Source organism: Pteronotus mesoamericanus, unplaced genomic scaffold (genome assembly GCF_021234165.1).
Source record: "Pteronotus mesoamericanus isolate MK-2021 breed Mesoamerican mustached bat unplaced genomic scaffold, CSHL_Meso_final contig_639, whole genome shotgun sequence".
NCBI classification, from domain to species: Eukaryota; Metazoa; Chordata; class Mammalia; order Chiroptera; family Mormoopidae; genus Pteronotus; species Pteronotus mesoamericanus.
The window spans coordinates 1,036,989-1,158,884 of record NW_026555223.1 but is presented as its reverse complement, the minus strand read 5'-3'; the positions used below and the strand labels follow the sequence as shown (position 1 = coordinate 1,158,884).

The window sequence follows — 121,896 nt, the reverse complement described above, 5'->3', positions numbered from 1 at the left end:
ATGGCATGGCACGCCGCGTTAGTGGCCTGGACTAAATTCAAGCACCTATGTCGGCCGGAATAGACTGGGTCCTAGAAAGAAAAACCTTCCCTATCATTTGACTCTTCCAAGATGTCGGTTCCAGGTTTCACGTTAAGACAGACGTGCCACTCTCAAGATGGCTTCCTAGAAGTGCGTCATAGGGGGGAAGGAGACCCGGAAATCTCGCGTTAGCAAGGCCAACGGCAGGTTCTCGCGAGAGCGCACGTCGGTCCCGGCCAGGCGTCGTGTGAATTGCAGCTGGTTCCGAGGGTGGAGGTGGGGCTGGAGCGGTGAAGAGCGGTGAGGAGTGGGTTGGACGCCGAGGAAGCAGGCCTGGGGGTCGCCGGGAGCCAGGGAGGTGTAGAGACCGGATTTAGGGATTCGGGAGGTGTAGCAGGTGACGTTAGGGGGTCCCCTTTCGAGTTAATGGTTGCCAGAATGAGACTGCCGGAAGTGCGCTAAGACGCTTTTCTTCTTTCCGTGTACCGGCGAGGAAACTGAGGCTCGGGGTGGGGTTCGGAATTGGGGGTCGGCTGAGGCCGCCGTTTTTTCCTGCAAGAGCAGAAGATGTCCGACAGCGAGGACAGCAACTTCTCTGAGGAGGAGGACAGCGAACGCAGCAGTGACGGCGAGGAGGCCGAGGTCTGTGGCTGCGACGCTGGGGGAGGCATTGCGTCCGGGGGCAGGACCTGGGCAGAAAGACCCCCGTGGGAGCTCAGAGGGGATCGGAGTGAGCTTTGGCCTATGGGAGCTTCCAGGTTGTCAGAAGAGAGAGAAGTAGGCAAACCCAAGTCAAGCAGAGGGACAGGTGCTGCTGAAGGCCAGGGATGCTCCAGGTACAGTGAGATAAGAGGTAATGTATTATAGTTTAACACCTGGCATATAGTAAGCACTCATATTAGTTTTTATTTTTAGGTATGTCTAGTCATTCCAGAAAAATATTAGGTTGGCCAAAAAGTTATTTTTTCCGTACAATGGCTCTAGTAGTGCTTAGTTGTCTTTAACTTCATTTGAACAATTTTGTTAGGTTGTATTGTGACAGCTGTCATGTCAGCATGCATTTAAAAAACTTATCAAAATTGGTGAATTTTTGCACAGCCATTTTAATATTGAAGATGGAAGAAAATACACAATGGCCCTGGCTGGTGTGGCTCAGTGGATTGAGCACTGGCCTGGGAACTGACCAAAGCGTCGCTGGTTCGATTCCCAGTCGGAGCACATGCCTGGGTTGTGGTCCAGGTCCCCAGGAGGGAGTGAGGGAGAGGCAACCACACACTGATGTTTCTCTCCCTCTCTTTCTCCCTCCTTTCCCCTGTCTAAAAGTAAATAAATAAAATCTTTAAAAAAAAAAAAGAAAATACATAGCATTTTCAGCATATTATGCCTTATTATTAAAACAAACAAACAAAAAACCCCCACAACTGAATGCCAGAAAAGATTCATGCAGTGTATGGAGAAGGTGCTGTGACTGAACTTGTCAGAAGGGGTTTGTGAAGTATCTTGGTATTGTCAACATTTTTGCCAAAGAATTCTTTGCTGTTGGGCTGTCTTATACATTGGAAGATGTTTAGCAGCACCCTTGGCTTCTACCCACTGGAAGCCATTGGCGAGAGACAGTCGACATACTCAGAATATCCAAATCAATAAAATTATTGGTGAAAATGAAAATTGTATCTTTTATGGAAAAAACTAAACAGATTTTTGGCCAACCCAATAAAATGGCCAGGGAGAGAGTGCATGGAGGGAGAAGGAAAGCAGGCCCTTTGCTGAGTCCTGGTGATCAAATGCAATGTTTGAGGGGCAAGCTGAGTAAGAGAAACCTGTGGGGGAGCAATTGAAGGGGTTTGAGAAAAGGGAGGAGAGCATGATGTGATGGACGCCAAGGAAAGAACCTTTTCATAGGGAGGGAATGGTGTGAGATGTCTTGTAGGTAAGGACCAACCAAAGAATGTCCACAGAATTAGCAGCAAGAGGTGGTTAATGATCTTGAGCACTGCGGTCTAGAAGCAAAGATATGGGAGTTAGTGCTACTGAGATGTCTTTCACAGCCAAGGGAGTGGGTGAGATGGCCCAGGGAGTTGTAGAGTGTAGAGACAAGGGCCAAGGACCATACTTCATGGAGCTATCAAAGTTGAAGGCCAGGGGGAGGCTAGCAAGAAGGTCTAGTGGAGGGAGGAGTCCGTATCTACTCCCAGGTAATGGCTGGGTTGATAGTGGTGCTGTCACTGTTACAGGATGGCTACCAGAGAGATTTGGCCAGAGTGGGAAGAGGGCGCACACAGAGCAGAGTGGGCAGAAGTTAGATTTGCGGTTAGAAAGATTGGTGTCTGGATTTTGGGGTACAGAACTCTGGTGTCCCTTCCCTACCTGACCCTGTAGGTAGAGGAGGAGCGGCGGAGTGCAGCAGGCAGTGAGAAGGAGGAAGAGCCGGAGGAAGAAGAGGAGGAGGAAGAAGAGGAGGAATATGACGAGGAAGAAGAGGAGGAAGATGATGACCGGCCTCCCAAGAAACCCCGCCATGGTGGCTTCATTCTGGATGAGGCTGGTATGTCACAGGGCTGCCGAATACTGATCAGAGGCTGCATTTCCATCTTCAGTTCCATTTCTTGAATGTACTTCTAAAAAATTATGGTAAATGTCAAACACATAATAGTAGGATAGTATGTTCAGCCCCCATGTTCCTTCACCTTGTGTCAAGTTAACAGCTTAGTACCAACTCATTTTGCTTATTCCTCCTCACTCCCACCCACCACTGGATGATATTGAAGCAAATCCCAGATATATAATTTTACCCCAAAATATTTCTGTACATATAGTCCTAAAAGATAGGTCCTTTTAAAACACATAATCACAGTACCATTATCATCTTTTAAAAAATGCGCAATATTCTGTGCTTGTCATTGAAAGCTCAGGTGACCTAGAAGTAGACAACAGGACAAAGAAGTGGAGGCTGACAAATTTGGTCCCTTGTGGTCTGGCTCTGCTCTTTTTACAAAGGGGACAAACAGTTCTTCCTACTTGAACGGGGATAATTTGAGGATTTGGGGGACCAAGCATGTAAAACACATCAGGCTGAAGGCAACCCAAAGTGTAATGCCCAGCATAGAGTAGGCGCTTACACAACAGGATGGTTATTAATTTACATTATATAGGCCCACGTTGTATCTGCTATTCTATAAACTGCTTTTTTCACTCAATGCTTGTTCAGGTGAATATAACATAGATAGTTTAGGTTAAATGAGTTAATTTGTGTCAAAATTATCTGAACAACTTGTGGCACCTAAGTGCTCGATATATATGTTAGCTGCTATCAACATCATCAAAACAGCTATTTTTTCCAGAGGCTACATAGTGTTCCATAATGTGTTTTATTTAATCAGCCTCTTGTTGGACGTTGAAGTTGTTTTTATTTTTCACTATTTTGAACAGTACTGCCATGAACATCTTTACATATGTTTAGATACACATATGCAAGTTACTATGTAGACTGTTTCTTAACCATTTTTGTGGCCCCTTTTGCAGTCTGATAAAACCTGTGGACCCCTTCTCAGAGTCATGTTCTGAAATGTGTGAGACAAAGTACGAAAGATTCCAAAGAGAACAGTTATATTAAAACACAGTATCAAAATATTAAAAGAAGGTTGTGATACGTGTGCTTCTTTATTAACACATTTGAATAGTAAGGTTTAGTGGAGGGAGGGCTGGTAAGAAACTAACTTTGAAGTAGCAGTGAGTGAATAATTTTGAGATATCTGCAGCTGTAATGTGCTAAGAAAAAATCATTTTGCTGCTAACACTACTGTGGTTTGTTATCATTATTCATAATTGATGAAAATGCTAAATTTCAATGAGAAATTAGTGAAAATGAAGATTTTTTTCATTAACACGTACCTCACAGATTTTCTACCTGGTAAATCCCTTCGCGTCAAATTGTTGTGCAAAACGGAGGCATAGCTTTTAAACCTTTTGATATCTGTGGCCAAATACTGGCTCCTAAAAAGGTTACACTGGTTGATGCTCCCACCAGTCATAGGTGAGAGTGCTTGTTTTCCCCACACCCCTGTAAAGGGGAGTGACTGGGAAAACCATCCTCTGTTTTCTAGGGACCCTCTTACCCAGAGAAGAACAGGGCAGAGGGGGCAGGAGATGCTTTGGGTGTTCCCGGTTCTCAAAGAGCTTCGGCCCTTTCTCAAAGACTGAGGGGCAAGGAGTCCTTGCTTAGAGAAAAGGGCTTAGCAGATGGGCCTAGATCAAGAGAAGAGATGGATCATACTCATATGCCATTTGACCAAGATATGGGCCACTAGAGACACCCAGGTACTGGTGATGGGAGTGTTGTTGGGCGCTGCCTGTTGGAAGGCTATGTATGTGGCAGTACCCGTTAACATTGAACATGCAGGGACCCTTGGATCCAGCGATTCCTTCTATAGGAATTTTACACACAATTTCTAATTTTACCTACAGTTAGACTCACACAGGTACATAAAGACATGAGGACAAAGACACTTATGCAGTCCTCTTGGCAGTTGCAGATGTTTGGTGATCTAAATGTTCATTGATGATAAGGGCCTGGTAAACTGAATTATGGGATAGAAATCAGATAGCTTATGAGGCATGTGCTGCTACAGAGAGCTCCAAGCTAGTGGTACTCATAGAAAAAGAGGATAGTAAAGAACAGTGTGTTAAAAACTTGTTTCCCTGACTGGGTAGCTCAGTTGGTTAGAGCATCATCCCGATATGCCAAGGTTGTGGCTTTGATCCCGGGTCAGAGCACATACAATGATGAATGCATAAAGTGGAATGACAAATCAGTGTTCCTCCCTCTCTCTGTCTGCTCCTCCCTCTCTCTCTATAAAATCAATATAATTAAAAAAAATTTTTTTTAACTGCAGGTGCTTAGAGTGAACAGTGGTGGAGGGTTTATATCCATTTTTTATATATGCACAGATTATCTCTGGATAAGAAAAGTGACAGGTGACTGAAAAGAAAACTGAGATAGTGGGCATTAGAAATGGGGAGAAGACTTGCTTGTACACTTACGTCATCTGTACACTGGGGTTTTTCATCATGTGCTAGTACCACTATTTAAGTTTTTAGCGTGTATATATGTGTGTGTGTATATATCTTTTTAAAGATTTTATTGATTTTAGAGAGGGGGAAGAGAGGGAGAGAAACATTAATGCAAGAGAGAAACATCAATCTGTTGCCTTTTGTACACCCCCATCTGAGGACCCCAGGCATGTGCCCTGACTGGGAATTGAACCGGATGTATTTTGCTCTGTGGGATGACACCCAACCAACTGGGCAACACTGGTCAAGGCAGAGTTTTTAGTGTATATTTGATGCATACAAAAGGATACTCATAGTGAAGAGATTAAGTGCATGGACCTGGGGGCCAGGCTGCCTCTCGAGTACCAGCTGTGAGTCTTTGGACAAGTTAGATAACCTCTCTGGGCTTCAGAGCCCTTGCTATGAAATTGTAGCAATGATGATGCTTTTCTTAGGATTGCCAGGAAGATTCAATGAGCAATCTGGGGCAAGTACTCAGGACAAGGCAGGGCACATAGTACGATTTTGGATGAGATCAGGTGTGTTCAGAATGGTATGGTCATAGATACATAGTACAGTTTCAGTAAGTGTTAACTGTTGTAGATGTAAGAGAATGATAATACAACCAGCCTTGAACCCTGTTTTAAAAAAAAATCAAAATCTGCATACCTGTCTTCCCTTGGTGTAGTTGAGAGGGAACGTTTCTGCTTGCTTACTGAGATCCTGTTTTCTAAGATGGATCTGTGGGGGGCATTGGCGGGGGGTTGGGGAGAGATGGTGATTTACAGCCAGGAGGATCTGCACAGGAGACCTGACCCTGCTGCTTGGAGCAGCTCCGTGGCCTCAGGTGAGAACCTCACCTGTCTGAGCCTCAGTATCCTGATCTATAAAATGGAGGTTTGTTTTGCCCATCTCCCCGAGGAGGTTTCCTGGAAGCTGTTGTCATGAGAACCCTTTGCCCCTGCTGCCCCCTGACCACTTGGCCTCCTTGTTTCAGATGTGGACGATGAGTATGAGGATGAGGACCAGTGGGAGGACGGAGCAGAGGACATCCTAGAGAAAGGTGTGTGTGGGTCTGCCTCTGGAAGACCCCTGGGGGACGTGACCCAGAGGGTCTTGAGAGTCCATCCCGCACCCCCATGCCCTGCACCACCCCAACCCCCACCCTCCTCACCTTGCTTCTTTCTGTCCTTGCCAGAGAGACCAACTCTGTACCCTTTTCCTTTGAGGCCCATGAGTTGGGGGGGCAGGGGATGTGGGGTGATAGGTATTGTGGGGAGAGGACTCTGGGATCCCATGGCCCCAGTAAATCCCTTCTGAGGGTTGTAGGGTGGGTGGGCTCTGTCCCAAAATACCCCCCACTTCCTGGGCCAGTGCCCCCTTCCCTGTTATTTTCCGTTTTGTGCACCTCATACATTTCGGCTTCTCCCCTAAACACCTGGTGCCTGGCCTTTACTTTTGATTTTCAACCTTACTGTGTCCTTCCCTTCCCCTTCCCCCAACCCATTGGTTGATTTTGCTGCTATAATTTGGCTCATACTTTGTCTGCCCTCGCCCACCACCACCACCACTACCACCACCACCACCACCACCACCACCACCTCCTCTTCCTACAAGTAGAAGAGATTGAAGGTAAGAATCTGAAAAGTGTGATTCCCCAACCCTCCTCCCGTATCCTGACATCTCCTCCTTCCCGCCCTGACACCCTCCCTCATCCCAATCCCAGTCCGGCTCTGGGGTCTCTGATTCATGTTAGGGTCCAGAATCAGAGGGCCCTGGGGCCAGGCCTCCAGCAGTGGTTGGCCTGGGAAAGTGTGAGAGGGGGTGTGTGTGTGTGTGCGCGCGCGCGCACGCATGCATGAGAGCACTGTGGGGGGCAGGGATGCAGGAATGTGTGGGATAGGATGGAGTTCAGTGTGTGCTTAGACAGTGGCTCTGAGATGGGGAACAGCTGGATGTTCCCAGTGCCTGGGCCCCATCCCCAAGTCTTTTCATGAGAAGCAGAAACCCGAGCAGGACAGAGAGGGTGAGGGATACAGGCTTCCTCAGTGAGGTGTGTCCTCCCAAGGCCCACCTCTGGTGCTCTTAGCCCCACCACTTTCTCCAGCCCCTGCTCTTTACCTCCCTTTATCTCACCTGCCCATTTTTTCTGCAGCCTCCAATATCGATAATGTTGTCCTGGACGAAGACCGTTCTGGGGCTCGCCGCCTACAGAACCTCTGGAGGTAAGCAGGGAGGGGAAAAGTGGCGAGACTGGTTCCCATGGGGAGGTTGGGGGCAGGTCATCCCACCTCCTCTCCTCAGCCTTCAATTCATGTTTACTTTTCTCCCCCTCACACCGCAGGGACCAGCGAGAAGAAGAACTAGGCGAGTATTACATGAAGAAATATGCCAAGTCATCTGTGGGAGAGACGTAAGGGCATGGGATGGGTGGGTGGGGAACCCTTTGCAGGAAGGGTGAAGGGTCCAGACGGAGCTTCACCTCTCCTTCCCAACTGCCCTTCTCTCTCCAGGGTGTATGGAGGATCTGATGAGCTCTCTGATGACATCACCCAGCAGCAGCTGCTCCCAGGAGTCAAGTAAGGGCTTGGGACAGGAGGGCTTAGATGGAACTCTTGTACTGTACTAGGGTGATGTATCCATGTGGGTCATTCCCTGAAATAAATCAGGATACAGAGTCACACAAGCAGAGTGGTGTATGAGAAGGCGGTGGGGGGGGCAAGACGGTACTTTTTTCTCTCCTCCTTTTTGTTTATGTATGGAAGGATGGAAAAGGGAGAAGATGTGCAGCAAGAGGAAGAAGGGTGGGTGTGATTATTTGAAAGTTTCATGGTGAGGAGACAGTTTCACTAAAGGGCTTTTTTGTCCTCTCCTGTCTAGGGATCCCAATCTGTGGACTGTCAAATGTAAGGTGTGTGCTCTGGCCTCATGGCCTGGGGGAGGCAGGGGAGAGGAAGACGGCCTTGTCTGGGAGAACTGTCCATGTGTCTGTTCTGCGTCTTCTTGCCTGTCAGCCTCTTGGTCACCCTTTTTCTGCCTCTCCAACCTTCTCTCTTTCCTCCCCCTCACTGCCTTCCACCTTCATTTTTCTTGCTAGTCATTGCTGTCACTCTGTATCTCTCCATCTCGTGTTCCTTTCCTACCTTTTCTTGCCTGATGAGCCTGCCTTTCTTACTGTCTCCCACCCACTTTCACACGTCCTGCCCTCCATTTCATCATCTCTTAAGTTTGCCTGTTTTCCAGATTGGGGAGGAACGGGCCACAGCCATTTCCTTGATGCGCAAGTTCATTGCCTACCAGTTCACAGACACGGTAAGTCTAGGCAGGCGGCTTGGCGATGAGAGACAGGCCAGAGCCCAGAGGGAGGGAGAGGGTAGGTTCAAGGGTGCCACTGCCTGTTAAGAGAGCTGCTTCAGCTGGAAAACAACCACTCCCTGGACTGAGGCTTGCTTCTGTGTCCGTCGGAGGAATTGTCTTCGCTCTTTCTGGATGACTGGCTGGGTTCCCAAGTCCCTGTAGCCCTCTGGAAGTCAGCCATCTAACTTCCTGAGCCTTTTCTACCTGAGAGTGAGCTATGCCTATTTACCAACCCTGTTCGGTAGCTGTTTCCCTCTTCCTGTTTGGAAGTCCTACAATAGGACAGTTCGGCTAAGGGGATCAGGGAACAGCCCTGTCTGTAAGGGAATTCATTCCTTCTCTTTCATGCAGTCATCGGACGTTCACTGAGCCCCTTCTCCGGGCTGGTCCCTGTGTTGGGAGATGCTGAGAATACAGGGGTGACCATGCCAGAGCTGGTCCCTGCCCCTTCAGGGCTCACTCAGCACACCTGGGTGCAAGGCAGCAAATACTGCACTAAAGGCACATCTTTCTTCAGAACGCCAGGGTTTGAAGCCTGTCCCTGCCACTTCCTAACTGTGTGACCTTGATCAAGCCACTTTCCCTCTCTATCGATAATGTTGTCTCGGGCCCTTGCTTGCTCGCTCCTCAGCATCACTAGGTTTAAATAGCTTGGGACATGTCCAGCAGCTTGTGTTCAATAAATGTTATTCCCAGTTTTGGAACCAGAGCAAACCCTATGAAGGGTGTCCTCAAAATCTGTGAAACATGGGGCTACTAGTAACTGCATACTGGGTGGTAACTTTCGCAGTATAATTTGTGTTCAGCTGAGTGCATTGCTTTTACCTGCCAAAGCAGTGGGTGTGTGTCAGTGGGGCCAAGTGGACAGTTGCGGGATTTGCAGATTATGATTTTAAGTGTGCACAAACCTCTACATCGTGCCCCAGGCAAAATTCTGGGGACCCTATTGGAATTATGACTATTATTTTTGTTTTTAATGACCAAAGTAGTACACATACTGTAAAAGCCCAGATCTCTCCATAGTAGTGTCCCATTTTTCACATATAATTACTGTTGGTTTATGTGTCTTTCCAGACCATCTTCTCTGCATGTTGGAAAAATGTGTCTTTTTTTTTTTAAATACACAAAATGGTGTTTTATTGTACATACCATTCTGCAGCAAGTGTCTTGTCAGTGCTATAATCATCTTTCCATGCTCAATAAATACAAAGTTGTTTCCATTTTTCATTATCACAGCCAATGCTGAAACAAATTAATTTAAAAAAGAAATTGAGATATAACTCACATTTCATAAATGGATGGTCATGGTGTATGATCATTTTTAAATGTTATAGGATTTGACATTTTGCTATCTTATTAAAGATTTTTGCATTTATATTCACAAGGGATATTGGTCTGCAGTTTTGCTATGATGTCTTTGTCTGGTTTTGACATCAGGGTAATACTAGATTCATAGGGTGAACTGGGAAATGTTTCCTTATCTTCCAAAAAGAGTTTTGTGAAGGATTGCTGTTAATTATTTAAATGTTTGGTAGAATCCCCTGCGAAGCCGTCTAGTTCTGGGCTTTTTGTGTTTGTGTGGAAAGTTTTTTATTACTAATTCAATATCCTTACTTCTTGCAGATCTATTCAGATTTTCTGTTTCTTTCTGAGTTCGTTGTGGTACTTTGTCTTTCTACAAAAACATTCATTTCATTTAGGTTACCTGATTTGTTGGCAGATAGTTGTACCTAGTAGTATTGCCTTGTCATTCTGTAAGAACAGTAGTAATGTCCTTTCTTTCCTGATTTTAGTAATTTGAGCCATCTCTTTTTTTTTTTTCTTGGTCATTCTGGTAAGGGTTTGTCAAATCTGTTAATTTTTTCCAAAGAACCAACGTTTGGTTGTAATGGACTTCTCTTATTGTTTTTATATTCTCTATTTCATTTGTTTTCATTCTGATCTTTATTATTTCTTTCCTTCTGCTTGCTTTGGGTTTAGTTTCCTTTTTTCTAGTTTCTTAAAGGTGGAAGTTTAGGGTATCGATTTGAGATTTTTTTTTTCTTTTTTAAGTTGGCATTTACAGCTGTAAACCTCTGAGCATTACTGTCTCACATCCTAATAAGTTTTAGTATGTACGTTTTTGTTTTCATTCACCTGAAAACTGTTTTCTAATTCCTCTCCTACCTTTTGTAATTTCTTCTGTGACCCATTGGTTACTTCATTGGTGACACAGGTACAACTGGAGAGGGCCCAGTTGGAGGGCACACTCCAAGGTCCTGATCATGGCCTTTGCCCAGCAACATGAATCCTTCATACCCTGATTAACACTGAGTAAAAGATGACTGCTAAACAAACAAACAAACAAAACCGAATGTTTCACACATTAGTGAATTTCCTAAATTTCCTCTGTTACTGATTTCTAATTAAAGTTCATGGGGTTGGAGAATATACTTTATATGATTTCAGCCCTTTTACATTTATTGAGGCTTGTTTTATGGCTGACGTGTGGTTTTTCCTGGGGAGTGTTCAGCGTGCCCGTGAGAGCACTGTCATCCTGCTGTTGCTTGAAAGAGTGTTCTATGTATGGATGTCTCTTAGAGCTACATGGTGTTTATAGGGTTGCTAAAGTGTTCTGTTTCCTCACTGACCTTCTGTGTAGCTGTTCAGTCCATTATCAAACGTGGGGTATTGTAGTCTCTGATTATTATTAGTGAATTGTCAATTTCTTCATCTGTTAATTTTTGCTTCATGTGTTTTGAGGCTCTGTTGTTATGTTCATATATATTCATAATTCTTATGTCTTTTTGATGGATTGACTCTTTTATCATTATAAAATGTCTTTATTTATCTTTGGTAGCAATTTCTGTCTTAAATGTGCTCTGCCTGTTGTTACTATAGCCACTCCAGCTCTTTCTGGTTCTAGTTGCTTTTTACATATAACATATGTTGGATCTCTTTCTGTGTCACTACTTAGGTTCATCTCATTGTTCTTTTAACTGCTGTTGTTTTATTTCATGATACAGTTAAGCTATATTTTAACAAATCCCTTTTTGGGAGGCATTTGCAATTTTCCAGTGCTGTTTGTTTGCTGTAATACATAACTGCAGTGAAAATCCTGTGTCTGTGTCATTGAGCCAGCATGTTTCTGTGGGATGAATTCCTAGAAGAGAGAGACTGCTGAGGTGGCATTGTTACTGTTGTTAGCAGTTGTGTCTCACTGTCCCCTTCCACGGGCTTGGCCCTATAGCCCCTGCAGATTAAGTCGGTAGTGGCACCAGAGCATGTGAAGGGCTACATCTACGTGGAGGCCTACAAGCAGACCCACGTGAAACAGGCCATCGAGGGTGTGGGCAACCTGCGTCTTGGCTACTGGAACCAGCAGATGGTGCCCATCAAGGAGATGACAGATGTGCTCAAAGTGGTGAAGGAGGTGGCCAACCTGAAACCAAAATCCTGGGTCCGCCTCAAGCGGGGCATCTATAAGGATGACATCGCACAGGTGCCTGGGTGGGGGATGGGGTGGCTGAGGGGGTCAGGACTCATGTTCACACTTTTGCTCCTGTGTTCTTTCTTCCTCTCCTTTCCTTTTGACCTTCCCAGCCCCCTTCATAGTGCAGGGAGCAGCACCCCGCTCAGATTAGGAAAAGCAGAGCCTGGTTTTGTTGTGAGCACACAGGAAATGGATGATTATCCTCTGTGTGTGATGAAAGCATGTTGAGTAAAGGTGTGAAGGCGGAGAGGGAGTGAGCCATGTGGAGTTATTGGGGAAGCATATTGGGACAGAAGGAACAGCACGTGAGATAGGACTGGCTCTAGCTGACGCAGGGTGGCGGGGCGTGAACTCACCGAGGCCCATCGTTGGGCTTCAGCTTTTAGTGGAGTAAGATAGGTTTCTAAGGGACACAGTGTGACTTCGATTTAACAGGATTACTGTGGTGACTAGTTCTGAGGCCAGGGGATATTGCCCTTAGGGAATGTTTAGCAATGCTTGGAGACATTTTTGGTTATTTCAGCTGGAGAGTTGATTCTAGCATCTAGTGGAGAGATGCCAGGAATGCTGCTAACATTCTACAATGCATGGGACAGCCCCCCCCAACAAAGAATCGCCTGGCTGAGAAACCCTTGAATAGACAGTATGGGACCACAGGAGCAGGGAGACCAGCAAGGAGACAAACTAGTGATGCCTTGGGAAAGGTGGCCAGTGATGGGACAGGACTAAGGTTGGAGCATTAGAGGAGGGGAAAGGCGTCAGAGTTTTTGGAAGCACAGATGACAGGGTTTGCTGACAGGTTATATACAGAGGTAAAGGAAAGAAAAGAGTTAAGAATGACTCCCAGATTGCCCTGGCTGGGTAGCTCAGTTGGTTAGAGAGTTGCCCCAATCGGCTAAGGTTGTGGGTTCGATCTTCAGTCAGAACACATACAAGAAGCAACCAATGAATGTATAAATAAATGGAACCACAAATTGATGTTTCTCTCCCTTCCCCTCTCTCCTCCAAAAAAGCAATAAAAAGAAAAGACTCCCAGGTGCACTTGAACAGAAGGAAGAATGGAGTGGGAGGAGACTGGGAGAGAGCAGGTTTGGTGGAAATCAGGAGGTTAGTTGTGGTTGTGCTTGTTTGAGGGACCTTTTTGCCATCCAAGTGAAGGTGTCCAGTGGCAGTGAATAGTCAGTTTCAGAGTTACGGGGAGACAGGCTGGAGAGAGAATTTGGGGGTGGTTAGCAGTCTGATTTCTTCCCATCACCCTCTCTCTCCCTTACCTTTTCTGGCATCTCTTTGTCTTTCCTATGTCTGGGGTCAGGGATGGAGGGACAGGCCCTTTCCTGACCACCTACCTGTGCTTCTCAGGTAGATTATGTGGAGCCCAGCCAAAACACCATCTCTCTGAAGATGATTCCACGCATTGACTATGACCGCATCAAGGCCCGCATGAGCTTGGTACCATGGGGATGTGTGTGTGGGAGAGGGAATGCGTTACCCGAGCTGGTGGCCAAGCCCTCCTCCTTCACCCTTCCCACGTGTGCCCCTTTTCCTCCACAGAAAGACTGGTTTGCCAAAAGGAAGAAGTTTAAACGGCCTCCGCAGAGGCTGTTTGATGCCGAGAAGATCAGGTGAGTGTCCTTGGGGACTGTCTGAGTTGGGTCCCCCCAATAGCTATGGTGCAGAATGTGTCTTTGCAGTTTTCCTCGCAGAAATGAAACCCTGACAGGTTTAGTTTGTGAGTGGTTAGGTGTCATTATAGCCTCAACTAAGTTACTTAACATCCCCATGCCTCAGTTTCTTATGCTTAGAAAGATTGATAATAACAACCCTTCCTTCCTCGGATTGTAGCAAGAATTGAATGAATTAATATTCATGTGTGCCCAGAGTATCACTTTGCATGTAATAAGTGTGATTAATGGTATCATATATTGAAAAGGGATTTATCGACATGTCAGGCTTTATGAAGTCTTTCCCTGATTTCCTGATTCCTGGGCAACCAAGATGAGGGTACAGAGCCCCTTCCCTTCAAGATGTCTCCCTCACTCGCCCTAGCTGGATAGAATTCAGAGCAGCTCAGAGATTCTAGCATTACCGATCTACCAGGATTTCCAACAGGAAGGGCAGGAGAGGAGGAGATGGAGAAACAAGATTTGCCAGTAATACTTTTCCTCTGATCTTTACTGGTACCTGTTGTGAGTCAGCCAGACAGTTATTCACTGTCTGGATCTCAGAATGTGTCTTTTGATCTGGACCCAAGGACCTGGCTAACATCTCCTATGCCAGAATTGGACCCATTTATACCACTGGTCTCACCCGACTGGACCTCCCGTTACTGTGAGGCAGAGAGCAAACCAGAGTGACCCCTCCCCACCCCCAAAGCGAGCTGAGACAGCAGTGCCCTGACATGCCCAGCAGAGTATGCTGGTCCCTCTCCCAAATTCACCATGTGAATGAGAAATCATCTGAGTGAGCAGATCTTCCTTGCATTTCCTTTTTGGGGAACGGGGGAGGCTTCCCCCCACACTCTGGAAGCATGGGGCAGGAACTGAGTCGTCCCTCCCTCCACCCCTCTCACATGCAGGGCCACTAGAGCTAAGGCACGGGCTTGGGAGTCCTCCGCCTGTGTTTGAATCTTGACTCTCAGACTTGTGGCGGGGCTGTGTGGTATGCCCTCCCCAAGCCTCATTTCCCCATATGACTGATGTCACAGGCTTTGGGGAGGGGTCAGTGAGGTGGTGTACGTCCAGGCCAGGCACAGGCTGAGTGCTGTGTGAAAGTAATCTCTAGCACTTGGTCCAGCTATTATTGGCTGTGTCTATCATATGCAGACACTTACAGGGGAAAGAGAGCGAAAGAAGATAAATCCTGCCCCTCTGGACGGCCATTCTGGGTAGGGGGATGAATCAAGCAGTAGTTCATCAGAGGGTGACATGTACTGTGTGGAAAAATAAAGCAGTGAAGGGACGTGGGAGTGCAAGGAGGTGGGTCAGTGTGCCCCTCCTTTGGGCTCTGTGAGAGGTCACTCTGCCAAGAGGGTGTGTGTTAGGATGGGATGGATCAGTCACCCTGAGGCCTTCTGCCCCACTTGCCAGCAGAGGAGACAGGTATAGCAGATTTCTCTTCTTAACCTCCCCTTCCAATCTTCTCTCCCTCACAAAATCCCAGGTCCCTGGGGGGCGATGTTGCCTCTGATGGTGACTTCCTCATCTTCGAGGGGAACCGCTACAGCCGGAAGGGCTTTCTGTTTAAGAGCTTTGCCATGTCTGCTGTGGTGAGGGTCCCAGAGGGGGTCATGCTAATGGCACTGGGGAGTGGGGAGGCCAAGCTTTCCCTCCTGCAGCCCAGGCCCCAGAGCAGTGGGTTATCTGGGTCTGTCCTGGGTAACCCTCAAGTCACGAGTGTCCCTAGGGCAATAATGCTCACTGTTTCTTTAGCCCACTCAGCTGGGCTGTGACACTGACCTTCGTCTACTTCCTCTTCCCCTTGTCTCGGGGTACAGATCACAGAGGGCGTGAAGCCCACACTCTCTGAGCTGGAGAAGTTTGAGGACCAGCCAGAGGGCATTGACCTGGAGGTGGTGACTGAGAGCACAGGTATTTGCTCTTGGCTGTAACTTCGGCCAAGGAGGAGCAGGTGACCATGGCAGGCAGCCCCCATCAGTCCCATGTCTACCCCTGCAGGGAAGGAACGGGAGCACAACTTCCAACCTGGGGACAATGTGGAAGTGTGTGAGGGTGAGCTCATCAACCTGCAGGGCAAGATTCTCAGTGTGGATGGCAACAAGATCACCATCATGCCCAAGCACGAGGACCTAAAGGTGGGTACACTACTGCCCCTCACATATGTACTAGGTTGAGGAGGTGACATAACCATGATTAACCTGAGGTGGCTGCTGGGTTTAGTTTGTTTGGGGAGGGGGGGTGTTTGGGTGGGGGGGGGGCGTGGGGAGAGAGTCTGGGGGCTTGTCTAGGCTAGCATGGTGTACCTGGGGTGAGGCTCTTTCCGGGTGGTTCTGAGATGGTGTCTGTCTAGTCTGGTGTTATGTCTGGGGGGACAGACTAACTCTTTGTAGGGTAAAGGGTTGTCTAGGCTGATAATCCTGTCTGAGGTCAGCTGTCTTTAAGGCAGTCTGAGAACTGTCCTGGTGGCCTAAGGTAGTCTGGTTGGGTGGTGTGAGTGTGGAGTGGGACTCCGCCAGGGTCTTTTCTGAGAACTGGAGTGGATTCTGAAGATGGGTGGGGCAGATGATTTGTGGCAGCTTCCCCCTCATCTGCTCGTTGTCCGTACACCCAATCTCCAGGACATGCTGGAGTTCCCGGCCCAGGAACTTAGGAAGTACTTCAAGATGGGGGATCATGTGAAGGTGATTGCTGGCCGATTTGAGGGCGACACAGGCCTCATTGTGCGAGTGGAGGAAAACTTTGTTATCCTATTCTCCGACCTCACTATGCACGAGGTAGGTCAGAAGGGTGAAAGGTGAGCAGAGAAGAGAATACTCAGGCAAGGCAGGCCGGCCACTTGGGTCCTGCTTAACCCCTCCCCCTCTCCCGGCAGCTGAAAGTGCTCCCCCGGGACCTGCAGCTCTGCTCGGAGACGGCATCAGGTGTGGATGTTGGGGGCCAGCATGAGTGGGGAGAGCTGGTGCAGCTGGACCCCCAGACCGTGGGTGTCATTGTACGACTAGAGCGGGAGACCTTCCAGGTGTGTAGGCTGTACTCAGGGGCAGGGCTTGCTTTCAGGGGCTTCCTCTCTTTCTTGAGCTCCTCATCCTGGGAAGTGGCAGAGCATGGTGGCCAAGAGCCCACATCGCTCTGGGTTGCAGACCTGCCTCTCTCACCCATGACTGGCTATGTGAGGTTAGGCAAGCAGCAAGTCAGTTATCCTCTCTGCCTCAGCTTCCCCCCTGGAAAGTGGAGGTAATGGCAGTGTCTACTTAATTAGTTGTAAATGAATCTCTGTGGTCAGATAGGTACCCTGACATTCAGGATGGGGTGCTTCAGGTGCCCTTTTCCCATTCATCCCTCCCCATGGATGTGGGAGCCACACAGCATAGTGCTTAGAACCCTGGACTTTGGATTTACATGTCAGCTCTGTTACTTTGGTGCTGGGTTACCCTGGGCTGCTGACTTATCCTTTCTGGGCGTGAGACACCTCCTGTGTAAGGCGGGAATCATGACAGCATCCATTTCAGAGGGAAGTTTTGAAGCTTCAGTAAAATCTTATGTGAAGAATTTAGCATGGGGCCTGCCTGGTACAGAGCGATGGGAAAACGTTAGCTGTTATGTTAATATCTACTCTCCCGCTCCTCTCTCCAGTCCCTGATGTTTAGTCAATGGGGTGGAGTCTCATCCCAAATGATTGGGAACATTTTTGTTTGACCCAGTGCCTAGAGGGTGATGCGCTGACTTTGCCTGCCCAAGAGCTCCCTGCAGGCTCTCACAAGGAAGGACCATCCTGCTCTAGGAAAGCCCTACTCCATGGCACCCTTTCCACTCTTACCCCTTCAGTTTCCCCCCTTCCCTCCGTAGGTTCTAAATATGTACGGGAAAGTGGTGACTGTCAGGCATCAGGCTGTGACCCGGAAGAAGGACAATCGCTTTGCTGTGGCCCTGGACTCGGAACAGAACAACATCCATGTGAAAGACATTGTCAAGGTCATTGATGGTCCCCACTCAGTAAGTATGAGCTCCTGCCTATCAGCTGTGTCTGAAAGAGTAGGGGTGGCACATGGTCACCAGAATGACCGTCCTTGTTCCTCCAGGGTCGGGAGGGCGAGATTCGCCATCTCTTCCGTAGCTTCGCCTTTCTGCATTGCAAGAAACTGGTGGAGAATGGGGGTATGTTTGTCTGCAAGACCCGTCACCTGGTGCTGGCTGGGGGCTCAAAGGTGAGGTGGGCACGGTGGCACCCTATGATAATGGGTACCTGGCTCAGCTTTCTGGCCTTCCCCGACCACACAAGTGACAAAGAATGGGCAGATGTCAGTGTCAAGTCCTTGGCAAAGTGTTTAGTGGGTTTCTGAGCTGTTTACCAAATCATTCATTCATTCATTCACTTATGTGGTTCTATTAAGCCAGACGCTGGAGATACAGTAGTGAACAAGAGGCAAACCTGCCCTCCTAGAGTTGCTACTTTGGAGGTCAACAGATAGACAGGTGGATACATGGCACAACATGCTAGTGCGGGGTGATGACAAACACTAGAAGAAAAATAAAACAGGAAAAGGAGATAGAGAATGATGGGGGTGGGGTGCTGCTTTATTTATTTATTTTTAGATACATTGAGAATATATTTCACTTTCATCCTATATTACTTTGTGAGAAAACCCAAAAGAATCTTGGTGGCATTGAAGAAAAACATGTCTAATTGGCATTTATAATGAAAGTTTTCTTAGCTTCAATCCCCCTCCCTTTTTTTTTTTAAACTGTTGTGACCTCTAAAGGATAAGGATAAGAGATGGAGAATGATGGGGGCTGCCGCATTAGGTAGAGGAAATTAAATAAAGGCCTCTTTGAGGTGGTGACATTTGAGCAGAGCCTGAATGAAGGTGGAGAGCTATGAATATCTCAGAGGAATTGCAAGTACAAAGGCCCTGAGGTAGGACTTGTAGGAAGATTGTGTAGAACCAGGTATCAGAAAGGAAATCAGGCCTGGGATCTGGGTAGTGGGGCCAGGAGGCGGTTTCCTTAGGACCCTGCAGATGGGATGGTGAAATTAAGGCTTGCAGGTTTCCTGTCACTAGAGGTTTACATTCCTGACTATCATATTTTAGTCTCGTTCCTTGGCCAGGGCCTCTTGATTAACAGCTTGGCCCACAATGGCATAGAGGTGGTGGCAGTTTCACCAAAAGGAACTTGAGGCGTTGTCTCCAGAAGAAAGGAACGATGGCTGCCAGAAGGTTTAAGCAGGATCTGTTCTCAAATGTAGGCAGGCAGTTTGGCACAGAGTCTGGGAGTCAGTCACCCATGCCCTGCCTGCCAGTTCACTTCTTGTCCCTCCTCTAGCCCCGAGATGTGACCAACTTCACTGTGGGTGGCTTTGCCCCTATGAGCCCCCGGATCAGCAGCCCCATGCACCCCAGTGCTGGAGGTGAGGGGGAGTTGGGGTGGCACTGTGTGTGGTGGGGGGAGGAAGGTTGTTCAGCCCACAGTCACTGATCACCTCCTTTGGGCTGGCTCAGCCCTGATGGGGCTCCACAGCCCACTGGAGGCCAGACCTCACGCTACAGTGACAGCCCAGGGCGGTCAGGGTCGTGATGGGAAAGCCCGAAGGAGGCCCCTGACCCAAAAGGAGATGGGGGGAGTCAAGCAGGCGAAGAAGGTACTCTAAGGGCACAGAATGTGAGGGGAGCCCTGGCCGGTGTGGCTTAGTTGGTTGGGTGTCATCCCACAAAGTGAAAGGTCACTGGTTTGATTCCTGGTCAGGGCACATGCCTGGGTCACTGGCCAGGTCCCCGGTTGGGGATGTGGCGGTATGTGAGAGGCATTCAACTGATGATTCTTTTGAGTATCAATGTTTCTCTCCTCTCTTTCTTAAAATAAATAAAATCTTAAAAAAAAAAAAAGTGAGGGGAAGGCACAGCCCTGGGACTGGTGATATTTTCTTCCCTCCTCAGGTCAGCGTGGTGGCTTTGGTAGCCCGGGTGGCAGCAGCGGTGGCATGAGCAGGGGCCGGGGGCGGAGAGACAATGAGCTCATCGGCCAGACTGTGCGCATCTCCCAGGGGCCCTACAAAGGTGATCTTCCAGAGCCTGTGGAGGCTTGGGGAGGGGAGTGGTGAAGGAGAGCCCCACCCAGCCTGACCACCTGCTCCCTACCAGGCTACATTGGTGTGGTGAAGGATGCCACGGAGTCCACGGCGCGAGTGGAGCTGCACTCCACCTGCCAGACCATCTCTGTAGACCGCCAGCGTCTCACCACGGTGTAAGGCTGGGGCAGGGCAGGGCAGGGCTGGGAGGGGGTTATCCGGTGGTGAGAAGGCCCTACTCACCCCGCTAGTTCTCTGTTTACAGGGGCTCACGGCGCCCAGGTGGCATGACCTCGACCTATGGGCGGACACCCATGTATGGCTCACAGACGCCCATGTATGGCTCTGGCTCCCGCACACCCATGTATGGCTCTCAGACACCTCTCCAAGATGGTGAGCACTCCCTGGGAAACAGGGAGGAGGGATGATGGGGGTGGACTGGAGACAGGACAGAACTGATGGATACATGCGTCTATCCTGTTACAGGCAGCCGCACCCCACATTATGGCTCACAGACGCCCCTGCATGATGGCAGCCGCACTCCTGCCCAGAGTGGGGCTTGGGACCCCAACAACCCTAACACACCATCACGGTGAGAACCAGGAGCTGGGGTGACACGTTTTCCTGAGGAGCTCCTGGGGGTGTTGAGTGGTCATGCTGGGTGTCTGGGGGGTAGAGGGATCTGTATGGCCCACCCTGAACTTTTTGCTCCCAGCCCCAGGCAGGTCTGTGAGGAACAGGCATGGCTGGGGGCAAAATAATCTCTCTGACCCAACTACAGTAGCACTCTGGTTAAAACCTGGGTTTGGAGACAGTGTTTGACCTTGGTCATGTGACAAGTTTGTGACTGGCCTGGCAGCCTAATCTCTGACTCCCAGTCTCCTCAGCTGTGAAATGGAGGCCTCCGGGTGAGGCTGCTCTGAGGGTGAAGTTGCCTCAATTTGACTGACTGGCTACAGTGCTGTTCTGGAAACATTTGCTGCACTGCTGTGATCACCATTCTCAGCAGACTTCTTTCCCCAACAGGGCTGAAGAAGAATATGAGTATGCTTTTGACGACGAGCCCACCCCGTCCCCACAGGCCTACGGGGGTACTCCCAATCCCCAAACACCTGGCTACCCAGACCCCTCATCCCCTCAGGTTAACCCACAGTACAACCCGCAGACACCAGGGACACCAGCCATGTGAGTCCACTCGGGCTAGCCTTAATTAACCCCTGCCCAAGTTCTCCCCTCTGCCTCCATCTCTTCTCCAGCCCCAATAAATGCTCCCTTCTCTCCTTGTTTCTGCAGGTACAACACAGACCAGTTTTCCCCATATGCTGCTCCCTCTCCACAAGGCTCCTACCAGCCCAGCCCCAGCCCCCAGAGCTACCACCAGGTGGCACCAAGCCCAGCCGGCTACCAAAACACCCACTCTCCTGCAAGCTACCACCCCACGCCCTCGCCCATGGCCTATCAGGTGCTGGTCAGCTGGCATGCCCTTGAGGTGGTGGGCTAGGGTGGGCCTCCAGCCATTAAGGCTAGCCAGGTCATGTGACCTATTCCCAACACTGCTCCCAACTCCCTTACAGGCTAGCCCAAGCCCAAGCCCCGTTGGTTACAGTCCAATGACACCTGGAGCCCCCTCCCCTGGTGGCTACAACCCGCACACACCGGGCTCAGGCATTGAGCAGAATTCTAGCGACTGGGTAACCACTGACATCCAGGTGAAGGTGCGGGACACCTACCTGGATACGCAAGTGGTGGGGCAGACAGGTGTCATCCGCAGTGTCACGGTAAGTGGGGCCCAGGGTGGTCGATGGGCAGGCATCCTCTCCTTTGGGGTTCCCAGTCTCTGTGGTTATTTATTTGTTTTTCTTTTTAATTGCCTAACTACGTCTTTCAGTACCCATTCATAGCTGGAAAAAAAGATGTGGAAAGGTGTGGCATACAGGCTCCACAAGGCTGGGATTTCTGCCTGTTGTGCTCATGACAGGGGTCCGAGCTGCCTGGAACAGTGATTGGCACCCATAAGTGTGTTAACCTCATGACATACTCCTCTGAGATCAGTTCAGTAACATGGACTGAATGCTCCATTGTGCTAGGCTTCAGCTTAGTGCTGGGTACCCACAGACCCTGGGCTCTCCCTGCTCCAGCACTGCTGGCAGTCCCTGAGTTCCCTCTAGCCTTAGAGCCTTTGCTCATGACTTTCCCCTATACAGAACTCTCTTCCTTCCATTCTTTGTCTAGTTAACTTCTATTCAACCTCAGGGAAGCACCTAGGCTATTTCAGATGTTTTTTATGGGCCTGTGTAATTCTTTTTCATGTTACCTACTTTTGCCTAAAAGCTTAAAGTTTGCTGTAGTGATTATTTGATTACTAATCCTTTGTTTTATTCCTAAGTAGTCCCAGTTGCTAGATGAGGAACTGGTGCCTTGTTGGCCCTCCAGTAAATATTAATTGAATTAATTAAAGAAGCGTCAGACAGCTCCTGGCCCTGCCCTCAGGTTCTCTTTCCAACGGGACATATCCTGACACAGGCCCCCGACACTGGCTGCTGGAGTGGCCAGACCTGGGATACAGGAAGCCCCAGGGGATAAGGGGAGCTATGCAAACCCAGTGAAGGCATCTTACCAGTTTTTGAAGGAATCAGGGAGGGCTTCCTGGAGGAGACATCTGCACTGCGTCCTGAAGAATGAATAGGAGTAAGCCCAGAGAAGTAGGTTAAGCGTGTTTCAGACAGAGAGGCCTAGAGGTGAGGGAAAGCCTGGTGTACCTGGGGGCATTGAAATATGTTAATTGCGGCTGGAACATAAAGAACCGAGGTGGGACATGATGAGGCCAGAGAAGTGGCTGGGGCCAGGTCATGTGTCAGCTGGGGAATGTGGACTCTGTCCTGAGGACACTGGGAGGTCATGGAAGAATCTAAGCAGGCATCAGATAGGTGGTTTGGAATTAATTTCACTGTGTTGCTTTATCAGGGAAGGGTTAGGGGTGGTGATACTGGGGGCTGGAAACCTGGGGGAGCTCAGGCTGCATTACAGGGCCTGAGGAATAGAGAGGGAAGGGGGGCGGGATATGGGAGAGATCCTCAGGAGGCTGTATGGACAAGCCTCAGCTGGAGATGGTCAGTGAAGGAGATGACCAAGACAAGGTGCAGAGTGCTGACTGGGGACGGGGGAAGGAACAAGTGTAGGGGAGAAGCTGAAGCCAGTTCGGGACTTGAAGAGTTAAGTGCCTGAGAAGCAGTCTTCCTGGTTGGCCAAGCTTCACTTTGGTGCTTGCTTTGCTGATCTGGTCACCCCACCTCCACACACCACAGACTTCAGCCTTGGAATCTGGCCCAGCCTTGGCCCTTCCTGCCCAGTGTCACCTTGGGAAAGTGACTTCTTAGAATGAACCCTGAGCCTCTGTCACAAGTGTGACTATCAGTCCTCTGTTGGAAGCAGGCCAGGCTGACCAGGCTCTCCCCACCCTCAGGGAGGCATGTGCTCTGTGTACCTGAAAGACAGTGAGAAGGTTGTCAGCATCTCCAGTGAGCACCTGGAGCCCATCACCCCCACCAAGAACAACAAGGTAAGGAGGGGCAAGGGGCTGTGGGGACACTGGACTGCTGACATGGATCCTGACTCCATGCCCTCCTCTCCAGGTGAAGGTGATCCTGGGCGAGGATCGGGAAGCCACAGGTGTCCTACTGAGCATCGATGGTGAGGACGGCATCGTCCGCATGGACCTTGATGAACAGCTCAAGATCCTCAACCTCCGCTTCCTGGGGAAGCTCCAGGAGGCCTGAGGCAGGCTGGGCAGGTGGACTTCGGCAGACACCTGGCAGATGGAGGGTGTCCCTCGGCTCTGACGGAGGATCGGGGAGGATCGGAGGATCGGAGGATCGGGGCATGGAAGCAGGCCCTGGCCTGGTTGGTTAGGATCTCCTTTGTTTTCCTTTCTGGGTTCCTATCTTCCTCCCTGATGTTCATGGGAATCGGAGTAGAGTCTGGGGGAGGGCCCCCATGTTCTTGTATTTCCCTCTTCCCCAGCTTGCTTTTATGTTACAGTCTTTCAATAAAAAGCTATAAAAAAAAGTCTTGTGTGTATGTGTGGTCTGGTTTGTAAGTGGGGTACTTTGTAGACTCCATTTTCTTGGGCAAAAGACTAGGTCCTACCTAAGCTTCAGTTTCCCCATGTAGAAAATGATACTGCCTGCACCAGAGGGCCCTTGAGAGGAATGTCTGAGAAGACATGGGAAGAAGTTACTAGAACGGGGCCTGCCATGCGATTGATGAAGTTACATCTTAATTCATTCTTGAATTGGGTGAAAATCAGTACCCCCCAGGAAACCCAAGTTCCTCTTGCGGTGTGGTAAACAGCATTTGACAGGTATTTTTCTTGAGCCCGCAGAGCAGTGACGCTGGCTTGGGGATTGGGGATAGGGTACAGAGCAGAGAATAGAGCTCAGTTCCTTGACCTTCCTTCACCGTCCTCATTTCGTATTCACGGGTTTTGTTTTTTGGTTTTTTTTTACAAATGTTAGAAAATAAAATATTTCAGATGTTCAAAAATATAACCAGGAACACCCACGTCCCCACCACCAAGTTTAGGAGATAATATGTACAAGATAGAACCCACTTTAGCGGCACCCCTAGTCCATTCCCTGCCAAAGGAATCCACAACCCTTAATTCCATTTGTCTTTTGACCAACTTTGTGCTTTAATACTTTGTATCAGTATTTATCCCTAAATGTTACATGGTCGTTTTACATGTTTTTAAAGTTTCCATAAACACTATCAGCCTTCCCCCCGCCCCGCTGAAAATGATCTGAAGGAGAGCCACCGTGGCCACCTGTGGCCTCTGATTGATTTCCAACACTCCCGACCCGGCCCGACACAGCCGCTGATCTTTGGCCGGCCTTTCAGACCTTTAAGAAGACGCTCATCGGAGGAAGGGGAAGAAAGGTCTCTAAGAGGAGACAGATGGCCCTCCCGGCTCCACGTTGAGGAAGCGAGTCTGTGATGGCTGGAAGCCCTAGGACTTCTTCATTATGGCTTCAGCTTTACCTATGAGCAACGGGTGTTAGCGCGGTCTAGTAGCCGGGGCGTTGGCGTGCGCTAGGGCCGAGCGGGGCGTGGCGCAGGCTGACACTCCATCTCCGTAGGCTCGCGAGGATCCGCGGGAAGGCCGCCTTAGGCGCGCACGCCTGCGGCTGTTTGTCCGAGGTCCTTTGTCTCTTTCGGGCTGCCGTCTGCCTGCCCCGCCCCTGCACTTCCATTGGTCGAAGCCTAGGGTCCGACGCGCGAAACGGGGGGTGAATGGGCGGGGCTGCGTGGCGTCAGCACAAGATGGCGGCCTCGGCGGCGCTGGGTCTGCGGTTGCGGAGCGGGCTCCGTCTCGGCGCGCGGGGGTTGTGCGCGAGGTTGGTGACGCCGCCCCCCCGGGCCTCGGACCAGGTAAGCCGGAGGGTGGTGGGCTCCGGGTGCGGAGGCCCCTTCCTGGAGTTCCCGGCAGATCTCTGCCGCCCCAGGGTTCTGGCACGTAGCGCTTCAGGGTGCTGAATGGAACGCCGTCCGCGTTTCGGGGCCCTTCCCAGCCTCTCGGGGTGACCAGCACTTGCACCCCCGGGCTAGATGCTGGGGGCTCAAGTACGCCCTCTGGACTCCACCTCCTTTGGACACCACGTGGGTGCCCGGGGAAGGGGTCACCTGTTCCTCATCTCAGTGACCACTCAGGTAATAACTTGTCGGGAAGGGACTCGGGACGCTGGGGTCCCAGCCTTGCCTTGGGGGTAGTTTCCCTGCGGTGGTGGTGGTGAAATAGACATTCAGATTTTTGATTTGACCTGTCTCCATGTTGCCTGAGAACTAGGCTTTCTGACCTCCAGGTCCATCATTTTCGTGTCCTGCTTCCCTAAGCCCCAGACAAACGATTGCTCCCCTGCCCCACCTCGAGTCCCGTCCCCTCTCTACCCTGAGCCCCAGACAACCGGATACGTTAACTCCCCGTTCTATCCCCTCGTGTGTCCTCCATTGCCTTGCTCCTGGCATCCCAATGTGTGGCCAGGCTTCCTGATCTCATCTCCGTGCCCCGCTTTTCTGGGCTCCAGGTTCTCCAGTCCTTTGCCTCCAGGATCCTGGGCGCCTGGCCTACCAACTTTTGAATCCTTGGGATCCTGGAGCCGGACAGTATTTCTTGACCCTTCTGAGAGACCCAATCAATCTTCTGGCTGGCTGCCCCTCCAGGGACACAACCCCAGAGCCTGTGTGGGTGTCTGCTTTCTGGCCCAACATTGATTCTAATCCTACCAGGGTGCCCAGGCCATCCTGACCTTCTCTCTCCTCACTTGGCTAACCTACCCCTTCTCAACTGTAGGCCAAGGAGATTGGGAGCCACCCGAGCACTAAGGCCCAAGCACAAGGGTCACAGCAGCAGCGGGGCACAGAAGGTCCCAGCTACGCCAAAAAAGTCGCACTCTGGCTTGCCGGGTTGCTTGGGGCCGGAGGGACCGTGAGTGTCGTCTATATCTTCGGTGAGGAACACATCCTTGTGCTGCAGTTTTGTTCTGTTACCTCTTTTATTTTACCTAAGAATGTTTCCCTCTTTACCCTAAGGGCTTCTCCCAGCATCATTCCCTGGCTCCTCCCACAGGAGAGCGGCCAACTAGAACATCTACTTTGGAAAGGGGGAAGTCTCCTCCTCCTCCCCCTCCTCCCTCTCCTCCCCCTCCCCGCTTCTATTCTCTCTGCTCAAGGTTTCACTGTTTCTAGTTGGTTCCTGCACTGGGCTATAGAGAATCACCTGGAAGAGGGAAAAGGGGAAGGATAGGCCTGGACCAGCCTCCTAAACTTCCTCTTTCCTCTGAACCCAAAACTCGAGTCTTCCCCGAGTCCCTTTTTCCCTCAGAGACCCAGGAGACCTGGCCCCATCCCCTATTTTCTCAGAGACCTAGGGATCCTGGCTACCAACTCCCTCCTCTCTCAATCTTAGGAGACCATGCTTTAAGCCCTCTTCCCTTAACACCCAGGAGTCCAGGCCCCCTGCTTTCTTCCTCCCTTCAGACTGGGTCGCAGTTCTTCTCATCAACCTCTGTCTTTCTTGCAGGAAACAACTCTGTGGATGAAACTGGTGCCAAGGTGAGGGGGAAAGAGACACAGAGGCCTTGCCAGGGGTCCCATCCTGTGGGTGCCCTCCCCTTTGGTCTGTTCAGGCTCATTTCTGGTCTGGGGTGAGTCTCACCCTCCCAGGCATCTTTGCCTCCTCCTTCCAGGGTCCTGGAGAATTATTTTCTGGGTGTGATGGGGTTTTGCCTCTGCCATGCCAAACTCTCCATTTTTCTCTCCACCTCATAGATTCCTGACGAATTCGACAATGGTGAGTAAACAAGCACAAATTCTAGGGTCCCTGACCCTCCTGGCTTTGCTTGGCTATTTGTAGGGATGTTGCCCTGCCCATCTGGTGGCCCTGGCCCCTCCTCCTGGGGGGTAGGGGAGTCAGTGGCTGGATGGCTTTGAGGGGGGGCCACTACAAAGCCCCAGTCCCCTTTCCTGGCCCCTCAGCCCTAGAGCAGATGGTCAGGGACAGATGGGGGTGGGGAGTCTGGTATGGAAGTGCTTGGGGAGAAGGCGCTGTCTGTGCCACACACATGGTTCTGTGCCTTAGACCTGAGCATATGCCGCCCCTAACCCCTTCCTCTTTGTGACTGCTGCGCCCCTGCCCTCAATCCCCCATCCCATCCAACTTCTCATTTCCAAAACAATGCCTCCTTCCTCGCTCCCCCTTTTAGTTACCCAGCTTTTGGTAGGGAATTTCTGACAATTGCATAGTAGAGAGTAGTTGTCATTTTTGTCACACCTGGCCTTTCCCAGGAGAAAAATAAAATTGGAAGGTCCAGAAAGCCACCTGTTTGTGCTAGGGGCACTTGTGTACTGGCATGTTGATTCATTGATTGTTGTAAACTGGGCAGGTGGGTAAATACCTGGTTTTAACTGGGCAGAAGCTGAATCATACTGGTTTGAACAAATCAGTATACCGATTTAAACCAGTTAGGTAAACAAGCCAGTTTAAAATGTGTTTACTTTTTTAACTGGTTTCAGTGTTTTGGTTTCTAAAACTAGAAAATACTGTATTGAAGTAGGTAATTATGTAAGTATTCTGCTTTAAACTGGATTCAGTAAATTCATTTAAACCAGGGTTTTTCAGTCTTGGCCCTGTTGATCCTGGGGCTAGTGAGTTCTTTGTTGTGAGGAAGTGTCCTGTGCATTGTGGGATGTTTAGCAGCATCCTGGGCCTCAGCCCCACTAGATGCCAGTATCCTGACAATCAAAAATGTTTCCAGACATTGCCAAATTTCCTGGAAAAATGGGGAGACAAAATTGTTCCTAATTGAGAACCACTCGTTTAAAGTACACAGGTGTCTGTATATTGTCAATATTTTTTAAAAAGATTTTATTTATTTGTTTTCACAGAAGAAGGGAGGGAGAAAGAGAAGGGAAACATCGATGTGTGAGGGAAACATCGATTGGTTGTCTCTTCTTTACCCCCAAATGGGGACCTGTCTCGCACCCCAGGCATATGCCCTGTCAGGGAATAGAACCCACAACCTTTCAGTTTCTTGGCCAGTGCTCAATCCACTGAGCCATACCAGCCAGGGCTATTCTTAATGTTTTTAACTAGACTCAGCATATTGGCTTAAAGCAGGCAGATCTGGAAACCTAATAGTTCCAAATGGACTAAATATAGTATCATCATGTCAGCAAAGTTACAGTGGGTTTTAAGTGGGCAGATGCATAAACATTCTATTTTATATCTGGAGTGGTGTGTGGGGAGAGGTATTTAAAACTGGGCAGGTGAATAAATACATTTGTTCCTGTCTGGGGGGTATGTCATTACCTTCTACTTTTGGACTTAGAAATGTGCTGGTTCAAACCAGGTGGATATATATACCTGTGTTTATCTGCTAGATAAGTAAAGTGCTGGTTTTTCCAGAGGTAGATCAGTGATTTATCGTAGAATCCCGTTGTGCCCTGGTGTTCTCCTAGATCCAATTCTGGTACAACAGTTGCGCCGGACATACAAATATTTCAAAGATTATAGACAGGTGAGTAGGTGCCCAGCGCCCAGTCCCTACCCCTCCAGCCCCAGCCCCCTGCCTCTTTGTCTGAGTGCCCCTGTTCTGCCCCTGTACACAGATGATCATCGAGCCCACCAGCCCCTGCCTTCTCCCAGACCCTCTACGAGAGCCGTACTACCAGCCGCCCTACACACTGGTCTTGGAGCTCACTGGTGTCCTCTTGCACCCTGAGTGGTCGGTGTGTCCTGGGGAAGGCAGCGGGTTGGGGACACTGGATCGACCCGGGTGGCCGGATCATGGTGATGTGGCTAGGAGTGTAGACTCTGCAGTCAGGCTGGCGTTTAGCCCAAGCTCTGCTCTGTGGTCTTGGGGAGGAGGTGTCACTCTCATTGCCTCGTTTTCCTCAACTGTGGTGCTCCCCACCCCTTAGGTAGTTGTAAGTGTGCCTCAGCACACAGTAGGTGCCACACAAGAGCCAGCGGTTATTCTGGGACCCAGACTCCAAGACACTCACTCACAGCTATGTACTTTTGAAACCCCAAGAGCCATAGAGACAGGAGGAGAACATTCTGGTTCTGGGAGACCCTCAGGCTGGATCTTTGTTCTCTTGGGGGCTCTGGGGGCCTCTGGGTCTCAGTGTTCACTGTTCTCACTGCCTCCCCAGCTGGCCACTGGCTGGAGGTTTAAGAAGCGTCCAGGCATCGAGACCTTATTCCAGCAGCTTGCCCCTTTGTATGAAATCGTCATCTTTACATCAGAGACTGGCATGGTGAGGCCCTGGTGCAGTGGAGGGATGGTTGACGTGGGGGAGGTAAGAGAAAGCTGAAAGGCCAGGGCGCCCAGCCTGACCTTGTCCTCCTATTGTACCCTAGACTGCCTTTCCACTCATCGACAGCGTGGACCCTCATGGCTTCATCTCCTACCGCCTCTTCCGAGACGCCACACGATACATGGATGGGCACCATGTTAAGGTGCCCCGTGGGGGCTGTGGGTGGATCTCTGGGATTGGTTGAGGGTTGACACTTCTGCGGGAGAGAGCCCAGCTCTGACCTGAGTGTCAGCCGTCCTTCTGGTTCTTCCCTGGGGTCTGATCTGTCAGAACACCAGCCTGCCCCCAACTTGGGCTGGGTTTCTACGCCCTTCCCCCTTCCCCAGAATCTGGCAGTGGGAGCAGGGAGGGGGGTGGAGAATTGGGTCTCCCCAAAGAGGTGGAGGGGTAAGAACATGAAGTTTAGAAGCTGTTTTTGATTCTCTGTGTCTGGGGCTGTGTAATTATAGTATCTTATCTGAGACTGTGTTGGGGTTTGTTTGACCTGGGGTCTGTTGCTGTTAGCAGCAATATATCCATGGGTCCAGGAATATATGGATCTGTGGATGGGTCTCTGTGGTTCTGGGTTTAAGCTCCCATGTGTGTGGGTGTCTGCTGGTTTTCTCACTGTGTGTTGGTGGGTCTACATAGTCATTCAAGGTTCAGAAGGACATGGGCTGTGATTGAGGATTTTGAATGGTCTGCCTCTGGGTACCTGTCTTTGAGTGACTGTGTGGCTCCAGATCTGTCTGCATCTCTTTATTTGGTTGAGAGGTTCACAGATTGATATGTCAGTCACTATGGGCAGTGGTTGAACACACAAGTGCCTGGCTCCCTTCCTTCATAGGGAAACTCCAAATCTACCTGTCTTTGTGCCAGACCTGTGTCTGGGAATCTGTGTGACTAGGTCCCTGGGGGATTTGATACCATCATTCCACCCTGGTCTTTGGGAGGCTCAATCATGGTGGTCACAGATGGCAGTGCTGTGTATGTGTGAGAGTGTGTGTGTGTGTGTGTCTGTGTGTGTGTCTTCCTCTGTGGGTTCCTGGTGGAAAGGGAAGGAACTTAGGCCTTGACCTGACGTATCACCCACTTCTAGGATATTTCCTGTCTAAATCGGGATCCAGCCCGTGTAGTCGTGGTGGACTGCAAGAAGGAAGCCTTTCGCCTCCAGCCCTACAATGGTGTTGCCCTGCGGCCCTGGGATGGCAACTCCGATGACCGGGTCTTGTTGGACCTGTCTGCCTTCCTCAAGAGTGAGGCTGACCCCTGACCTGGCCTCTGACCCCAGGGTCTTTGATGCTCAAGGGAAATGATAGCCATTTGATCCTGGCTTGTTTTTCATGTAAAACTGGATACTTGAGATGTGGGAGGTCCATGAGCATCTTGCAGTCTTTAGAAGCTTCTTAGAATGTTTGGGGTGCACCTCAGGAATGTTCAGGGGAGCCCTTTAAAGTGTTAAGCATTCCAGGTAGCACCGACCCTGTGGGATCTGACCTTTATTTACCCTTATGGGGCCCTGCCTGCCTCTGGCCCTCAGCCTGGCTGACCCCCACCTGCTGTCCCCACAGCCATTGCATTGAACGGTGTGGAGGATGTACGGACTGTGCTGGAGCACTACGCCCTAGAGGATGACCCACTGGAGGCTTTCAAACAGCGGCAAAGCCGGCTAGAGCAGGTGGGTACTCACATCCCCAGCCCTGGTAGTAGGGGATATCACAACACTTTCCCAGGCTCCTGAAGGCAGAGCCCGGGAGCAACCTGGCTCGGCTTTGGGCTATGTGACCTTGAGCAAATACCTTCTTTCCTGTGCCACCTGTCCCAAACCGGTCTTATAATGACAGGCAGATTGATTCTGCACCTGCTCTGAGAAAAGAAGGCAGGAAACACCAATCATTTGCGATAGGTCTGGAGGAGAGGTGGTTCTTTATGGTCTCGAGCTGGTCTGGGGGCCTCGGTTTATCGTGGACTGTGGGTTGGATCAAGCCTTAGAAGAGGGATCCATGGACACTTGTCCCAAAGGTCTGTGAAAGGAGATCTGGTGGCTTAATGTGATCTGGTGACTTGGAAGTAGGGCAGAGAGTCTGGGAAAGGTCTAGGCTGAGGGTGTCTAGAATCTGGGTTGGGTTCCTGGGAGTAGTGCCGGAGTTCTGGGTGCCCAGAGGAGCAGTCCCTGGAGATTTGGGCCTGGGATCCTCCTGCATCCACACAGAGGTCACAGGACCCAAGGCTAGGTCCTGGAGGCCCTGGGAGCAGGACAGTGCACTGTGGTAAAGGGCTTAGGGTCTCACCAGCATTCACGTTCAGGTAAATATGTTCCCAGGATTGAGGAGAGAGAGGGGCTCCGTAGAAGCTGGGGAAGGGGATCATGAGGGTCCTGGAATTGGAGTCTGGCCTCCTGTGACTCAGCTGGCTCCAGCCAATGTCTGGACTGGGCTCTGGGGTTCTGGGCTCCTTTTGTGTCTGGACTGGTGTTCTGAGGGTTTGGGGAAGGGGGTCTGGGCTAGGCAGAGGTTTAAGGAAGGTAGCTCCTGCACTGAGGGCTGGGGACCTGGGAATCTGGGGAGAGGTCCTGCCTACCCCGGCTGACCCTCCCCCTCCTTCATCTGTGCCCCAATCCCAGGAAGAGCAGCAGCGCTTGGCCGAGCTCTCCAAGTCCAGCAAGCAGAACCTCTTCTTCAGCTCTCTCACCAGCCGCTTGTGGCCTCGCTCCAAACAGCCCTGACCTCTGGGCCGCCTCAAACTCAGTTGCCTGGGTCCTAGACCCCAGGTTGCAGTGCTCCCAGACCACGGCTTGGGCAGCCACATGTCCAATAAAGTCCATCACAGATGCCATACTCCTGTGTCCGGAGAGTCTCCAGATGGGGGCATCAGGGTGAAGTTTGAGTGGCTGATGAGCTGCTAAGCACAGAGTGGGTGCTTTGGTGGATCAGAGCCAGTTTGTAACCCAGGACTGGGAATCGGAAAACCCGGGTCCCTGCTCTGGCCGTGTCTTCCTGTGTGCTGTGTGATCTGCAAAAAGTCCATCTCCCGTTCTGGCCTCAGATTCCCCACCTGTGGCCATCTGTGGAAAAGAGAAGAAAGGACTGCCCTGGGGGTTTAAAGGCAGGTAGCTGCCAGGTTGCTGGGTAAATACGTGAAGTGTGGGCTCAGTGGGCTGTGGTGGACCGAGATCGGCCTGTCTGAAGAGGGCAGCTGCTGCTCAGCTCTGCCAACTGGCCCCATGGAAAGGTGGGTATAGAGTTGCTTGATCTTCTGAATGTTTTTTTAAATTTTTTATTTTTTAAGATTTAACTTATTTTTAGAGGGGAAGGGAGGGAGAAAGGGGGGGAGAAACATCAATGTCTGGTTGCCTCTCACATGTGCCCTGCTGGGGACCTGGTCTGCAGCCCAGGCACGTGCCCTGACTGGGAATCGAATCAGCGACCCCATCGCTTCGCAGGCCGGCACACAATCCACTGAGCCACACCTGCCGGGGCAATCTTCTGGTTTTCTGTGCAAGTCAAAAATTGGGATTTTTATATTAAGTCTTCCAGTTTTTAAATGTGACCTAATTAGACAGATAGCAGCAGCACTCTCGATGGAACTTTCTGCAGTACTTGGACCAACTTGTACCGCTCTGCATCTGCGCTGTGCAGTGGCCGCAGGGGAATATTAAGTATTTGAAATGTGGCTAAGGTAAATGAAAAATGGAATTTAAAATTTTGTTTTAATTAATTTTAATTTAAATAGCCCCATGTAGTTCCTGGGTCTTGCATTGGACAGCACTTATTAAAGAGCATGAGTTGCAGACTGAGTTCAAATCCAAGCACTATCACTTCCTGACTGTAACGTTAGGCAAGTTACTGCACCTCAGTGCCGCCTCAGTTTCCACATTTACAAGATAACAGTACATGTCCCACACTAAACGTGAGGGCTGAGCGAGGCATCCATGAAGGCACTCAAATGGTAGCTGTATGAACTTCGGGCAAGGCACCTTTCTACCTCAGTTTCCTCGTCTCTGAAATGGAGGTGATGATAGTACCTATCTTGGTAGAGTGGTTGTGTGTTGTAAATGAGGCCGTTCCCATTCAGGCTATATGTATACTCACATGGGTCTTGTTACCAGGTCATACTGGTTATTCACAGATTAAAATAACATGCACAGTTTGGCCCCTCCAAGGTGTACTGCCTGTGACAGGGAAGTTTTCTTCATGTCCTTAGGACTCCCTAGCTTGAGGACCTCCAAGGGATTGAGGGAAGGGCCTGTGGTTCTTTTTTGTTTATTTTTTTCACATTCTCTTTGAGAATTGGAGACAATCTTAACCAGCAGGCTCATGTGTTTGGGCAATGCGATCCTGGAAAGTGTGGACAGGGAGAGCCACCACCACAAGTGTGTGCTTGCCTACCTCATGGGTGATGTGCTTAGTCCCCCAGAATCTGAGGGGCCTTTTGAAATGTGACTCAGACCTGTCTGCACAGGGCATGAAAGGAGGAAGTGTGTGTGCTCGTTGGCCCCTGGGGATTAAGGCTCCGGCACTGTGGGAGGCACAGTCTTCAGTGCCCAGTGGGTTCCCCGGGCCTCTCCAGCCTTGGTGCTGGCTCAGGGATGGTGCTGCCAGGCCACACCTGCTCGAGGCTGGAGGGCAAGAGGAAGAGAGGGTTTGACTTGTGCACAGCAGCTTCTGAGACACTGCTTAAGTTACATGGTCTAGGACGTTTTCCTAAAATGCTCTAGGGCTGCATCATGGTATCATCCATAAGGCAGGATTGGGCCAGTGTTAAGGCACACCCTAACAGGGTCTGAATTCCTATGTCACACACCATTTGCAAGCCCTGTGGCCCTGGACAAGGTCTTGAGCTTCTCAGTTTCCTCGTAAGAGGTTAATGCCTTCCTCATACATTCATTATTTCCTAAGTACCAACTGCCAGGCCTTGGGCTAAAGCACAAGGGTGCGTTGGTGAACAAGTTAGATTAAAAACTGCCCTGATGGAGCTGATAATCTCATATAGGAGCTAGACAGTGGTCAGGTATTTCTTGGTAATAAATGCATAAAGAGGAATGAAGTATGGAAAGATACAGAGTGGTGTGGAGACTTGTGCTGTTTTAGATGCGACGGAACAGACAGGAAAAGACTTGGGATGGTGTGTTTGAGCTGAGGCCAAAATGAAAGGAGGGAGGCTGTGGGGATACCTGAGTGCCAGGCACAGCCACCTCAAGGCCCTCGGGTTTGATATTTGCCATGAATGTTTTTTCCCCATCCACATGGCTTCTCCCCTCCTTTGTTCACCTTAGCATGGCCTGTAGGCACATAAGGAAGTCCTGAAGCCAAAAAGAAGCTTAGAAAATCCTTTAAAGTACTTCACACACACATGTGAGAGAATTCGTGTGAAATACTGTTATGCCTGCCACAGACCCTCAATAAAGGCTGGCTATTTTATGGTCCTCAAAATTCCAGGCCTGAAATGTTACCTTCCCAAGTTATCTGGAGCAGGAATTTGCCACCTTCACTGCTGGTTCTAATGGCTGCCCAAATCCCATTTGAATGGCTCACGATGGGAAGCTTGCTCCACCTACCCCAGTAGAGGGCCTAATTGCTGCCCAGTCACTGGTCTATGAGGTCTGGCACTACACTTTGGGGCCACAGACCTGGTTTGAGTAGGGATGATGGGGAAAGAGGGCCTCAGTGTCAACCTTAGACTCTTTGACGTGTATTTTAAAGGCGCTGGGGAGCCATGAGAGATTCTGTGCAGGAGAGTGACAAGGTGTGTGCTTAGACACCATAGGTCAGAGTGGTCAGGGTCAGGATAGAGGAAGCACAGGGGACTGGGAACTTGGAGGAGATGACCGACCTTGGAGTGTTTAGGGAAGGCCTTTCACAGGAGGTGAAGTCTGAATGGTGAGAACAAGTAGAGGGAAAATCTGTGCAGAGGAACCTGGGATGTTCTGCACAATTTGACTATGGCCCTTTGCCTAAAATCCATTAAGGATTAAGAGAAAATGCTTTGGGTTGAATTTCATTCATTAAAAATGCTAAGCACTTAACTGTATGTCTGGCTCTGCTGGGCTATGCTTTTATTCACTCTGTCACACTTCACTAAAAGAAAAATATGCATATAAATTGAACCTGTATTTTTTCCTATGATCATTAGCCTCTTAAGTATTAAAGTTTTTATTTGGGGGGAGGGGAGAGAAAAAAGTTGACTCCATCTGAAGGGCTTTGTTCAGCACCTGTCACAGAGTGGGCTGGAACATCTGCTCCTAACTGACTTTCCTTGCCCTGGTCTTGGGATACTAAGGGATTTCTGGAGGGCTCCGGGGGTTCCCTTCCACCCCCTCCATTCATCCTGGAGTGAGGGAGCGGCCCTTGATATGTGAAGATGGAATTTCCTGCCCATTTGCTCCTCACACCTTCCAGAGACCAAACGGGTAGCCCAGCTGCAGTTCTAAGGGGGAGGGGCGCCGCCCGGCAGATGGCAACATTTACATACAGCTGGGAGGCCCCTCGGATACCCGTGCTCCTTGCCTTGGCGTCTAGTGCATCCGTGACTGGAGTTTGGGAGGTTGGCTTTGTCCTGGGGAGAGGAAACACACAGATCCACAAAGAATACGAATCTTCATTACATTCACCCATGGAGCTTCCACACTGGGTCATTCACAACCTTGCAGAGACCTTCCTTCACCCCCTCCACATGGCCACTTAAGAGGCACCTATACAGCCAACGAAGTCACAGGTTCATAAGGACTACACCCAGCAGTCCAGGATCTCACAGAAGCCACACAGCCAACCGATCTCAGTCACATAATCATGAAATCGTATCTCATGTAGGTAAGCGTGCGCGTGTGTGTACACGCACACTGAATCTTAGAATTATTTACAGCCTCACAAACAGGCTTACCCATGTACAATTTGAGACACATGAGGAGCCACAATCTCACAGAGACACCATCACAAAGTCATGGACACCCTCCAGTCCATGCGCGCGTCCGAGCGCGCGCACACACACACACACAATCTTATATACAACCCCGTAACTCTACCCCATCCTTGGCCGCACACAGACGTGCGCACAACCAAATACAAGATTATACATTCTCACTACATTGCCTGTACCCACGACCCAAACTCATGGTTGCTTCTATGAGGGTTGCTTCTGCATGCTCCCCTTCCCCTCAACCTCTTCCCCTAAGAGTCCCCTCGAGCCGCGGCTGCTGGAAGGGGCGGAGCCGTCCCCTCATATATAAGGCTCCAGAGCCAGCAGATGCTGCTCCTCAGACCTCCGAAAGAAAGGCCATGGTCTGCCCGTGGATGCCCCAACTCCTGTCCTGGACGGTGATCCTGGCGCTCTTTTTCCTTCCCCAGGTCAGAGCAGAGTAGAAAGGAATGGATGGGAGGGGGTGTGAGCCGGAGGTCTTGGGAAGGGGGCCCAGGGCGGACGGAACTCCTGGGTACCCGAGATCACCTCACCCTTTGCCCCTTCCTCTCCAGGCACGGCCGGCCGGCATTTTTGAGCTTCAGATCCAATCTTTCCGACCGGCACCAGACCCAGGGGCCCCCAGGTCCCCCTGCAGCTCCAGGCCCTCATGTCGCCTCTTCTTCAGGGTCTGTATGAAACCAGGGGTCTCTGAGGAGGCCGCGGAGTCTCCGTGCGCCCTGGGCGCGGCGCTGAGTGTGCGCGGACCGGTGTACACCGAGCAGTCGCGGGCTCCAGCGGCTGACCTGCCTCTGCCCATAGGCCCCATGCGCGTACCCTTCCGGAACGCCTGGCCGGTGAGACCTGGTCCCGGGGCACCCCCATGCTGGAGTCATTACCTGAACGTTGACCCCTTTCTGCCCTCCAGCTTCCAAGTCCCCAACCCTGTCCCTCCATTCCAAATTCTCAGACCAGTAACTCTACCACTTGGAACCCCACTTTCTCAGACCCATAAGCCCTACCTACTGGGGACCCCAAAATTTCTTACTCCAAATATTTGGATAAATTGCCCTCTAGTTATCCAAAATATTATGGTCCCAACCCTGCATGATTGGGACCTCAAATTCTGAGAACCTCCCAACTCACCTTCTGAAAATCATAAATTCACAGAACCCTACCTCTATTCCTTGGGGATCCCTAAATTCCGGAATCCTTATCTTTATCTCCAAGTCTCCTGTACCTAGGGAGTCTCCCACACCATGTTTTGGGGACCTGCAATCTACTCTCACCATATCCCTTCTCAGATCTTCCAGTTGGAACCCATATTCATGGCTCTTTCACCTCCAAAATCTTATCTCCCATCCCACAATCCCAAAAGCACAGAAGTGAAGAGATCTGTATTTGAATTCTAGATTCTTGTCCTTTTGGTCAGGTGACTTTTCCTTTTCTAGCCTCAGTTTTCTCATCTGTAAAATGGGGTCATCATGGTACCCCACAAGGGTCTCTTTGGAGGGATTCAACCAAGTTTAAGATTTTATTTATTTTTAGAGAGGGAGAGGGAGGCAGAAAGAGGGAAACATCAATGTGTAGTTGACTCATGTGCCCTCTGCTGGGGACCTGGCCCAAAACCAAGGCATGTGCCCTGACTGGGAATCAACGGGTTACCCTTTGGTTCACAGGCCGGCACTCAATCCACTGAGCCAAAGCAGCCAGGGCTCAACCAGGTTATCTTGAGTATAGTCCTTACCACTTAGTAAGCACTCAGTAAAGAAAGCCAAAATTGTCATTCCTTCCCTGAACCAGCCCCTCTAGGAACTGTCCCTTGCCTGCCTGGTGCTTGGAATGATCACCCCTAAATTCTGGCCCTCATTGAGTACTTGCTCTGACCACTGTTTTTCATTCTTTCCTCTCGCCCTGCCAGGGCACCTTCTCTCTCATCATCGAAACGTGGAGAGAGGAGTTAGGAGAGCAGACTGGAGGTGAGTGTTTTTAGTCTCAGGATTACTGTGTAGAGTGTGGGAGCTGGGAGCTGAGGTCTGACGTGAAGTCCAGGAGAGTGACATAGAGCTGTTTGTAGGGTGGGCATTCACAGGATCTCTAGAACTATGATGTCCTCACAGCTCCTGGAGAGTGGTGCTGGGTGTTGACAGCTCCAGGGCATGCTGATGTAGAAATGTCCTGGTACTGGATGTAGGAGTCTATGGTCCCAGTACCAGGTAAAGCAGAGGAAGCTCTTACTATCTTAGAGGTGAAACCACCAGAACAGGATAGAGTGAGCGTCTCACAGCAACAGTCCTACTCTGTTTCATCATCTGATTCTGAGAACCGAGGGTATGAGTTACTTCTGGTTCCTATATGTGAAGCTCTCCCACTGTGTTCATATGGGATGTTGCAGTTTTATCAAAATATTGAGCAAAGTATTCAGGGAGGGATATGAGGTAATCTTATCCTTAATTTGAGGGGACTTTGGTGTCATGTAAGGCCCACAGTGGGGGTTCTGTAATCATTTTAATATAGAAAGCCGTGGCACAATATTGGCGTGTGATAGCCTTGCTAGGGGGAAACTGCCACCCTCCTGGGATCCAAAGGCCTCAAGCAATAAAGGTAATAATTTATTTAGTAATTGGGGTCTTTGTGATCATTTTGATTTAGAGAGATCCTGAGGCACAATTTGGGGATATTATGACATCGCTTCAAAAAGACATGTTATTGTCCCTTGGCTATATAAAGATAACAAATGTTACAGGATGTTAGAGATCTTATCACTAATATACAAAGATTGTGGGGCAAAACATTGGGGGTATTTCGGCTTCTAAAGAACTGTAATAATCATGATGGTCTCTAGGTCTAGATGGGATTGCAACATCGAAGGTCCCAGAGCGCAGTAGGGGAGTTCACCGCCCCGCTAAAGGGTAACTGCCATTCTCAGAGCTGAAAAGGCGTATTTTGGCCTCACTAACAGGGGCCAGGAAGAGTGCGAGCGGGCACTCTCCGGCTCTATCGCGAGACTGAGTGCGGCCGTGATCCGGCGGAGCCCATCCCAGAGTCGCTCCCTTCTTCCCGCAGGGTCCGCCTGGAGCCTGCTGGCGCGCGTGGCTGGCCGGCGCCGCCTGGCGGCTGGGGGCCCTTGGGCTCGGGACGTGCAGCGCGCAGGCTCTTGGGAGCTGCGTTTCATTTACCGAGCGCGCTGCGAGCCACCGGCCATCGGGGCCACGTGCGCGCGCCTGTGCCGCTCGCGCAGCGCCTCCTCGCGGTGTGGCCCAGGACTGCGCCCCTGTACTCTCGCTGAGGACGAGTGCGAGGCACCGCGTGAGTCCTGAGTAGCCCAGCCCGTTCCTGACCCTTTTTTAAGCTCCACTCACCGCCCCCGGGCCCATTTTGCAACCCGGTTACCCTCTTCAGGTAACTGAGGACTCAAGAACCTTCCCCAGGTACCCCAGATACCCCACTCCATGAAACTAGGGCATGCCACTGACTCCTGGCTATGTACCCCAGGCTCAGCTCTAGTTTCACTCATGAGCCTAGCTCCCTCCCACGATCCAGCTACCCACATACGGGGAAATGAGGCTAGACTTCTCTCCAGCCCTACCTGGGCACTCCAGCCCTCTTCCCTCTGTCCCACACTCTTGTTGTCCCAACTAGAAACCCCACACCCATTTCCCAGGCTGGTACCCTGCCTTCCTCCCCTTTCCAGATGCTAGGACTCCCAAAGCTCTTCTAATTCTGGAGCCCTCTCTACACCTACCCAGGTGCTATGGAAATCCCTGGGAATAACTCCCCTACTCCACCAAAAGAGCCTTCATCTTACCCCCCTACAAATGCATACCAGACCCCACTGCTTTCTAAAGCTTGGGATCTCCGGCCTCCATCCTGGATACTCTCAGGTTGCCTCCCAAGTTTCTGAGTCCGCCAAAGCTCCTAGGACTCCTAGGCTCATCCAGATCCTCCCAGACCTGCCCTAATCCAAGGTCCTCCCATCTCCCCTGAAAAGGACAGGAATCCCCCCCCCTTGCCCCAATCTCCAGATGCCCTTCCCTCATTCTCCCCTCTCCAATCTCAGACCTGTGAGTCCCCACTCCATTCTTTATCTGGAGCCCAGTGGCCTGGGTTCAGCTCCTCATTCCTTCACTTTCTAGCTGGGCAAGTTAGCCCACCTATCTGGACCTGTTTCCCTGTCTGTTAACTGGGAATTGCAAAACCATCTAGCCCAGAGGGTTGTCTCTCATAAGGAAGAAACAAGTTGGTGCACAGAAAGTGCTCGGAAACGTCTCTGATTTCTCTCCTTCCAACGCTGCCCTCATCAATATTCCTCTTCCTTCTACCTCTCTGTCCGCCATAGTGGCATGTCGAGCTGGTTGCAGCCCAGAGCATGGCTTCTGTGAGCAGCCTGATGAATGTCGATGTATGGAGGGCTGGACTGGGCCCTTCTGCACAGTCCCAGTCTCCACCAGCACCTGTCCGAGCTCCAGGGGTCCATCCGCTGCTGTCACTGGATGCCTTGTACCTGGCCCTGGGGCCTGTGATGGGAATCCGTGTGCCAACGGGGGCAGCTGTAGTGTTAGTATCACCCCTTCGCACCTCACCCTGATCAGTATTTTACCCTGGGAGTTCCCACCACCCCCTGACTGGGGCTCCATGAGACAGCAGCCTGGGGGCGGCCGGGGATAGCTGTCAGGAGTGGGCTTCCTAGAGGGGTCTAGCTTGAATCTAGGATGAGGTTCTAGAAATGGGACTGGGGAGAGTAGGCCCAGTGGGTGGCACATAAGAATGTGGTGTGGGACTGCTGTGGGGCCAGAAACTGTCCTTCCTGTGGGTCAGAGAACAACTCTGGACTCAAGGTAGGTGGCATGGGGTTTTGGGATTGGGGCCCGTCAGAGAGGGCTCGCTGACATGGGCCCAGTGCTAGGGCTTCTGAAGTCCGATTAGGCTGAGGGGAGGTGACTGGAGAGGACAGACCAGGTAAGTGGCCTGGGGTAAGCAAAGATGTGGCTGTTGGCGTGAGCCTGATGTGTACGGGGATAACATAGACTCCAGAGTGGGTGCCCTGGACACTGCCAGTGGGGGGCAGGGAGGCACACTCAGGGTTCAGGTTAGGGGCGGGGCCTGTGAAGGGCAGATCCAGGGAAGGCTCCACAGAGAGGTGGGCTCAGAGCCAGGAGCTCTAAGTAGGATTGGCTGTGCAGACAGAATTGGGGAGGGCAGACTAAGCAGGCAGCATTTGGTAGGTGAAGGGGTAGAGGTGGGAATGGGCTCTCTTTGGGCCTCCAGAGCTTCCTTCCTGTGACACTGGATGGGAAGACCCAGAAACATGGAGTGGAGGGAGGGTTTGTCTTGGGAGGACTTTTCAGGTGAGGCCCCTGCACGCTGGGAGGAGGGATATGACAAAGAGCGGCTCCCATAGTCAAGACTAAAGAGAGGGGTGGGATTTTGCTCCAAGGAGAACTCAGTCTGAAGTCCTCTTGTCTTTGCCCAGGAGACACTTGAGTCCTTCGAATGTGCCTGTCCCCGTGGGTTTTATGGGTTGCAGTGTGAGGTGAGCGGGGTGACGTGTGCGGATGGACCTTGTTTCAATGGCGGCTTGTGTGTGGGAGGTGCAGACCCCGACTCTGCTTACATCTGCCACTGCCCGCCCGGTTTCCAAGGCTCCAACTGTGAGAAGAGGGTGGACCGGTGCAGCCTGCAACCGTGCCAGAATGGTGAGGTGGGGCGACCAGAAGGGCCAGGGATGCGGGTGGGGATCCCTGCATGGTCAGTAGGCAAGAGCAGGGCTTGGTGCAAAAAGTCCCAGCTGGAAGTCCTGGCTTTGCCTCCTTTAAGCCCTGTGGGCTGGAGAAGTGCCCTTCTTCCCAGCCTCAGTTTATTCTTTTGTCAAATGGGTGAGGTGATATTCCTAACTCATAAATGTTTATTGAGTGTCTACCTCACACCAGACTTTGATCTAGGCCCTGGGGATACAGCAGGGAATGAAACCAAAACCCCTGCTCTAAGAGAAGTGACGGGGCAGATAGAGAATAAACAAGAGAAGTAAGTAAACTACGTGGGAGGTTAGATGGTAATAAAACCTAAGAAAAATAAAGCCAGAATGGGGGTGGAGGGGCAGGTTGATATTTTAGGTAGAATGGTTAGGGAAGACCTCGCTGAAGGTAGTGAGGGGGGGCAACATGGGGGGCTGAGGGAAGATTATGCTCCAGGCAGAGGGAACTGAAAGTTGTGAAGACCCTGAGGTAGAAATGTTGCTTGGTGTGTTGAGGATCCCAGGGAAGCCGTGTGGTTGAAGCAGTGAGTGAGGAGAGAGTGGTGAGAGATGAGTCAGGGAGGTGACCAGGACAGATCTTATGGGACTTCATGGGCCATAGAGAAGATTTTGGTTTTACCCCAAGAAAGATGGAGCCACAGGAGGTGTCTGAGTTGTGAAGAGACCTGATCTGAACTAGGTATTAGAAGTTTAAATATGAATGTAAAGGCTTGGTGTATTCTCATCGCGAATCCTCACCAAAACACTCACTGAGTGTTCATTTTGGGTTGAGTGGTACTAGGGACACAATAGTAACCAGGACAGCTCTGGGTCCTGCCTTCGTTGAGGGTACCAGCCCAGAGGGGGAGACAGTCATCCTGGGCTAGAGTCCAGAATGGTCAGGGTTGTGAGGGGCACTGATGGAGGAATTCCAGGGGGCTTTCTGGAGGAGGGGACATCTGAGCCAAGACCTGAGGAGGACTGACCTTGGAGAGGGAGAAAAGAAGGAAGGGGAAAGGGACAAGGCACTGGCAAAGGCCAGGTGGTTCAGACCCGTCATTCTGGAACTGTTAATTATTTAAGTATGGTGGAAGTTGAGAGAAAAAGAGCCAACGAGGTGAGGCTGAGTTGATCCAAGACTTCACCAGCGGTCAAGAAGTACCAGGCACACTCCTAGAGGCTGGCCCTGGAGTTAGACAAACAGGGGAGCCTGAGAAAAGGGGTTTACACAGCTGAGGAACTGGCCTGGGCAGGTTGCGGGGACCCAGCTGTGCCCTTGACGCCACTATCCCACAGGTGGGCTCTGCCTGGACCTAGGCCATGCCCTGCGCTGTAGTTGCCGCGCCGGCTTCGCCGGGCCACGCTGTGAGCACGACCTGGATGACTGCGCTGGGCGCGCCTGCGCCAACGGCGGCACGTGTGTGGAGGGCGGTGGCTCGCGCCGCTGCTCCTGTGCGCTGGGCTTTGGAGGCCGCGACTGCCGCGAGCGCGCGGACCCTTGTGCCGCACGGCCCTGCGCCCACGGCGGCCGCTGCTACGCCCACTTCTCTGGCCTCGTCTGCGCCTGTGCACCCGGCTACATGGGCTCGCGCTGCGAGTTTTCGGTTCACGCCTACGACGATGGCCCGGAAGACGAGGACAGCAGAGGCGCATTGCCCGCGGTCCCACCCGGCCTGCGGCAAAGTGACCCACGGCGCTTCCTTTTGCCACCGGCTTTGGGGCTGCTGGTGGCCGCAGGCTTGGCCGGCGCTGCGCTTTTGCTGGTTCACCTGCGACGCTGTGGCCCTGGCCGAGATACTGGGTCTCCCCTGCTGGTGGGGACTCCAGAGCCGTTCGTTCACGCTGTCCCGGACGCACTCAACAACCTGAGGACGCAGGAGGGTTCCGGGGATGGCCCGAGGTGAGGCGCTGGGCCGCAGAGGCCTGCCTTGTTCCTGTGGACTGCTTGTGTCGATCTCCGTTGTGCAACTGACCTAATTCCTTGAGGGCGGCCCTGATCGTCCCTTCTGTTATCCCTGATCCAGCCCTTTTCTGACTGGGTCGTTCCACACTTCCCCTAGTTGGCTTTGGGTTCCCCTCCGTGGTTGGTGAGGCAAACGAGATCTGAGAATTTAAAAGAGCCAGGGTCCTAGTCTTTTTCTTTCGCAGCTCGTCCGTAGATTGGAATCGCCCCGAAGATGGAGATGCTCCTGAGATTTACGTCATACCTGCTCCTTCGGTCTATGCTCGGGAGGTAGGTACCCTCTTCCATTCCCTCCGCAAACATTGTGCACGCTGGGCGGTGGCAGCCCCTGCTTTGCCTGTAGCCTTCCTTTACTATTCTGTAAAATGAGGAGGATAGTGTCTTTGGAAGGTTCCTAACCCGCTCTTCAGCTCTGACTCAATTTAATTCTATCAATAGTCCCCTTGCCGCCCTTTTGAGCTGCTGGCTACCGTCTCTTTGGAAGACCAGTGGGTTCCAGAGGTCAGAGTGGGGAGCCTCAAGCAGACCTCCCCTGGTTTCCCCTCACTGAGGAGAGGGAGAGGAGAGGGGGCACCCCTTTCTAATGCCTCCTGTGTTTTCCTTTCTAGGCCTGACCTGCTTCTTGACCATCAGCACCTGGAGACAGCCTGAATATTTTTTTATTTACTTGATGGTGCCCAACCAATCTCTGCCTCAGACACTTTGGAGTTCAAGCTGAAAGGGGTGGCTGGGAGAATTTTACTGTTGGAAGTACATAATGATTATTTATGACTTTTTTTTCCTTCCCATCTCCAGAGACACTTGTAAAGACTCTTATTTTGATCAGGTTTGACTTGTCAGGCTCTGTACTTTGTATGTGCTGTGGGGGCAGCTCCACGTCGTTTTCATTCTGGGGCTGAGGCTAAGAGCCTCTGTCGGGCACATTTCCAGGCACTATGGGAAAGGGCATAGTGAACCATGTGCTGAGGCTTTGAACACTTCTGCTCACATTTTATTGGCTGAAGCAAGTCACATGGCTAAGCCTTGTATCTATGGGACAGTAAGTAAATCCCCTGAGAGGGAGGGACAGTGAATATTTTGAATGGAATAGAGTCTGCCACAGATATATACCCAGTAGAGAAATTGCTTGGTTTTAGGGCATAGCTACCAATTTCACCAAGTATTGACAGACTGCTTTGTCAGGCCACACTCCCACTGTGATGTACAAGAATTCCCAGGGAGACTGCCTTTTCTCTGTTGCACACCTTTATTCTATTTAAAAAGTTTTCCCATGTATGTATATATTGTGGTGTTGGAAAACCTGTGACATCACCAGGTGACAACTTTTTCTTTCTCACTGGTAGCAGATAGAATAGCAGACTGATACCTTCTGTTGTCCCTAAGGGAGGTGCTCTAAGATCTGCTCAGATTAAAAATTTTGGATACTGGCAATTTGATATAGTTCAACTGAATATCAATTTATAGGAAATTCAGGGGGTGTGAGGGGTATGAGGGTATGTCAGACATTGAGGGTGAGCAAAACCCAGACTGGGTGTTCTATGGGACACATGGCTGGCTTCTGCAAGAACTGATTAGCACTTCACCTCCCATGTACTAGAATGACTAATCACTATGACAGACAAACACAAGTGTTGACAAGGATGTGGAAAAATGGGGACTGTCATACCCTACTGGTGGAATGTAAAATGGTGAAGCTCCTTTGGAAAACAGTTTGGTGGTTAAAAAAAAAAACACGTAGAATTACCATATGGCTCAGCTTCTCTACTTTTAGGTGTCTACCCAAGAGAAAAAATACATATCTATAAAAACTTGCATACAGAAGCATTATTCAGAATAGCCAAAATCTGGAAACAACCCAAGTGTCCATCGGCTGGTGAATGGATAAACAGAATGCAGTCTATCTCTACAGCGGAATATCAGTCAGCCATAAAAAGGAATAAAGTAGGGTACATGCTACCACATGGATGAACCATAAAAACATGCTAAAATGAAAGATGCTAGTCACATATGATTCTGTTTATAGTAAATGTGCAGAAGAAGCAAATCTATAGGGACAGAAAGCAGAGTAGTGGTGGCCTGGGTCTGGGAGGGGGACTGGAGATTAACTGCAAATGGGCAGGAGGCCTCTTACTGGGATGAAAGAAATATTCTAAAAATGACTCTGGTGATGGTGCACAACTTGGCTAATTTACTAAAAATCTTTGAGCTATACACTTAAAACAGGTGAATTTTATGGTCTGTAAATTATACCTCAATAAAGTTGTTTTATAAAAAAGCAAATAATTATCAAAGGAGGAAAAGGAATGAAGGGTAAACATAAATGAAAAGAGACTGAAAAGATAAAATCTATAAAAGAAACAATGATGTGATCATCATAAAAGTCAGCATAATGTCTTATTATTTATTTTAGAGAGAGGAAGGGAGAAAGAGAAAGAGAGAAACATTGATTTGTTGTTCCGCTGATTTACGCATTCATTGGTTGCTTCTTGTACGTTCCCTGACCAGCGATCAAACCTGCAACCTTGGCGTATTGGGACGATGTGTTAACCTACTGAGCCACCCGGCCAGGGTCCCATCGTAATGGTGATATGGTAGGGGACTGGGGATCGTTTGGGAGGGGTGTGCGGAGAGGTTATGAGATGGGTGGTGGTTGCAGGGATATTTGCCTTACAGTATCACCTTATGTTGTTATATAAGTTTATTTTTTAATTTATTTTATTGATTATGCTATTATAGTTGTCCCAGTTTTTCCCCCTTTGCCCCTCTCAACCCAGTACCCCCATTCCCTCCATCAATATCCCGCCCCTTAGTTCATGTCCATGGGTCATGCATGAAAGTTATTTGGCTAATCCATTTCCTGTAGTCTTCTTAGCATCCCCCTGTGTATTTTGTACCTACCAATTTATACTTAATCACTGCGCCTTTCCTCCCCGTTCTCCCCTTCCCCTTCCCAACTGATAAACTTCCATGATCTCCATATCTATGATTCTGTTTCTGTTCTGCTTATTCACTTAGTTTGTTTTTCATTTTACTTTATTATTTAAAAAAAAATTTATTGTTCAAATACATTTGTCTCCATTTTCCTGCCGCCCCTCTCTCCTGCCCCACCCACTCCCACCTTGCTCCCTCAGTCCTTCCCCACTTTGGCTTTGTCTGTGGGTCCTTTATACATGTTCCTTGACTTGACCCTTCCCCCTTCTTTCCCCCATTGCCCCCCCTCCCTCCTTCCCTCTCATTACCGTCAGTTTCTTTTTTCTTTCAATGTTGCTGGTTATATTTTCCTTGCTTGCTTGTTTTGTTGATTAGGTTCCACTTATAGGTGAGATCATATGGTATTTGTCTTTCACCCCCTGGCTTATTTCACTTAGCATAATGCTCTCCAGTTCCATCCATGCTGTTGAAAAGGGTAGGAGCTCTTTCTTTCTTTCTGGTGTGTAGTATTCCATTGTGTAAATGTACCATAGTTTTTTGATCCACTCATTTACTGATGGGCACTTAGGTTGCTTCCAGCACTTGGCTATTGTAGATTGTGCTGCTATGAACACTGGGGTGCACAGGTTCTTTTGAATTGGTGTTTTGGGATTCTTAGGGTATAATACCAGCAGTGGAATTGTTGGGTGAAAAGGCAGTTCCATTTTTCGCTTTTTGAAGAAAGTCCAAACTGTTTTCCACAGTTGGCTGCACCAGTCTGCATCCCCACCAACAGTACTTAGGGTTCCCTTTTCTCCACAACACCTGTTGTTTGCTGATCTGTTTGTGATGGCCATTCTGACTGGTGTGAAGTGGTATCTCACTGTGATTTTAATTTGCATTTCTCTGATGGCTAGTGATGCTGAGCATCCTTTCATATGTGTCTGGGCCCTGTTTATGTTTTTTTAGATTGAATTATTGATAGTTGTGAATTTATTGCCATTTTAATGTTCCTAGTTTTGATCTTCATTTTCTTATATAATTTCCTTTAACATTTCATATAATAATAGCTTTGTAATGATGAACTCATTTAGTTTTATCTTTTCTGGGAAACACCTGCCCTTCAATTCTGGATAATAGCTTTGCTGGATAGAGTAATTTAGGTGGTAGGTCTTTGCTTTTCACCACTTTGAACACTTCTTGCCTGCAAAGTTTCCTCTGAGAAATCAGCTGATAGTTTTATGGGAACTCTTTTGTAGGTAACTCTCTGCTTTTCCCTTGCTGTTTTTCAGATTCTCTCTTTATCTTTAACCTTTGGCATTTTAATTATTTTTGTTTGCTTTTCCCACCACCAACCACCACCTCTGTCTTGCCACATCTTGTGAGTCTACTGCTCAGAAAGGTTGGACTCATTTTGTCACTCCCTCCTTTTTATATACTTCTTTAACTATGCTTCAAGAACATCAGCCTACTGCTTTTCCTCATTCCCAAATTTTCTCCATCTTGATCTCTTTTTTGGCTTTGCCTCCTAATGTTCCACACTGGAAAGTCCCAGGATTTACCCCTCAGACTCTCCTCTACCCACACTCCCAAGGTGATCTCACCAAGCCCTGTGTCTTCAAATGTTACCTGCAAGCTGTGGTTCAGACTTTTCTTTTCTTTTTTTTTTTGGCATTTTAATTTTGATGTGTCTTGGTGTGGTCCTCCTTGGGTGCATCTTGTTTGGGACTCTCTGTGCTTCCCAGACTTGTATGTCTATTTCCTTTGTCAAATTAAGGAAGCTTTCTTTCATTTTTTTTTCAAATAAGTTTTCAATTTCTTGCTCTTGCTCTTCTCCTTCCGGCACCCCTGTGATTCTGATGTTAGTACATTTTAAGATGTCCCAGAGGCTCCTTACCCTATCCTCATTGTTTTAAAATTCTTTTTTTCTTCTTGCTGTCCTGATTGAATGTTTTTTTTCTTCCTTATGCTCCAAATCATTGATTTGAGTCCCAGCTTCATCCCCTCCACTGTTGGTTCCCTGCAGACTTTTATTTCACTTAATGTAACCTTGAGTTCTGCCTGGGTCTTTTTTATGCTGTTGCAGTATCCAGTGAGTTCCCTGAGCATCCTGATAAACAGTGCTTTGAACTCTGCATCTGATAAGTTGCTTATCTGCATTTCTTTAGTTCTTTTTCTGGAGTTCTGTTCTTTCATTTGGGCCATATTTCTTTGTCTCCTCAATAGCCTCTTTGTCTTTGTTTCTGTGTATTAAGTAGAGCTGCTCTGACTGCCTGGTCTATTGTAGAAAAGCGCACCTGTAAGTTGTATGGGGCAGCGCCTTAGGTAATCGCCAGGGTGGGGCAACTCATGTCACCGCTCTGTGGTTCTGTGTGAGTGGGAGGGCTCGGTGAGGTGACAGTGCCACTGCCTGGCCTCTGGAGTTTTTTCCAGGAGAAAGCTCTTTCCCAGCACTTGCCCTGTTGCCAGTCATTGCAATTTCTCCCTGTGTACCACTTGTGCCCTTCCAGCTGTAGCCCTGGTGCTGAATCTGAGAGGGAGTGACTCTGTGTAAGTCCCAGGTCCACTGCGGGGCCTTTAAGAGGAATTTCCTGAGTATCCTGCAGTTTCTTCTGCAGCCCCACCCCCTAGTGACTTTTAAAGCCAGAAGTTACACGTGCTGCAACTCTGGGCTGTGTGGTCTGGTCTGGGACTGGGATTCCTCGCTCCTGAGGTATCCCTCCTCATTTTTATCCACCACACATGAATAGAGGACCACCTGTTCCACATCTCCATGCCTCTCCACAGCTCTCCACGTGTCTCTGCCCCTCCTACCCATCTGGATGAATGTGGCATCTTTAAATGCTTGGTTGTTGGACTTTCATGTAGCTCAACTTCTAATGAATCTCTGTGATATTTGTTTTGTAGTCTAGTTGTAATTTTTGCTCTAGTTGTGCAAGAAGGTGAGGTGTGTTTACCTATGCCTCCATCTTGACTGGAAGTCCTATTATATACATTGATTTATGCAGTTGTCTGCGTTTGTGTTCCATGATAATGCTGCATAAGCTCAGTGGCATAAAACACTAAATATTTATTTTTGGTGCCCAAGGTACAGGTTGGCTGGGGTTCAGTTGTTCTGGGCTGTGCTGTGTGTGCTGATCTGGGAGAATCACAAATGTGTGTGTAGTAAGCTCAGGGGTGGGCTGGGGACTGGTTGTGCTGTGCTGCGCTGCACTGCTCTGTTCCACCTTCCCTATCATCCTCCAGCAGGCTGGCCCTGGCTTATTCTCATGGCCGACCCAGGATCCTAGGCAGAGTAGACCCCATTGAACTTGTCACTTTCTCCTCACCCTATTGGCTAAAGCAAGTCACAAGGCCAGCCCAGGTTCAGGGAGTGGGGAAACAGACTCCACCTCTTGATGAGGAAAGGTACAGAGTTACATTCTGAGGGCACGGGTCAGGGGAGGGTAGGGAACTGGGGTGACTTTTGCAATTAGTCTCCAACACTGGAGTGCCTGCCTTCTTTGGAAGATAAACCATCCAGGCTATTGGATACAGACACCCCCTTCACTTGACATCAAATTACTGGAAAAAAAAAGAGCAAGAAACAGAACAAAAACAAGATGGATCATGGATGTCATTCATATGAAGAATCCATCTATTTCTTGGTACCGCCATTGATTAAATGTTGATGGCATTGTTTTGGATGTGGAATAAAAGGAAAGTGCAAACATTTTGACTTGTTTCTGCCCCTCCGGGTCCTCAACTTTCCTTCCAAATGAGATGGAACAAGTCTAAGTAAGCTCCAGCCGAAAGGGAAATCTCCCTGAATTTTGGGATTATCCTAAGACAGTTACATGTTTAATACTACCACTATGCTGAAAAGTAACAAGCCTACATCAGCCAATTTCTGCCAATCCTCCTTCTCCATATTGTCTAGCAGGTTGTAGGCTTGGAGACTTTTAGAAATGAGCAAAGTCATAGGAACTGAAGAAGAAAGAACAGAGAAAAATAACACATGGGATATAGCAGCAAATGGAGGAGTCCTTTTATTAGAACATCAATCAGGAGATACACTTATTCCTTTAATTCAGTCAACAGATACTGTATATTGTATAAGTACCTATAATTTCTTATTTCAGGTTTCACTATACTGAATTTCTGTGTCCTGAGGAATGACTCATTATTAAAGAACAAATGGACATCAAAACAAAAACCTATTATAAAATAATATTTAAATTGAGATAAAAAACAGACATCAACACAAGCCCGTGATTCCTTCTAAGACAACTCTGAAAATTCAGAGGCAAAGAGTATTTGCTGCTTGTTATAAATGGTGCGGCCTTCTGAGAGCAAAACTCAATTTAAAAGCAAAGCTGGAAAGCTGTGCTTTCTTCTCATCTTGGATGGAAGAACTCATCATGTTTATTTTCTTTTTCTCAATCGCTGCTTGTAAATTGAAGGCAGGCAGTTGAGTCCTATGGATTCCCCCTTTGATATATACTTCCTGGTCTAACGGATGTCTCATCTCTGGCAGAGTCTTGGCACCGTCACCATACACATCCGTTAGTCACCACAGGAACAGAGCTGGCTGGATTATCAAAGAGGGATGACTGAAGTTCTCTGATTCACCATCATAAGGGAAGAACCCAAGTCAGTAGGCTCTGCTCTATGGCTTTGCCTCACAGGCTGCTGCGGACTTAGCCCAAAGTATCAGTTTCTGGAACAAGGAAGATCGTCTCCTATTGTTAGAGCTCACAGGGAGGGAAAAGTTATTCTGGTCCAAATTATTCACTTTACAGGGCAAAGGAAGCAGAGCTCCAACGGACTACAGTAGAAGGCATTCCATGCCAAGGGGCAACTTGTAACTTTTTTTTTCTCTTTTGGCCAAGATTTAAATCTTTCAGGCTAAAATGTATTGCATTTAGCACAATGGCAGTAGCATATAAAGTGATGTAAGTGATCACTCAAAAAAAAATGTAAAATAAGAAGCCTACAAATGCACAGGAATCAGACTGCCTGGGTTCAGATCTTGGTTACACCACTTATTCGAACAAGCCATTTCACTCCTCCGTGCCCTAATGCCCTTACTGGGAAAATGAGAATGATAGTAGAATCTGCATCAGAAAGTTGTGAGAATTAAATAATAAGTGCAAAGAATTTTATAAAAGGCTGGCATTTGCATCTTATAATAGGTGCTCAGTAAATGTTAGTTTTCAATAATATCTGTAAGAGGAAAGCCCACTTCACAGAAGGGAAAACTGGAGTCCAGAGAGGGGTAGAGACTTGCTTGGCATCCATAGAAAATTGGCTGTCTTTCTTGGTCCAGGGTTTAACACAGGAAGGGCTCAAGGACTGGGAAGCACAGTGGGTCAGGATTCCTTGGGTTGAAACCATGCCATGAACCTGAATAAGGTCTGCTGTACTTTATAATGTGGGACCAATCTCAGCATCCTGGTTTTACATCCTGTGGTACATAAGATGTTAATACTTATTTATATGTGAAAGTTACACAGGAATCCTCTGTTATTTTTCCCACTTGTTAAAAAAAAATGTTTTTTATCCTCACCTGAGGACATTTTTTCATTGTTTCTAGAGAGAGAAAGGGAGGGAAGGAGGGACACACACACACACACACACACACACACATTGATGTAATGTGAAAGAGAAACATCAGTGGTTGGGGGGATTCTACTTGCCCCGACAGGGGATTGAACCTGCCACCCGGGTCTGTACCCTGACCTGGAATTAAAACCTTTTGGTCTAAGGGAGGATGCTCTAACCAACTGAACCACACCGGCCAGGGCTTTTCCCACTTCTTATAAGTGTTAAGTTAAACTAGTTTAAAATAAAAAACCAAATATTTATTCGGCACCTACTCTGTGCTCACCCTCATTCTAGGAGCTGGGAATTTAGCAGAGAACAAGATAAAGATCCCACCCGGGGAGAAGCTCACAGTGCGATGAGCTCTTCCTCTGCCCTGGGGCTCTGGAGGCCAGCAGCTGCCCTTTGAATCCTGGCTCTGCCGCTTGCTAGCTGTGGACATGCGTGTAGCACTTAGCACTATATAAATGTAAAATCTCCTGTTGTTATTATTTTTCTACAGGTTTCTCAGTTGTCCCCTCTTCTAGGGGGCCCTCTCTGCCCCGGACTGGTTCTAGCACCTCTTCTGGGATCCCACGGGTCCTAGTGTTTCCCTCACCATACCTCTGAACCCTCTCTGCCTGTGCCTTCCCCACCTCAGTCCTGACCACAGTAGGCTGTCATTGTTCAGCCATGGGTACGTCTCCCCCGCTGGACAGGGAGCCAGGGCTTTCCTGATCACTACTCTGTCTCCAGAATCACCCAGCGCGGGACCGTGCACATGACAGGCACTCAATAAACATATACCAAACACATGAATGTCAACGACAATGAGGGAACCCTGGGTCAATCTGCGCGTTCCTTAACATCGTGGTGGGGGTTAAGGTGACGGGAATCATTAGGTGAAAAGGTCCTGCCGCATCCCTGGCCCAGAGCAACAGAACCCTGCGGCCAGTGGAACTCGGTATAACAGTGCCCCTTTGTGGTCGCGTCACATTTAGAACGCTGGTGCCGGCGAGGCTCTCCGCCCGAGGAAGGAGGGAGGCTGATATCCCAGCCCGGGTTTCCCCGGGGTTCCCCGGTCCCCCATGAACAACCAGGGGCGGGCCTCAGCTCCCTTTCCGGCCCGGACCTCCGCCTCGGTCCGGGCTCCGACACCGGCCAGGCCCTCAATCCCGGCCCGGTCCCTGACTCCGGCCAGGCCCCCCATCCCGATCCGGTCCCCGACTCCGGTCAGGCCCTCAATCCCGGTCCGGTCACCGACTCCAGTCCCGGCCTTGGCTCCGGTCCGGTTCCGGACGCCGGTCCCGGCCTCGACTGTGGCCCGAACTCCGACTCTGATCCGGACCCCGTCCCCGGCCCGGACCCCGATTCCACTCCAGACCGTGACCCGGGTCGGAGCCCCGACTGCGGTCCCGACCTCAACACCAACTTCATCCCCTGTCCCGGTCCCGATCCCGGTCCCGGTCCCAGTTCCGGTCCGGGTCCCTGCAGCGGTCTCTGACTTGGAGTCGTTCCCGAGCTCCGCCCTACCTTTGGGTCCACCCCAAGAACCTGCACCAGATCCCACTTTGTGGCCTGGTAAGGCCCCTGAGCCAACGCCGGATGTGAAGCTTGTCCCATCAGTCGCCAGTGGATTAAGGACCACGCAAGGGCCCGATCTTGAGCTCACTCCATCGGCCACTGATTTACTGGGGCCCACTCTCGGATCCACCCCAAGCGCGGATCCAGTGACCACCAAGCTGACAGATTCCACGGCTGGACCTATCCCCAAGCCCATACTGGGGACCGTCCCCTTGGCCACCTCCTTACCTATTTCTGCCAACACATTCGCCTCCACCAGCAAGAACTTTCAAGTGGACAACAAGATCGTAATTAAAGTGATCTACTGGTGAGGGGCTGTCTCCATTCACACGTGCCTTCCTCCCCATGGGGAAAGGGCAGGAAGGGTAGGTGCTGGGGCTTTGGGGATTTGAAGGTAGGGTGAAGGGAGGAAGTCCCAATTCTCAGGTGGGAAACTTGGCTCTCCCTATCATCCCTTTGGGGATGGAGAGCTCTGGGCTCAAATTTCTGCTCTGGTGTCAGAATTGAGTCCTGGCTCCAAGCTTCCTTCACTGACTCAAATTCCTCCCTCCCCTTATTACAGAGTATTCTGCCCTCCATGGGCCAGGCCTGAGCTGGGGAGGAAGTGCTCAGCAAAGCCAGCTGCTTTCCTCCTCGGGGGAGGCTGGACAAGGCAGACCCCAAGACAGAGTGCCCTGAGGGGGGACAAGGGGCAGGGAAGCTTAACAGTGGGTAGTTAGAGACAGTCTTTCCTGGGAGGTGGCACTTGAGATGGATCTTCTCGAGTCTGCCAGCTGAAGGCTGGCCCCAGATTTCGAGTGTCTCTCTGTGTCAAGGGCAACGGTAGCAGAAACGACTTTCCTTGACCTCTCTGAGACAAGGGACTGAGTGTCCCTGAGGGAGGGGCTGTATCTTCCCTCCGATCCCATGCATCTCTCCTGCTCTAGGTGGTTTTCTCCCCTTATGGCTCCCACTTTCTCTCTCTTATGTCTCTGCCTACAATTCATTGTCTCTTCTCCTTCCCCCATGTTGTATGTGTCTCTCTGTCTCCCTGTTTCCTCATTTCCACCCCTCCTGCACCCACCACCATCTCCTCCTTTCTATCTCTTTCTCTGACTCCATGGATTCTTTATTTCATTCATTCAACAACCACTTATTAAACACCTCCCATGTGCCAGACCTGCACAGGACACAGCAGGGAATAAGACAGAGATTATTATCCTTGTGGTACTGACATTTTGGTGTGGAATACGTATGACACAGTAAATTATCTAGTATCTTAGAAAGTGATCAGTGCTATGAACAAAAGACATCTTGGCGGGATCACGGTTTTAACTGGGGTGATCAGGGAGCCATCACTGAGAAAGTGACAGCTGAACGAAGACCTGAAGGAGGGGAGAGAAGGAGCCACGTAGATACCAGAGAAACGGCATTCTGCAGAGGAAGGAGCCAGTGCAAAGGCTCTGAGCAAGGCACACCAGGGCATTAGAAGGAAGGCAAGGAGGCCCCAGCGGCTGGAGTGGAGTGGGCCATGGGGGGAGTGGGAGGAGATGGGGCAGGGAGGCACAGGAGCAGCCCTCTGGGGGCTTGTGGATCATGGGGAGGGCTGTGGTTTTCTGCCCTGAGCACCATGGCACTATGGGAGGGCTCTAAGCAGGGCAAGGATGCGATCTGATTCAGGTGTTCACAGGGTCCCTCTGGGCTTGGGGAGGTACTAATGTGGTGTCTTCTGTCTCTCTCTGCCTCCCTCCTCTCGTCCTTGGCCTCCAGTGGCCTCTGAAGCTATAACCTCCGGGTGAGTAGTTTTGGCTTTGGTGGTGGGAAGAGCATGGGATATGAAATTTGGACAGAGTTTCTGTTTCCTCTGTCTCCATTCCCTGCAAGACCCATGACCTGTGACCCCATGACCCTGTGACCACATGATTTCATCTCCCCCTAGTACGTTCTACTGAAAAAGAGTCTGGAGCAGCAATTTCCAAATCGTCTACTCTTTGTGAGTGTGTTGGGGGCCGGGGGAGTGACGGGTACTCAGCGGTCCGAGAGCCACGGAGGGGCTTGAAAGAGAGCTCTTAGCTTTCCCTCACCCCCAACATTTCCTTCCCAGGAGGAGGACATATCCACACAGGGTACTGGGGAATTTGAAGTGTTTGTGGATGGAAAACTGGTTCATTCAAAGAAGGTGATTTTGAATAAGGGTTCCAGACAGGGCAGGAAGGTGGTGCCAGGGCCCTGGATCTTAGGACACTCACATGCCTGTGCTCTTTCCCTTCTGTGTCCAGAAAGGTGATGGCTTTGTGGATGAGGCCAAACTGCAGAAAATTGTGAACATTATCAATGAAGGGATCAGGAAAATGTAGCAGGCAACTGGCGAGCTGGAGGTGAGGAGGGAGGCTGGAGGCTCGTCTGTGGGTGAGCAGATGGGCAGGGGCAGGGGAAAGACACCCCAGGCCCAATCCTAGCTTGTCCAGTACTCACTGTTATAGTCAGGACAATCATCTACACACTTTTGAGCCTCAGCTTTCTCGTCTGTAAAATGGAGGTGTTGAAACGCTTCTGTGATGCGCCTTATATAAGATGCTAAATTGTGCAGAGCTCAGAGTAGGGCTGTGTATGTCAGCTATAAATTTATTTTCAAAACAGCTTTAGATTTATTTTTTAAGCTTTTAGTTGTAAAGCTGAGCTATCCAATAACAGAATGTGGCTTTTCAATTTAAAATTAAATTAATTAATATTAAATACATTAAAAACTCAGTTATGAATCACACCATCCACATTTCAAGTGCTCTGTAGCGACATGTGGCTACGGTGTCGGACAGTACAGGTACATGACGTGGAATCCAGCATCGCAGAAGTGCTAATGCTAACATCGTTTGAAGGTACTGAAGCACATGCACAGCAATTTATTTACCACCGGCATTGAATTTCAAAGCTACTTAGTACATGAGTATTTGCAAGCTGCTACTGATTTTTAAAAATATATTTTATTTTTAAGTGGCTACTGATCTAATACTTCATCTGTTGTAAATCTATTTTTTACATTTGTTTTCAACTTTACTGATGAGGCGTGATATTGAAGGAACAGTACTTGAGTTTTGACATATGAATGCATCTGGGAAGCCATCACCAAAATGAAGATAATGAAGAACATATCCATCACCTTCCAAAGTTTCCTCAGAAACTTCTGTAATTTCTTCCAGCCTCTATCCTATGCTAGAATACGACTGATCTGCTTTCTGTCACTAGAGATTAGTTTGCGTTTTCTAAAATTTTATATAATTGGAGGCTATAATTTTTAAAATCTCTTTTTGGTGGAAATGCTTCGATATGCACACTAGCTGAGCGATTAGTATAACACATTTCATGTGCCCATTGTCCAGGCCAACCACCATCATCTTTCTCTTGTCTCATTTCACCTATTCTCCTCCCCACTTTTCTTTTCTTTTCTTTTTTTAGCATTGTAGTATTTGAAAGTATATTCCAGACCTCATGTTATTTCCTCTCCTGCAGAAGGTTCCCATTGGCTTGGATTAGGTCACATGTTGATCCCTGAACCAATTACTGAGGCCCAAGGGAATGTGGTGCTGTCATTGGCCTTCTTGAGTCATATGCCCATTCTTGGAGCTGGGGGTGGAGTTGGCCCCGCTGAACCTTGTGGGAAGGGATAATGGGGGTGGAATGTTGGGTTCACAAGAACAACAGTCCTTTCTGTCACAGATACGGGGGGATGTAATCCTGGTGCTGTCATTCACTGACTGTGTGTCCTGGGGCAAATACCTTAATCCTTCTGTGCCGATTTCCTCCTCTGTAAAGTAGGAACTATTTATGATAGCTTTTACCTCATTGGATTTCATTTTATTTAACAAATGTTTACGGAGTACTGACGATGAGCAGGATACCTGCTCTAGGCTTCGGGATTGATACGGCAGTGAACACAACAGATACAAACCCCTGCCTCAGTGCAGTTGACATTCTAGCGATGGAAGCAGATAATGAACAAGACACAGGCAAATGAAAGCATTTTAGAAGGCGATGAGTGGTGAGAAGAAAACTGAAGCAGAGAAGGGGCATGGGCAGTGCTGGGAGGTTTTTCAGCTCTAACTGAGTGGTTAGGGAAGACCTCAGTGAGAAGGCGATATACTTAAACACTCTCAGGAAGGGATCAAACTATGTGGGTAGAAAGTAGTTCAGGCAGAGGGGACAGCACATGCAAAGGCCCTCTGGTAGGAGCGTGTCTGAAAAATGGCAAGGAAACACAAGTGGGCATTATTGTCCACGGAAAGTGTTAGAATGGTGCCTGACACGTAGTAAGCCTGATATAGAGACTAATATTATTATTATTTATCCTTACCCAAGGACATCTTTTTCATTTCTTTTAGAGAAAGAGAAAAGGAGAGAGGAAGGGAGAGAGAGAAACATCAATTTGAGAGAGAAGCACCGAACAGTTGCCTCCCATAGGAGCCTGGACTGGGGATGGAACCCACAACCTAGGTATATGCCCTGACTGGGAATTGAACCTGCAACCCCTTGGTTACGGGCCGACACTCCAAACAACTGAGCCACACCAACACTATTATTTTTATGGAGTTGTCATCATCATTGTTATTAAAATTTTTTCCCCTCTCTTCTCTCTCCACCTCAGGAGCCTCAGCAGGATGACAGGAAGGGCTGAAATGTTGCCGTCAGGGTCAGGTCCTTTTTTGATGGTGGCTGGGGCTCAGGTGACGTCAGGTGGGGTGACAGAGAAAATACATACAGAGTCTGGCTCCCTGCGTTCTGGTCTTACTGCGTCTGCGACACCGCACTCAGTCCTGAGGTCTGTGAAAGTTGCCTGTTGCAGTGCGCCCAGCATCTCCAGCACCTGCCCGGTCAAGGACACCAGAACGCCTTTCCCTCGCTGTCCTTCCACACACCCCTGCCCTGCCCTTTGTGGGTTCATGAACTCTTACCCACAGTTCACAGCCTAACCCTCTTGTATTTTTTTTTCTTTTAATCCTCACTGAGGACATTTTTTCTTTTCATTGCTTTTAGTGAGAGAAGAAAGGAGAGAGAGAAACATCAATGGGTTGCCTCCTGTATGCGCCTGGACCATGGATCACATGGGTGGGGACCGGGCATCAAATCCCGCAATCTTTTGGTTATGGAATGACTTTCCAGCCAACTGAGCCACCCTGGCCAGGGCAACCCTCTTGTATTCTTTACCAGGAAGCTCTGACCCCAGTTAGTGGCCCTTCCCTTCCCTGACATCCTATAAGAGCTCGGACCTCATTCTCTCTCTCTGGGCTGCGACAGGCCAGCTCTGCCGCTCGCCGACCACCGTGCTGTCTCAGGGCAGGGACTGCTCCCCACTCAGTCCTGTATCCCAGTGTTCAGCACGGGGGCTGGCTCAGTGTATTTGCTAGAATAACGTTGGATAGAATTTGCCACAGAAATCTGCTGTGCAGAGGGCATTCTGTGGGCGGGGCTTGGTGTCAGGAGAACTGTATATCGGGGGAGGGGACAGTGCAGGGTGAGGACAGGAACCTCCAAAGAGCCAGGCCTGCCTGGGGTGTCTGGCTGGCAGCTTCCCCTGTCTGGGCAAATCTTCAGCCCCACACTGAGCACACTCCTGGGAGGTGGCCACGGGGAAGCTCCAGGAACTGGTGTGGAAGGAAAATCACTGGGAAACTGGGGTGGGCCAGGTGCATAAAATGAAGTGAAACCTTCCCCTAAAACCACACAATGCATGGCACCCTCAGGGGCCCTGTGGAGGCCCACCTTCTGCGGATGGGCTGACGCGTGGACTCCCTTTTACTCACCTTGCCCACCTGCTATTTTTGTTCTTTAAGTCCTTGCCAAATGTGTTTTGTTTTGCAGGTTTATATTTTTAATTTGTACAAAGGGCATTATACTAATAAGATTCGTGTTTCATTTACTTGTCTGACTAAGAGTTCATTTAAAACTTTAAAAAAAATTACTTGTTAGTGATTTCAAACTAACTAAAAATTTGCAAGAATAAAAACAGTACAAAGAACACTCCTAGAACCTTTATCTAGGTTCACCTATTAATGTTTTACCTCATATACTCTCTCTCTCTCTCTCTCTCTCTCTCTCTCTCACACACACACACACACACACACACACAATTTTTTTCCTGAACCATTTGAGGGTAAGTTACATACATCCTGGCTCTTCACCCCTAAATACTTTGGAGTATATCTCCTAAGGATAAGCATGTTCTCCACTTTAACCATAGATGTTATCACCTCATCATTTCCACATTATATCATTCTTTCATCTCATATTCTGTTCATATTCCAATTATCTCAAGTGATACAATAATGTCCTTTGTAGCATCTCTCTCCATTATGGTAGCCAGCCTAGGATCAGGTATTTTCTTTACTTGTCACATCTCTTTATCTTTCTTGAATCTGGAACATTCCCACAGTCTTCTTTTGTTTTTTATGACATTGCCATTTGTGAACAACATAGCCCCTGCCCCTTAATAGAACGTTTTCATTTGGGGCTTGTTTGGTCTCACGATTAAGTTGAGATTATTTGTTCTCAGATGGACTATTGCAGAGGTGATGTGTCCTCCTTCTAAGGGGCATCTGGAGGTGACATGTCCATTGCCCCTCCCTTGGCTCACTCAGCCACTGTTGTGTCCACTTCCCCTCTGCACAGTTACCACGTCCTCTGTCTTTGTGCCGCCAACAAGCAATCTGTGGGGCAGATGTTAAGAACATGCAAATACTCTGTTCCTCATCACAGATTTCCCATAGATTCAGTGTCCATTGATGACCGTTGTCTGACCCAGTCTTTACCAACCTGATTTTCCAGCTTCAGCGTTCATTCCATCTGCCAGGCTTCACTCTGCATCCTATGGGCAAGAGAAGACATCTTCTCCCTCGTCATGAATGTCTGCATTTATTTATTTGTTACAGGGATGGACTCCCGAATTTCTATTTTTTCCAGTGACTAATAACTCACCACTGCAAGCACTGTGTGCAACGCCCCCCTGTGTTTCTCTGTGCGGTGTAGCCCGCCCCCGCTGGCAGCTGGACAGGGTTCCCTGGTGTGTGCCCCCGTGGTCACTCTCTTCAAGGGGTGGACACCCAGGCTGTCTCCAGCTCTGGCTGCCACTGTAAATACTGCTATAGTGGACATCCTCACGCACCTCCTCCTCTTTAAGATGACACCCAGCAGCAGAACTGCTGGGTCACAGGCCGCTTTGATTTGAGGAGGGAACATGCTGCCCTCCAGAACGACTGTCCCTGCATCCCCGTCCCCACTTGGCATTATCTAGCTTTCTGCTTTTTGACAGTCTACTAGGTGTAAAAGAGAGCTTCTTGATTTCCTTTGCATTTATTTGATTGCTTGTCATATATCCGATGGCCTTGTGGGTTTCTCTCTCTCTCTTTTTATTAACAAGCCCAATTCACTTTATTTTTCTTATTTAGAACCGTGTGGTGGCCACAACGGGAGCCTGGTTCCTGTGCACAGAAGCTCTGGTGTGGGTCTTTACCAGACGGTCAGTGAGTTCCTGACAGGGAGACCTGGCGAGCATTGTTTCTTTCCAGAGGTCAGCAGTGAGATAGCTGCAAGTCTTAGAGATGACATTGAACACGGCCTTGGCGTAGTTGCCCAGGGCGGCAGTGCAGCCTCTGGCTGACGTGTAGCAGTCATCGATACTGGCCATCAATAGCAGCTTCTCGGGCCCAGGGGCTGAGGGGATCTCAGTGCCCCTGGGGGCAGGGATGAGGTGCACCAGCACAGCCACAGCTCCTGGTCACACTGCAAGGGACAGTGTGGGGCTTGTGGATCTTTTTCCCCCAGGAGCCTCACCACACGGGGACAACAGAGAGCTTGGCCAGGATACTGGCCCCATGGACAGCAGTGGCTACTTCTTTTAAGCACTTAACACACAGGCCTACATTTTTATTACAGTCCCCAATGGCGACAAATGCCTTGAACCATGTCTTCTGGCCAGCTCATGGCTACTTTGCATGGGCATACTTTTCAAAACTTCATCCTTGAGGGATGCTGCCAAGAGAAAGTCAATGATCTCAGATTCCTTGATGGGCAGGGAGAAGAGATAGATCTATTACAGGGACTTGATCTTCATGTCCTTGACCAGGCAGCCCAGCTTGGTGATGGGGAGCCACTCCTTGTTCTCGGCCTTGCCTCTGTGCGCTCTGCTGGTGATCTCGACCCCGACCCCAACCCCGACCCGGCTGTGACCTCAGCCTCCCATTCCAGGGCCCCCAGGCCTCCAGGCCCTCCTGCAGCACTGGCATCATCTTCCATTTGGTGTTTCCTAGGAAAAGAATGTGTCCTTGCCTGATTCTTCTACAAGTTTCTCATATCTTGTGCTCTTTTTTCTGCAGGGATTCCTGTCTTGTTCTTGTTGATCTGCATGGATTCTTTGTATTGTCTAGAGATCAACCTTTCTTCTTGTTAGAGTTTGCAAATAATTTTTCCTGTCATATATTAACTTTGTCTTGTGCTAACCTTTGGTGAAGAGAAATCCTTTGTTCTGTTGTGATAAAATTAATCAGTTTGGACTCGTGTATCTAAGATGCCCTTCCATGCCCCTTAGTAGTCAAGATACTGTCCTCCATCAACAGAGGAACCTCACAAGGGTCCAGCAGACATTCCCCCCGCCCCCATGGAGTCCACTTGTGAAGTCCTAACTTCTATAAACCTGCACAATCCCTTTCTTATTCATTCATAGGATCAGGAAGTTCTGCCTGAGTCTAACTTCAGTCTGTCTTTCTGCCACCTCAGCTCATTCAGGATGGATGATTGGGACCCTTACAAGGCGGCTGAGATGACTTCTCTGAAGCTCCCCTAGCTTGGCTACCACCTCCATATGCTTTCCCTTTCATTACCCATTGGCTGGGATTCTACAAAAGGGGGGTTTTGAGCTTCCCTGGAGGGTCAATGTGTGACTGACAGTTGGGCTCATCTACAATCTTTCAGGAACAGGTGGGAAGAGGGCAGGTGCAAGGGGGCTCAAAGAGGGCCAGGTCTTCTTTCTCCTCCTCATTCAGGTGCCAGGACAGACAGGAGGACAGAGAACATGGATGCAGCTTCAAAGCCCCTCACCCCACCCAAATAAGGAGCTCAGACACGGAGACACAGACACACACATGAATGGGTGGACTCACAGAGACACATGTCCTTACCCTAGGCCCCATCCCAACACACATAGGGTGACACATGTAAACACACTCAGACACAGATGCCCATCCATCCACCCATTCATTCATCCCATGCGTGGGCACTGAGCACTGTCCATGAGCCATGTACTGTTAAGCATTGAGGGACAGAAATCCCCACCCTTGCAGAACTCGCATCTCATGGAGGAGTCAATGAACAACATAAATAAGTAACTGAAATAGAATATAGAAAATGGTAAGTTCTGTGGGGCAAATGAGGGAAGGGGATGAGAGAGGGGTCCACAAACATTAGTGTATATGCAGTTGTATAGGGTGAACCAAGTGTGACATTTGAGCAGGTAAGGGAATGAGTCAAGCCTCTTAATAGTTTTGTGAAAATAAGAAATCTGGCATGCGTGTGGGTTTGTATATTTTCCTGACATGCTGTGGCAAAGGAGAAAATATTATGAGCCTCACTAACTTTGATGGAGAAAAATCCTGAACATTTATGTTGACTGGGAATACAGAGCTCTCCATGCCACCATCATCACCAGGGCAACCGAGCCTCAACCTGGCAACTGAGTGGGACTACACATTCCTGCTCATAGGTGTTTTCCCGGGACTTGGCACTAGTGTTTGAGATTGTGGGAATCTGAAGAGAGTCTTTTATCAAATAATACTTGCTAGGGCGGATTTTATCTTCACAGGGAACGTGGCATGCTGAAATAGTTATGACTAGTCACGCATCTTGTTTTACTAAGAGAGCTAGGCTGGTGTTCTTGTGGATATTCTCATTTGAGCCAAGGCCTCATCAGAGCAGGTTCTCTGAAACAGCTTAATGATGAGACCTGCACCTCTCAGCACTGGGGCGGCTCCTTGCCTCCTTTGCCTCACTTGTCTTCTTGGTCAGGGTCGAAGACTTCCATTATTGAGACTATATGGCCTTTGGACTTTTTTATCCTTTCCTGAGGATATGATTATTTATTTTTAGAGAGATAGAGGGAAACATCAATGTGAGACATCTATTGGTTGCCTCCTGCATGCATGCACCCTGACCAATTCTTAGGTTGCAGTGATTGAACCTGCAGCCTAAGTATGTGCCCTGACCAAGGATCGAACCTGAAGCCATTTGTGTACAGGTCGATGCTCCAACTAACTGAGCTATCTGGCTGGGGCTGGGTAATTTTTTATAAGGCACTTCTATGAGGTACATACTGTTAACATCACCCCACTTAACATATATACTTGCATATTATGTATATGTACATATAGATTACGTGTACAGTATACATATATTCAAGGAGAGAGGAAAGTCTCTCCTGTTAGTTGTGTTTCTTGGGAGAACCTTGACTAAGGCAGCAAGCAAGCCTCAGTTTAGTGTTTCCCACCTATAAATGGATATACTAACATTCTTTAACTCATAGCATTGTGAGAATTTATTCAGATACCATATATAAATCACCAAGATCTGTGCCTGGCTCACTGTAAACTCTTAAGAAATGGAAATGGTGGTATTGTCATCTGTGGTGGTCAGTTTTCAAAGATGGCACCCAATGAGTCACAGCTCTTAGGACTCCCTCCCGTGGATCAAGCCCTTCCCTTGAAGTGGGCTGGGTCTATGGAACCAGTACAATGAGGCAGAATTGTGTTAGTTCTGGGCCTGAGCCTTAACACGAGCTGGAAGCTTTCACCATTGTGCTTTTGGGATCCTGAGGCCATCATAACAGAACTCTGGTTACACTGTTGGAGAGACCATGTGGAGAAACAGAGGCCTTGGAAATACATGAAAAAGAGGCTCAGACTTCCAGTCTATCTCCATCAAGGTGGCAGACATATGAGTGAGCCATCATGGATATTCTAGCCCAGCTGAGCTTCTAACTGCCATTGTGTGGAGCAGAAGAACTGCTCAGCTGAGCCCTGCCAACCTACAGGATAGTGCATGATAGTAAAATGGTTGTCATTTAAGGTAACCAGGTTTGGGAGTGGTTTGTTACACAGCAATAGCTGACTGAAACACGACTATTAGCAGGTGGAGACTCATTTTCAGCAAAATTCTTTTTTTAGATCCTCCCCTGAGGACATACTTACTGATTTTAGAGAGAGGGAAAGGGAGGGAGGGAGAGGGGGAGAGAAACATCAATGTGAGAGAGAAACATTGATCGGTTGCCTCTTGTATGTGCCTCGACTGGAGACTGGACCTGCAACCCAGGCATGTGCCCTGACCAGGAATCAGATCAACAACCTTTTGATGCCCAACCAACTAGTCAGGGTGAGGCCAGCATTAGTTTGGAAGAATCATCACATTATGTATAATAATTAATACATATAACTAATTTGGCTGACCTTTGTCTCTGGTTCCCAGAAGGTAACTTGTAAATCTTTGGAATTTCCAGTGATGGGGTGTCTTTGTTATTCATGGTGGGCCCCTTGGATTACACCTGATTGTTTAATACCTGTAAGTATTAATACAAATTATGCCCTATTACTAAATATCTATACAAATAACTAAATGAGCCCTCTGTGGTATGGCTCAGTAGATTGAGTGCCAGCCCGCAAACTGAAGGAGTACCCATTCAATTCCTGGTCAGGGCACATGCCTGAGTTGCCAGCCAAGTCCCCAGTTCGGGAGTGCAAGAGAGGCAACCATTTGAATCATCTCTCACGCATTAGTGTTTCTCTCTCTCACTTTCTCCCTTCCTTCCTCCCTCCTCTCTAAAAAATAAATAAATAAAAATTTAATAAAAGTAAAAACACTCTACTGAGTGCTTTTTCGCAATCACCGTGCTTGCAAGGAATTTGCATGTACAGCACGCCAGATAGTTTGAGGGTTGAGGCTTTGAGCCCTGTGGCATCAGTCTGACTTCAGGGCTCGGTGAACTTCCCTGGTTGACAACATGACATATTTTTATACATTGTTGAGCCAGGACGGTTGATGCATCCCCGACGATGACAGAAATGTCCTGTTTGGGACTCTCCCAGACCATGCTCTACACGTCTTTCCCCTTAATCGCTTATGATTTGTATTCTTTGCTATAATAAAACTGTATTCATAACGACAGTGCTTTCCTGAGTTCTGTGAGTCCTTTCAGTGAATTATCGAACCTGAGGGGGTGGTGGGAATCCTTGAACTCGCAGCCACCTGGTCAGAAGTGAGAGTGGACTGGGGGCCCCTGAACCTGCAGCTAGTGTCTGGAGTGAGGGCAGTCTTATGGAGGACTCTGTGCCTAACCTATGCGTTTGGGTTAACTCTGGGGAGTTGGTGTGAAGAATCACTATCCATGTTGGCATGCTCCTTAAGTTATTCAAGCTCCTGAAAATGCTTTGTGAGATAAGATTTTGCTCCTGAGATGAAAGGGCAAGAGGAGAGGGGGAGGAGAGTTTGAGGTACTGAGGAGATGAGAGCTGGTTGAGTGGGAACGCAGTGTTTTCCGCGGGGTGACCCCAGCCCTGTGACCCCTCAAGTCTCGGTCTTTACTCAAGTCTACCAAAGTGAAGGGGCTTGCAGTGTGGGTGGGCTTTATTGGAAAAATGTGAAGGAACCTTCTTTGAACCCTGGATGCTAGTTATTATTGTTACTCTCTTACGCAGCTTCTCAATCACACCAACTCTCACAAAGTAACACCAAGAAACACAGCCTCTCCTTACCCCACTGTCACTTTGTCACGCACACTGAGGCAATGCATGAGTCCACATGGTCACTCAAATACAGGAGGAGACTTACCTGGTCACCCTCACTTAACCCAGGTGCTCACACCATCTCACACAACTGCTAGTTTTTGTCCTCTGTCTTTTTGCTTCTGGGCACCAGGGAAGGGAAGACTCCAGAGAGGATTCTGTCCAGATGAGCCTGGGTCGTTTCCTGAGGCTCTGCCTTGGATGCATTGCGACAGTGTCTGCCATGAAGGAGTCCCAGGAGACCCGACCTCAAAGTGGGTTTGGGGGAGTCCCCCCCAACTTCCTTTGTCACCTTTACCTTAGTCCTGTCTTTAGGTCCCTTCCAGTCAAGGGTCTCTGCAGGGTTTGGAGAGAGGCTCTATCCAGTTGAGTTGTAAGTATTAATAAATCTAAAATTATATAAGAAAATAACAAAGCAATCTTTGCAAATATGAAACAAGCTGAAACCAATAAAGCTAACTATATGGCAAGTTGATGGCATGACCAAACAGAAAATATGATTTTAAAATACAGTATTTTAACTGTACATTGTAGCAAAATGGAACTAAGTCATTTTATTAATGTAACTACAGGATATTGACCTAGTTTCTTGAAATAAATGGCACAAAAAGGGATGGAAGGGGGAACTGCTATAGGTTTAAAGAGACTTAGGAAACAATCAAATGCCATGTGTGGATCTTGTTGGAATTCTGTTTAAAAAAACCATCTGTGAAAAGCCATTTTAAAGACAACTGGAGAAATCTGAACGTGAACTGGGTACCATAAGATAAAGAATTCCTGTTAATTTTGTTAGTTATTATAAATATATTTTATGTTCACAAAAATATTGTAATATTTATAAGGGAAAGTATTTCCCTTATAGTATTTATACCTAATGTCTGGGATAAAACAACTGTTTATTATAGGAAAATTCTAGTACATGTAAAAGTACAGCATACAGTAGGTTCCCATTCACCCAGCATCCACCTCCCATCATTTCCAAGAAAATACCAGATAATGTGTAGAATTGTGAGACTCATACTATTCTTTCCATTTTTGTGTATGCTTGAAATTTTTCTTAATAAAAGTTAAAAAAAAGCACCGCTGAGTGCCACTTTGGGTGCCCAAGTTGTCTGGGTCCTGTGTATCTTAAGTCTTCACAGGTTGACTCAGAGGGAAGCTGCTCCAAGAGGAAAAGCAACAGGCAGTGGGGAGGTGGGATGGGGGACTCTCACAGACTGGTTATAGGACCTTCCCGCCTTGCCCTGCGCCCCCTGAGGTGGGGAGGATGAGGCCAAACTTTGGCCCTGCTTCTGTGGACCTGAAGAGGGAATGGCGGCTTCTTCCTTGTCAATAGTCCTGGCTTCCCCTCCCCTGCAGACCACTCAGACCCCACGAGGATGGGCTGATGGGGGAAGAGATTGGGTTCAAGTCTCAGCTTTAACCCTTAACATTGGGAGGCAGAGGTCAGATGAGCTGATTTCTGTCTAAAGTGTTCAGGGCTATGCAAACATGAACCGTTAAAAAGTTTTTATCCCATGATCAGCGTGTGCCCTGCTCCTTAGTCTGTCCTTTGCTCTTCTTGAGGTAAATTGTGATTTTTCAGGATATAGAAACTCAAAATCATTGAGAACAATTTACATGAAGTGGCGTGATATAATGGAGAATATATATGGACTTTGTACTCAGTTCCTGGGACAGAACTTCAATTTTCTGACTGATGGAAGTATCTTTGTTATGCTAACAAAGTGACTATAGGAGGCATCTAGATAGTTTCAGGTCATCAGAATTACCAACCACATGATTAGAAGGTTGGAACTTGGGGCCAGCCTAGTCTAGTGGTGTGAGGAGGGGCTGGAGATTAAATTCAATTATTTGGCCAATGATTTACTCCATCATGCCTCTGTAATGAAACCCCATGTAGAAACTCTGGATGGTGACACTCAGGGGAGGTTCTTGGTTGGTGAGCACAGTGACATGCAGGGAAGGCTCTGCACCCTGACTCAATGGCAGAGGACAAGGAAGCCTGCCTCTGGGACCCTTCCTGGCCTTGTCCTGTATGTCTATTAATTTGGCTGTTCCTGAGTTGTACCCTTTGCAGTAAAACTGTAATAACACTGTTAGCATAGCACTTTCAGTTCTGTGAGCTGTATCTAGCAAAGCAGGGGGTTGTGGGAAGCCCTGAATTCATAGCCTGTCAGTCAGAAATGCTTTGAGACTTGTGGCTGGCGTACTAGACGAGCTCAGTCTTAGGGACTGAGTCCTTAAACCCATGGAGTCTGACGCTAACCAAGGTAGTGTCAGAACTGAATCAAAGTACATCACTTTAGGGTAGAAATGGAACAGGTAGCAGGCTAAGTCCTTAAGAAAGCTGGTAACAGTAACTCAGCACAACTGAGAATCTTCAGAGGCAAAGTGACAGCTCAATCTCATTGAGGAATAATGCAGTTAAACTTCATAGAGGAGGTATGTGAGGGGTCATTAATGGGAAAGGAAGGGACTTGCTCCTAAGGCATGAAGGTATATAACAAATATTCCAAGAAACTTTTCATTACTTACTTTAAAAGGACTAGAATAAATAAAGAGGTCTCCGATTTCCCCTTTGTCTTGTCTTTCCTCCATTTTTTTTCTTCAAGAAATTTTTAAAATATTCTCCCAAGGACATTTTTTTTTTCATTGATTTTAGAGAGTGAGAGAAACATTCATGTAAGAGAGGAGCATCAATGGTTGCCTCCTGTAGGGGCCCAGACTGGGAATTGAACCTGCAACCTAAGTATGTGACTGAAAATCAAGAGGTTGCAAAGTGATGCTCTAACCAACTGAGCTACATCAGCCAGTGCACTGTCTCTCCCTCCTTTCCTTTTACTCCCTTCCCTCCCTCCCTTCCTCTTTCTTTTTTTAAACTATATTTATTGATTATGCTTTTACAGTTGTCCCAGTTTTCCCCCTTTGCCACCCTCTGCTCAGTAATCCCATTCCCTCCATCAATCCCCTCCCTTAGTTCATGTCCATGGGTCATGTATGAAAGTACTTTGGCTACTCCATTTCCTATAGTGTTCTTAACATCTCCATCTATTTTGTACCTACTAATTTTTACTTCACCATTTCTCCCATTTCTCCCCTTCTTCCTAGCAGCTGATAACCCTTCAAGTGATCTCCATATCTATGATTCTGTTCCTGTTCTGGTAGTTTGCTTAGTTTGTTTTTTAGATTCAGTTGTTGATAGCTGTGAATTTGTTGCCATTTTAATGTTCATGGTTTTGATCTTTTTCTTATATAGTTTCCTTTAACATTTCATATAATAATGACTTGGTGATGATTCAGTCCTTTAGTTTTACCTTGTCTGGGAAGCACTTTATCTGCCCTTCAATTCTAAAGGATAGCTTTGCTGGACAGAGTAATTTAGGTTGTAGGTCCTTGTTTTTCATCACTTTGAATGCTTCTTGCCAGTCCCTTCTTGCTTGCAAAGTTTCTTTTGAGGAATCAGTTGACAGTTTTATGGGAACTCTTTTGTAGGTAACTCTCTGTTTTTCTCTTGCTGCTTTTCAGATTCTCTCTTTATCTTTAATCTTTGGCATTTTAAGTTTGATGTGTCTTGGTGTGGTCCTCCTTGGGTGCATCTTGTTTGGGACTCTCTGTGCTTCCCAGACTTGTATGTTTATTTCCTTTGTCAAATTAGGGAAGCTTTCTTTCATTTTTTTTTTCAAATAAGTTTTCAATTTCTTGCTCTTGCTCTTCTCCTTCCGGCACCCCTGTGATTCTGATGTTAGTACATTTTAAGATGTCCCAGAGGCTCCTTACCCTATCCTCATTGTTTTAAAATTCTTTTTTTCTTCTTGCTGTCCTGGTTGAATGTTTTTTTTTCTTCTTTACGCTCCAAATCATTGATTTGAGTCCCAGCTTCATCCCCTCCACTGTTGGTTCCCTGCAGACTTTTATTTCACTTAATGTAACCTTGAGTTCTGCCTGGGTCTTTTTTATGCTGTTGCAGTATCCAGTGAGTTCCCTGAGCATCCTGATAAACAGTGCTTTGAACTCTGCATCTGATAAGTTGCTTATCTGCATTTCTTTAGTTCTTTTTCTGGAGTTCTGTTCTTTCATTTGGGCCATATTTCTTTGTCTCCTCAATAACCTCCTTGTGTTTGTTTCTGTGTATGAGGTAGAGTTGCTTTGACTCCCCATCTCAGTAACATGGCCTATTGTAGAAAAGTACACCTGTATATTGTATGGGGCAGAGTCTTAGGTAATCGCCAGGGCAGAGCAAACTGTCTCACTACTTTGTGGCTCTGTGTGGGAAGGGCTTGGAGAGGGGACAATGATGCTGCTTGGCCTCTGGGGATTTGCCCGGGAGGAAGCTTGTCACCCAGCATGCACTCTGTTGCCAGTCACTTTGCTTTCTCCATGTATGCCACTTCTGCCCTTCCCACTGTTGCCATGGTGGTAAATCACAGAGAACATGGGTCTGTTCTTACCCATGGGTAAGTCCTAAGACCTTTGTGGGCCTTTTAAGAGGAATCTCCTGAGATTTCTGCAGTTTCTTCTGCTGCCCCAATACCTAATGGTTTTTATAGCCAGAAGTTATGGGGACTTATCTTCCTGGTGCTGGAAACCTGGGCTGGGTGCTCTGGTCTGGGGCTGGGATCCCTTGCTCCTGAGGTATCCTCCCAATTTTTAGCCATCCCACGTGAATGTGGGACTGCCGGTTCTGCCACCTCTCTGTTCCATTCTGCATCTCCCCACCTCTCCACCTGTCTCCATGTCTCTGCACCTCCTACCCATCGGGATAAACATGGCTTCTTTAAGTCTTTGGTGTTGGATTTCTATACAGCTTGATTTTCTGATGAATCTGGGTGATATTTGTTTTGTAGTCTAGTTGTAATTTTAGCTATAGTTGTACAAGGAGGCGAAGCATGTTTACCTACTTGATTGGAAGTCCTTTTTCTTTTAAAAAGATTTTATTTATTTTTTTTTAGAGAGAGGGGAAGGGAGGGGGAAAGAGTAGGAGCAAAACATCAATGTGCAAGAGACACATCAATCAGTTGCCTCTCATGTGCCCCTAACTGGGGAACCCAGTGCACAACCCAGGCATGTGCCCTGACCAGGAATCAAACTAGCACAGGCCATCACTCAATCCCCTGAGCCACAATGGTCAGTGCTCTCTCTTTCTTTCTTTTCTTTCTTTCCCTTCCTTCCTCCCTCCCTTTCTTTTTAATTCTTTATTTTATTTTATTTATTTATTTTTAGAGAGGGGAGGGGAGGGAGAGAGAAACATCAATGTGTAGTTGCCTCTCAAGTGCCCCCTACTGGGGACCTGGCTGCAACCCAAGCATGTGCCTTGGCTGGAATTGAACCTGTTGCTTCACAGGCTGGCGCTCAATCAACTGAGCCACCACAGCCAGGGCTCTTCCCTTCCTTTCTTTAAAGAGTGATTATTTCTGACAGCTTCAGGGTGTACGAGTCCTATTTGAGTTCATTTCTGAAGCTTTCACAGAATATCTGATTGCCTGTACAGCTTTATAGGGAAGGACAGCTTTGTGGGTTGAAGAAGTGGTTTCTTCTCTTGCTGATATATCACAACTTCATTACCTTGACTCGCAACTCAGATAAAAGGGGAGATACACAGTGAGAAATGTTCATACACTATGAAGGTACTTTGAGCTTTTAGAGATTTTCTTTTTTTTTAATTCACACAGAATGTTCATCACAAATCCCCTGAAAACCACCCATGGCTTCATCATTCCTGCCATAATCCTGGTTTCCCAAGAACCCAGGCTAGAGTAAGGCCTATAGGATACTGTAGTACAGCAGAGTAAGGACATCTTTAAATAAAGTTAATGAAGAAAAGATGGATGCGTTAGTAACTGGTGTTGGGGCAACCAGGAATCCATCTAAAAAATAAATTTTGGATTCTTACCTCATAGGGTACCTCAGGATAAATTTCAAATGGTTCAAATTTGAAACCATACACACCAAGAAAACCTTGGGATTCAAATTGTTGTCGGTTTAAATAAAACAGGAAGCAAAAACAAAAGTAAAAAAACTCCAAAAAGGCTTTTAAAAAATTATTATTATTTTTAATGTATTTTATTGATTATGCAATTACAGTTTTCCCATTTTTTCCTCCCCTTTATTTCCCTGTGCCCTGCACCCCTCCTCCCACCAGCATTCCTCAACCTCCTTAGTTCATGTCCATGGATTGTACATATAAATTCTTTGGCTTCTCCATTTCCTATACTATTCTTAACCTCCCCCTGTCTATTTTGTACCTACGATTTATGCTTATTCCCTGTACCTTTCCACCCCATTCTCTCCCCTTCCCCTCCCCTTTGATCTCCATTTCTGTCATTCTGTTCCTGTTCTAGTTGTTTACTCAGTTTCTGTTTCTGCTTTTTTTAGGTTCAGTTGTTGATAGTTGTGAGTTTGTTGTCATGCTACTGTTCATAATTTTTTATCTTCTTCTTCTTAGATAAGTCCCTTTAACATCTCATATAATAAGGGCTTGGTGATGATGAACTCCTTTAACTTGACCTTATCTGGGAAGCACTTTATCTGTCCTTCCATTCTAAATGACAGCTTTGCTGGATAGAGTAATCTTGGATGCAGGCCCTTGCTTTTCATGACTTTAAATACTTCTTTCCAGTCCCTTCTTGCCTGTAAGGTTTCTTTTCTCCTTTGTAGGTAACTATCTCCTTTTCTCTTGCTGCTTTTAAGATTCTCTCCTTATCCTCCCTAGCTGGTGTGGCTCAGTGGATTTAGGGCCAGCCGGTGAACCAAAGGGTCACCAGTTCGATTCCCAGTGCAGGGCACATGCCTGGGTTGCAGGCCAGGTTCCCAGCAGGTGTCGTGTGAGATGCAACCACACATTGATGTTTCTCTCCTATTCTTTTTCCATCCCTTCCCCTCTCTAAAAATACATACATATATACATACATACATACATAAATAAAAACTTCTAAAAAAAGATTCTCTCCTTATCTTTAATCTTGAGTAATTTAATTATGATGTGCCTTGGTGTGTGCTCCCTTGGTTCCAATTTCTTTGGGACTCTGAGCTTCCTGGACTTCCTGGAAATCTGTTTCCTTGGCCAGATTAGGGAAGTTCTCCTTCATTATTTGTTTAAATAAGTTTTCAATTTCTTGCTCTTCCTCTTCTCCTTCTTGCACCCCTGTGATTCAGATGTTGGAATATTTAAAGTTGTCCGAGAGGTTCCTAAGACCTCCTCATTTTTTTGAATTTTTGTTGTTTCATTCTGTCCTGGTTGAATGTTTCTCTCTTCCTTCTGCTCCAAAATTGTTGATTTGAGTCCCGGTTTCCTTCCCTTTACTGTTGGTACCCTGTATATTTTTATTTCACTTTGCATAGCCTTCCCTTTTTCCTCCATTTTGCGACCATACTCAGTCAATTCAGTGAGCATCCTGAGCACCTGTGTTTTGACTTGTGCTTCTGATAGGTTGACTATATCTTCGTCACTTAGTTCTATTTTTGGAGCTTTGATCCGTTCTTTAATTTGGGCCATATTTCTTTGTCTCAGCATGCCTGTTACATTGGAAGGGGCAGTGCCTTAGGTATTCACCAGTGCGCGGCAAACCACATTGCTGTGTTGTGGCGAAGTATGTAGGGGAGGGGTCCAAGAGGGAACGATGCCACTTACTCGGCTCTTGGCTGGCTTTTAGTCACTTCCCCTACTACCCACAAGCAAACTGGGCCCTTTTGGTGCTGATTCTCCAGTGGGAGAGTTTGTGTACATTCTAGGACCCTGTGAGTTTCTTCAACGAACTCTCCTGTGAGGCTGGGAGTTCCTTCTGCTGCCACATCCCCCACAGGTGTTTACAGCCAGAAGTTTTGAGGCTTTCTTCTCCCACACTGCAACTCTGGGTTGTACGGTCTGTCTCACTCCCCAGCTGTTCCACCTGGTTCATCTGCACTCCAATGTGGGACCACCCAGTCCACCAGCCGCCATGTCATCCATCTGCTCCTCCAGCCACTGCCTTGCCACTCGTCCTCCCTGCCCCAGCTGCCCAACCTCACCCCTCCTACTGGTCTGGATGAACGTTTCTTCTTTAACTTCTTGGTTTTTGGACTTCCATAGTTTTATTTTCTGGCAGTTTTTTTGTTATTTTTTGTTTTTAAATTGGTTGTTGTCTTTCTTTTGGTTGTGAGAGGAGGCAAAGTGTATCTGGTTAACGCCTCCATCTTGGCTGGAAGTCTCCATGCCAAAAGGCTTTTAGGAAAACCAAAGACAAATGTAAAACTGGGAAAAAATTCATAACTCACAGCATAAGCTATTATCATATCACTATTACATAAATATCTATTAGAGTCAATAAAGGATATAATCAGAAAAGAAATGGATAAAAGATATGAAAAGATAGTTCATGGAAATGGGACTACATATGAGTTTTAAATGAAGATATTTAACTTCACTCATAAGAGAAGAGCAAATTAAAGCTGATCTATCATATTTCAACTATATAGTTTGGCAGAATCTAGACATTTGGTGACTTATTGTGTTGGCTAGGCTGTGAGAAAATGTCCATGTCCTTCAGTTGCTGGTGAGAGTGCAAAATTGTACACGTATGAAGGGCAAGTTAGCAATGTCTATAACTATTGTACCTTTGGCCCAGAATTCTTGCTTCTGGAAATTCATCTTACAGGTATTCTATATATCAAAGAATCTAAAAAGCTGATGATTACGTGATGCCATTATTTTTATAGAAATCCTGTATTGTACCATCAAATGTAAGATATAGCCCAATTTCAGAGATATCAATATACAAAGTACACTTAGAATTAAAGCAATACTGTATTCATACACATGCCATATGATACATACACAGAGTAGAAATAGATGAAAAATAACCAAAATACCCATCAGTGTGTTCCTGGTTAGATAAATTACAACTTAACCACTGAATGGAATAAAATGCAGCTCTAAAAAAGAATGAGGAAATGTAGAGCTTTGGAAGACTCTTCAAGATATGTTCATAACATGCCAACTTTTGTAAAGCAATGAACCCCTCCCCAATTTCTTGAGTTTACATTAGGAAACTGAAAGAGGTACTGTGGTTATAGATTGGGGTTGTGGTAGGTATTGGGTGGAGGGGAAAAGGCATGGGAGACTTTTCACTATATATTTTATAATTTGAAGGGCTTGTGAATGGATTATATAAAAATACTTTAAATTCAGAAATTTCAGATATTCTTTAATACATATTTATTATGTAATATATACTTTGCTTGCCATTTGACACGCTTCAGAAAACACAAAAATCAATCTTACATTAAAAACTATTGAATCTGACAAGAAGAGAGCACATTCTGACAATTTCAATTATCTTCATAGTCCTAATACCTTGGCTGTAACTCGTTATTCTTATCACCGCTATCGATGATTCCTTTTATCATCATGGACTCTATTTCTGGCATTTTTTCTTCATCAAGTGTCAAATTTATAAAACTACTTTTTAAGTGAAGCAATTTTGCAAGACATTTCCACAAGGCACGGGAAAAAGTCTCAATCACAAACCAAAGAATGTTAGAGGAGACACAGGACTTCTGACATTTTTTTCTATTTCTTTTCTAATGATTTTTCATAAGCTTCCCCCATCTTTTTCACTCCAAACTTAAGATTACCTGTTCATATACTGTTCCTTAAAAAAAAAGAAAGAAAGAAAAGAATCAAGTTACACGATTGGTATGACTGTCTTGAATGACGAGGTACCTCCTCAAAGTAGTTTCATCATTATTCTCTGTTGATAAATTTACCACAGCCAAATTCTTCTATAAGAGGACTGATAATTTCAGGTGCACTCAGAGCTACAGGAAATGTTAAAATTTCAAAATCCACCCTCTGAGGATTCCGCTGATATTCGGCATGAAACGCTACTTCCCCGGCTCTGCAGGCTTCCACAAATCGCCTGCGGAGTCCCTCAAGCGCTTGTATTCAACCCGGAGAAACTGGCTAGTCTTCCAGATTGTGGCGGAGGAACTGGTGGTAATTCATCCCTAGAACGCGAAGTGGGAGACAGAAGCGGAGAAAGGGCAAAACAGACAACCTGAGTGTTTCCTCGACATGGACGTGGGCCTGCTCCCAGGACCTTCTTCCTCTGAGAGCTACACCAACAATCAGGCGACCTCTACCACCAGGCCTTCCCTGGCTGCCACCAAAGGACCTTCTCTGGCTCTCCAGGCTTCGCCCCGGGCGAGTCTCGTCTCTTGCTGCCTACTGCTCCCTACGTCCGCCTGCAGGACGTCGCGGTAGCCTTGCGCCCGCGCCCCTCTGCGGAGCACTACTGTCTGCTGGCCGCTGGGACACCTCGGACTCTGGACTCAGGCCGGCCGCTCCGTGAAAAATTGGAACCACCGCAGCGCAATTACGGGTGTGCACGTGTATGCTCGCGCGCGCGCGCTCGCGCGCGCGCTCGGGTTAATGCTACGTGCAAATCCGTGCGCGCGCACCTACATCTGCGGCTGAACCCAAGAGCACTGCGCATGCGTCACCGCTGCGCCGCCTAGTGGCTGGAAGGGCCAGCAGAACTGAAACCGTCCCCACCCCACCGCAAGGATTGTCGAGATGCCGAGGCGCGGTTAACTGTTTGACCAGTTTAGTGTTTACAAGGAAAGTCTTACACGATCTCTTCCTGATGGCTTTCCCAAGATTCCATTCTAGGATCCTTCTCTCTAAGCTGCTTCTCCAGTGATTATAATGTCACCTCTGTTATATACCGAGACATTCTAGATTTGTGGGGTTTTGGGGGGTGGGGTGGGGAATGTCTTTATTCTTTTACATTTATTTATTTGTCTATCGTCACTGATACCAATTGTCTTAACTACTAAAGCTTTATAATATTACCTTCTCGTTATCATTAAAATTGCTTTACTGCTCTTAGGCACTTATTTTTTCTAAATATTATTTGCGCGATATAACATATGCAGAAAAGTATGTAAAATATAAATATATAGCTGAATGATTTATCACAAAATGTTCATCGATGTGAACCCACCACTCAGGTCAAGAAATCGAACATTTCCATTAGCCTAGAACCTGTTCCATCTTCTTACCACTATCTTACCCTTCCTACCCAGAGGAAACTGCTATCCTCATAGTTATGGCAATAATTTCTTAGCTTTCCTTTTTTGTATTACTACCTAGGGGTGAATTTCTAATACTTTAGTTTTGTCTGTTTTTTTTTAACTTTATGTACTCTTGTGTCTGGTTTATTTCACACATTATTTTGATAAGATTCACATGTTTTTCATTGTGTTTATAAATAGTTCATTTCTTGATAGTTACAATTCATTATCATTCTTTTCATGTGTCCCATAATATTATAAAATGCATTTTAATTTTTGGCACTCCAATTACTTTCTCTTTAGTCTAATGTGAAAAACGTCATACGAGGAAATTACACTGTTAATTTTGCTGATGGTGACCCCATCATGATGCCATGATTTCTGAGCATCAGCAAGTAACTAGTTTCTCATTGTTCTCTGCCCATTCAGGTATAGCTATTCTGAGGCTTTAAGGTTTCCCCCGAAGAGCATGAAGCCATACTTTTACTTATCTGGATCAAACACCACATATATAAATCCCAACGTCCAGCCCACCTGCTGCTTCACACACAGCTTCCCACCAGCATCATTGCAATGGCTGTGAGTGGTTCCTTTAAGGAAGCTCCCAGGCTAGGTTGGAAGCCCAAGAGTTCATTGCTTCCATCCTCAGGCTGCCTAGAAAATCACAAATATTCAACAAAGAAATTCCAAGATTTAGGTAATAATATATTATTAGAGGAGAAATTAGAAATTGTAGTAACTTGTTCTAACCTACAGCCTCAGATATAATCCTGCCTTTTGAGGCCAAGAATCACCTACAGCAGAAGCTGAAAGGCCCTCTTATTATCCAAGAGCAGGAATAGCCCTAAGCAAAATTATGGTGTATTAAACAGAATTGCTCCTGTGAGGAGATAAAAGCAAACATCTTAGAGATTCTAGGATAGCTATTGCTCCGAAGACTGTTCCTTTAGTGGTTGCAGCATCTTAGTTTCTGACTCAATGCCACTATTTCAAGATCATTTGAGGACAACTTCAATCATGCTGCAGGCTAAATAATTGAGGGAGCTGATAACAGGGGCCCACGCTGACTTTTTTAAAGACTCAAAATTTTAATTAATGTATTATTTATTTTTAGACAGAGGGGAAGGGAGGGAGAAAGAGAAGGGAATGTCAATGTATGGTTGCCTCTTGTGTGCCCCCTACTGGGGACCTGGCCCACAACCCAGGCATGTGCCCTGATTGGGAATCAAACAAGTGACCCTTTGGTTCACAGGCCAGCGCTCAATCCACTGAACCATATCAGCCAGGGCTGACTTCTTTTTTTAACAGGAGAAAATACTAGAGAAGAGAATTAAACCCACAGCCGTGCAATTAACATTTTAAAAGAGATAAGAGTTTATAAGGAAATGGGTGGGATCTGCTTCTCCCAAAGGATGCAAAGCCTGAAATAAATAGCAGTGGTGGAAAATTTGTCCTTACTGTGAACAAAAACTTTCTTGAAGGATAAATACCCAAGTGAATCTCAGAATTAAATCAGTACTTTTATGGGTGTGGGATAAAACCACAACTAAAAATCTGCACGTGGTTTAGGACACCTGGGTAAAGCATGATATCATATCTGTATCTTTATACCCCTGATTATCTGAGGCCTATGTCTTCTGCGCACTAGATTGGCTAAGCTGAGTTACTGGTAGGTACAGGTGCTTCTTCCTCTAAGATTTGACTGGGGGGATTTTCCGGATTTTCTAATCTCTGCCAGTTTATTTAATGCTGTGGTGATTTCTAAACTCAATGCTACAAACCTTGTCTCTTCCCCCAAGATTGTTACTGTGTTATATTAATTGCAAAAGTGGCTCTAAATCTCTACCCTCTCTGTGTCTACACCCCTTGTAATTAGAGTTTGCGTCTCTGCTCGTCAAGAGAGATTTTTTTCTTCATGCCTTGAGTCTGAGCTGCTTATGACTTGCTTTGACCAGTAAGACATGGCAGAAATGATGGTGTGTCTGCTTGTTGTTGCAAGGGATGGTAATGTCCATGTAGCACAGAGGGGAGTCTGTATTACACAGAACAATGGTAGGCAGGTTAACATAAGATCCCTTTGTGAGAGGCTGATGGTCAGCCCTGGGATCAGTAACCACCAGAAGTCATGGCTCCTGGAAAGTTGCCTGGATTTGGTCAGTGACATTTCCAGGAGAGAAGCATCCAGTAATAGGAGTACCTCCAGTAGCAGCAGCAGACTTCAGCACAGCTCACTGGCCAGTATTCCTAGAGGATATTACACTGACATCACTGAGTTTTCTTTTTATTTATTTTCATTTAAAAAATATTTTAATTTTTTATTGTATTTTTCCATTACCATTTACTCCCCTTACATCCCCTTCCCCCTACAATCACCACACCGTTGTCCATATCCATGAGTCCTTTTTCCTTTCTGCTCAGCCCCTCCGCCCCTACCATTACTGACAATAACCAGAGGGGAGGGGGGAAAATGGGGGAAAGAAGGGGAATGCTCATCAAGGAACATGTATAAGGACCCATGGACAAAAAAGGGGGTAGGACTGAGAGTGGGAGGTGGGGGTAGGTGGGGCAGGAGAGAGTGGTGGGGAGAAAATGGAGACAATTGTACTTGAACAACAATTAAAAAAAAGAAAAACAAATATCACATGATTTCATTTATATGTGCAATCTAATGAAGAACTAACTAACAAATAAACTAACAAAATAAACCAACAAAATAAAACCAGAGACATAGATACATGGAACAGGCTGTCAGAGCTCAGAGAAGAGGCGGGTGAGGGAGATTGGAAGAGAGTAGCCAAATAACATATATGCATAGCCCACGGACACAGATAACAATGTGATGAAGGCTGGGCAGTGGGCAGGAGCTAGCTGGAGGGGGGCAAAAGAATGAAAAATGGAGGACATCTGTAATAGTGTCAACAATAAAAAAACTACAATGAGATACCACCTCACACCTGTCAGAATGGCAATCAACAAGACAAGTATTAACAAGTGTTGGAGAGGTTGGGGAGGAAGGCGAACCCTCATTCACTCCTGGTGGCAATGTAGCCTGGTACAGCCACTATGAAAAACAGTCTGGTGTTTCCTCAAAAAATTAAGAATAAAGTTACCATATGACCTAGCAATCCTTATCCTAGGTATCTACCTAAAAAACTTGAAAACATATATTCACAAAGATGTTCACTGCAGCATTATTCACAGTGGCCAAGACATGAAGACAACCAAAGTGTCCTTTGATAGAGGACTGTATAAAGATGTGGTACATATACACAATGGAATACTACTCAGCCATAAGTAAAGACAAAATACTGCTATTTGCGACAATATGGATGGACCTTCAGAATATTATACTAAGTGAAATAAGTCTCGGAAAAAGCTAAGAACCATATGATTTCATTCATATTTGAGATATAAAACTGAAACTTGTAGACCCAGACAGCAATGTGGTGGTTGCCAGAGGGAAGGGGGTGGAGAGGTGGGGGTAGGCCCAGTATATGTTAATGGAGATGGTTTGATTTTGGATGGTGGTACACAGTGCAATATAAAGACCATATTAATAGAAATGCACACTTGAAGCTTATATGATCCCATTAACCAATGTCACCCCCAATAAATTGAATAAAAATTCCATTCCCATGTAATTTAAAAAAAAGAACAAGGAAACAATGAAGATCAGAGCATAAATAAATGAGTCTAAAACAATACAAAAGATTAATGAAACCACAAGCTGGTGTTCTTTGAAAGGATAAATAAGGTTGATAAACCGTTAACCAGACTCATCAAGAAAAAGAAAGGACTCAGAAATAAATAAAATAAAATGAGAATGCAGAAGTAACAACTGACACCATGCCACAGAAATACAGAAGAGTATAAGAAAATATTATGAAAAACTGTATGCCAACAAATTGGACAAACTGGTCAAAATGGATAAATTCATAGAAAAATACAATCTTCCAAAACTGAATCAAAAAGAATCAGAAAATCAGAATAGGCCAATTACAACTAATAAAATTGAAGCAGTAATAAAAAAAACCTCCCAGCAAACAAACGTAATGGACTGCATGGTGAACTTTACCAAACATTCAAAGAAGAGTTAACATATATTCTCCAATTATTTAAAATTCAAACTCATTTTGTGAGGCTAGCAATTTCCTAATCCCCAAACCAGATAAAGACATTATAAAGAAAGAAAATTATAGGCCAATACTCCTGATAAACATAGACGCAAAGCTCCCTTAAAAATATTAGCAAAATGGGGGGGGGGCTGAGGAGAATAATGGGGGAAGAAGGGGTAGGGGCAGTAAACATGTATAAAGGACCACTAGACAAATACAATGGGGGAGGGAGAGTATTGAATGTGGGAGGGACGTGGGTAGGGCAGGGGAGAGTAATGGGAAATATGGGGGCAACTGTAATTGAACAACAATAAAAAAGTATTAGCAAACAGAATCCAGCAATACACTAAAAAGATCATACAATATAATCAAGTGGGATTTATTCCTGGCGTGCATTATGACCCAGCAATTCCAATTCTGGGAATTTAACTGAGGAATCTCAAAACATTAGTTTAGAAGAACATATGCATTCCTATATTCTTTGCATCATTATTTACAATAGCCAAGATACAGAAGCAACCCAAGTACCCATGGGGGAGTGAAAAGCTGTCCGTAGATTTTCAGCTGCATGGAGCTTGGCACCCTTGTTGCCCAGAATTATAACCAAAAAGTAATTCATCATTTTTTAAGCAAAATTCCAACAAAATTTTTATAAAAATTCTGAAACTGAGCCTCACCAGATGTCAATAAAACCTACATTAAAGTGTATGATATAATTATAGTAAGACAACCTGTATTGGTGTAGATAAGCAAACAATACAAGAGAACAGAGGGCCCAGAAGCAGACCAAAGCATAAGGGTGCCATTACAAGTGAGTGGGGAAGACAGATCCCCCGAAGTTACAAGCCGTCTGGGCTGGAACTTGGTGGGGGCTGCACAAGCAGGGTAAGCAGAGATGTCTGCCAGAGACTTACACTCAAGAGGGAGGGCAAGGAAGAGAAAAGGGAAGGGAGAGGAATGGAGGAGGAGAGAATAAAACACGATAGAAAAAAACCGGAGAGAGAATGAGGATAGGGGTGAGAAGAGAGAAGGATGATGAGGCGCGAACGGAGAGGGTAGCAGAGAAAAAGGCAAAGGAGGAGAAGAGAAATAGAGGGGAAGGAAAGGAGAAAAGCCGTGGGGAGGGGGCGGGGTGGGGACGGGAGGAGTGGGCGAGCATATGACCTAAGAGTAGCTGTGGGAGGGTATGTAAGGTTTCCAGAACCTAAAGTTGCAGAGCTTCCTAAAATAAGATACGGACTTAGATATAGTCATGAAGGCGTGTCTTACAAATAATTACTTGACTAAATAAAAAATATCAAGTGGGCCTTGTTGTATGACAACCGTAGCCTGGCGGGAACTTCGTATAAAAAAACTCCTCGTAGACCCCGGTGTCCACCCAGGCGCAGGCGATGAGCCCGCACGCATGCACACGCACGCGTTTACGTGCTCACGCACAATCGGCCTGAGGCGTTTTTCGGGGTTTCTGTAGCCGGAGAGCTGAGCCCGCAGTCCCGGGTGTCCCAGCACCCTGCAGACAGTAGTGACCCGCAAAAGGGCGCGGCTGATGGCGACCCCGAGGTCCTGCAGGCAGAGGTGGGCGCCCAGAGGTGGGAGCCGGCCTGGCGCGGCCTGGGGAGCTGGTGGAAGGCCGAATGGCCGACGAGGTGGGCGAAGGCCAGGTGGCTAGGCCAGACAGGGAGGGAGACCTCGAGAGCAGGCCTAGACCCCAACTGTGGACTTCGCCCCACAGTGAAAACGATTCCGAAACCCAGCGCTCCCCCCTTGACCCCCCAGCGCCAGCCCTAAGACTTAGGCATGACTGGGCAAGCAAAGTCATCATTTGAGGAGGAGGTGCCCAGTGCCCACAACAGCTGGTTAAGAGGGTTTGACAAACCCAGTTGGGTTTTTATGGATGCGTCTAGAGCACAGAATGTAGCCCAGGATGCCAACTGGCAAACGCGTTATATCAGTGTCTATCTGGATCATTTTACAGTTATCGAAGATTTTGCATCTTGGCTCTCAGTTGTCTGGCTGCAGAACACGGCTGCATAGGCTGAAAGGGAATAGTGAAGCACAGTGTCTTTACATCAAAAGAGAAGAACACTATCTTCAGAGAACCCTGTCCTCTTTTGGATTAATTTACGGCAGAATCGTTTGAAATCCTACAACTGAAACGGTTTTATTTTGTGGAAAAAATTGTAGTAAAGGGAGAAGAGGACAATTTTTGCACCGTTAAAAAAGAAGGGTATCATCAGGAAACAACAGAAAACAAGCAGAATGAATGTGAGGTCTCCTGAAGCCTGTTTTCAGGAAAATGCTGATTGATGCAGATTATTTTCCTTGCAGTGTTCAAAGTATCTTTTATGTTTACCTCACTGCAAAGGTTGGTTTCTGGAGAATAAAGTTTTACTCAACTACTTGCCAGTAATAGAGCCCATGGATATTAACTAAGATTAAGAAAGAAATAACTACAAGACCAAATTTCTAAAGTTACACATACCTGGAAAGTTAGGGCTGGAAGACTATTGAGGAACTTTTGAAATTTCAGAACTCCCTCGTGTCATAGCCAACAAGAACCAATTACTTAGTGAAATATTATTTGTGTTCATCAAGGCATTTAAAATGACAGGTAAAATCTAAATAGAACAGCCCTGGCTGGTGAGGCTCAGTGGATTAAGGGCTGGCCTGTGAACCAAAGGATCACTGGTTTCATTCCCAGTCAGGGAACGTTCCTGGGTTGGGTGCCAGGTCCCCAGTAGGGGATGTGTGAGAGTCAACCACACATTGATATTTCTCTTTCTCCCTCCCTTCCCCCTCTCTAATAAATAAAATCTTTAAAAAAATCTAAATGGAACAGAGTATATAGTTTATATATTTTGTGTTAAAATATTTTCAAGGACATCTGAAATATGGGAAGGACGTGATTTTGTCTTCCATCACCATTTATTCCTCCTATATTTTTAAATAGGTAATACCTTCACAAGGCTCAAAAGAGAAGAAAAATACATTGAAAAGATTCTTTGCCTGTTTCCCCATTTCAGTACAACCCTACAGGTAATTGCAGTTATTAGTTCTCAGTTTATTCCAGTGTCTTCAGAAACCAAAAGGCAAATATGAATATACATTCATTTTACATATACACACACACCGACACACACGTTTATGTCTTTGTTTTTTAAATTACCATTATAGCTGTACAGACCTTCCTAAGTGCATACATAGAAATCTTCCTAATTATATTCTGCAATGACTACTATTCCATTCTACAGAGGTACCATAATACATTACATCTTGATAAAACATTTGGGTTTTCCTTTGTTTTCTTGATACAATATTACAGGGAATGACTTTGTATATAAGTATGTATGAAAAAATCCACAAGATGAACTCCAATGGAACAAAGGTAAATGTAATTTTAATAGATGCTGCCAGATTCATTATTGTTTTACTAATTTGTACTTTGACCCACAGAGGAAGTGTGTGCCTGCTGCCTCTCAGCCTAGCCAGTTCATTGTATTCTCAGATTTCTGGAATCTTGACAACCTGACAGGTAAAAATCTATGTATGACTTCAGGTGAATATCTTTTGATATGTCTAATACCTGTTGTGAAAGTTAGCCAATGGCAAAGTTAGAGGGAACAGTCTGCACAAAACTCCCCTCACCTCTGATACCAATTGGAAGTTTGGGGGTCCCCACAACCACTTTTAGGTTTACTAGAGAGAGTCACAGAACCCACAGAAAGCTGTTAAACTCATGGTTAGTTTATTGCAGGGAAAGGCTACAAATTGAAATCAGCTGAGGGAAGAAGGCTATAGGCCAGAGTCCAATGGGTACCAAATGTAGAGCCTCCAGTTGTCTTCTTCCCATGGACAGTGTTACTCTCCCAGAATCAATGTGTGGTAACACACACAGGTTATTGTCAATCCGGGAAGCTCACTCAAACTTTGGGGTCTAGAGTCTTTATTAGTGCCCCATGGTCAACTGCCCACATATCTTACTGCAATCAACAGCCCCTCTGGAGGTAGACTAAAAACTCATGACCCAAAGTCTCCACCATAAATCATGTTATTATCCAGCTAAGCTGTTGGTCGCCAGGAAAACAAAGACACTTCTCTCAGGCATGACATTCCAAGGGCTTAGAGGTTATCTCCGAGAAGCCAAGGGCAAAGGCCAGACCCCTTTTTGGCAAAGTGAAATTATTTGCTTTGTAGCCATACTGATTTCCCCATGAACTAACTATCTGTCCATAGCCTTCAACTTTTTCCTGTTGAGTTGTTGGTCTTTTTTCTTACTGATTTTTAGTAGCTCCTTAGATTAGTCATTTGTCTGATATGAGTTACAGAGATTTTTTTCAGCACTTTATTTGTCTTTGATTATTGTGAAAATCTTTTTATAATGCAGATTTCTAATTTTAACTTTTATGGCATTTGGATTCTGAGACATATTTCCCTTTCCCCATTCCCATGTAATAAAAAAAATTATATTGTTTTCACTTATTTTTAGTTTCTTCTCCCTCACCACCTGACTAAATCTTTGAACCATTTGGAATTTACCTTACAGTGTATGGTAAATATTTCACATTGAGTTTTGCTACCAAGTTGTCCCAGTGCCATTTACCAAATGAACCATCTGATGCTTCATTGATTTACTTTTGGGATCCCACTTTATCAAATATTAAATTGTGTTTGACTCTATTTCTGGAGAGTCCTCTTCCATGGTTTATATGACTAAATTTTTTTTATTTTTAAATCATGTTTATTCTTTAACAGTTGTCTCAATTTTTCCCCGCTTGGCCCTCCTCCACCCATCCCACCCCCACCCCCAATTCCCACAGTCAGTTCCCACTGTGTTGTCCATGTCCATGGGTCATTCATACATGTTCTTTGTTTAGTTCCTTCTCCTTTCCAACATTGTCCTCCTTCCCCGTCCCTTCTGGTCACTTTCAGTCTGCTCCATGTTTCCATGCCTGTGGTTTATTTTGTTGAATAGATTCCACTTATAGATGCCTCATTGCAATCAACAGCCCCTTTGGAGGTGGACTAAAAACTCTTATAGGTGAGATCATATGGTATTTTTCTTTCACCGACTGGCTTATTTCACTTACCATAATATTCTCCAGTTCCATCCATGTTGTCACAAAAGGTAGGAGTTCCTTCTTTCTTTTTTTTAAAAATGCAGATTGATTTTATGTTTTTTCTTTTTTTAGTTGTTTTTTAAAATTTATAAGTCATGTTTATTCTGTTAGAGTTGTCTCAATTTTTCCCCCATTACCCCCCTCCATCCATCCTACCCCCCTCCACCCTTCCCACCCCCAACCCCCACTCCCACAGTCAATCCCCACTCTGTTGTCCATGTCCATGGGTCATTCATACATGTTCTTTGTCTAGTCCCTTCCTCTTCTTTCCACCATTGTCCTCTTTCTCCCTCCCCTCTGGTCACTTTTAGTTTGCTCCATGTTTCCGTGCCTGTGATTTATTTGTTCATTAGTTTATTTTGTTGAATAGAGTCCACTTATAGGTGAGATCATATGGTATTTGTCTTTCATCAACTGGCTTATTTCACTTAGCTTAATGTTCTCCAGTTCCATCCATGTTGCTACAAAAGGTAGGAGTTCCATCTCTCTTTCTTAAATGCAGACTGATTTTATTTTTTTAAATGTCAAAGTTAATTATAAAATATTAAAAAAATTTAAAGCCATTATAAAGTCTCAGCAGTTAAACCAACATGACACCAGCACAGAAATAATCAAGTAGATCAGTGAAATACAATGAACATTCTAGAGACAAACGTATATATCTGTCTAAGAATATAATATATGATTAAGTTGATATTTCAAATTAATGGGTAAAACAAAGCTTATTCAACAAATACAGTGCATAGACCACTATTACTTGAAATAAAACAAATATAGGGCCCTATTTCACACTTTATACAAGAAATATTCAGGTGACTTAAAAATCAATTATGTAGAATCTAAGGAGTTTTAGAAAAAAATAGAACTAATATTTTTCATGATCTGAAGTAAAATATTCAAACCCAGAAGCTATAAAGTAAATATTGACAATATGACTATATTAAACATTTAACTATATGGTAATATACATATAAAAAAGTTAAAGGACAAGGAATAGAATAGAAAAGTATTTGCAACACATCTAAAACATGGTTAATAGGTTTGTTTCTTTGGGGGGGGAAGTTCTACAAACCTTTAATCAGTAAATGGATAAAGAATACAAAAAGTCATTTAAAACTTTTTAAAAAAATAATAGAAATAGGCAAGAAATATACTAAAACAGGTTTAGTTTCAACAAATAGTAAAGGAACAATTAAAATAACATCATTATCACAATCAGATTAATGAGTATTAAAAATATTGGTAATATCAAGCATTGGCAACTCTGAAAGGAGGAACTGGGTATTCTTAGAAACTTTTTCTGCATCTTAAAGCAGTCCTTTTTAGCATATTTTACAGTGCTGTTTTAGTGGAGGTGTATTCTTTTAGCCTTCTTTTGTCTGGGAAGCTCCTTATTTTGCCTTCCATTTTAATTGAGAGCCTTACTAGGTAGAGCAATCTTGGTTGCAGGCCTTTGTTTTTCATTACATGCAATATTTCTTGCCGCTCCCTCCTGGTTTGCAGTGTTTCTGTTGAGAAGTCAGCTGCTACCCATATCGGGGCTCCCTTATATGTTACTACCTATTTCTCTCTTGCTTGCTTTAGGATTCTCTGTTTTTCTTTGATATTTACCATTTTAATTTTGATGTATCTTGGAGTGGGCCTCATTGGGTTCCTCTTGAATGGGACCCTCTGTGCTTCCTGAACTTGTGTGACTTTTTCTCTCCTAAAATTAGGGAAGTTTTCCATCATTAATTTTTCAAACAGGTTCTCTATCCCTTGCTCCTCTTCTTCTCCTTCTGGTATCCCTATTATACAGATATTATCGTGTTTCAGGTTGTCCTGCATTTCCCTAAATGCCCCTTCATTCTTTTTTAATCTTTTTTCATTTTCTTGCTCTTTCTGGGAGCTTTTTTCTACCTTGTCCTTCAGCTCGCTGATTCGATCCTCTGCTTCATCTAGCCTGCTTTTGAATCCTTCTGTTGTGTTCTTCAGTTCAGAGATTGTATTCTTCATTTTCTCTTGCTTCTTATTGATAGTTTCTATGTGCTTTTTCATACCGATACAATTTGCAGTAAGTTCCTCGTAGTTTCCCTGTAGTTTTTTGTAATTCTCTCTGAGCTCACTGAGCTTCCTTAGAACTGTTATTTTGAATTCAATATCTGATAGTTGACTTGCCTCTATTTCATCTACTTCTCTTTCTGGGGATTCTTCCTTTCCCTTCGACTGGGGGGTGTTTCTTTGTCTTCCTATTATTTGTGAGACTTCTTTTTTGCTTTTTCTGCTTCTTAAGTTGATCTGTCTTGATTAAGTTGATCTGACTTTGTGGTGTGAACTTCTATAGTAGGAGACCACTGTTTTTTCTTTCTGGATCTGCCTCTGATGATGTCAGATGTCATCCTTGTCTGACCTTAGGCAGTCTATTTGAGACTTCTAGGAATCTACTGTCTGTGGCTGTCCCCTTTAGCTGTTAATTTAGTCACTCTGCACTCAGCAGGCTGGCTTAGAGACACCACAGGGTGGGGCAGAGTCCCTCCTGGGGGCAGGGTTATTGGGTCCTCTCACACTGCTGCCACTCAGGGGAGTGCTCTGCTTGAGTAGGATGACTGCTGCCATATGGGGGAGGAGTCAGCACCAGCATCCTGCCAGCCATTCTCTCCGTTCTCTCCCCAAAGCCTCTGTCTCCATCTCTCCTCAAGTGTCTCTAGACCACTCTGCACCCCCTTCAGCCAGGGATCTAGTATCTGTGGCTGCCATTCTGTACTCACCAGTCAGGCTTTAGCACTACCGGGCCATGGCTGAGTCCCTACTGGGGGAAGGATATTGTGTCCTCTCACACTGTTGCCACTCAGGATCATGCCAGCCACTCTCTCCGTTCTCTCTCCAAAGCCTGCTTCCCCAGTCTCTCCTCAAGTGTGTCCAGGCCACTACCCCTGCTATTGCTGGAGACCAGGGTAAGTGGCTGCAAATAAAAATATATGCATTGGCCCTTTAAACGGCACTTTGCATCTCCAGCTGCCTGTCTCTGGCAGAGAGCAACCCTGCTGTTTCTTGCAGCTGGCTGTTACATGTGTACTTTTTGGGCTCTGGTGCTGCTGGCTAGAGATCCCTGCTTATGGTTTAGACCCCGCTCTTCTCAGGGGGATACAACTGGCCCTTTCAATATCTGTCTGGTGCTGCCACCTGTGGGTGCTCTGCCCACCTTCTCTAGTCTCTACCGCACTCCTTACCAGTTAGATTGCGCTAAAGCTGATTCTTTTGTCTGTCCAAAGTTATAAGGCTCCTCTCTTGCTATTGTTCAGTTGTTTGTTCCAGGTGATTTATCCATAATTTAGTTGTAATTCCAGAGAGGTCAGTGTGACTTCTCCCACTCTCTCCTCTGCCATTTTGAGTCTCTCACATTTTCAATTTCTTGCCTTCTCTTCTCTCTCTGGTACCCATATGATGTGAACATTGGATCTCTCAAAGTCGTCCCAGAGACTGCTTATACTATCCTCTTTTTTTTGGATTCTTTTTTCTTCTTGTTCTGATTGGTGGTTTTTTGCTTCCTTATGTTCCAAATTATTAATTTGATTCTTGGCTTTAGTCACTCTACTGTTGTTTCCCTGTAAACTTTTTTTTTTTTTAAATTTCAATTAGTGTATCCTTCCTTTCTGAATGGGTCTTTTTTTTTTTTTAATGAAGCTGAGGTCCTCTCTAAGTTCCTTGAACATTCCTGTAACCCATGTTTTGATCTCTGCATCTGATAGATTACTTATCTCCATTTCGTTTAGTTCTTTCTGGAGTTTTGATCTGTTTTTTCATTTGGGCCATGTTTCTTTGTCTCCTTGTTTTGGAAGCCTCCCTGTGTTTGTTTCAATGTATTAGGTAGAGCTGCTTTGATTCTGTGTCTTGGTATTATGACCTAGTGTAGTAGGTGTCCTGTAAATTCCAGTGCCACAGTCTCCACTCTCACTCAGACTGGGTACTGGATATGTGCCCTTTGTGTGGGCTGAGTACACCCTCCTCTTGTAGTTCAGACTTGGTTGCTGTTGGCAGATCAATGGGGGGATTTACCCAGGGCACTCAGCTGTAAGGATTGACTGTGACCACTGATCACAAACCTCCACCCTCCTTGGAGGTTCAGCTCTGCAGGGGCAGGGTGGTGGTGCTCCAGTGTGGTCTGTAGCTGTCCTCTGGATGCACTGGCCATGGGGTTTCCAGGGTGGTTCAGTCCAAGGTCAGTCACCAACTTTGTTTTGCCTGGGGCCACCGTGCCTGAGTTATAAAGCAATCTGAGATGACTGCTGCTTGTGCTAGGCTTGGAGAATCCCAGGGGAAGCCAAGCTGTGAATCTAGGCTGGCTGCTGCTAGTGCCAGGCCTGGGGCTCACTGAGGCCAGCTGTGGCTTGTTTGATAGGATTTAGGAAGTTGTGAAGCATGAGCTAAGACTGACCATTCATATGGAAAAGCAGCTTTGGTGGGCCCATAAGTTGGGTGGGGCAGAGTCTTTGAGGATTTCCAAGGCAGGACAAATGTTAGCCAGGTTCATGAAGTCTCAGATATGGCACCAGCTTGCTGGCTCTGTGAGGGGAGGGTTTAGAAAAAGGACAATGGCTTCTTTGACTTGATGTCAGACATTTTAGCTTCTCCCTGTGTGTCACTAGTGCCTTTCAAGCTGCTACCCCAGTGCTGGAACTCAGAGGGAGTGAGTCTGAGAAGGTGAGTCCATATGTGGATTCTTTAATAGGAACTGCTTGGGGTTCCAGAAGTTTCTTTCAACAACTCTTTTTCCTTGCTAGTTTGTAGAGCCATAAGTTGTGGAGACTTACCTTTCTGGCACTGGAACTCTGGGCTGGGGGTCTTGGTGTGAGGCTGGGACTCCTCACTCCTGAGATGTCCCTCCCAAATTTTTATCGACCACAGGTGGGTGTGAGACCAGCCCCTTCCACATCTGCATCCCTCCTACTAGCCTGGATTGATGTGGTTTCTTTTTAATTCCATAGTTTTCAGACTTCAGACTTGATTTCTGACAGTTCTGAGTGATGGTGGTTCTATATATTAGTTGTAATTTTGATGTAGTTGTGTGAAAAGTCTAGCTATGTCTGCCTACTCTGCCATCTTGACTGGAAGTCCTCCCGCTCACTTTTAAAATTGGATTGTTTGTTTTTCTGATGTTGAGCTGTATGGATTCTTTATACATTTTGGATATTAAATGTTTACCAGATATGTAATTGGCAAATATATTTTCCCATTCAGTTGGTTGTCTTTTGCTTATTTTTTTTCCACTGTGAAGTTTTTTAGTTTGATGCAGTCACATTTGTTTAGTTTTGTTTTTGTTTCTCTTGCCAGTGGACACATACCAAAAAAAAAAAAAAATCGCAAAAAACAATGTCAAAGAGTTCCCTATGTTCTAAGAGTTTTTGCTTTTATATCTTACATTTATTTCTTTTTTTATTGTTGTTCAGTTACAGTTGTCCCACATTTTCTCCTGTTGTGCTCCACTGCCCCGCCAACTACCTCTGTTCCCAGTCAATCCCCACCCCATTGTCCCTGCCCATGGGTTCTCTATGTATGTTCCTTGACTTGCCCCTTCCCCTACTTTCTCCCATTATCCCCGTCCTTCCTCCCTTCTGGTCACTGTCAGTTTGTTCTCTATTTCCATGTCTCTGGTTCTGTTTTGCTCACTTGTTTGTTTTGTTGATTAGGTTCCAATTATACATGAGATCATAGGGTATTTGTCCTTCACTGCCTGGCTTATTTCACTTAGCATCTGCTGTGTAGTATTTCATTGCATAAATGTACCAGTTTTTTTGATCCATTCATTTACTGATGGGCACTTAGGCTGTTTCCAGCACTGGGTAAATAACACTGCTATGAATATTGGGGTGCATAGGTTCTTTTGAATTGCTGTCTCAGGGTTCTTAGGGTATAATCCCAGCAGTGGAATCTCTGGATCAAAAGTCAGTTCCATTTTTAGTTTTTTAAGGAAATTTCATACTGTTTTTTTTTCATAGTGGTTGCACCAGTCTGCATTCCCACCAACAGAATACTAGGGTTCCCTTTCCTCCACAATCTTGCCAGCACTTGTTCGTTGATTTGTTCATGATGGCCATTCTGACTGCTGTGAAGTGGTATGTCATCATGGTTTTAATTTGCACCTCTCTGATGGCTAGTGATGAGCATTTTTTCATGTGTCTATGGGCCCTCTGTATGTCCTTCTTGGAGAAGTGTTGTTCAGGTCCTTTGCCCATTTTTTAATTGGATTGTTTGTCTTCCTGGAATGGAGTTGTGTGAGTTTTTTACATATTTTGGAGATCAAAACCTTGTCCTAGGTATCATTAGCAAATACGTTTTCCCATACAGTTGGTTCCCTTTTCATTTTGTTGATGTTTTCTTTAGCTATGTAAAAGCTTTTTAATTTGATGTTATCTCATTTGTTTATTCTTTCCTTTATATCCCTTGCTTAGGGTAGGTATCAATGAAAGTATTGCTGTGTGGGATATCTGAAATTTTCCTGCCTGTATTCTCCTCTAGGACTTGTGGTATCACATCTTATATTTAAGTCTTTTATCCATCTTAAGTTTATTTTGTTGTATGGTGTAAATTGGTGATCTAGTTTCATTTTTTCCATGTACTTGTCTAGATTTCCTAACACCAATTATTGAAGGGGCTATTTTTACTCCATTTTATGCTCCTGCCCCTCCTGTCAAATATTAATTGACCAAAGAGACATGGATTTATTTCTGGGCTGTCTATTCTGTTCTCTATGTGTCCGTTCTTATGCCAGTACTAGACTGTTTTAATTAGTAGCCTCGTAGTATAGTTTGGTATCAGGTATTGTGATCCCTCCTTCATTCCTCTTTTTTCTCAAAATTGCTGAGGCTAGTCATGGTCATTTATGGTTCCATATAAATTTTTGAAATATTTGCTCTGTATCTGTGAAATATGTCCTGGGTATTCTTACAGGGATTGTGTTGAATTTATAGATTGCTTTGGGTAGTATGGACATTTTAATGATGTTAATTCTTCCAGTCCATGAACACGGTATATGCTTTCAATTATTTGTGTCTTCCTTAATTTCTTTCTTCAGTGTTGTGTAGTTTTCTGAGTACAGGTCTTTTACCTCCTTCATTAACTTTATTCTGAGGTATTTATTTTTTTTCTTGTTACTATAGTAAATGGGATTTTCCCCTAATTTCTGTTTCTGATATTTCATTTTTAGTGTACAAAAGTGCTTTAGATTTCTGAATATTGACTTTGTCACTGACTGTTTTGCAAAATTCACTTATTAAGTAGGTCAAGTAGTTTTTTGGAGTCTATAGGGTTTTCTGTGTACACTATCATGTCATCTGCAAACAATGACAGTTTTACTTCCTCCTTTCCAATTTGGATACCTTTCATTTCTTTTTCTTGTCTGATCATTGTGGCTAGAACTTGAATACTATGTTGAATAGTAGTGGTGAAAGCAGACACCCTTGTCTTGTTCCTGATCTTAGGGGAAAAGATCATAGTTTTTGCCCATTGAGTATGAGGTTGGCTATATGTTTCTCATATATGGGCTTTATTATGTTGACGTATGCTCCCTCTACTCCCACTTTGCTGAGTGTTTTTATCATAAATGGGTGCTGTACCTTATCAAATGCTTTTTCATCATCTATTGATATGACCATGTGAATTTTGTCTTTCATTTTGTTTATGTGATATATTGCAGCTATTGATTTGTGTATATTGCAACATCCTTGTATCCCTGGGATGGATCCCACTTGATTATGGTGTATGAGCTTTGTAATGTATTGCTGGATCCAGTTTACCAATATTTTGTTGAGGATTTTAGCACCTATTTTCATCAGTGATCCTGGCCTGTCGTTTTCTTTCTTTGTTGTGTCTTTATCTGGTTTTGGTATTAGGATAATGCTGGCCTCATAAAAATAGTTTGGGAGTCTTCCTCTTCTTGGATATTTTGGAATAGTTTTTGGATTGTGGTTAGATATTCCCTAAATGTTTGGTAAAATCCTCCAGTGAAGCCATCTGGTCCAGGGCTTTTGTGTGCCTGGAATTTTTTGATTACTGTTTCAATTTCACTAGGTGTTATCGTCTATTTAGGCTCTCTGCTTCTTCTCGACTCAGTTTTGGAGGATTATATGTTCCTAGAAATTTGTCCTCTTTGTCTAGGTTTTCAAATTTCTTGGCATATAATAGTTCATAGTCATTTGTGACAATCCTTTGTATTTCTGTGGTGTTGTAATTTCTTCTTTTTCATTTCTGATTTTATTTATTTGGGTCCTCTCCCTTTTTTTCTTGATGAGTCTGGTTAAAGTCTTGTTGATTTTGTTTATCTTTTCAAAGAAATAGCTCCTGGATTTGTTGATCCTTTGAATTGTTCTTTTAGTCTCTATATCATTTAATTCTGTTCTGGTATTGTTTATTTCCTTCCTTGTACTTGATCTGGGCTTTGTTATTGTTCCTTTGGTTCTTATAAATGTAGGGTTAGGGTTAGGTTGTTTATTTGAAGTGTTTCCATCTTTTTAAGGTAGGCCTGTATTGCTATGAACTTCTGTCTCAGAACTGCCTTCACTGTGTCCCATAGGTTCATTTGTTTCCAGAAACATTTTGATTTCTTTCTTGATCTCATTGTTTACCATTCATTGTTTAATAACATGTTAGTCAGTGTCCATGGATTTGATTGTTTTTGAGTTTTTTTCCCCTTGAGGATGGTTTCTGGTTTCAAGCTGTTGTGATCCAAGAAAATGCTTGATATAATTTCAGTTTTCTTGTATTTGTTGAGGCTTGTTTTGTGTCCTATAATGTGGTCTATCTCTGGGAATGTTCCACGTGCATTTGAAAATAATGTGTGTTTTGCTTCTTTGGGGTGAAATGTTCTGTATATATCACTTAAGCGTATTTAGAGTGTTTCTCTGTGCCACAATATGTGTTGATTCTTTGTTTAGAAGATCTGTCCATTGTTGCCAGTGGGGTGTTAAAATCCCCCACTATAAGTGTGTCACTGTCTGTATCTTTGAAGTCCTCCAAGATTTTCCTTATATATCTGAGTGATCCTATGTTGGGTGCCTATATGTTTACAATGTTTATGTCTTCGTGATGGATTATTCCCTTAAGTATTATGTAGTGACCTTCTCTCTTTCTTTTTATGGCTTAGGTTTTGAAATCTATTTTGTCTGATATAGGTATTGCTACCCTGGCTTTTTTCCCTGTCCACTTGTTTGGAATATTTTTTTCCAACCCTTCACTTTCAGTCTGTGTAGGTCCTTTGTTCTGAGGTGGGTCTCCTGTAGGCAGCATATGTGTGGGTCATGTTTTCTTCTCCATTCATCTACTCTATATCTTTTGATTGGAGCATTTAATCCATTGACAATAATGTTATTATTGATAGGTACTTACTCATTGCCATTTTTTTCCCTTTGTAGCTGTGTTCCTCTCTCTCTCTCTCTCTCTCTCTCACTCTGTTCTTTCATCTTCTTAAAGCAGTCCCTTTAGCATGTCTTGCAATGCAGTAATGATGGAGGTATATTCTTTTAGCCTTCTTTTGTCTGGGAAATTCCTTATTTGCCCTTCATTGTAAATGACAGTCTTGCTGGGTAGTCTTGGTTGCAGGCTTTTGCTTTTCATTACTTGGAATATTTCTTGCCATTCCCTTGTGGCTTATAGGCCAGGCCCCCAGTAGAGGGTGCACAAGGGGCAACCACACATTGATGTTCCTCTCCCTCTTTTTCTCCCTCCCTTCTCCTCTGTTGAGAAGGCTAGCCTTTCGGAGCTCCCTCATATGTTACTATCTGTTTCTCCCTTGCTGCCTTTAAGATTCTTTCTTTGTCTTTAACATTTGGAATTTTTATTATGATGTATCTTGGAGTATGGCTCTTTGGTTTCATCCTGATTGAGACCCTTTGTGCTTCCTGTACTTGCATGACTTTCCCCCTAAAAAGTTTAGGGAAGTTTTCTGTCATTTTTTTCCAAACAGGTTTTCTATGCTTGCTCCTTTTCTTCTTCTGGTATTCCTATAATACAAATGTTGTTACATTCCATGTTCTGAAATTCCTTTAAAGTCTCCCCATATTTTTTTAGTGTTTTTTCATTTTGCTGCTCTGCTTGGGTATTTCTTTCTCTTTTCTACTGAACCAGCTCACTGATTCAGTCCTCTGCTTCACCCAGCCTGCTCGTTTATTCCTTCTAGTGTATTTTTTTTATTTGAGATATTGTATTCATCATTTCTTCCTGGTTCTTGTTTAGTTTCTATTTCCTTTTTCATGCTGTTGTAATTCTCACTCAGTTCCTTGTAGCTGTCACTAAGTTCCTTAAGAATCCTTATAACCTTTTTCTTTTTTTTTTTGAACTCTGTGCTTGATGGATTGCTTGCCTCAATTTCATTTAGTTCTTTATCTGGAGATTAATCCATTCTTTTTGATTGGTGGTTCTTTCTTTGTCTCCTCATTTTAGGTGACTCTTTTTGTTTTTTTTCTGCATTTCAGGATGCTCTGCTTTGCCTGCATGTCTCATGGGGTGGACTTCTGTGGTAGGAGTTCTGTGGGACTCAGTGTTGCAGTCTCTTTGATCTTCTTATCTGGATGCTCTGCAGTTACCCTTTATTCAGTTTGTGTGGTCTCTCTTGTTGTAGTTGGGCTTAGCTTGTTGGTGGTTCATTTGTTAGTGGGTTCTACCCTTCAGCTGGCTTACTGGTAGTCATCACTCCTGCCAGGTCTTGTATGCTGTTGTACAGGTGTTGGTTACCAAAGCAATGTTACCAGAAAACCAAACCCATGCTAGCAGAAAACCCTCCCTCTCACATCCATAATATCAACTGTGATTGAGCAAAGGTTAATAAGGGTGGAGATTAAGAATATTATAATATAGGAAAAAGGGATATGAGATGACTAAAGGAAGGAAAAATGATTTTGAGTGGGAAGAAGGAGGAAAAATAATAAGAATAGGGAATAGAAATGAGGCAAAGAAAGGGAGAGAACAAAATTCAAAATGTAAGCAAAACATGGAAGGGCAATGGCAAAAGTGGAGTAAGAAAAGGGAAAAGTATGCCCTGGCTGGTGTGGCTCAGTGGATTGAGTGCCAACCTGTGAACCAAAAGGTCGCCGGTTCAGTTCCCAGTCAGAGCACATGCCTGGGTTGCAGGCCAGGTCCCTAGTAGAGGGCACGCAAGAGGCAAACACACATTGATGTTTCTCCCTCTCTTTCTCCCTTCCTTCTCCTGTGTCTATAAATAAATAAATAAATAAATAAATAAATAAATAAATAATCAATCTAAAAAAATAAAAGTGTACTGTGAGGTTTGTAGTAAAATCAAAATGGTATTGAACCAACAGGAAGAAAATTGCAGAAAAACCACAGCAGGGTCAGTAGCCACAACAACTGAGTGAAGATTAATAAGGCTGGAAATGGACTAAGGTCATTGTACAGAAGAGAAAAGTGAATATGAGATGTCTACAGTAAAGAAAAGTGATTTTGAGAGGATGGGGCAGGAAAACTACTAAGGAGTAAAGTCTAACCTAAGAAAGGGAAAAACATTAAAATAATATTCCTAACTCAACTGATCAAGGGCAGGGGGAAGGCAAAATGAAGTAAGATGGGGGAAGAGTATCCTATGGGATTTAAAGTACAAACATATAGTGAACTAATAGGAGTTCTTTCTGAGAAGAATTGCAATAACTGTAGTATCCTCGCTGAACTAGCCCCAACTTATAAAGGTTGAAAGGAAATAAGACTATTATAAGAAGGGAAAAAGAATGTGAGCTGACTTAAGGAAAGACAAATTCTTTTGCGAGGATAGATGGTGGAGAAATATTAAGAGTAAGGAATAGGAACCTGGTGTAGTGTGGGAGAAAATAAAGTTTACAAAAACAATAAGAAAGGTCAGCAAGGTGGCAAAGTCGCATAAGACCAGGGAAGGGTGCTCTGTAGAATTTGGAATAACAATAATATGAAAAAATATATAGTCTGAATAAAAAGAATAAAAAACAAAAGACCAAGAATAGTGAGTTAGTTGGAATACGCGTGAAGTGAGAGAAGTATTAAAAGGCTATATGAAAGGGAAAAAAAAAAAACAACTGCCAGTTCTGAGGAAGACAAGGTGAAATTTGACTCATGTATTGGCGTTTGCCTTCTACCTTCTCTCTGGATCCGTCTCTGGTTTTTTATCAGCTCAAAAAACCAGAACAGTTTTTTGAACAGGGTGGGTCATTCAACTTTTGGCAACACTGCCTGCACCTCCTTCCCTTGCCTCTATAAGGAGCTTCTGTTGTGATCGAGAGGTTGAAGCCTCTTGTCTCCCCTGGGAGGTACTGTTCAGTCTTCTGGGAAAGTTGTCAGTGCATTCCTCCTGCCCCTACACCTCCCGTCTTAGTCTGTCCCAGTTTGTTTCTAATAATGTATAGTTTCTGATTAAATAGTTGTCCATTTCACAGGGTGGCGGGAGGGGACAATCTGTGTGAGTTTCAGCTCTTTCCTGATTGGTGTAGACGGCAGCTCTGCATGCAGGCCGAGGCTGGGTGGCTCCCTAGATCCCCCTTGCTGCACACCTTCTGAACTTTCTGCTCTGATGGCCTCAGTGAAATAGGGCCATAGGACCCAGTGTACTTTGTCTCCTTGTGGGAAGTTCAAAATGGTCCCTTTTAGGCATTCATCTTGCTGTCTTGTGGAAATGCCCAAAATGCCCGCCTCAGGTTGTTAAACCTGCACAGCTGGTTTTTTAGATCTTCCCATCTCCTGCAGGCCCTGGAGGGTTGGGCTCAATTTTCTCTTCCTAGTGGTTCCAACAAGGAAGGAGGCTCAGTCTGGGCTACAATAATCACAGGTGCAGTTCCCAGCCCACTGCCCCCACAGCACTCTGTGGCCCACGCTCTCCCCTCTGTGCCACTGCACCAGGCTGGGGCCGAGAAACGACCTCACTTTGCATCCTGTTGATCAATCCACCAGGTGCACTGAGTGGGAGCAAATCACGCCCACAGTCCTCCCTCCTTGTTGGCAAGGCAGCTGCACGCACAGAGTCCCTGCCCAGTATGCCTCAGCTCCCCTTAAAAAAAAAAAAGTCTTTCTGGGCACTTGGACTGAAGTGCCTGGCTTTCCACACCCTCCACCTCTCCAGTAAGTCAAGAGTCTATCTCTGTCACAGCCAGTTGCGGCCCTCTTTATCCCCCAGATCCAGGTGCAGACACTATCTCCCTGACTCTCTGCTTCCACAGCAAGAGTGTGCTGGTGCTGCTGGGTGGGGGTGGGGGTGGTGGGGTGTGTGTGTGTGTGTCCTGTTTCTCCCCGATGTCTTTGCGTATCCAAATGGTTCCTGGATGGATGGGAGGGAGTCAGTAGGCTTAAATCTCTGCCCAGGCTCTCCATAAATGCGGGCACTGTGGTAGCCGGTTGCTGGCCCTGCAGCCAGAGACTTTCCCTTTCCACATATAAAACCTCCCTAACTCTCATTTTGAAGCATCTTCTGTATTCTTTGGCGTCCAAACCTCATGTCAGCTAAGATTCTGTTGGCTGTTTGCTTTGTGTTTTGGAAGATCAGCTAAATGTCTTGAGTTGGGTGCAAGAACAAGTGGGTTCCTTTCCCACCTACTTCATCACCATCTTCTCAGCTAATCTTACATTTATGTCTTTCAGTCTTTTTGATTTTATATTTGCATGTTGTGAAAAAAAAGTGGTCCAGACTGATTTTTTTTGCAAGTATCTATTCAGTTTTTCCAACATCATGTAGTGAACTGACTGTCATTTTCCTATTGTATATTCTTGCTTCCCTTGTTGTAGATTAATTGACCATATAAAAGTGGGTTTATTTCTGGGCCCTCTATTCTGTTCCCTTAATCTATGTGCCTGTTTGTTTTGTTTTGTTTTTTTGTTTTTTGCACCAGTATCATACTGTTTTGATTACTTTAGCTTTGTAGTATAGTTTGAGGTCAGGGAGCATGATACCTCCAACTGTGTTCTTCTTTCTCAAGACTGCTTTGGTAATTTGTAATCTTTTGTGGTTCCCAGTACATTTTAGGATTAATTATTTCTAGTTCTGTGAAAAATGCCATTGGTATTTGGGTAGGGATTGTGTTAAAACTGTAGATTGTTTTGGGAAGTATGAACATTTTAACAATATTAATCCTTCCAATCCATGAGAACAGTATGTCTTCCCATTTACTTTTATTGTCTTCAATTTCTTTCATCAATGCCTTAGAGTTGCTCAGAGTGCAGGTCATTGACCTTTTTGGATAAATTTATTTTTAGTATTTTATTCTTTTTGATGTAATTATTAGTGAAGGAGTAAAAATGTAGCATTTTTAAAATGCATTTGAACTTAAACACCTATCAGCTTACACTAGACTGCCAAATCTATATCCATATCTATATCTCTATATATCTTATCATATATATCTACAGACATAGATATATATGCAAACCTCATGATAACCACAAACCAAAAACCTAGAAAAGATCCACAAAAAATTAGAAGAAAGGTACCCAAAAATAACATTAAAGAACACCAGCAAACCACAAGGGAAGAAACCAAGAGAAAAAGAAAGGAACAGAGCAGAACTACAAAACCAACCAAAAACCAGTCAACAAAATGGCAACAAGTACATACCTATCAATAGTTACTTTAGCCCAGGCTGGTGTGGCTCTGTGGATTGAGTGCTGGCCTACGAACCAAAGGGTCATGGTTTGATTCCCAGTCAGGGCACATGTGTGGGTTGTGGGCCAGGTCCCCAGTAGGGGCGTACAAGAGGCAACCAAACATTGATGTTTCTCTCCTCTTTCTCTCTCCCTTCCCCTCTTTAAAAATAAATAAATTTTAAAAAGTTACTTTAAACACAATTGACTGTTTCAATCAAACGATGTACAGTGGCTGAATGGATTTTAAAAAAATACCTATTTATATGCTGCATGTAAGAGACTTGTTTCATATTAAAAGACACAGAGACTGAAATGTAAGGATGGAAAAGATACTCCATGCAAATAGAAACAAAAAGAAAACTTTGATAGCAATACTCACATCTGACAAAGTAAGACTTTAAAACAAAGATGGTAAAAAGAGACAAAGAAAGGCATTATATAATGATAATAGGGTCAATCCAAGAAGCGGAGATAACATTTGTAAATATTTGTGCATTCAACATAGGAGCACTTAAATATACTAAGGAAATATTAACAAACATAAAGGGAGAAATTGACAATAATAGTAGAGGACTTTAATACCCCACTTTCATCAATAGCTAGATCATCCAGACAGGAAATCATTAAGAAACATTGGCCTTAAACGACACATGAGATCAGACGCACTTAACAGATAGTCACAGAACATTTCATCCCCAAACTACATAATAAACATTTTTTTCAAGTGAGCATAAAACATTCTTCTGAATATATCATGTTAGGCCACAAAACATGTCTCAGTAAGTTCAAGAAAAGTGAAATCATGTAAAGTATCTTTTCCAACCACAATAGTATGAAATAAATCAGTTACAAAAAGAAAACTGGGAAAAATATAAACACATGGAGACTAACCAACATGCTATTAAACAAATAATGGGTCAAAAAAAGAAATCAAAGAGGAAATAAATATATTCAGACAAAATGAAAATGAAAACACTACTCTCCAAAACCTGTGAAATGCAGGAAAAGCAGTTCTAGGAGGAAGTTCATGGCAACCCAGACCTGCTTTAGGAAACAAGAAAAATCTCAAAAAATCTAACTTTACACTTAAAAGAACTAGAAAGAGAAGAACAAACAAAAACAGAAGTAGAAGAAAGGTATAATAATAAAGATCAGAATGGAAACATGGAATAGAAAATTTAAAAAATAGAATAAAATCAATGAAACTAGGAGCTGGGTTTTTAAAATATATATTTTATTGATCATGCTATTACAGTTGTCCCATTTTTTCCTCCCCTTTATTCCCCTCCACCCTGTACCACCCCTCCCCCCAGCATTCCCACCACCCTCTCCTCAGTTCATGTCCATGGGTCATACATATAAGTTCTTTGGCTTCTCCATTTCCTATATTATTATTATTAACCTCCCCCTGCCTATTTTGCGCCTACTACTTATGCTGCTTATTCCCTTTACCATTTCCCCTCCTCTCTGATCTCCATTTCTATGATTCTGTTCTGTTCTAGTTATTTGCTTAGTTTGTTTTTGTTTTTAGGTTCAATTGTTGATAGTTGTGAGTTTGTTGTCATTTTTTGTTCATAGTTTTTGATCTTCTTTTTCTTAAGTCCCTTTAACATTTCATATAATAAGGGCTTGGTGCTGATGAACTCCTTTAACTTGACCTTATCGGGGAAGCACTTTATCTGCCCTCCCATTGTAAATGATAGCTTTGCTGGATAGAGTAATCTTGGATGTAGGTCCGTGTCTTCACGACTTTGAACTCTTCTTTTTAGCCCCTTCTTGCCTGCAAGGTTTCTTTTGAGAAATCAGCTAATAGTCTTATGGGAACTCCTTTGTAGGTAACTGTCTCCTTTTCTCTTGCTGCTTTTAAGATTTTCTCCTTATCTTTAATTTTGAGTAACTTAATTATGATGTGCCTCAGTGTGTGCTTCCTGGGATTCAACTTCTTTGAGACTTTCTGAGCTTCCTGGACTTCCTGGAAGTCTGTTTCCTTGGCCAGATTGGGGAAGTTCTCCTTCATTATTTGTTCAAATAAGTTTTCAATTTCTTGCTCTTCCTCTTCTCCTTCTTGCACCCCTATGATTCAGATGTTGGAATGTTTAAAGTTGTCCCAGAGGTTCCTAAGCCTTTCCTAATTTTTGAATTCTTGTTTCTTCACTCTGTTCTGCTTGAATGTTTATCTCTTCCTTCTGCTCCCAGTCATTGATTTGAGTCCCGGTTTCCTTCCCTTTACTGTTGGTTCCCTGTATATTTTTCTTTATTTAACTTTGCATAACCTTCCCTTTTTCCTCCATTTTGTAACCATACTCAGCCAATTCAGTGAGCATCCAGATTACCAGTGTTTTGAACTGTGCATCTGATAGTTTGGCTATCTGTTCATCATTTGATTCTATTTTTGGAGCTTTGACCGGTTCTTTCATTTGGGCCATATTTCTTTGTTTCAGCTGCCTGTTGGGAGGGGTGGAGCCTTAGGTATTCGCCAGGGTGGGGCTACCCAGGTTGCTGTGTTGTGATGCTGTATGTGGGGGAGGGGTCCGAGAGGGAACAATGCCACTTGCTCAGCTCTCAGCGGACTTTTAGTCACTTCCCCTGCTACCCACAAGCATATTGGGCCCCTCTGGTGCTGATTCCTGGGTGGGTGAGTTTGTGTACATTCTAGGACCCTGTGGGTCTCTCCCGTGGACTTTCCTGTGAGGCTGGGAGTTTCTCCTGCTGCCACAACCCCCACAGGTTTTTTTCCTCCAGGGGTTTTGAGGCTTTGTTTTCCCACACTGGAACCCTGGATTGCGTGCTCTGTCTTGCCGCCTCCTCGCCTGCCCGGTCCTCCAGCTGCTGCCTTGCCATACATCCTCTCCACCCCAGCTGCCCTTTCTGCCCCTACTACTAATCTGGATGAATGTTTATTCTTTAGGCCCTTGGTTGTCAGACTTTTATACAGTTTGATTTTCTGGCAGTTCTGGTTATTTTTTTGTTTTTAAATTTGTTGTTGTTGTTTTGGTTGTGCGAGGAGATAAAGTGTGTCTACCTATAGCTCCTCTTGGCCGGAAGAGAAGCTGGTTTTTTTAAAAGATAAAATTGATAAACCTTTAGCCAGATCATCACTTGTTTTTGAGATCATATTTCAGATCTTATTGTTTATGTACCCTCTAACTTGATATTTTTACTTGATTTTGTTACTTTTGGCTTTTAACCTCCATACTAGCTTTTTAAGTGGCTGGTCTACTACCTTTACTATCTATTTGCCTTTACCCATGAGATTTTTTTTGTATATATATAATTTTTCTTAGTATGTTCTTTTTTAAATTATTGTTGTTGTTTACAGTATTACAGATGTTTCTGACTTCCCCCTGCTTTGCCTCCATTCACCTAGCCATCCCCCTCCCTGCCTTCACTACATTGTTGTCTGTGTCAATGGGCTATCCATATGTTCTTTGGCTAATCTCTTCCAGTCCTCCAAACCCTCTCTCCTGTGAGATATGTATTTAAAAAGATTTTTTGTTTTGCTAAAATAAGACACTTTAACATTTCTTGTAAAGCCAGTTTAGTAGTCATAAACTCTTGTTTTAGCTTGTTTGAGAAACTAAATCTTCAATTCTGAATAATAACCTTGCCAAGTAGAATATTCTAGGGTGTAGTTTTCTTCCTTCCAGCTCTTGAAATATATCCTGCCACTTCCTTCTGGCTTGCAAAGTTTCTGCTGAGAAATCCATCTGCTGATGGATTTAGGTTTCCCTTGTATGCAATCAGTTGTTTTCCTCTTGCTGCCTTTAAGATTCTCTCTTTATCTCTAACTTTTGCCATTTTAATTACAACATGTCTTGGTGTGAGTCTCCTTGGGGGCCATCTCATTTGGAACTCAGTTTCTTGGACTAAATGTATGTCTCCTTCCCCAGGTTAGGAAACTTTCCAGCCATTATTTATTTAAATAAGTTTTCTGCCCCCTTTATTCTCTTCTTTTTCTAGGATCCCTATAGTGCAAATGTTAGTGCATTGATGTTTTCCCAGAGGTCTCTTAAACTATCCTCATTTTTTAAAATTATTTTTTCTTTTTGCTGTTACGATTGGGTGAGTTCTCCTGTCTATCTTACAAATCACCAATCCATCCTGTATTATCTAATCTGCTGTTGATTCCGTCCAGAGAATTTTTCATTTCAGTTATTGTTCTCTTCAGCTCTGATAAATTCTTTATTATGCTTTTTAACTCTTTTTTTTTAAGTTCTCACTGGGTTCCTCTATTCTCTCAAGTTTGGTGAGCATCCATGTGACTGTTACTTTGAATTCTGTCAGGCAACTTTATATCATTAGCGTTTTGGGTCTTTTTGTTTGTTCTTTCATTTGGAACATATTTCTTTTCCTTCTTATTTTGTTTGACTTCCTCATTTTTATGAATCAGAGAAAATAGCTATCTCTCCTCATCTCAAAAAGGTGCCTTTTTTTAGGAGCAATATGTGTGTAAACTGCATGTGACAGGCAGTTTTGGCAGGCTGGCTGGAACTGAAGTTGGTGTTTGTGGTGCCTAGGGTGTTCTGGTGTTCTGGCTGACCAGGGCTACAGAGAGTATGGGGTGAGGTGGCCTGGTACACATGGATACAGGGGCACACTGGGGAGATGGCTGGCTGGGGTTGCAGTGGGTGCTGGCAGCGTGGCCCATGGCATGCAGTGGCACTCTTGCTGTGTGGCTAGAGCATTCACATTGAGCTCCTGTCAGGGCAATTTAGGTGAAGGGGAAATGCAAAAAATGGTGCTCAACAGCTGATCTAATCCAAGAGAGTTCCTAGAGTTTTGAATCCCTGTGACTAGCACCTTAGGGTTAGCAAATAGATTTTTTCAGGTGTAGCTTAAGTGTCCTTTCAATTGCTGCTTTATCACTGTATTCCAGTACAGGTGGGTTAGCCCCTAGTGATATCCCCTCCTATGGCAGATCACCTGTCAGGATGGGGATCCCACAATTACTGTGTGTTTATCTCTCATACTCTTCTTAATGAGATCCTTCTCTTGCTTATTGTGCAGAAGCTGTTCAATAAGCCCTTAGTTGTTCCTCAAGAAGAACTACTCTATATGTAGGTGTATATTTGGTGTGTCCATCGGAGGAAGTGGAATAAGCTTTTTCTCACACTACCATCTAGAACCTGTCTCCCCCTGCACCTGTAGGTTTAATGACTGGTATTATAGAGGTCTTCTCCTGCATTGTCCTACCTTTATGCTAATCAAACATTTTAACATCACTTGCACATGAAGTGATCCCCAAATCTCTAAAATTCTCACTTCTTTACCTGCCCACCCATAAGTTACAGAGTACTCACCTGAAAGGCATGATAGATTTTCCTCTCATTGCCACCGAAGAGCCAACAAACAAGGACACAGACTGTATGCATGGGATGTGCCATGGGGAGATGAGAGTGGATGAGAGGGGCAAGGCCCAGTGTGGGCTCCCCTCCTATAATAGTTCCCAGTTGCAAAGCATTTTAGACATCAAAGAACAAACTCTGAGGACCTCCTTCTTCCCACCTCACCACAGTCAGGACCCTGTGTCCTTGAAGAGATGAGAGAATTGCTTTTTTGTTTGTTTTTTTAAAATTTAATTTTAATTTTTCAAATACATTTGTCTCTGCCTACCCCCCACCACTTTCCCTTGCCCCCACCCTCCTTCCTTCCCTCAGCTCTTCCCCTTTGGTTTTGAAAGAAAGCATTCAAGAACCAGGCTTCCTCAATTCTACTTCTGATTTTGCCTCTTAATAGCAGTGAGCTCTTAGATCCATTACTTGAACTCTCCTTGCCTTGGTCTCCTTGGTACTAGGAGGATTATAAAAAATTCCTATTTCTCAGGAGCAGATGACCTAATATAAGCAAAACCTTTATCCTGATCAGTGGTATGTATTGGGTCTAAACGGGGTGACCTATCAGAAGGGTAGGGCCCTTTTTGAAATACCATCCTTGGATCATTTTCTGTCTGAAACTGTGAAAATAAAATTATAAAAATATAAAAATTCACTCCAATGAAAAACACTTGTTAAAAGAGAGGGAGGGAAATGATAAGGGAAAAGGGAGACGCCCTGTGTATGGAATATATATGCATCAAAATTATCAAAGGCAGTGCATGTCCTTTCAGGAGTGTGTACAAGTCACCAAAAACACAATCAGTACCTGCGCACAGGGTGGGAGACAAGAAAGTAATTGGAAAAAATCTACAGGTCGTTCACTGATACGTACTGTGAGCTTTGCCTGAACTGAGGCTGATTTTGTTTCTTTTGACTTAAGGTGATCCATTCTCTGAAACCAACAGTCTTTCTCAGAGGGCCAGGATCTGCTCACCCTCCTCCTGTAGATCAAGGGAAGTACTGGCTAGGGGAGGAGACCTGAGGCAGGAGTGTGGGGGAAAGGAGTCACTCTGTGCCAACCCAGACAGGAGATCCAGTGCCCCCACAGTGTGAGTTTATCTTCCCCCAACCCTCTTGAGAAGAGGCATCTCAGGACTCACTCGTTCTGCTTTCATTAATGTTCAGAGAGAAGTCTTGGGAAACCTACTGTCCCCAAGATGGCTAGTTCTGCCAACCAGGATCCACGTTGGTAAATATGGGAAGACCCACAGTTACTTAAACAGTCACTACTCTCAATAAATAGGGGAGAACCCTCACAAGCAGATACAGCCACACACATATTCAAGTTCAAACACAGTCATAGATTATCATATGCACACACATAGTCACTCACAGACATGGTACTCACTGTCACAGCTACCTCCCAACACTCCTACTCACTGTGATATGTGCAATTGCTTAACCATTGCCCCAGCTGCATACACACACACACACACACACACACACACAGTTATGAAGACAAATGTGCAATCTCACCCCCTGCATGCATGCACACACTTTCTCACCCTAGTCAGCTGCCCATAAAGGTACAGTGTCTCAACATAGTTCAGCCTCCATCAGACACCACCAAATGCTGGCATTGGATAACAGCAGTCCAGGGTGCAGGCATGATTAACCACGAGGATATCATTGTCATACCCTGAGGGTCTCTCTCTTCCACCCTTTCGCAACCCCCAGTAAATATTCCCAATATTTTCATTTTATATAATATTACACTCTTTCCTCCTTCCTTTATAGAAGCTGGGATCATTGAAGGCTGTCCCTTTTCAGCTCACCTGTACCACTGCCATTGTTGTGTCTTCTGCTGGGTAGCTCTTTCAAATTGTATATAGTTTTGTGTGTGATTTCTGCAAGTTGTAGGATATAAATGATTCCTGGCGGCCCTGCCCTCTCTGCCTTCATTCCTGTTCTAGGTCTCTTCCAGAAAGTTTCCCAGCAAAGTGAAAGGTTTCTCAGCAGAGTATCAGACACAGCCTCAATCACAACTAACCTGTGGAACTGTCCTTAGGCTGCTCAAACTCTGTTTTATTACCTGCACTCCAGCCATACCTTCTCCTTTCTCCCAGGGTATTTATTGCATCGAACTCTCAGAACCTTGATTTCCTTTGGATTCCAGGAGAAATGTGAGATCCTAAGTTGTATTCCTTGATTTGTGTGTTCTTTGATTCCAGGCCTGCCTGAGGACAGGTATGAGTAAAGGTGATGGGATTTCAGCCATAATGCAGTCTTTTCCTGGGGTGAAGGGCTGGGGATCCCTCCTCAAGTTCAAAACCTAAATTAGGAAGTCAAAGAAAGGACATATTAGAAACTTCTGGTCAAGGTAGCAGAGAAGGAAACTCTGTGCTCACCTTCTTTCATGGCCACATCAGAGTTACACCTAAATTATAGAACAACTATCACTGAGAACCACTCAAGGAGTAGTTGAACAGAATTACTGTAACTAAGAATATAAAGAAGAAGTTGCATCAAGACTGGTAAAAGGGGTAGAGATGTGGAATGGTCAAGTTCCACATACCTGGCATGGTGATTAAGAAATTAAGTGATATATCAGTTGCAGAAATCCCCCCTGAGGAGTAAGAGGTCCCAGCCATACGACAGGCTCCCCAGCCCAGGGCACCAATGCTGGGAAAATCAGGGATTGTGTCCAAAGACAATAAAGGGCTTCTAGAGACTGAGGCATTCTCTAAGGGGACTGAACACAGACTCAATCACAAACCCACTTGCTCTAAGCCCTCATGCAGGGGTAGTAGCTGGAAAAACACTGGGGACATGCTGAGAAGAACTAAACTGACTAACTTCAGGGCAAAGGCAACTCTCTCTGGGGATGAAAGTGCTGGCAGGTGCCACTGTTCCTTTGTTGAACTCTTCCACCTGTGCCATGACGGCACAAGTGGGAGTCAAATCTGAGCTTTCCATTAACCGGGCTAACATCATTCACCCCACCCTAATGACTCCAAGACACCTCCCCCCACTCAATTCACTGCCCTGTCCTAGCCTCTTTTACACAAGCAGCCTGCCTCAGCTCATGCTGTAGGCTTTCCTAAAATCTGTCAAAGGTCCTTAAACCCCAAACAAGCAGAAGCCAGGCTTGGTTGTGCCTTGCAGCTCTTCCTAGGTTGGCCCCAACCCCAGCACAAGCAGTGACCATTCTTAACTTGTGCTATAACTCCCATCAGGTGGCCCCAAGCCTGGCATAAGTGGCAAACAGTCTTGGCCTGGAACATAGCTTCAAGTCAGTGACCACAAGCCTGGTACAGGTAGTGGCTGGCTTCAGTTCATACCGTGGTGCCCACCAAAGGCTCCCAAGTCTGGCCCAAGTGGCAGCCAGCCTTGGTTCACAGCATAGCCTCTCCTATGAGCCTCCAAGCCCAACACAAGCAGCAATCAACTGCACATAACTTTGTAGCTCCTACCAAGAGGCCCCCAAACAGGCACAAGCAGTGGCTGACCTTGGCCTCCACTGAAGCACATCCCAAGAGGCTCCAGAAGGAACACACCTGGTATCCAGCTTCAGATAACACCAGAGTACCACCAAACCAGCTTTACAAATGACACACCTGAATGGTAGACTTGGCTGGTACCAGCCATGCTAAAGTGACTTGCACTGTAGTCACAGCCAGTCCTCAAAGCCAGTCATTCTGATGGTCAGCCACACCCACTGAAGTGCCAACAGTAACTGAAGCTCAACTACAATATCAGGGAGCACACAACCCATACAGGGGATACCCCTGGAGCTTCCAGCTCAGGTGACCAGGGAGACTGTATCATTGCAGCTCACTAGACACCTTCTACATAAGCCTACTCTGTCAACAGTGGGAGATGTGGCAGATCTAACCAATACATAGAAGCAAATACAGGGAGTCAGCCAAAATTAGAAGACAAAGAAACACATCCCAAATGAAAGAACAGAACAAAACCCCAGAAAAAGAACTAAAATGAAATGGAGACAAGCAGAGTTCAAAACACTGATTATAAGGATGTTCAATGAACTTAGGGGAAAAGTAGATAAACTCAGTGAGAACTTGCATTAAAAAAACATTATAAAGGAGATATAAAACATTAAAAAGAGCCAGTCGGAAATGAAGAATATGAGAACTGAAATGAAGAACCACATTAGAGGGAATCAATATCAGATTGGATCAAACAAAGGACTAAATCAGTGATCAAGAAGACAAGGTAGCAAAAAAAAACCCCTAAAACAAAAACCCAATCAGAACAGCAAAAATATTGTAGTAACTGTGTATGGTGTCAGGTACTAGAATTATCAGAGTGATTACTTCATAAGTTATATAAATGTCTAATGACTATGTAGTACAAGTGAAACCAATACAATGTTGTATGTCAACTATAATTGAAAAAAAATGTAAAAAATTAACAAAATAAAAAGGAACTTACTAAAATCCAATAATCATTGACGCAAGTAGTGTTCTCATCTCCTGCACTTACAGCTCTTGATTAGTTTAATCCAATGAGGCTTCTCCCTGTGGCTCTGTAGAGATTGAGAGTAAAAGTCTTTCAGTCATTTGAGGCAGCAAATGGGGTCATTTCCTGTCACTCAGGGTCTCTGCATAGCAACTGTCCCTGGGCATCCACTGTGAGGTTGTTTTCAATGATGCTCATGCCCCTGAAAATCCTCAAGATGTGTTGGTGTTTATGTGATAACTATAAGGTACTTACCTTTATGTGTTCTATTCATTGATTTGTTTAGATGGGGAACATGTTTATGAAAGCATATAAGGTTATAATCTAGCAAAGACACAGTAAAGGAGTTTTCTTCAGTCTCACTCTAAAAATTTGGGTCTCTTCTGGTTTTTGTGTGAGCTTTGGGAACTGAAAGAGGGAATAGCTCTAAATAAATGTGGTACCCAGGTCATTAAGAAATATGTAGAGTATAATTCTTATCATACATTCTAGTCTTTTAGTAACCTTATTTTGGCTCTGGAAAGATATATGAAAAACTACCAACATGGTTTCTTTGGATAAAACAAACTTTAGATTTAAAATTGTCTGAACTATAAAAAGTTTAAACATAAGCATTTATCAGTTTTTTAATGGAAGTGTATTTCTAGCATGGAAACAAGTCATTTGAGACAGTCTTTTTCTTTCTGAAAATCCTATGGTTTTACCTTATAAAACAACCAAAAATTGACCAAATGTAATCACCGGCAGTTCATTGAGAGAAGATATTTTGTCTGTTGTATTTACTACTAGGTATCTTGCTTATAATAGATGCTAGACAACTCTTTATTTAATCAATCAATGTCTTTTTCTATAACTTTCTGAAATACAAACACAATAGCATTTCTCAGAAACAAGAAGTGATTTGAGCAGTGAAATATGTCTACACTGTGTGTTTCTTCAGAATCTATTCAAAGTTTTATTACTAGAAGAGAAAATGAAGCAGAAAGATATTTTCAGCTGGGTTTCAAAGTTAAGTCAATGTAAAAATAAATTGAAAGTACAAGGTTAGTCTATAAAACAAGGAATAAAAAGAGAACAAAAGCTGAATGTAGGCAGGCTGTTGTTATTAATGTAACAGGGTTTAATAGCTTAGCTGTCCTTTTTTATGATAAGCTAGGAGACAATTTTGGAACTATAATCCAGACATCAATTTGTACATGTGATATATAAAAAACACAAAATAATGAAAGAACCACTTAAGAATAATGTATGAATAGGCTGACTCACAGAAGAAATAAAAATGTTCAGTGCCTGAAATAAAGTACTAACTCACTCGAAATGAGGAAAATGTAAACATATCAAGGTTGATGATAATTTCACTTCTCATTCAGGCAACAATAAAAGGTGAATCATTTGCCATGTTGGTGATGACTTGCAAATTAAGTAACATTATATAATGTCTGTGGGAATAAGAATGTGTACAGCATTGTATGGCATTTTGAGGAATCAGTCAACATTTACAAAGCTCCTAGAGCCCCCTTCGAGGCAGGTCATGTATGTGCTCGTGAGTGGTAAGAAGGGTAAAGGAAAGTAAGTGGCAGGGCAATAACTCTGTAAAACTGAGAGATGATTCATGTTGACTCCTTAGTGCTGTACCTGCACTGAATATATGCTCAATCCAAGATGTGCAGGAGGAGGAACTGCAGTCAGAGCTAATGCCCTCTTGTTTACTGTCAAAATCACCCTCCTCTCTCAGGGGCTTGCTTGGAATATGGTATCCTGCCCAAAGCAATAAGGAAATAAACCCACACCTTTATGGTCAATTAATATGTGACAAAGGAGACAAGAGCAATAAATGGTGTTGAGAAAATTGGACATCTACATGCAAAAAAAGAAAAAAAGAAAGAAACTAGATCACCAACTTACACCATTCACAAGAACAAACTCAAAATGGATAAATGTAAGTAGCAAAACCATAAAAGTCCTGGAAGAAAACATAGGCAGTAAAATCTGAGACATCTCTCGTAGCAACACCTTTTCCTATACATCTTCTAGGCCAAGGGAAACAAAAGAAAAAACAAATGGGATGACATCAAACTAAAAAGTTTTTGCACAGCAAAAGAAACCAATGAAGTGAAAAGGGAACTCACTGAATGGGAAAACATATTTGCCAATAATACATCTGATAAGGAGTTAATCTCCAAAATATATAAAGAACATATACAACTCAACACCAGAAAGACAAACATTCCATTAAAATATGGGCAAAGGACCTGAATACACAGTTTTCTTTTTTTTTTTTTTTTAAGATTTTTATTTACTTATTTTTACAGAGAGGGGATGAGAGGGAGAGAAACATCAATGTGTGGCTGCCTCTTGTGCGCCCCCTACTGGGGACCTGGCCTGTAACCCAGGCATGTGCCCTGACTGGGAATCAAACAAGCAACCCTTTGGTTTGCAGGCTGGTGCTCAATCCACTGAGCCACACCAGCCAGGGCTGAATACATAGTTTTCTGAAGAGGATATACAGATGGCCCATAGACATATGAAAAAACACGCAACATCACTAATCATCAGGGAGATGCAAATAAAATCACAATGAGATATCACTTTATTACACCTGCCAGAATGGCTACCATCAATAAATCAACAAACAACAAGTGCTTGTGAGGATGTGGAGAAAGGGAACCCTCATGCACTGTTGGTGGGAATGCAGCTTGGTGCTGCCACTCTGGAAAACAGTCTGGAGTGTCCTAAAAAAATTAAAAATGTAACTGCCTTTTGACCCAGCGATCCCACTTCTGGGGATATATATTAAGATGTATTCTTAAGATATATTAATTTGAAAGAATATGTGCACCACTATGTTCCCTGCAGCATTATTTACAATAGCCAAGATCTGCAAACAGCCCAAGTGCCTGTCAGGAGATGAGTGGATAAAAAAGCTTGGTACATTTTCACAATGGAATACTGCAAGGCTATTAAAAAAAAAGGGGGGGGGGGAAATTTTTTGCAACAGCATGGATGGACCTGGAGGACCTGGAGATTATTGTGCTAAGTGAAATAAGACAGTCAGAGAAAGACAAATACCATATAATCTCACTTATATGTGGAATCTAATGAACAAAATAAACTGAGGAGCAAAATAGAAACAGAGGCATGGTACACAGAACAGACTATCGGCTGTCAGAGGGGAGGAAGGTTGGGGGATGAAAGAAGGTGAAGGGATTAACCAAAAAAACATATACATAACACAGAGACACAGACAACAGTATGGTGATAGCCAGGAGGAAAGGGGGTGGAGGTGGGAAAAGTGGGGTAAAATTGGGACAGAAAGAGACTTTGCTTGGGGCGATGAGCACACGATGCGGTATGCAGATGATGTTTCATTGAATTGTACATGAAATTATGGTTTTGTGAACCAATGCTACCCCAATAAATTCAACTGGAAAAAAAAGAAACTATTTTCAATAATTAAGGACTGTTTCCTTCTTTTCTTATCATGTGGAAGTATGGAAGATCAACTCCCAACTAGCCTCCCTTTCCTCCTTGTCTGTAGAACCTCTGATACCTTTTTAGACAACTCAGTATGTGGGCTGAGGCAAACAACAGGCCCAGGAAGTACTGCTACAAATCATGCCTCTGTGTAAATTTCAACAATATAGACATATACAGCTATAAATTTCCTGTTATGCATTGCTTTTGCTGCATATCATAATTTTTGATATGTCTTAATTTCCATTCTCAAAGTGTTTTCTAATTTAATTCTTTGATCCATTGGTACTGAAGAGAATACCAATGGATCATACTTTCCACATACTTGTGAGTTCCCCAGATTTCTTTGTTATTGATATCTAATTTCTTCCATTGTCATCAGAGAACATACATTGTATTATCTGTATCATTTTAAACTTATCAAGGTTTTTTTATAGTCTAACATATCGTTTATCCTGGAGAATGTTCCATATGCACTTGAGAATGTATATTCTGCTGTTCTATAAATGTCTGTTAAATCTACTTGGTTTATGCTATTGTTCATGTGTTCTACTTCCTTGTAGATCTGCTGCCTAATTGTTCTATCCACTACTGAAAGTGGTGTATTGAAGTCTCCAAATACTGTGGAATTGTGTATTTCTCCCTTCAATTGTCAGTATTTGGTTCATGTATTTTGGGGCTCTGTTGTTACATTCACGTGTGTTTATAATTGTTATATCTTCCTGATAGGTTGACACAATTATAAAATGTCTCTGTTTACTTGAAGTAAAATTTTTTTGCTTTAAAGTCTATTTTGTTTGTTGAGTATAGCTACTCGAGCTTCCTTGTAGCTGCCATTTGCGTGACATACCTTCTTCACTCTATGTCACTTTCAATCTACCTGTATCTCCTGTAGATACAAATATGGAATGTCTCCTGTAGACAGCATATCATTGGATCTTTAGTGTTTTTTTCCTGACAATCTGTGCCTTTTGATTGGATTGTTTAATCCATTCACTTTTAGTGTTAGTATTGATATAGTTAGATTTACACCTGCCATTTCACTTATTTCTATGTGTCTCATGCCTTTTTTGCTCTTCTATTCTTCCTTTACTGCTTTCTCCCCACATTAAGTGAATATTTTTCAATGTAGCATTTACATTTCTTTACTAATTTTACTTCATTAATTTTTGAGTTATTTCTTTAATAGTTGATTCGGGCTTACAATAGACATTTTAACTAGTCAGAATGATCTTCAGATTTATGTGAACTTAATTCCAGTGAGATATGGAAACATTGCTCCTCTATCAATCTACTACCTTTCCCCCATTTTGTTGCATTTTTGTTATACATATTAAATCTATATTACCATTACTTTATTGTTATAATTATTACTTTATATAATTTTATTTCCTTTAAAGTGGCTGAGAGGAAAAAGAGCATATATATATATATATATATATATATATATATATATATATAGCTTGTTATATTAACCATCTTGTCATTTCTGGTTCTCTTTATTTGTTCTTGTTCAAGTTACCCTCTGGAGTTATCTCCTTAGCTCAATACAGCTTTGCTCCAATATACTTTCTTTGTGCTGTTAGTGGCAATTTTAATACAATTTTACATGTTATAGGCCCCCAAAATGTATGCGTATGTGTGTATACCATTATTTGTTAAAATCATTTTTCTGCCCCTTTCTCTCTTCTTCTTTTAGGACTCCCATTCCATGTATGCTGTTTTTCTTCATGGTGGCTTGCCTTCCTCTGAGGCTCTATTCTTCTTTCTTTCTTCTTTTTCTCTCCATTTTTTGGATTGTGTAGTCTTGATCTACAAATGTGCTATTTTTTTTTGCCTGTTCAAATTCAGTACCGAGCCCCTCTAGTGAATTTTTCATTTCAGTTATGGTACTTTTCAGCTCTGGATTTCATTTGGTTCTATTTTACAATGCCTAACTTTTTATCAATATTTGCAATTTGGTAAGTCATTATTATATCTTCCTTTTATTTTTAAATCATGATTACTTTCAGTTAAATATATTTATAGTGATTACTTGAAAGCTTTGTCTATCAAATCCAAACTCTGACTGTTCTCGCAGGCAATTGCTGTTGCCTGTTTTTATCCAGTGTAGGGGTCCTACCTTCCTGTCTTACAGAGCCCATACCGCTCCTTCTCAACCAGCACTGTTCAACAGAACACTAAGCAATGATAGGCATGTACTCTATCTGCACTGTCCAATATGGCAGACAGTAGCCAATATGGCTACTGAGCACTTAAAATGTGGCTAGTATTACTGTGGAACTAAATTTTAAACTTTTACTTTATTTTAATTAATTTAAATTTAAGTAGTTACACATGATTAGTGGCTACCTTCTTGGACAGTGCTGTTCTTGACCACGCTCAGGGTACCCAGTTCTCTCGAATCCCCTACTCAAGTGTTCCCGAATCTGCTTCTAGTACCTGTGTGGGTCTCTCCCCAGCCCATTTGGCACCCTGCACCCTACACCCTGGGTAGGTCATGCAGGTGTGCAGACCTGTAGATCCAAGGGGTGTGCAAGCAGTGATTTTGGAAGATGAACCAAGCTCCAACATGCAGATTAGGGTGTCCACATACATGCACAGATGACCCCTCAAGCATTCAATATGTAGATAGAAATGGGAAGAGAAGGGTATAGTCTGGGATCCACAAATGTTAGGGATGGTTTGACTCACAAATCCATTTCTTATTGATGTGGTGGTTACATGCGTGCTCATTGTATAATTTTCTTTATACATGTATGTGTAAATGCCTGTGTGTATATAAAATTCTTCTATTTAAAAAATGGTTTAAAATTTTTACCACAATTAGGATAGATTCCAAGCTCTTCTCATGCTATAGAAAGCCTTGTACAGTCTTCTGCCTGTTTCTTTGACCTAATCCGCTGCCATCCTCTGCTTCAATCTCAGGTCCAGTCACACTGACCTTGTTGCCTCAGCTAGCAGGCCAAGTTGCAGAGAAGTATACTGGAGAGGAATTGATTGCCCCTGCATTTAAAGCCACTTGTGCCCTGGCTGGTATGGTTCAGTGAGATCGGCATCATCCTGCAGATCGAGAGTCACTGGTTTAATTCCCGATAAGGGCACATGTCTGGGTTGTGGGACAAGTTCCCAGTTGGGGGTGTAGGAGAGCAACCAATCAATTTTCATACAATGTTTCTCTCCCTCTCTTTCCCTCACTTTAAAAATCAATAAAATCTTATTTTATTTTAAATATTTTTATTTATTTCTTTTTAGAGATAGAGGGAGGGAGAAAGAAAGAAAGGGAGAGAAATAGCAATGTGTGGTTGCCTCTTGCATGCCTGGATTACTGGGGACCTGGCCTGCAACCCAGGCATGTGCACTGACTGGGAATTGAACCAGCGACCCTTTGGTTCACAGGACAGCACTCAATCCACTGAGCCACACCAGCCAGGGTAATAAAATCTTATTTAAAATTAAAAAAAAAAAATTTGTCTTCCAGGAGATCCAGGGAGCTCAGAGAATCCCAAAGAAGTTGGACTCAAGGAAGCACACACCAAGCCACATCATAATTACATGACCCAAGATTAAAGATAAGGAGAGAAAATCTTAAAAGCAGCAAGAGAAAAGCAGGCCATTACCTTCAAAGGAGTTCCCATAAGACTATCATCTGATTTCTCCAAAGAAATCTTGCAGGCAAGAAGGGGCTGGAAAGAAGTATTCAAAGTCATGAAAGGCAAGGGCCTACACCCAAGATTACTCTATCCAACAAAGCTATCACTTAGAATGGAAGGGCAGATAAAGTGCTTCCCAGAGAAGGTCAAGTTAAAGGAGTTCATCATCACCAAGCCCTTATTATATGAAATGTTAAAGGGACTTATTTAAGAAAAAGATAAAAAAAACTATGAACAGTAAAAGGACAACAAACTCACAACTATCAACAACTGAGCCTAAAAATACCAGAAACATAAACAAACTAAGCAAACAACTAGAACAGGAACAGAATCACAGAAATGAAGATCAGAGTGGAGGGGGAGAGGAGAGAATGGGGAAAAAGGTATAGACATTAAGAAGCATAAGTAGTAGGTACAAAATAGACAAGAGGATGTTAAGAACAGTATAGAAAATGGAGAATCCAAAGAAGTTATATGTACGACCCATGGACATGAACTAAGCAGTGCGGGGGCAGGGGGGGTGGTTGTTGGCAGGAGAATGCTGGTGGGAGGGGAAGTGCAGGGTGGAAAGGAATAAAGGGGAGAAAAAAAATGGGTAATAGCATACTCAATAAAATATATTTTAAAATATTTGTATTAGCAGAGTAAAGAAGTACCTGTGATGGGGGAAGAGTGAGTACGTGATGCGGGTTGAAGTGGACACCTAGTGTCAGGAATGATGAGGCAACTGCAGCCTCCCAGAAGTTAGGAGGGAAGGTGTCTGCTTATGTAAGAAACCTGGAGACAATTCTAAAAGGGTTGTGGTTGAAGGAACCATCAATCAGGTGTCCTGAACAGGTGGAGGCTGGGACAACTCTCTGAGGAAGGCTGTGCTCAGAGCTCCAGTTACCAACAGAGAGAATTCATCTATCAAAACTGATGCCAGACGGGAGGGAGAGGAGAAGACGGAGGGCTGAGTCAGTGGAAAAAGCGATTCCAGAGCACCTGAGGTGACTGCAGAGTCACCCGAAAGGAAGCTGGAGATCAGTAACAAATACATCTAACTCACTGGTTCTCTAAGTGAGGTCCCCTGGACGAGCAGCAAGGGGATTGTAAGAAATGAAAATTCCTAGCCCCCCTTCATGAGAATTGGGAATTCTGAGGGGAGGGCCCAGAGGTGATTCAAAAGTGATTGTAAAGTGATTCTAATATCTGACAAAGTTTGAGAACCGTGGATCTAACTTCAATGAACACAGACTACGTGCTACACATTTTGAGTGATTTACTAGCTAAACTCATTGGTCCACAAACAGTGCCATGGGAAACACATCATTCTACAGATGGGAAATGTAAAGCAGGATGATATAAGCAACTTACCTAAAATCAGAGCCAGATAGAGGCAGAGATGAAAACTGAACCTCAAGTTTGTACTCTTAACCTACTGCATGATTCTCTGATTTTAGCACACAGTCCCCAGGTTGCTTCTTAAAACACTGTTGCTGGAACCCATTCTGAATTTGTGATTCACTAAACTTGGCTCCAAGAATTTACATTTTTCACAAGGCCCCAGGGATGCTGATGTTCCTGGTCCAGATTCCACATGAGAGAACCTCTGTACTATGTTATACTGGCTTTTCCAAATGAGAAATTAGTCCAGCAAATGGAAATGTTGATGGGTTATTTTATTTTATTTTATTTTTTGAAAGTCTATGTGTGTAGATAACTGCTGGCTGCAAATGACAGAAAACTCCATTCAAAAGGAAGGGAAGGGGAAAGTCAAGGAACATATAGCAAAGACTCATGGACAAAACCAAAGTGGAAGGGCTGAGGGAGGGAGCGGGGAGTGGGGAGGGGGCAAGGGAATGTGGTGGGGGGAAGGCAGAGACAAATGTATTTGGAAAAAAATAATTAAAAAAAGATTCCTGTCTTCATAATCAAAAAAAAAAAAAAAAGAAAAGAAAACTCCATTCAAACTGGCTTAAGGAAAAGAGGTATTTATAAGCTCACCTGTTGAAACAGGTAAGTTTCTCTTCAGGCACAGCTGGACCCAGGGTCGAAGAGGTATGACTTCCCTTTCTCTCTCCATCTCTGCCTTCCTTTCTGTGTTGTCTTCATTCTCAGGCAATCTCACCACTGACAGTGGGCCCCTAGCAGCTCTGGCCTTAGTTCTAGATCTGGGAAACCACATCATTAAAGGAGATCCCCTTCCCCGCTATCTCAGCATAAGCCCACCCTGGCTCTCATTGGCCAGGCTTAGGTCACAGGCCCATTTCTGGAAATTGTTGTGATCAGTGAGATGGAAGATTCTCACCAGTCAGGCCCTGGTTATGAGCTCATCCCTGGAGAGTCAGTAGGGGGACTCAGACCAAGACAAAGACCAAGAGTGAAGGGGGATTTGGGGTGCTGTAACCAGAAAAGAGAATGGATGTTGGACAGGCCAGTATAACCGCTGTCCACTATACCACCCTCAAAAGACAAGACAGCAGAGGCCAAAGTGTGTACCCAGTCGATCTCTCACGAGATGGGCCTAAACACAGAGATCACGTTAATTGAGAAAACCCAGAGGCTTATATATTTTATTATTTCATTTACATAAAGGATCAAGCAAAAACAATACATGGTGTTAAAGTCAGCTTGGTGGCTACCCTTGGGGAGAGTGGGCGTTCTGGAATTGGGCTGAGTTCACAAGATGGTTTCCTCTTGGGGTTTCTCATGTGGTTAGATCAGATGGTGGCTGCAGCTGGGGTTATCTTGAAGGCTTCCTCACTCACACATTGGGCAGCTGAGGCTACTGGCCAATGCTCACCCATTAACTATCCATGTGGCCTGGGCTTCCTCACGCACAGCAGCTGGGTTCCAAAGGTGAGCATTTCCATTTCTCTTGTGGTGTCACATGGTGTCATTTCTGTCACAGTCTCTTCGTTCTAATCATAAGTGTCTGCCCAGCATCGAGAGGAGGGGTCACAGACTTTATGTTTTGATGTGGGAGTGGCATGTTGGAAGAAGAGCGTATGGGACATTGTTATTGTCATTTTGGAAAATAGGTCACAGGGAGGTAATGAGTCGGATGGGGCATGAGAAGGATTTGGGGGCTATGAATGCTGTTTCTTGATCTGGATGCTGCTTACAGCCAGCTGCACAATTTTTTAAAATTACTCAACAATGTCATTTCTAGGGTCTCTACACATACAGCTCCA

General features: G+C 45.4%; 5 protein-coding genes and 1 pseudogene across 8 annotated transcripts; 4 read left to right on the top strand and 2 right to left on the bottom strand.

Annotated features, from left to right (window-relative positions):
* The first annotated feature begins 233 nt into the window (after nt 1-233).
* SUPT5H (SPT5 homolog, DSIF elongation factor subunit) lies at nt 234-23,704 on the top strand. 3 transcript variants are annotated; one of them, XM_054580796.1, is made up of 30 exons: nt 234-321; nt 586-663; nt 2,401-2,566; nt 6,068-6,133; nt 6,691-6,702; nt 7,226-7,295; nt 7,415-7,483; nt 7,584-7,649; nt 7,951-7,981; nt 8,314-8,382; nt 11,657-11,908; nt 13,259-13,348; nt 13,451-13,521; nt 15,059-15,164; nt 15,393-15,486; nt 15,574-15,710; nt 16,194-16,349; nt 16,448-16,594; nt 17,422-17,568; nt 17,655-17,780; nt 18,898-18,982; nt 19,509-19,628; nt 19,713-19,815; nt 19,905-20,032; nt 20,126-20,231; nt 20,666-20,824; nt 20,933-21,101; nt 21,214-21,417; nt 23,103-23,198; nt 23,272-23,704. In XM_054580796.1, exons 2-30 carry the CDS (start codon nt 589-591, stop codon nt 23,413-23,415), a joined length of 3,264 nt encoding a protein of 1,087 aa, XP_054436771.1. In that variant the 5' UTR covers nt 234-321; nt 586-588; the 3' UTR covers nt 23,416-23,704. The 3 variants fall into 3 exon arrangements, with proteins under 3 accessions (XP_054436771.1, XP_054436774.1, XP_054436772.1); XM_054580797.1 differs by having other exon boundaries at nt 247-297; XM_054580799.1 differs by lacking the exon at nt 6,691-6,702.
* Nucleotides 23,705-24,928: 1,224 nt separating this feature from the next.
* TIMM50 (translocase of inner mitochondrial membrane 50) lies at nt 24,929-33,211 on the top strand. 2 transcript variants are annotated; one of them, XM_054580794.1, is made up of 11 exons: nt 24,929-25,066; nt 25,986-26,142; nt 26,715-26,746; nt 26,963-26,984; nt 28,652-28,710; nt 28,802-28,921; nt 29,348-29,452; nt 29,556-29,654; nt 30,591-30,747; nt 31,063-31,169; nt 32,115-33,210. In XM_054580794.1, exons 1-11 carry the CDS (start codon nt 24,929-24,931, stop codon nt 32,214-32,216), a joined length of 1,098 nt encoding a protein of 365 aa, XP_054436769.1. In that variant the 3' UTR covers nt 32,217-33,210. The 2 variants fall into 2 exon arrangements, with proteins under 2 accessions (XP_054436769.1, XP_054436770.1); XM_054580795.1 differs by lacking the exon at nt 24,929-25,066 and adding an exon at nt 25,734-25,876 and having other exon boundaries at nt 32,115-33,211.
* A 3,554-nt stretch (nt 33,212-36,765) lies between these two features.
* On the top strand, nt 36,766-44,750 carry DLL3 (delta like canonical Notch ligand 3). Its single transcript, XM_054580845.1, has 9 exons — nt 36,766-36,834; nt 36,961-37,242; nt 38,307-38,364; nt 39,452-39,694; nt 40,725-40,942; nt 41,859-42,081; nt 43,416-44,019; nt 44,268-44,352; nt 44,691-44,750. The coding sequence occupies exons 1-9, from the start codon at nt 36,766-36,768 to the stop codon at nt 44,694-44,696; spliced, it is 1,788 nt and encodes a 595-aa protein (XP_054436820.1). The 3' UTR covers nt 44,697-44,750.
* Nucleotides 44,751-53,642: 8,892 nt separating this feature from the next.
* Nucleotides 53,643-56,474, top strand: SELENOV (selenoprotein V). Its single transcript, XM_054580816.1, has 5 exons — nt 53,643-54,445; nt 55,888-55,912; nt 56,057-56,110; nt 56,222-56,296; nt 56,397-56,474. The coding sequence occupies exons 1-5, from the start codon at nt 53,643-53,645 to the stop codon at nt 56,472-56,474; spliced, it is 1,035 nt and encodes a 344-aa protein (XP_054436791.1).
* A 5,075-nt stretch (nt 56,475-61,549) lies between these two features.
* LOC129076664 (40S ribosomal protein S2-like) lies at nt 61,550-62,400 on the bottom strand (annotated as a pseudogene).
* A 14,250-nt stretch (nt 62,401-76,650) lies between these two features.
* Nucleotides 76,651-77,401, bottom strand: EID2 (EP300 interacting inhibitor of differentiation 2). The gene is given in 4 exon segments (XM_054580815.1): nt 76,651-77,085; nt 77,145-77,177; nt 77,179-77,249; nt 77,371-77,401. Coding segments are annotated over 4 exon segments (570 nt in total).
* Between the last annotated feature and the right edge of the window lie 44,495 nt (nt 77,402-121,896).

What these genes read in the sequence shown, in the direction of transcription:
- SUPT5H (XM_054580796.1), top strand. Translation starts at nt 589, where the DNA reads ATGTCCGACAGCGAGGACAGCAACTTCTCTGAGGAGGAGGACAGCGAA. An exon ending in CCTACCAGTTCACAGACACG is followed by an intron (nt 8,383 to 11,656) that starts GTAAGTCTAGGC and finishes TTGGCCCTATAG; the next exon opens with CCCCTGCAGATTAAGTCGGT. An exon ending in TGCTGGCTGGGGGCTCAAAG is followed by an intron (nt 17,781 to 18,897) that starts GTGAGGTGGGCA and finishes TCCCTCCTCTAG; the next exon opens with CCCCGAGATGTGACCAACTT.
- TIMM50 (XM_054580794.1), top strand. Translation starts at nt 24,929, where the DNA reads ATGGGCGGGGCTGCGTGGCGTCAGCACAAGATGGCGGCCTCGGCGGCG. An exon ending in GAGTGTCGTCTATATCTTCG is followed by an intron (nt 26,143 to 26,714) that starts GTGAGGAACACA and finishes TCTTTCTTGCAG; the next exon opens with GAAACAACTCTGTGGATGAA. An exon ending in TTACATCAGAGACTGGCATG is followed by an intron (nt 29,453 to 29,555) that starts GTGAGGCCCTGG and finishes ATTGTACCCTAG; the next exon opens with ACTGCCTTTCCACTCATCGA.
- DLL3 (XM_054580845.1), top strand. Translation starts at nt 36,766, where the DNA reads ATGGTCTGCCCGTGGATGCCCCAACTCCTGTCCTGGACGGTGATCCTG. An exon ending in GTTAGGAGAGCAGACTGGAG is followed by an intron (nt 38,365 to 39,451) that starts GTGAGTGTTTTT and finishes TTCTTCCCGCAG; the next exon opens with GGTCCGCCTGGAGCCTGCTG. An exon ending in CCTGCAACCGTGCCAGAATG is followed by an intron (nt 42,082 to 43,415) that starts GTGAGGTGGGGC and finishes ACTATCCCACAG; the next exon opens with GTGGGCTCTGCCTGGACCTA.